Source organism: Martes martes, assembly GCF_963455335.1.
Source record: "Martes martes genome assembly, chromosome: 4".
Classification (NCBI taxonomy): Eukaryota; Metazoa; Chordata; class Mammalia; order Carnivora; family Mustelidae; genus Martes; species Martes martes.
In genome coordinates, this window is record NC_137891.1 from 16,967,636 (window position 1) to 17,111,814 (window position 144,179).

At 43.7% G+C, this 144,179-nt stretch overlaps 3 protein-coding genes and 1 pseudogene across 6 annotated transcripts in view; 1 reads left to right on the plus strand and 3 right to left on the minus strand.

The window, feature by feature from the left end:
• Nucleotides 1-2,367: 2,367 nt before the first annotated feature.
• TBC1D31 (TBC1 domain family member 31) lies at nucleotides 2,368-68,583 on the minus strand. 3 transcript variants are annotated; one of them, XM_080801066.1, is made up of 22 exons: nucleotides 68,434-68,583; nucleotides 64,491-64,637; nucleotides 60,731-60,846; nucleotides 56,347-56,525; nucleotides 48,779-48,930; nucleotides 45,681-45,840; nucleotides 43,055-43,255; nucleotides 36,949-37,125; nucleotides 33,026-33,105; nucleotides 32,801-32,947; nucleotides 30,639-30,772; nucleotides 25,836-25,969; nucleotides 25,339-25,518; nucleotides 23,243-23,475; nucleotides 22,664-22,816; nucleotides 21,662-21,797; nucleotides 17,830-17,922; nucleotides 12,816-12,956; nucleotides 11,150-11,344; nucleotides 9,828-9,966; nucleotides 4,478-4,573; nucleotides 2,368-2,702 (listed from the first exon to the last, which is right to left on the minus strand). In XM_080801066.1, the coding sequence occupies exons 1-22, from the start codon at nucleotides 68,508-68,510 to the stop codon at nucleotides 2,569-2,571; spliced, it is 3,204 nt and encodes a 1,067-aa protein (XP_080657192.1). In that variant the 5' UTR covers nucleotides 68,511-68,583; the 3' UTR covers nucleotides 2,368-2,568. The 3 variants fall into 3 exon arrangements, with proteins under 3 accessions (XP_080657192.1, XP_080657193.1, XP_080657194.1); XM_080801067.1 differs by having other exon boundaries at nucleotides 4,478-4,570; nucleotides 68,434-68,568; XM_080801068.1 differs by lacking the exon at nucleotides 9,828-9,966 and having other exon boundaries at nucleotides 68,434-68,568.
• Nucleotides 68,584-87,337: 18,754 nt separating this feature from the next.
• DERL1 (derlin 1) lies at nucleotides 87,338-116,882 on the plus strand. Its single transcript, XM_080802436.1, has 8 exons — nucleotides 87,338-88,166; nucleotides 100,198-100,309; nucleotides 105,725-105,789; nucleotides 107,022-107,048; nucleotides 107,622-107,717; nucleotides 108,731-108,783; nucleotides 110,572-110,682; nucleotides 114,568-116,882. The coding sequence occupies exons 1-8, from the start codon at nucleotides 88,014-88,016 to the stop codon at nucleotides 114,707-114,709; spliced, it is 759 nt and encodes a 252-aa protein (XP_080658562.1). The 5' UTR covers nucleotides 87,338-88,013; the 3' UTR covers nucleotides 114,710-116,882.
• Nucleotides 95,304-95,814, minus strand: LOC308340699 (rRNA-processing protein FCF1 homolog; annotated as a pseudogene). The gene has a single exon. The product of its transcript is annotated as an rRNA-processing protein FCF1 homolog (transcript).
• A 27,061-nt stretch (nucleotides 116,883-143,943) lies between the features above and the next one.
• Nucleotides 143,944-144,179, minus strand: part of ZHX2 (zinc fingers and homeoboxes 2) — a 155,763-nt gene continuing 155,527 nt past the window's right edge. Inside the window, exon 4 of the mRNA XM_080801564.1 lies at nucleotides 143,944-144,179. This exon is cut by the window's right edge and continues 1,051 nt beyond it. The gene's annotated coding sequence lies outside the window, so the exon portion shown is untranslated.

Genomic DNA, 144,179 nt, shown 5'->3' on the forward strand with positions numbered 1-144,179 from the left:
AGTACCTGAAGCTTTTCCTGTTCAAACTGCCATGTGGTTTGTCTCCTGACTGGGTCTAGACCTGAACCCCAGGAGCTGTGCCGAGTGCACCCCTACTGGCAAATGAAGCCATTGGTGGCGCTTGTCATCACCACTGCTGCTGTACTGGTCAATACGGAATCACTGCGGAAAGGCCTCTAGCAAATGCTCAACTCTTGCTCAAAATCAGAGAATTCATACTGGAGAAAAACCATATGAATGTAATAAATCTGAAAAGGCCTCAAACCAAATTAATAATTTATTCAACACCACTGAATTCATACTGGACAGAAACTCTGAAGTGTAGCCAGTGTGGAGAATCCAGCTGAAGCCCCAAATTTATCCAACATGGATCACTTCATACCACAGAGAAGAAACCTTATGGATGTAATAAATATGAAAAGGGCTTTAGGAACCGCTCTGCTTCAACAAGCTCAAGGGAGTACTTGAGAGAAACTTCTGGAAGATGGCTGGAGTGGTAAGAAATTTTAGCTAAGCTCTACCTTTCTTCAATTCCCAGAGAATTTAGATTATAAAGACATTGGGGTTAAGTTGAAGACAGTCAAGCAGCAGGCAGAGAGCATCAGAAATGTAGTTCAGGTATTACATGTGACAGCATCTGAAAATGCCAATCAAGCACGTATGACTGGACATTCGGCCCAATGTCTGAAACCTGAGATGGCAGCGACGTGATTAAGATTGTTCCTGGGAGAACTAGAGTCAGAGAAGACTGAAGGAATTCATAGGAAGAGCTTCATCTGGTTGAGAGTATGTGTAACTGTCACTGGGTAAATGGAAACTTTTTATTTATTTATTTAAAGATCTTATTTACTTATTTATTTATTTGACAGAGATCACAAGTAGGCAGAGAGGCAAGCAGGGGTGGGGTGGGGGTGGGACGCAGGCTCCCCGCTGAGCTGAGAGCCTGATGCAGGGCTTGATCCCAGGACCCTGAGATCCATGACCTGAGCGGAAGACAGAGGTTTTAACCCACTGAGCTACCCAGGCGCCCCAATGGAAACTCTTAAATGAAATACTGTGGGGCACCTGGGTGGCTCAGTGGGTTAAGCCTCTGTCTTCGGCTCAGGTCATGATCTCAGGGTCCTGGGATCGAGCCCCGCATCTGGCTCTCTGCTCGGCAAGGAGCCTGCTTCCCCCTCTCTGCCTGCCTCTCTGCCTACTTGTGATCTCTCTGTCAAATAAAGAAATAAAATCTTAAAAAAAGAAAGAAAGAAAGAAATACTGCAACACCATGAGAGAGGTGTGTGTATTTTCAAAACCAGGCTGAGTAGGTGTGCGTTCTGGTAAAAAGGGGAAGTGGAGGTGAAAATCTGGTTTTATGTAGCTGATTCTGGCTGGCAGGATCAGGATATTTTAGAATTCCAATCCTTTCGGGTGAGCAAGCAATTTCAAGTTCACCCAGCTTTCCATTCTTCCCTATACATTTTATATCCTGTGACTTGCTGTTGTCAAACACGCACCAGCGTGGCCCACGAAGGCCTGTTTGCAGCTGCCTGAAAATGGACAGGAAAGCAGGCTGAGGCAAGTGCTCTTGGGAAACCAACGCCTTGCATTAGGACTTTGCCTGCTGGACAAGAGAGCATTTTGCTTACTGCGAGTATTTTGGTTTACTCTAGGATTATGCTTTAAAAAAAAAAAAAAAAGATTGTGCTTTATGACCACAGACACAAGAATTACTTCTACATATTATTGCATGCTCTACGTCAAGTACAGTAGTAGAATTTTACATTTTAACTTAATCCCCACATCAGGTCCCTGAGCTATTTCTACTCTCCTTTTAGAAATGGGATCAGGGAAGGTTCTGGAAATAATTACCCAAGATGATGAAGTTGTGAGTAGCCCTGCTGTGGAGCCAGGGCTGTGTGGAGAAGCAGAGACAGAGACGGCAATGTTCTGAGCAGGGTGGGCTCACTGGGGAAGAGGAGACCCGGCTGCTGGGGAACAGAGGGGCTCCGGGCACACAGTGGGGCTCTAGATGTCCTGCTGACTTCTCTCTCACTTTTGGCTGCACAGTTGTTGAGATGATTTCCTGTCTTTGTTTCTCCATTTACCTTTAAAATAAACCCTTGTCAACTCAAGTCAGAGGTTTATGCGGGTCCTTGCAAACTGAAAGAGTCTAATACAAGCTTTAATAGCTTCAAACAAATTTTTCTTAAAGATTTATTTGAGAGAGCGAGAGAGAGCATGAGAAGGGGGACAGTCCGTCAGAGGGAGAAGCAGACTCCCCACTGAGCACGGAGCCCATATAAGGGACTCGATCGTGGGACTCCAGGATCACAACCTGAGCCGAAGGCAGACGCTTAACCAACTGAGCCACCCAGGCGCCCCTAAGAGCTTAAAAAATTTTATTATGAAAAGTACAAGAAGCCATTTACAAGCCAAAAGCATCAGAATGAAATAGTACACATAATTTTTATACAAATTTTTTTCTATACAAAAAGTTGCCCTCTGTAGGGATATAAAATAAATAATCTAAAAATCAGTGTCACTGATTGCAAAACAGGTCTCTCTCCGGCTCTCTCAAGCCCTCTATGTGGCCAAAACGTGAGGTGTCTGACATCTGTTGCGGGCCTGGGCGGTGAGTCTCTGGCGAAGAGTTCTTACTCTCTCCATAAGATCCCGCTCCGTGGTGTCCCACTGCATTCTTCTTTGATTTAAAGAAACTTCAAAAAAAGAGTAAAATTAATAGTTTAATTTTCCGATGTTAGATACAGCATTTATTTTCAAGGTAAATACGTTGCCAAAACCCAATAATGAAACGAATATTTGAAAAGTCAAACATCTTGAACAAAAAAGCCCAACATCTTGTTTCCTACGTTGTTCCAGTTACAAAGCCAAATATTTATTCGTGAATTGAATGAAGGCTATCAGAGAACTTACTTGCTTTGGGTTGTGTAGCACTTGTTTTTAAATTTGGGGGATATAGATAATTGTTTAAATCAGGAACAAATCTTGTCCAAGAGAGGATGAGAGAGTTCTTTGCAACACCCAGTTTCCTCACTAGAATACTTAAGGATAATGAGAAAAAGCACTCCAAGTCGCCAAAATTAATATTTAGAAAAGTACACCAAGACTACTTTCCCAATGACTAAATAAAAATAAATAAATCAAATGGTTTTCGTAGTGGCCAACAGAGGGAGAGTCCAATTAAAATATTACAATGTGTCCAAGTGCAACAGCCATTTCATACTGAGTTTGAGGGGCTAATAAACACTGGAATCTGGGAAAAAAAAAGGGACCTTAAAAATACACTTCTTTCAAACTTAGTTACATATTCAAAAAGCTCCAATTTCTGAAAACTGTATTTTCCTCCACAGGAATCCCACTTTTGTGTTTTGTTTTCCTGCTAAATACCTAAGCTTACCAAATATCTTGACTTGATTTTCTAATTTAGAATTATCTAACTAAAAGTTTAAGTTCCGACATGTCAGAATAAAGAACAGATTTTCTAATTTAGAATTATCTAACTAAAAGTTTAAGTTCTGACATGTCAGAATAAAGAACAGTTGAAAGTCCCGTGTACTTTCATTCAACTTATGCATGACTTTTGGTTTAATTTCTATTCTGACACAGAATCTATAGATGCATATAGAGCATGAGTCAGCAAAAAATTACAACGCTGCAATCTCACGACTTGTTACTAGGTGTATTTCTTATAAAGCCTGTCTTCAGAGGACACTGTATAAGACTCTGTTCTTCTAAAGGAACTCAAAAGATCTCGTTAAATTCTGTTTCTTCTATATGATAGTTTTGTTGAAAACGTTCCTTGTCCCCTCCCGCATTTTAAAAAGAAATCAAATACTTCATTGGGAAAACCATCAGATCCTTTATGGGCTAAAGCTGTGACTGTATTTCTGTATCAGGTTTCCACCCGGTCCCTTGCAAACATAAAAACTTGCAGGGAAGCAAGGGGAGGGATCAAATGTCGGCCAATCAGCATGAAGCTGTTTGTCTTGAGCGGGTCCCTGGCTCGTGCCCCCAGCAGTCCATCACAGCGCCCCCCACCCCCAGCAAACCCCTGTCTTCAGTGGCTCCTGGAAAGAGCCCAGTCCAGAAGAACATTCCGAAAATTCAAATACACAATAGCTTTGAAAACTAATGCTCAGATTTTCTTTCCACAAGGGTGTAAAACCTAGTTGTGAATATCATTACTTTAGCCAGTCACGGACTTGTGTAGGCACCTGCAACTAGTATTAGAGAAAGGAAATCGCATCAGTGCCATCCATCTGGCAAATTTTCTCTATTTGGTTTCGGTTTGATCCAGTTTTTTCTCCAGCTGGAAGAACTGAGAACCCTGCTGTCTCCGTTTCAGGATTTCCATTACCCACGCCCTGGGGAAATGGCATCAGAATGGCGCAAACACGATTCAAGCCGCAGTCTTGCATAAATGAAGGTGAAATTGTAAATGAGAAGAAATATTGCATGCTTATCAACTCACTGCATGTTGAAGAATCCATTTCCAAAATGTCATTTAGCCGTGAGGTTCGAGGCAGACAGCTGGAGGCGACCTGTCCATTTTGGTCCCTAGACGCTGCTGTTGCAACAGTGAGAAGATACAGAACAGGTTTGGGAGTGAGTGGAGAGCCTTTCTGAATTCCAAATGGTCCCCAGGAAATGACAACTGCCAAGGACCGAAAAGTCCCCAACTTCTATTCTGAGAAGAGCGCTGTCCCCATTCTAAGGGCAGGGCAAGGGCAGTTATGAGCTGAAGTTCTGGTGACATATTTTAAAAACACCTTTAGCTAAAACAAAGAGCCAACAAACAAACCACTCAAAAACAGAGATGTTAGGATAGAGATCCCAAATGTTTCTTGGACAAGATTATGAGAACTCCCCAGGGCCCACCCCTGGCAGCTACCACCGGGCGGGGCCTCATGGCACCAACAGAGCACGGGAGAACCAGCGAGAGGCAGGCTGCCCCTGCAAACTTCCAGAACAGCGAGCAGAGCAGGGTGCCTCCCCCTGTTCCTTGATCACTCTCATCTCAGAAGTTTTACTGGCCCCTCGGCTTTGTTTTCACCATTCCCCAACTTCTATGGCTTTTCAATTAAGACACCCAGGTCCTTTTTTTAATTTTTCAGCCCAACTAGAGTCATGACTGTCCCTTTCTACTCCCATCACAGGGTCCGAGCCTCCAGGAGTCAGGCCCAGACTGTCTGAGTTACACTGACTTATTAAGATGCCTTTTACCTGGTCTCAAGGGCTGCAGCTAATGGTTTTAACTCACAGTTTTAGCTCAATGAGTCATTAAGACTGTTTGGGGCTGATTACCAAATGACTAATTTGAACTGGTGTGAGGAAATGGGATGTGAGAGTCATCGTCACACATCAGAAGGGCTGTCATGTGGCAGAGGTAGTACATGTAATCTGTATTTGCTCCAAAGAACTGTTTCTAATGAGGGAGTTAAAAAAAAAAAAGGCATATTCAATTTTAGGTTAACGAGACAGAGCTTGTAAGTAAAATACTGGCAGAAATGGAATCAGGTAGTGAGCTCGCCAGCCCCGAACACTCCGGCAGAAGCTGGATAACTGGCATTCACTACACACACGGCTGATACTGGTTCTCCAGATCTTTCCACATCTGAGACCTCACTGTCCCTTGTCTCTCATCTGTCCCCCAAAAGCCATCCTGCCCCTGGCTGTTTACTTCCTCTTCCAGAAGGGCCATGGTGTGAACAACACTTCTGTTCCAGCACAGAATGGTTCCCTCTGCCAACAGCCATGTTTCAAATACTGGCTGAGCAGAAAAATTTTAAAACAAAAATCCAGCTTCCTAGTTCCTATCCTAGATCTGCCAAATTAATTCACTGTTGGTAAGGTCCTTAAAAGGGTTTTAAAAAAAAAATCTGCAATTTACAAAAAAATAATAAATGCTAATAGTAACACATTTGAACACATTAAGAATAAAGCAAAAACTCGAAGTTTCTTTCCTGTACTTTTTGCACTGCAACTTATTCTTATTAATGTAATGTATTTTAAAGCCCCAAAGGTGATTCTTATTAGTTTAAATCAGTATTTATTTGCTGAATTTGTATTAAGAGTACGATTTTAAAAAGGAACAAAAGGTACAAACTGAAATTCTTCCCTTCTAATCCCAAGCACCGAGTTCTTTACCCAGGAGGTGAGCCCAACAGTAGAGTTTCCAGGTCATTCTGCTGGGTAGCCAGGAGCCAGGTTGGCAGACAGGATGTGGCCCACTTCCTGAGCCTGGCACTGAAGGTCCCTGTCCTTTGCCTTCTCCAGTGACATCTCTAAGGATCCTGTACATGAGCTCTCTCCAGCTGGTCTAACAATCCCCATGGCAGGCAACTTTCTGCCATTGATTAATTACATCTAACAAGTTCTGTCCTGTATGAGCAGGGTTCACGGAGGCTGTGGTTGGGGAAACCCACAAGAATCATAAAGGAAAATTCTGTGTGCCTATGTGCATGTGCATATTTCTGGGAAGAGTCTCAGAGAGGCCCACAAACCATCAACGGCTAGAAAATGGTGCACTGGGACAAAATTAAAGACTACCCGGTCTAGAATGTTGTCATTTTACAAATGAGTACATTGAAGACCAGTCAAACGCCTGTGTTCATTTACCATAAGGCTGGCACTAGGACTCAGGGCTCCTGCCTCCTAGTCTGGGATCCCACACCACACCATGAAATTCTCCCTCTGAAGTGTGCTCCCCATTGCTCCAAGCCTGCCCCCCAGTCTTTTTTTAAAAAGATCCAGTTATTAAAAACCTGGTCCCCACCATGTACAGCCATGTACTCATGTCTTCTTTTCAAGTAACAGTTTCATTGAGATAGAACCCACATGCCATAAAATTCACTCCTGAAAGTGTACGGTTCAGTGTTCTTAGTGTGTTCAGAGTTGCACAACCATCACCATTAACTCTAGAACATTTCTGTCACCCCAAACTCCCCATCAGTAGTCACCCTCCCAACCCTGCAAGTCTGCTAACCTACTTTCTGTGTCTACGGATCTGCCTGTTCTACACATTCCACATGAGCAACATCACAGGATGTGTGTCCTTTGATGTCTGGCTCCTTTGACTTAGTACAGAGATTTCAAAGTTCCTCCATTTTCCAGCATAAATAAGTACTTAATTCCTTTTTATTGCCAACTAAGTTTTCACCGTGTGGATCTGTGTCGATTCATTCCTCGTCTGATGGCTCTCCAGGCTGTTTACACTTCCCGGCTATTACGGTAGCGATGCTTCGACTTTCCTGAACGGGTTTTTGTACAGACGTGTTTCCCATCTCCCGGGTATGCAACTGCCAGGTCACACGACCACTTCGTGTTTGACTTTCTGAGAACCTGCTGGACAATTTCCCAAAGTGGCTGCCACTTTGCACAACCTGCAGCACTGTCCCCATTTCTCTCGGACCCTCGTCAACACTCCTGCTGTGTTTGATTACAGTCACACTAGCATCTCATTCTGTTTTTGTATTTTTACATTTTTTTTCCTCATGTGGTTTTGGTTTGTGTGGCTCTAGTGACTGATGAGGTTAAATGTCTTTTCATGTGTGTACTGTGGCCATTTGTACCTTCGTTGGAGAACGGTATATTCAAATCCTTTGCCCATTTAAAACTGCGCTAATATAATTTTATAGGACATGGCTATTCAGCTACAATTTAAGTTTAGAGACCATGGATTTTAGGGGTAGCAAGGGCCATTCACACTGTCCAGAAGATCCTGTTTTCTAGAAAATAATAAGAATTTCCTCCTCACTGGTAATAAAAATTTGACACTAAGCAAAATTTTTATTTATTTTTTAAAAAGATTTATTTGGGGGAGAGCATGAGTGTGGGGAGGGCAGAGGGAGACGGAGAATCTCCAGCAGACTCCCCACGGAGCACAGAGCCCACCATGGGGTTGGATCCCAGCACCCCGAGATCACGACCTGGGCCGAAATCAGGAGTCAGACACTTAATCGACTGAGCCACCCAGGTGCCCCCCTGCCATTTTAAAAATTTTAAATAAATGACCCGTCCCTGGCAGACTCTTACCAGTTTCCTACTTCCTGGTGCCTCCATTCTAGGCCCTGAGGCACGAACAAATGGCGAGTGCCTCCAATCAAAAATGAAAATGCCATTTTCCTGATTATAGCTGAATTTCTCCCAGTATCAAGAGCGAATGACTGATTTCACTTATATACTCTGATTAAGTGACAAATCCGTAGCCGCTTGCCTTTTGAAAAATGGATGATTATTAGCCAAATTACCTCTCATTGGTGAAATTTAGGAAAGTTAAAAAACAGGCAGCACGGTGGGGAGACCCCGCGGGAAGATAACTGAAGACAGAACGGGAAACTTCTCCTGCACGTTCCTCCTTTTTCCTATTTCTAAAGCCACAGCTTCTCTAACAGCCTCAAGCATCGTTTCTGTCTAGAGGAGGGGTGAGTGTGGGAGGGTGCCCGGCAAGCAGCAGCTCCCCTGCTTATTGCCTCTTGTGAGCCACTGGGAAATATTTGCTTTGTGCGAAGAGTGACCTTCCCCTCCCTCCTTCCCTGCGGGCGGGGGGCTGTCTGGGACCCGAATCTAGAGCCGGAGACCTAATGACGAGTATCAGAAGTACGCGTAATTCAATGCCGAGGCGTCTAACCTACATTTCTACTTTTCAAATGTGTGAATTACAGAAGCTAGGCACACAGCGACATTATTCACAGACGCCCAGAAGTGGACACAACCCTCAGCGCTCATCAGCTGATGACAAATGGATAAATTTCAGCGTGGAAGGTCCTGTACAGTGGACCACTGGCCATCGGCTGGATGACACGCTGACGCGCGGACGAGCCTCAGAACGTCGCGCCAAGTGAAAGAAGTCAGACACAAAAGACCAGAGGGTGTGATTCCATTTATACGACGTTTTCCTGAACAGACAAATCTATAGTGACAGGACGTTGATCGGAGGTGGCCAGGGGCTGGGGGTGGGGGAGGGGAAATGGGGAGTGACTGCTAATGCATAGAGGGTTTATTCTGGGCACTAAAACCGTTCTAGAATTGATTACAGTGATGGTTGCACAACTCCGTGAATATATATGTATTTTTACATATGGCAATATAATCCCATAAAATCATATGGCATGTGAATTATTTAATCAGTAAAACTGTTACTAAAAAACGGTAATCCGTATACAATAAAAAAGACTGGAATGATGCAAAATGCAGTAAAATAAAAGTTCATTGTAACTGCACTTGATTTTAGAATTTTTTTTTAAAGATTTTATTTATTTATTTGACAGACAGAGATCATAAGTAGGCAGAGAGGCAGGCAGAGAGAGAGGAAGGGAAGCAGGCTCCCTGCTGAGCAGAGAGCCCGGGGCTCGATCCCAGGACCTTGAGATCAAGACCTGAGCCAAAGGCAGAGGCTTTAACCCACCGAGCCACCCAGGTGTCCCTTGATTTTAGAATTCTAAGTAATTTAGGTTTTCACAGTTGATGCCACTGTAAGTCTGACACCAAAACCTGACGGTTACAGTGACTCTCCTTGTGCTACTTTGCTATACTGTTGTTTTGAGGACCAGTTGTTGGCGAAGCACATATTTTTACCAAAAGAAACTAGAAGCATGGTGGCTGAGAGAGAGTTTTCTTGATCGGAGTTTTTAAAAACAAACATACAAACAAACAAACAAAAAACAAGTCCTAGCAACCAAAGAAAGGGCCACTAGTGGTCACCTTTTAGCTGAGCACTGACATGAATGACATACACCTCGGGGACTTACTCGTGACAGCAGAGCACACTGAGTGCATGGGTCTGTGACAGCACGGAGAGGAAGGCACTCACAGACACTCACCTTTCCTGTACGCATGTTCAGCATGTTCTAAAGCATCATTTGTCTCTTTCTCTAGAAAGCACTTTCTGGATGCATCTGCGAGAGCCGAAGCTTTCTTTTCTGATTTCAAATGGAAGTCTTTTTCTTTAGCTTCCTCCCACTAAATGCAATAAATGAAAGAAAAGAAAAATCACCTAAAAGTTGGGGTCATGGTGGTTCCGAGAGTGGAATAAGTTCCATCTGTCTTCTCTACCCCCCTTCCTTTGGGATTCCCACGGCACGCAGGGTCTGTCTGGTTTTAGGGTAATCTGAGTACCTGCCTTGGGCCTCGAGGGCAGAGGCACTTCTCACGTGCCCCCCAGGAGGACCCAGGAGCCCCGCATCGGGCTCTCTGCTCAGCAAGGAGCCTGCTTCCCTTCCTCTCTCTCTCTGCCTGCCTCTCTGCCTACTTGTGATCTCTGTCTGTCAAATAAATAAATAAAAATCTTTAAAAAAAAAAAAAAAGCGTTTAAAAAAAAAAAAAACAAAACAACACAAAGAAGCATCTCTGTGTACCAAGAAAAGCCCTCACAGTGATTCTGAGCCCACCTGCAAATAAACCATTTCACCCCACACCCAGCAGCACTGGACACGGCACAGTCTGGGGCCAGTGTCAGGAATCCTCGAAGACGTGGGCCTCCACCATGACTTTCCTGGACATCGCCCCCCCTGCTCCCTGTCCTTGACTCAAAGTGTGATCAGACAGGGCCACGCGTCCTTCAGCTGGGGTAGCAGAGAAATGAACAGAAGAGTGACCTGAAGGAAATACATTATAAAAAGCTTTCAGAATAGACATCACGACAGAGCAGCGTGAAGAGGAAGGAACGAGGCCCAGGTCTCTGGATCCTGATCTCTCCCCAGCTCTTCCGCGTCCTCAGGGAAGTCTGTGTGTCTGTGATAAGACCTGCAGCGTGTGGGCACCAGAGACGCTCGTGGGATCAACCGGAGGGGACATCCGTGTGACGGGACGTAAACTCTTAGTTGCCTCCTCAAATCCTTTCATTCTTCTTTAGGAAAAGAATTCTAATATTTGCCATTTGATTATGTAAACTTTCAAAAAAAATTTTTTTTAAAGATTTTATTTATTTGATGGAGATAGATCACAAGTAGGCAGAGAGGCAGGCAGAGAGAGAGGGAGGCAGGCTCCCCGCTGAGCAGAGAGCCGATGTGGAGCTCGATCCCAGGACCCTGGGATCATGATCTGAGTCGAAGGCAGAGGTTTTAACCCACTGAGCCACCCAGGCGCCCCTAAACTTTCAAAATTTAAATGAGGAGTAACAAAAAATGTGTGACACCATTCTTACCTTTCTAGCTTCCTCCCCCATCATCGCATCTAATACTTCTGTTTCGGTCCTTCTGTTTTCCCGAAGGAGTCTGGCCACTTCCCGGTAACACTCGTGGCGCTGCAGATCGTCACATCTTTGTTTACGTAAAGCCTCAATTCGCCAGTCGGCATTCAGACATGCTTGTTCAGCTTCTGCCAAATTTTCTTCAATTAACTAAGAAATATTTGCAAATTTCAGAAACAAGGTCAGACTATATATAAAATACAGTATATCTGTTCAATGCATCCATGTGTCTAGGGTGGTTTTTTGTTTTTTTCTTTAAGATTATTTATTTATTGGAGAGAGAGAGAAAGAAAGAGCTCGCGGCAGGAGGGGCAGAGGGAGAGAGAATCTTAAGCAGACTCGGTGCAGAGCATGGAGCCCGGGCCAGGGCTTGATCTCATGACCAAGAGATCAGGACCTGAGCTGAAACCAAGAGTCAACGTTTAACTGACTGAGCCACCCAAGCGCCCCTAGGGTAGCTGTTTGTAACCTTGGTTGCACTTTAGAATGACCTCACAGTGTTTAAAACAAACTGGTGTCCAGGACTCAACACAAATGAATTTATTAATCCCTGGGGTGGCAGGATAATGGAACTTTTTTTTTTTTTTTTTTGAAGATTTATTTATTTGACACAGAGAGAGGGAGAAGAAGCAGGGGGAGAAGTAGGCAGAGGGAGAGGGAACAGGGAGCCTGATGCGGGGCTCGATCCCAGAACCCTGGAATCATAACCTCGGCCAAAGGCAGATGCTACCCACTGAGCCACCCAGGCACCCCAAGGATATTGGAACTAAGGCATACGTAGTCAAGGTTGAGAATTTTGAGGCTAAGCAATGAGTGAGATTAAACAATCTCCATCTTTCAACCTTTTGAAAAGGAGTCAGAAGAGCTTGTTCTTACAGACTGGACAAAAGCCTTCAAGGAAAAATAAATGGTAGGCTATTTTGGAGGGACCCCCTCAGGGACTGTTGTTGAACAGAAGGGAGGGAGACCTTACACTATTCCTGGCTTTTGGACCAGGGCCAGGCCTGGCCGCAGACCCATTTAGCATTTTGCTAACTGGGTAACAGAGCAAGTTCTTTCCTGAAGCTCCCACATTCTGTTTCAATTCACTTAAGCCAGCGTTTCTGAAAGGGTGCTCCGCAGATACTCTAGAAAGTAAGTTTGGGAAATTTTCTTAAAGAGTCACAATGTACCATACCCTCAAATGTGGCAGGGAAAAAACCTAACTTTAAATAGCACTTCCAACACTTACTTGCCACTCCCCGTTTTACCGAGTAATAGTTATTAATATTCTACAGAATATACTTTGGAAATGCTGGCTTATATACCAGGCGAAGACCTGATGTTTTGCAACTAATCTGCTCGGGGACAATTTCTGAGACAGAACACAGTAGGTCAGTATCTCTAAAGTTACTATTTCCCTTGTATTTTCTCCTAAGTCTTTAAATTCTCAGAGAGTATAAAAGACACATGTGATGTGAGTAACCTCTAAAACTAACGTGAGATTCTAGGAACTGTGATCACCGAAGCAAAGAAATCAACTAATGCAGCTTTTAAGTTTAATCTTGAATTTCTTCTTTTAAAAGGATGACAGTTGGAAATGTCCCCCTCTCACTATATACTAAGTTTCCCATATTTTTACCTTCTGAGTTTTTTGGTTCTGAGTTTGATCTGTTTCTATCAGTTTATGAAACATGTGTTCTTCAAGATCCACTTTTCGTCTAAAGGCGTTTGCATCTTCTCTCATTTCTTTTGCAACAGCTTCCTGGCTTCTAGTAAGATTCTGTTAAAAAAAAAAAATCAATTGTAAAAAAAAAAATCACAAATCTATATAATAATGCTAGAACATAAAATGGCACTTTTTTCCCCTAGAATACTAGCACACAAATAAAGAACTGTCATCTGATTTTCAAAGTAAAAAGTAAACAGCAATGACGTCACTGAACACACAAGAAAGGACCCCTGAAAATTGTCTCATCCAAAAAAGTATTGAGAACATGGCATGACCAACTTTTTCAGAACTCTGGAAATTCTCCAAAGGCTTGTAGCAATTTGGGGAGCATTTACTCATAAAAATGGCTGAATCTTGGTAAGAGGAGTAACCCCCTTAGGGCATTTTTAACTTGCACTATCCCAAGTCCCACCCCACCCCTAAACTCTTCATTAGGCTTGAAAACCAAGTAGCCTGGCAGCCAATGGCAGGGGGAAAAATGGAGTTGCAAAAGTAGAAAACTCCCATTCCCAGATGATTGTCACCATTTGACCTATGTGGTGGTTCTGGAAGAACCCATTCCTGAGGCTGTCTTTATTTATCCTCAGAACTCACTCCTCTGAACAGCATTTGCTGAAAAACATCAGAGCAAACTGTTGAGTATCTTGGCTGCCTGAGGCAGCGGGCCACCGTGCAAACCGCAAGTTAATCAAAAGGCTTTATAGGAAAAGTTGGAGAATTAGATGTCTGCAGGGGACTTTGAAAAGCTCTGATAGATTCCTGGGACCCTAAAAGTCTATGTGCATGTGTAAGGCTGTGCACTTAGCAAGGGCTATGTGAATGCTCAGATCCGAGAAGGTCCTGAGCTGTCCAGTCTGGTGAACTGAGGTGCTGCACGGTCATGAGGCAAATATAAGACAGCGCTGTACACTACGGAGCCAAGTGCTGAAGGCACGCCCCAACGTAATGCACACAGAGCCCACTGGCCGAGACTAGAAGCTTACTGGTTCAAGGCAAGTATGGAAATCTCTGTCTGGTCATGACTTTAATTTAGTTCCATAAATTAATCTTTACAGAATTAATTCAGACAAGCCACTAAGAGATAAGAAAACCCTGAGGAAGGTGGAGAATCTGATTTTCAGAACTGCCACACTTCACTATTTAAATATCTCGTTTTCAACAAAAAATTACACGAGATATTAAAAACCAAAAAGTATGGCTCTACGTACTCAGAGTAGACATTAACCACGTGTTCTCCAAAGAAGATACAAGAATGGCCAATAAACATGAAAGCATCACCAAGTGGACTAGCACCATTAACCATTAGAAAAAAAGCAAATCAAAACCACAAGATACCACTTCACGCTCAGTCGTAACGGCGATAATCAAAAGGATGTGGAGAAATTAGAATTCTGCGCTCCTAGGTACAAATCTAAGAAAACTGAAAATATATGTTCAAACAAAAAGTTGTACATAAATCTTCCCAGCAGTACAACTCATCAAAGCCAAAAAGGGGAAACACCCCAAATATCTACCAATTGATATTTGGATAAACAAAATGTGGTCTTATCCTTACAATGGAATATTATTCAGCCACAAAAAGGAAGGAAGTACTCGCTCATACCGCTACAGAGATAAACCTTGAACACGTGATGCTATGTGAAAGATGCCAGGACAAAAGACTATACATTGTATACATTTCATTTAAACGAAATGTCAGAATAGGCAAATCCATCAAGACAGTATATAAGTGGTTGCCAGGGTCAGGGGACTGGGGATGGGAGTGCTAGTGAGTACAGTGGTTGCAGAGAAGGAGAGCAAACAGTATTCACGAAAATTTAAGTTAAAAAAGCAAAATATCAATTGTGTGTACTAAATAATCTCACTTATCCTTATTAATGATATTAGTAGTTACTTCTCAATTTAGGGATTGATTTCTAATTATCTACTGGTAACATAATTACCTTCATAATGAAAAATAAAAATGTTTTCCAATTATATGCAGAGAAGATATATGTATGAAGAAGCTTATTGCCACAAACCGTAAACCACTTAAACATCCGACAATAGAAAAAAACGTTTAAATAAGTTACGGTTCATCAATATCTATTACAAATGACAACTACCAAGATACGTAGTCATTTACAAAAAGGATTTGATTAAGTAAAAAAGAAAAGCAGAATATAGAATTTTAGCTACTCCATAAAGAGGTGCACATTCCAACGAAAAGATTAGCCCTTGACCAGCTCTAAACCCCTGGAATCCCTTGCCTGATAAGAGTGTCTCTGTAGGCCTGGGCCCTTGGGCTCTGCCAGGTAGTTCGTGCTAATCACGTGACTTCTGGTAGGAGCCCCAGGACGCACCGTATCAGCCTGGCTTCTCAGAGCAAGTAACTACCATGCACCCTGCATGCCTGAGGGACTGACGCCCGGTAAAACCCGGGATGCTGAGACTCGAGTGTGCCTGCTGGCAAAACTCTCCATGCGCTGTCGTACATCTCTCCTGGCAAAATCAGGCGCCGTTTGACTCCACTGGGAGAGGACAAGGGGAGGCTTGTGCTGGTCTCTCCTGGGTTCTGCCCTTATGTGCCTTTTACCTTTGCCAAGGCATTCTGTTGTTGCTGTTTAAGTAATCTCTACACCCCTCACAGGGCTCAAACTCATGACCCCGAGATCAAGAGTCATGGGCTCCACTGAGCCAGCCGGGCGCCCCCTACCTTCCCTGAGTTTACTCTGTATCCCTTAGATGTAATAAACCATAACCATGAGTGTACCAGCTTTTCCTGAGTTCTATGAGTCCTTCTAGCAAATCACTGAACCAGAGGGTAGTCTTGGGGCCTCCTGTCACTGACATATAGACATTAACTCCTCTAATCGTCAGTCTTGGCAAGGGTGGTCCTAGGCCAAGGAGAAGGTACATGTGCCTGAGAGAGAGACGGAGACAGAGGCCAAAACTGGACTTGAGGAAACAGGGTTCCAGGAGACGAAGGGGATGGAATCTGGATCAGAGGTCAGTATGTGCTTATCTGTGCTTCATTTTATTCTTTCATTAAAAAAATTTTATTCAAATTAGATATATATGGAATATTGGGCATATATTTCCAATAGAGGTCACCATAATATTGTCTGTTTTCTGGGATATGATTTGTTTACAAATAGATGCAGTTAATCAAACTGATGTTAAGAGCTAAGTTTGGCAGATAAAGTATTAATCACTAAAACTGATGGAAAAGGCAGGAGGTGCACATCTGAATCTAACGGACCCAATCATGTTCAGGATTTTATAAGTTAGTTTTGTTGAGTAGGCTTAGTCTTCTCTAACCTGTTTGCTTAATAAATACTTTCCTCAGAAGAGGGCAAAAATGATAACGATCCACAGAAAGAAACTCTTCTGGGGGCATTCCTGCCCAAAGCACGTGAGCTGAATCTCACCATGAGGAAACAACAGACAAATGCTAACTGAGGGACACTACAAAATACCTGGCCGGATTCTTCAAAAATACCAATGTTATAAAATACAAAGACAGACTCAGGAGTGGTGCTGACATAAAGGAGACTAAAGAGACATGACAACTGAGAAAACGGATTATCTGAGATTTCCAGTTGTACCACAACTGATAACATCTGAATAAGGCTTATACAATGGATAACAATAATATGCTCATTTCATGATTTTGATCATTGTTCTGTGGCTGAGTGATAAGGATTCCTTGGTTTCAGGAAATATACGCTGAAGCATTTAGGGGGAAAAGGGCATCAGGTTTGCAACTTTCTCTTAAAAAGTTCAGAAAAAAAATGTATCTACATGTGTCCAGGTACATACAGAGACAGAGAAAGTTAATGCCAATTTAGCAACATGCTAATACCTGAGAATCTGAGAGAAACCTATTTGAAAATTCTTAGTATTTTTCTTGCAAATTTTCTGTTGATTCTGACACCATGCCCCGTTGGTGCCACCACCTACCTCTCAGTAATCTTAGGTTTGGTCCAAATGAATTGAATCTAATTCAAAATCACAGGAGACTGAGCCGCGGTGTAAATCCCTGGCTCAGTTCTAGAAGTAGTTCAGTGTGGAACTTGAAAAGTGTTGCAGATATGAATGGATGCCATAGGTTTTAAATCTTATTTAATGTAAGTAACAATCATATGTTACCTGTTACATATTTGCAGTTATCACTAATTTCGAAGTCTCACTTTAAAAGAGGGCTGAAGGAAGTGAAAACTTATGGTTTCAACGTTAAATAAATGAAGAACAAAATGCTTTTTCCCCAAATAATAAATATTTATATTAACAAAATTCCTTTTTCCAGCATCGTGGAAGCTAAATTATATATTCTAAGTAGGTCCTTGATAATTTATTTCTAGCAGATTCAAATTTAAAGTCCTTTACAGCTCTTATCTGATTTATCTTACTTACGAAGATCCTTATCAAGTACTGGGCTAATTTTGTACTCACTATCACACGGATACAGGAAAACTTAGTAACTTGGTAGAAAATCATGAAGCAAAATCTGGGGCTTACATCTGGTACCTCAGACACTAGACTAAGTCGCTAAGAGAAACATGAATTAAAGAATTACAACAAACTGTACGTTCAGACATTTTGGCTACCTTACAATCCTGGATGACACTATATTCTGCTTAAAAAAAAAACCCAGGGGAGCCGGGGTGGCTCAGCGGGTTAAGCTTCGGCTCAGGTCATGATCTCAGGGTCCTGGGACTCAGCCCTGCATCGGGTTCTCTGCTCAGCAGGGAGCCTGCTTCCCCTCTCTCTCTGCCTGCTTCTCTGCCTACTTGTGATCTCTCTCTCTGTCAAATAAATAAAATCTTTTAAAAAAACCCACAAAAACCAAAAGAGATGAACATTAAAAGTCATGAAAAAATACAATCTAAAAAGAGTTTGTATAAGCCCTGCTTCTCTCATGGTGCAAACAGGTGATTTATACCTTCTCATAAAGCCTTTTTTGTGATTCGAGTTCCAGATGTCTCATTTCCAGGTCTTTCGCTGTAGTAGCAATTTCTCGATCTCTCATGTGTACCTATGGCCAAACAACAAAGTGTGAACACCAGAAACAATATACAAGATAATTTCTCTTCAACAGATTTAGTAATCTTGTAATCTAAACAACCCACTCGGAGTATTTAAAATAAAAAGTACTGGGTTTTTGATACCAGAGTAATTGATGGCATATTAACATTCACTGTAGAATCTAGGAATAAAGACTGAGTTAAAGTTAAAGCTTAATTTTCTAAAAAGGAAAGTACAATTACCATACGCTCATCTACCCAGGCTGCGAGAACAGATGGCAGCTCTTACCACACTGTATCAGCCAATATTATGAGTTAGAAAAACTTGAGCAATTTAAATTTGTGGTGGTTAAAAATGTAGAATGTTTAATCTTATTAAATAGAATATTATTTAATGTTCTTTTTGATTAAATGACTCTACTTAAAGAAAATTCTTTTTAAAGATTTATTTATTTTCTTAGAGGGAGAGCAAGCAAGCGAGTGAGGGGGAAGGGCAGAGGGAGAGAGAGAATCTCAAGCAGACTCCCCACTGAGCACAGAGCCTGACATGGGGCTCGATCTCAGGATCCCGAGATCATGACCCCGCCAAAATCAAGAATCTGTTGCCCAGCCAATCAAGTTGCCCAGGCACCCCTAAATGACTATACTTTAATAAATTCAGTTTGGCAACTACTAACTCCAAGCTCAATGTGCTCTGCTTGGACTCAGCTAATTTTAAGTAACCAAATTTCGATTACTTGGAAGCTTCTCACTCTTATACACTAGAGGGTTCGACTAAGGCCCTCTTTAAGTAGACAGAGAATCTTAGGAGCGGTCTTAAATAAATACTTGGCCGCCTGGAGTCCCCATTTTGTAGGAGTGAAATGTGTTTCAGAAACAGAACAAAACAAACTATAACCCCATCTCACCCCATTCATTTATTCAGCACACATATAACGACTGCATACTATTTGCATCCGTTAAGTACAGACATCGTAAAGATCAAAGATCACAGGATCGAATACCTATCTCTGGAGAAACAAAGAGTAAAGACGAAAATACAGTGGGATGTACAAGAAGGACAAACACCTGAGAAGTAAATAAACCACTGACTGGCAACCAGTGCAACTTAAAGGAGGTTACTGGGAGGGCAGCTAGCTCCAAGTGGGGATGCTCGAGTCCACGAAACGAGGGTAGTAAAAATGCCAGTTGGCAGAGGAGAGGTCTGGCACCGTTCACCAGGCTGTTCGGGACTTTCAAGGAGAGAAGCTCTTTTGCTTATGGATTTTTAGACACGCACACAGCTTAGTGCCAGGGCAAACCCAGCTCAGCTTCGCTGACCGCTAATGGACGTGTGCTCACTCGTGCGTGTCAGCCTTCCTGCTGGTGCCTGCGCTGTGAGGAGAAAAGGTCTGGCAGTGGAGCGGGTCAGAGCTGACTATCAGAATAGGGAGATGAAGGACGGGAGGCTGGAAGGGTGAGCAGAGGCCAGATCACGCAAACTGAAAGGGCTTTACAGGATTCTTTGACCCAAAAAAAAAAAAAAAAAAAAAGCCTTCTATCTCAAAGAGTTCGGAATCAAGAGGTCAGAGTTCTAAGCCTGTATTACTCTGGGAGAAGAACATATGCTTTTCTAGAATAATGAATTATCAGCCTCATTTACTCAGTGAGATTGTGAAAAGGAATCACAGCTTTCAAAAGCCGATTTAAAATGAACTGGCTTTAATGCTATAGCAGAGATGACAGATTTCTAATACAGATGAATTCAAAATACTTTCAAAGACTGAAAAAATACTTAGTGTCTTACCAAAACTAGGTTTAAAACTCCCTAAATTAGTCCATAAATTCCATGCAATTCTAATAAGCACGCTGTTAGGATGGGGCGAGGCCGGGATTCAGAAAGAAAGATACGATTCTCCAAGTCTATTTGAGATGATACACATCTGAGAATACAGCAGAGAACGCAGAAAAGGCAGATTAATAGTGGGAATGAGGCCCAGCGGTGAGATGATGAAGCTGTCGTTCAGGGGGCTGCTGGCTTAGGAGCAGACAGCGTTAAGGAGGAGATAAGACACACACGGGAATTTAACACTGAATAAAAAATCAGTTGGCAAATAACTCTGTTAGTCAACAAACGGGTGTGACCGTTCCAATAAAGCTGTATTTATGGATACTGAAATATGAATTTCATGTTTTTAAAAATGTCACATAATATTCATGTCATGAAATTATTATTGTTGGAGTTCTTTCAACCATTTAAAGAGTCAAAACCAGGGGCCCCTGGGTGGCTCAGTTGGTTAGGTGGCTGACTCGTGATTTTTGGCTCAGGTCATGATCTCAAGGGTCATGGGATTGAGCCCCGTGTGGGGCTCCGAGCTCAGCAGGGGTTCTGCTTGTGATTCTCTCCCTCTGCCCCTACCTCCACTGACACTCTCTCTATAAAATAAATAAACTGTAAAAAAAAAGTGATGAGTAAAAATTGAGGTGTACTATAAGTATAAACTGACCACTAGATTTCCAAGATTTAGTATAAGCAAGGCGTAAAACATCTCATTCATGATGTCTTTATACTAATTACATATTTTAAAAAATTGGGAAATATATTGAGTTAAACAAAATGCTATTAAAATTAATATCCTTATTTTTAACACATGGCTGTTAGAAAACAAAATTGCCTATGTGGCTCACATCATATTTCCACTGGGTATTGCTGCCCCAAATGGCACAAACAGCCCACGTAAGTTGGTAAGAAAAAACGTGACAGAAAACTGACAAATGATATGGATATACAATTTACAGTTCTTGTACAAATGGAAGGTAAGTAACTGGAGAGATACTTAACCTCACCAGCAAGAAAAAAAAAAGACAAATTAAAATATACAACTTCCACCTATGAGACTGGCAAATATTAAGACTGATGTGCTCCCGAACTGACTAGGGTATAAGCACTCTTCTATATACACTTAAAATAATTCAGGTGGGTTCATTTTTGGAGAACAATTTGGCAGATCTTGGAGTGTACTCAACAAAACGAAGTGTGCAAGTCCTCAAAGATCTGCGCTTAGACTGTATAACCTGGCACCGTCTCATACAGCGAAGTACTGCCGACAACTTTGATGTCCAACAGCAAAGAGTCACTAAATAAACCATAATACAGTCACACGATGGAATACTATGCAGCCGTAAAAAGGAAAGAAGCGTTATCATCATTTTTTTTCAGTTTATTTTGGGGATGAAATGAGAGAAGAGTAGGGAAGGTCCATTTCTGACTCCATGTATTTTATAATGGAAATTTTCTGATACTGGCCAGGTGCAAATTTTTTTTTTTTTTTAAAGATTTTATTTATTTGACAGAGAGAAATCAGAGCTAGGCAGAGAGGCAGACAGAGAGAGGGGGAAGCAGGCTCCCGCTGAGCAGAGAGCCCGATGCGGGGCTCGATCCCAGGACCCTGAGATCATGACCCGAGCCAAAGGCAGAGGCTTAAACCACTGAGCCACCCAGGCGCCCCATTAGGTGCAAATTTTTATAGGAAAAGAGCATTTCCCCTACTTCACAGTTAATGGTTCACTCATACTTCTATCTTTAGAGAAATAGTCACCAAGGACACCGGTCAAACTGACTCATTTTCTTGGCATTTCTAAAATGTTTAGCTACGGCTGAGGCTAGTTAGTGTTCCCCGTGAATTCCAGCGAGGACATTTAAGTTGAAGGTAGGAGAGTAAATGGAGTGAACGGAGACCCTGTGTGAGCACTAAGACACGGGTTGTAAACCTTTCTCTCGATTTCGTCATCCAGTCGTCTTAGTTCCATTTCACGCTGATCTTGCTGCATCTTGAGAAAGCGCCTTCTTGTAGCATCTTGTAAGTGCATTTCCTTGACTTTCAGCTCTCTTTTCACAGAAGCAAGTCTAAAATACAAAATACATCAAGAGGAACACATAGACACATTGCCCCATAGAGATGTAAGTGGAAAAATCGCACATTTCACGACAGCGAAGGGCTCACCACTGATGTGGGCACACCTCCCCTAATCCCCCGGTGAGGCTGTGGCATCACACACGCGGGGCGAAGATGCCCGTGGCTGCCCTCATGGAAGGACAAGGGTCCACACGCAACTGGCTCTTCTTTTCGTATTTAAAAGTTCCTAACAGGTCTACTCAGATCATCTCAGTACAATCAATACCCTTTATCTTTATTTAGTACAGGCTAGTTAATGCTCAGTTCAGTACTTGTGTTTTACCCGCAACAGAAAGTAGTTTCATAAAATCCCAACCAAGAGTAAAACTCAGTAAACACTCACAGAAGTGAGTTTCCGACAATTAGGCTTAGTCTCCATGCTCATCCCGTAATCTTAATTCATTTAAATATTTTGCTTTATTAACATATTTTTGAATAAGCACCAAATACTTCTTCCCCTGTCCTCCAAAGTATGAAATGCAAAACAAGATAATCATTTTATGCTTCAATTTTCAAGTCATACAGGTAAGTTTACAACACAATTCTAAAAACTCTGCTCCCCTAACGGGGAGAGGTACATGAGACTTGTCTTACTTCCGAATCGTCAGTGCAAAGGTATATTCAGCATAGTTTCAGAATTACCTTGCACCGTATGCCAATTCTTTGAAGTGTGGTAGATGCAGATTTTTTATTAGCTTTAATTTTTGCTTAATGGAAATGCCACAGCTGGGTGATGCTATGTATATAGAAAAGAAAGAAGGTAAAAATAATTCAACCAACGCACATGTCCAGATTTTCTCAAAGTGATCACACACACCTCTGTCTTTGCTGTAGCATCTTCTCCTCCTCCCGTAAGAGCAGTTCTCTCCTCGTTTCTTCGGCTTTACGAAGCAGTTCTTGTTTTTGGTACCAAGCTTCGTCTTCAACTCTCTGCTGGTCTACCTCAGCTTGCATATCTTCCACCATCTGCCTGCAGTAGGGAAAACTTACTGTTCTATCCGGACACAGACAAGGCCCCAGTGCGCGTACGTGATTATGAACAGGTAAATTGGTATTTGCCTTTCACTTTCATATTTATCTCATGAAAGCTGTAGAAAGCACTGAAAAGGATGCCCTACGTAAGTCTCCCCAAAAAGTACAAAGCAAAGAAATTCAAGCAAAGAAAACTGAGTAATTTAAGTCCAAGAACAACCAAAACACAAAATGTACACCTGATTAATGTCATTGTTTTACTGCTACAAGCAGGAATTACACATCCTTAAAGATATTCCCAGTCTTCAAACTCTGATTTTACACAAATACTTAGTAATTTACGTGTGTTTTTCATAAAAAAATTCCGTCTGTGTTTCCAGCAGATGTTGCTCCTAGCACGCACAGAGCAACTATCCATGGTTACCTCTCCCTCAGGTAGTCCAACTCATCGTTCCGTATTCTTTCTCGCTCCTGTGTCTGGTAGTCCACGATAAACTTGGGATATTGGTTAAAAACTGGATACTGCCCTTTCGTCAGTGCCGCAAAGACATGAAGCATGCTGTTGGGGTGAACCTCGGTGGGAGTGGTATCCATGAGACGGTAGACTTCTCTAATGACAACACTTATATCCAGGTTATTCCGATGATGAAAAAAATACTGTAAGAAAACGCTGTGTTTAAGTTGTGAGTTAGCTAACAAAGCAATTACAAGGTAGAATTAAAACAAGAGTTTAAAAAGTGTGAATTAATCTTGTCTTTCTTTCTCTCTCTTCTTTCTCGGCAAATGCACTGGAGCTTTTCTTAACCCAAGTTTTAAGATGAAGAGTCAATTTCTTATTTTCAGAATCCAAAAAAGTTTCAAAACCAAACTTCTGAAATAATACTTTTTAAATTTTAACTCAAGCTGAAGGCCTCTTTTGTATCAGAACATTTCCACCAACAATGGAGCAACTCTTCTGCTCGGATTTTTTCCTTGCAAAATCCCAAATAAATAAATTTGGAAAATAAATTAGCTTGATTCGTTAAAAATATCTGAAATGTTTCCACACTAGCTTGTTCTGCTGGAAGGTCCAAATTCTAAAATATATATAGGTATGTATCTTGAGAACATTAAGGAGAAATAAAGTGACAGGGGCGCCTGGGTGGCTCAGTCTTAAGTCTCTGACTGTTGATTTTGGCTCAGGTCATGATCTCAGGGTGGCAAGACTGAGCCCCTCGATGGGGTCCATGCTCAATGGGGAGTCTGCTTGAGCTTCCTTCTCTCCCTCTCCCTCTGCCCCTCCCCACCCACTCTCTCTCTCAAATAAAGAAATCTTTAAAAAAAGAAAAACTAGGGGTGCCTGGGTGGCTCAGTGGGTTAAGCCTGTGTCTTCGCCTCAGGTCATGATCTCAGGGTCCTGGGATTGAGCCCTGCATTGGGCTCTCTGCTCAGCAAGGAGCCTACTTCTCCCTCTCTCTCTGCCTGCCTCTCTGCCTACTTGTGATCTCTCTCTCTCAAATAAATAAATAAAATCTTTAAAAAAAAAAAAGAAAGAAAAACTAAAAGCCTTAAAAAAAAAGTTTGTAAAAAAAGAAAAATTAAAAACTAAAAAACCCCCACAAAGTTTGACAGGAACCTCAAAAGAAGTAACAAACCCAATTCATTCCATCTACCAAAAGAACATCTCTTTTTATTTTTTTTTGAAGATTGTATTTATTTATTTGAGAGACAAAGATGGAACATGCACGAGTGGGGTGAGTGGCGAGTGACAAGCAGATCCCCCGCCCCCAGTGAGTGCAGAGCCCGACTTGGGTGGGGCTCCATCCCAGGACCCTGAGATCATGACCTAAACCAACTGAGTCAGACAATTAACCAACTGACCCTGTCCTTTTAAAAACCTCCTTTAGCACTTTCTTTCAAGTAACCTTCCTGCCACATCTCAGAATTCTCAGAGTAACCATTTCTTGTGGGTAATAGGTAGCCAGACTATCACAGACTGGATGGGTCACTGATAAAACCACCCTCAGAGGGGCGCCTGTGTGGCTCAGTGGGTTAAAGCCTCTGCCTTCGGCTCGGGTCATGGTCTCAGGGTCTTGGGATCGAGCCCCACGTTGGGCTCTCTGCTCGGCAGGGAGCCTGCTTCCCCCTTTCTCTCTGCCTGCCTCTCTGCCTACTTGTGATCTCTCTCTCTGTCAAATAAATAAATAAAATCTTAAAAAAAAAAAAAAAACCACCCTCAGAATTAATGATGACTCAGCTGGTAAACATCCTAAAATAGGCAACAAGCACTAAACTCCAGTATTACCGTGTTTCTCTCCTGAAGCTACGACTTTAAGACAAATAGTGTGCAGGATCTCCTGCTGGGTTACTGACTGATGAGGTCAGCAGGGTGGGGGGGATGTGGTACACCTCGCTCTCCACTGCGTTTCTCCCACCTGGCACCAATACCGGGCATGCAACAGGTACTCAATAAATGCACTGATTCTTCAGTGGAAATAAATGAAAACTCGAGACCTGCTACTTAAGAACAAGGATATTTACCTCAAAATCATCTTTAAGACTGCAGTTGAGCAAAGGCGCTCTAGAACATATGTTGTAGGCTACGACAGTCATCAGGAGGAATGAAGGGTGGTTGGAAAAGACATTATCAAATAATTTTAGCCACTCTTCTCTGGTTAGTACTTCTGAAAAAACGGTTTCAAGAAGAGGCCATGCATACAGCTAAAATAAATAAGGAAAAACTTATTAGTTTTCTATGGAAAAGTCATAAGTCCTTGCTAATACTCTCTTACATTTGATGGAGCTGTTAAAATCATTATATTCAAAACAATTATGAAAAGAACTACCTTAATATGGACCCTTCTTTATAGACTTTTGGGAAGCAGTTTAATGAAGAAAAAAATGGAATGCTATTAAAAATACAACAGGTCGTATGTTCTTTTATTATACTCTTTAAAAGAAAATTGTCTTATTTATACCCGAGCCAATGCTGGCTTCCAAAATAAGTCATGTTATCCTAAAAACCACAAACTTCTTACCTGGGAAGTTATGTCATGAGCTATGTAGTGCTGCAGCAGTTCTCTGTCGTGGAATGCCAGAACATTCTCTATCATACTGAGAATATTGATGGGAGGATTCGGGAAATATTCAAACCAGTGTTGACACCAATTGACTACAAAGAAAAAAATGGAAATTTATCTTCACCATTCTATATTATCAAAGGACTTGGCAATTCTTACATGTATCCACTCTACGTCCTCAATATGTCCATTAATAGAGAAATCATAACACCTCCTTAAGTTCTAGAACTTTTGATTTTAAACTTCTATCCTGTTAACATCGTATTTCAGGCTTATAGAATTGGCCAATTTCTTTAACTGAGCGCAATCAATGAGAGTGTCCATTAAAACAAATAGAACTTTCCAGAGTTTTCCTGATCTTCCCCACAGGGCACTCTGCTTCCTTCTTCTCCTGGTTAACAAAATGATCCTCCTACAAAAAGTTCCTTCTTAAGTCTTCATTAATTGTGATGAATGTTAAGTGACAACCTCCTGAAATTTACTCAAATTCATACCTAATCAAAACTAGAAAAGTTTATAAGAAATGTTCAAAATTACTTTTTTTTTTTAGACAGAGAGTGTGTGTGTGGGGGTGGAGGGGGTGGGAGAGGGAGAGAGAGAATCTTAAGCAGACTCCATGCCCAATGTGGAGCCCGACGTAGGGCTCTATATCATGACCCTGAAGATCATGACCTGGGCTGAAACCAAGAGTGGGATGCTTAACTGACTGAGCTACCCAGACACCCCCAAAATTATATCTTACACATCAACAGAAACACATAAAAACAAATGGGCATGTATCATATCCCCCTATCCATTAAATGTTAGAATAAACACGTCCCCATTACTAGGACAAGAGTGACTGCTCTACGGCCATAACAAGTAACCACCAGAATTGGTTTTAAATCTAAGCCATCGATGAACAACTTATTTAGTAAACCTAACTTTGAAAACCCAACCTGTGACTGAGGGATTCTCTGAAAGTCAGCCAGTGGAAAGCGGAATCCTTTCTGCTCATGATGTTTCTAAAGCTTGCATTAACTCACTGAGTAACCACTACCACCCCCAAAACATTCCTCAAAAAACCTGGTGAGATCAGTTAGTTTCATTCAATCAACTATGTCTAATCACCGTAGCCCTCCTTAATAATTTAATTCGGATTTTTTTTTAAAGATTTTATTTGACAGATAGAGATCACAAGTAGGCAGAGAGGCAGGCAGAGAGAGAGAGGGAAGCAGGCCTCCCGCTGAGCAGAGAGCCCGATGCGGGGCTCCATTCCAAGACCCTGGGATCATGACCTGAGCTGAAGGCAGAGCCTTAACCCACTGAGCCACCCAGGCGCCCCCGGATTTTTATTCTAAACACTGAATTATGGTTCTGTCCTTTGACAATATGATCTCCTTTCTCATATTAGCAAAAGAAGACTTAGATCGGCAGAATTTTGGATTACATCTGGTTATAAAAGGGCCTACAAGTTCTAGAAGTCAATTCTTTATTAATAAGTAAATGTGAGTTAATAATTAAGGCATAAGTAAACTCTTGCAAAAACTAAGCTTTAAAAGAAATTATTTCAGCTTCTTTAATTGCTGCTCTTAAGTTAACTTTAAAAGAAAAATCCAGTTCAGCAACTGGGTCTACCGTGTCTCAGATACTGCTAGCCCTAGGAATTTTAAAACACCACACACACACACACACACACACACACACACACACACACACACACACACGAAGCCCAGATTTTTACAACTAATCTTCATTAAGAGAACACTGTTCTCAATTAGGCACGAGGGAAACCCCACTTTATATGTAAGCATTTGCCTTCTCTTCTCTTCTGCGTGGTGTCACCACAGGAGTGTGGGTAGAAGACACAGAGACAGGACTGATGGAGAACAGGATAAAGACAAGTAACGAAGTCGGGGGGGCGTTCCTTGATTAAACCGGAAGAACCCCCTCTTGGTAATACAAGAGACTGTAAAGAGCGCTTCAAGATGACTTTTATAAACATATTCCAAATTACACATCAAACTGACTATATTCCTTCAGACTTTCTCCCAGGTCCCAACTAGACCATGAACCTAAAAAGCCGAACAATGGTTTATCATAAGCAGTGCTAACATTTAGTCAGAGCTCAGTAAATGCTCCTTGAATAAAACCGGTTTGAGACCCTTGATGAAAATTCCCAGCTACTCATGCTGGCTATGATGGATCTCCTAGATTTAAATCAGGCCTAGAAGAGAAAATCAATTCCTTGGCACGGAACCATACGCCAGTGATATAACAAGATTTTACCGGAAATAAAATACAGTTTTGCACACTTATCTAGTTATGAACAGCTTTTCTTATGGTTAAGATATCATTTGCCATTTTAACCATTTTTGAGCATCCAAATCAGTGCCGTAACTGAATGCACAATGTTGTGCAACCATCACTATGTGCAAAATCTTTTCCCAAAGAGAAACCCTGTGCCCATTTAGTACTAACCTCCCATTCCTACCTCCTCCAAGCCCTGGTAACCTCTAATCTATTTTCTGTGTCCATAAATTTGCCTATTTGAGATATTTCACATAAATTTGTTCTTTTGCACCTAGCTTTCAGGGTCCATTCCCTTATATGACTGAACCATATTCCATTATATACTATCACACTATATACACAGTTAATCCATTCATCTGTTAACAGTGATGATACTTGGCTGTTTCCACCTTCTGGCTGTTGGGAATAACGCCACCACCGACATTCACATACTAGTATCTGAGTCTCTGTTTTCAGTTCTTTGGGGGTATATCCCTAAAAATGCAATTGCTGGATTATATGGTAACTTTGTTTAACTTTTTGAGAAATTGCCAATTTTCCACAGTGACCACCATTTTACATTTCCAGCAATATATGAAGGTTAGAATTTTTCCACATTCTAGCCAACACTTGTTTTTTTCCCTGTTTTTAAATTACAGCCAACCCAGAAGGTATAAAGTGGTACCTCAATGTGGATTTGATTTGCGTTTCCCTAATGACTAATGATCCGGAGCATCTTTTCATGTACCATTAGCCATTTGTGTATCATCTATGGAGAAAAGTCTAATCAAAGCCTTTGCCATATAAAAATGGGATTATTTGTCCTTTTGTTGTTGAGTTGCTTCTTTTCCTTTTAAAACTCCGAGTGTTGTTGCCAGAGTAAACTCATAAAACCTTTTTGAGGAATCAATTAGAATATTTATATGTTATGACCTAATAATACCAATTCTAAGAACTGACCAAGAGACAATATTATACATATTTATATGTGAAGACAGTTATAACATTGTTTCTTTAGGTAAAAGTTAGAAATAACCTAAATGTCCAACAACCGATTAAGCTAGGACCTCTACATTATAGAATATTAGAGTCATGAGGGGGGGAAAAATTACAGTCAATAAGATATTTATAAAGTTTATAAAAAGAGAAATGTATCTAACATATTAAATAAAAGTAGTATAATCACAAAAATTTAAAAATTGCTTAAAAAGTACAGAAAAATTATTTAAAAAACTAATGGTCTAGCAGTTGGGGGACTAAACGATGATATACCTAAATGATGAAATATTATATTATGCAGGGAATAAATTATGTTTTTCAAGAATAGTTAATGATTTGGGGAAATGCTTTTATAAGAAATTCATCAATACATTCTCAAAGATTATCAATGAGGAAGAAGAACATGGGTGAATTTTCTTTTCTTTTGTATGTTCTCCTATATTTTCTCCAATCAGTAAAAATTTATCAAAGCAAATGCAATGCAATTAAATGAACAAAAAAAAGAGAAATATAGTATTCACAGTATGTATGTTTGAATCTTATTTCTACTTCTCAAAATTTTACTGTAATTACAGTTAAGTGCTTATCTCCTTTGTACAAGAAAACCTTTTAAAGCAATCTAAAATACATATAAAATTGGTTATTTTTATTAAATAAATTAGAACTGGATTCAGTTTATTGACTGTTTAACTGACCCAATTATACCAATATGAAAAAAGGACTCACTTTTCAGGGTAGATGGCAAGCAGTAAACACAACGGTTGAGAGCACAGGCTAGAGTCTGTCTGGGTTCAACTCCTTGTTCTGCCACCAACCTACCTTTGGGAACTTAAGCTCTGTGTGCCTCAGTTTCCTCAGTTATAAAAAACGAAATAACAATGCCCACCTCATAGGACTGTTAAGATTTAAATAAATTAACAAAGGCAAACATGGAGAATGGTATCTGGTACACAGAAAGTTCTCAGGAAATGTTCACTCTGGCTGCTGAGAATAAGGATGGCAGTTAGCACCCGCCACAACAGGCACTGTGTGCTAAATCCTGCCGTACTTACTACAATCCTATTAATAATAAACTGATTTTCAGTAAGTGAAGAAGCATCTGCTTCCTTACTTTTTGTTTCCCCCCGAAGATTTTATTTATTTGCAAGAAAGAGCATGCATGCATGCACAAATGGAGGTGGGAGCCGGACCAAGGCAGGATCCCAGGACCCTGAGATCATGATCTGAGCGAGATTCTTAACCGACCCAGGGCCACCCAGGTGCCCCTGCTTCCTTTCTACTAACAAAATCTAGGCTGTAATGGTATCTTCTAAAATGCAACTATCCAAATTTTCTTGTAAATGAAAAGGTTTATGTATAAATGTCCGAACTGTCCATTTCATGCTGATTCTTTAACACCAGAATTGTTAAATGTTGCAAAGCTGCAAAGACATGAGAAAATTATACAGGAAATCCACTCTTGGTTTCATTATTTAATGCTTATTTACTTACTTATGAGAGTAGCAACAACTTCAAAACAAATGAGCTGGTTGTTCTGGAATAATTTTACAAATGGAAATGCCAAGAGTGGAAGATACGGCGTGTCGCTAAAGATGGCAGACCAGTGAGCTAATGCAGATAGGGTTCTGTGAATCAGGTAAGGAAATAAAGACCAGAGAACAGTTTATTATGAAAATTTGACTAAACAAAACATACAACTGATAAAAAACTTGCTACGGAAGGTATATTTGATGAAAATTCTCCCTCCTACCTTTATCATCTAGCTTACTTCTCCAGAACCACTGTTAAAAGTATAGATCCTTTTTGGGACGCCTGGGTGGCTCAGTTGGTTAAGCGACTGCCTTCGGCTCAGGTCATGATCCCAGCGTCCTGGGATCGAGTCCCACATCGGGCTCATTGCTCAGCAGGGAGCCTGCTTCTCCCTCTGCCTCTGCCTGCCACTCTGTCTGCCTTTGCTCGCTCGCTCTCTCTCCCTCTCTCTCTCTCTGACAAATAAAAAAAAAAAAAAGTATAGATCCTTTTTTAAAAAATCACAAAGGTTGGTATAAACATTGTGTTGCACCTTGTGTTTTTCACTTAATAGCATCTTGGAAAAAGTTCATTATCAGTAGACGCAGAGCTCTGATACGCAAGACAGTTTTGTACAGAGACACCTTAATTTCTTTAACTTGGCCTTACTGGGCATTTAAGTAGTTTCTAACCCTTTATGAATAATGCCATGCTTAATGTTTTATTTACATCATTCTTCATGCAGGAATATAGATTTGGACAAATTCCTAGAAGTTAAATTGCTGAGTCAAAAAACATATGCATTAATTTCAATAGCCAGTGCCAAATTATTCTCTGCAAAAAAAGTGTCTAATCACATCCTCAGTAGCAGAGTAAAGGGATGACCATTTTCTCACTCTGGCCAATATGCTTTATTATCCTTCTTTTTAAATCTTTGGTCTAGGTGAGAAATGGCATTTCGATGTGGTTTTATTTTTATTTTTTTTTAAAGATTTTATTTATTTATTTGACAGACAGAGATCACAAGTAGGCAGAGAGGCAGGCAGAGAGAGAGGGGGAAGCAGGCTCCCCGCTGAGCAGAGAGCCCTATTTGGGGCTCGATCCCAGGACCCTGGGATCATGACCTGAGCCAAAGGCAGAGGCTTTAACCCACTGAGCCACCCAGGCGCCCCTCAATGTGGTTTTAAATGTATATGTATATATATATATTTTTTCACTGTAATTTTAATTGGCATTTATTATAAGGGAGGTACAGCATCTTTTCATGCTTAAGAACCATATCCCCAGCTATGAACTACACATTCAATCCTTTTTCCATTTTTTATTGGTTGGTTCTTTCCACACTCATTTACATGAATAGTTCATATAGAAACCAGACTTTCATTTGTCCTACATTTTGTATATACTTTCTCGGTTTTACTTGTATCTTTGGGGAATGTTCTTACATGTAGAGATTTGTGTTCATATCAATCTCTTCTGGATATGTCAAGCTTAAAAAGACCTGCCTTACTCTAGGGCTATAATTCTATATTTACTTCTGATACTTTCAAGATTTGCTTTTTTAAAACTTTTTGTATTGAGATAGTTTTAGGTTTACACAAAGTTGCAAAATCAGAGTTCCCGTATACCCTTCAGTCAAATTACTCTAATGTTAATATCTTGCATAAATACAGTACAATTATCAACCCTAAGAAATTAACTGGTACTGTGCTATTAACTGTACCAGACTTCATTCAGATTTTATCATTGTTCCCATTTCGCTAGGTGTTATTTTATCGTTCTGCCAACCTAGGGTGCCACACTGCATTTCTTTGCTACGTCCCCATAGGTTCTTCCCGTGTGGAAGCTCCCAGTCTCTTCTCTTTCGGACACTGACATTTTTGAGGAATGCTACACAGTTATTTTATAGACTGTCCCTCAGTGTTTTCTCACGATTTAGAGGGAGGTTCTAAATTTCCGGCAAGAACACCAGGGAAGTGCTGTGCAACATATTGATGTACATCATTACTGGGGATTTCAAATATGACTACTTGGCTATGGCGGCACTGGCCGAGTTTCTCTGCTATAAAATGACTCTCTGCCCATTTGTAACTAATAAACATGTAGAGGAAGGTACACACGTTGCTGCACTATACCGAACACACCTCTGTAACACTCTGAGCAGTTTCCTGCTTCTGATGGGGTACTTCTTGTGAAGGTTGAGAAATGCCACATGCACACCCTTGTCTTCCAGGCTGCTGAACGCGGTGTGGTTTTCAGGCAGCTGGAGCAGAGAACGCCAAATGAACATTCTGAAATGAAAACATCATTTTAACCAAGAACAATCTGGGGGGTAACACTGATTTAACATGAAAGAAAGTACATTGTACCTGTATTTCGTGGGATATTCACCATAGCCTTTTAATAAGATCTGCAAACGCTTTTTGTTGAATCCATTTGACAACTCATTCTTAAAAAAAAAAAATAAAAAAAAAGTCAGTAAGTGATGTAATCGCAAAACTGAAAAGGTGAAATCTAGACCACAGTGGCTTTCTAGCTTTCCTTATTTTATTCATTATTTATTTATTTGAGAGAGAGCGAGCGAGCAGGGGGAGGAGCAGAGACAGAGGGGAAAGAAACTCAAGCAGACGCCCCGCCGAGCACGGAGCCCGACATGGGGCTCCATCTCACGACCCTGAGATCATGACCTGAGCTGACACAAAGAGTCAGACACTCAACTGAGCCACCCAGGCACCCCGCTGGCTTTCCAACTTTATAACACAACACACAGTTAAAAAAAATTTTTAAGGGCGCCTGGGTGGCTCAGTGGGTTAAAGCCTCTGCCTTCGGCTCAGGTCATGATCCCAGGTTCCTGGGATTGAGCCCCGAGTCGGGCTGTCTGCTCAGCGAATGAGAGCGAATTCAGAGAGCGAATGTTAAAAATGTTAAAAAAGCTAACCAATATTTAGTTTAGGATTACATACAGAGGGAATAAAACTATAAAGAAAACCGAGGACATAATTTACACAAAAATGAGGACGATAGATATATCTATGGGATAGGGAAAGAAATGTGGCTAGGGATAAGCACAGGAGCTACAAGGCTACCGGTAATACTCTGTTTCTTTTTTTTTTTTTAAAAGATTTTATTTATTTATTTATTTATTTATTTATTTATGTATTTATGTATTTATGTATTTATTTATTTATTTATTTGACAGACAGAGATCACAAGTAGGCAGAGAGGCAGGCAGAGAGAGGGGAAGGGAAGCAGGCTCCCTGCTGAGCAGAGAGCCCGATGTGGGGCTTGATCCCAGGACCCTGGGATCATGACCCGAGCTGAAAGCAGAGGCTTTAACCCACTGAGCCACCCAGGTGCCCCAATACTCTGTTTCTTAATGTGGATACAGGTATGTCCAGAAACGTGTTAACATGTTAGGTCTGAGAATGCTATGCCTTAGAAAGGCATACTTGCAAGCTTGTCTGGGGTCTAGAAACCTGGGTTTTGGGAAAGTTCCCACTATCCCCAGAACCTCTAAGAGCGGCTCACTGTGTGTAAATTGTTCGTACGCTGTGATTTAGGCTGAACACCTGTTTTCCTTGTAGGGTCTGGGATTTTGCAATGTACTGAACAGAGGATGCCTACATAACCAGCCTCCACTGAAAACTCTGGCCCCTGGGTTTCTAATGAATTTCCCTGGTAGATAACACTTTTTTCTCTTTCTTTTTATGTGGGCTTCACAGTTTTACAATGCTCCGAGGGAAAAAGAGGTCATTAAAATTAATGTGACAAACGTCAAGTGTTGGTGAGAATTTGGAGCAACTAGAGCTCTCTAATACCTCTTGGTGGGAATATAAATTGTTTCAATCACCTTCTTGGGGAAACTGACAGCTTACTACAGCAGAACAGAAGCATTGCCAGCAAGCCAGTAATTCCACTCCTAGGTTTATATCCAGCATAAACGTGTCCTATGTTCACCAACAGAGAAGCCACAACGTGCACAGCAGCTCTACTTCTAACAGCAAAAGAAAAAAAAAGAAAAAGAAAACTACCCAGATGCTTACTGACTGCAGAATGGATAACATCTGGTTTATTCACATGATGGCATTTTATACAGCTAGGAGTGAATGATTTACAACTACATGCATTTCTCAAACATAAATCAAACATAATGTTGAAAGAAAGAAGCCACATGCAAAAGAGTACAAACTGAATGATCCAATTATATTATATAAGGGCAAAAAAAGGCAGAACTAAGGTATGTGTTATAAGTCAGGAGAGTAGTCATCCTTGAGGGAAAGGGGGAAAGTATCCGGAAGGGATCAGGACAGGCCCTTCTGGGGTGCTGGTAATGGCCTATTTTTGGTCTGGGTGCCAATCACACAGGTGTGTCCAGTCTAAAAATTCACTGAGCTGTATGTTTAGGTGTACTTTTCTGTGTGTGACTGATTTAATGTCAATAAAAAGTTTTAAAAGTCCTTGAAAATGTTAGCAACTTCTTTACTGATATTTATATTTACTTCCAACTCCAAAGTAAAATATGCTTTTTGCAGAAAATTAGGAAAATAAAAAAATATATATGAAAGAAGAAAATAAAACTGACTGAAAGCCCTTCCCTCAAGGGTAATTCTATTAGCATCTTGGTTTTTCTTCAAAAATAATACACTGGTACTCCTATTCTTTTTAAATCAAACTGCTATCCAAATATATAGTTCTTGCAACTTGCTTTCTATATTTAACATACTGTAATTATTTCCCTTTCCTCTTAAATATTCTTAGATTTTTAGTGTCTAGCTCTATCATAATTTACATGCCATTGGACATTTTGGTTGTTTCTAAGTTTTTCTTGAATAAATCTCTCTCTCTCTCACACACACAACACATACACACATGGTAACAGATCATCCTAAGGCGAAAAGGCAAAGTGGCACATTCTTTCTTAGAACCATTTGGCTTCTACCATCAAAATTTTTGTCCATGCTCTGACTTAAAAATTCTCCTTCTCCAGATACATTTGTTCAAATGTTTGACGATAACTGTATAAGACTATGCACCGCATCACGGACTGTATTAACAGGAGACTCACGACACCATCCAAATGCCAATTAAGCAGAGTAAATTAAGACTAAGGTAGAGCCACAAGGGCAATACAATGCGAGTTATTTTTTAAATGTTGTAGCACCACAGGCATAAATGGGAACAGATAGTCAACACGTTAAGGGATCAAAGTCACAGAACAGTGCTATAGTACGATTCCATTCATGTAAAAAAGAAGAAATGGGAAGGTTAAGACACGCAGACGGGCATATGTTTACACATGCAGGGAAGACTTCTGAAGGAAGCAACGATGACTAGCAGAGGTTACCTCAGAGATGTGTGAAGAAGAGAGGGCAGGACAGAAGGGAGAAAGGTATATTTTTATTTTTCCCTTCATAACCTTCTATACTAGCACTGTCTAACAGATAATGCCAGCCATGAATGTAATTTTAAGTTTTCTGGAACTTCATTAAGAAAGTAAAAAAGAAACAGGTAAAATTAAGTTTCATAATGTTTCACTGAACCCAACGTAACCAAAATATTATCATTTCAACCTATAATCCACATAAAATTACTAGTAAGCTATATTTCATATTCCTTTTTTTAAAATGTATTTACTTATTTGAGTCATCTCTGTAGCCAAGGTGGAGCTTGAAATCACGGCCCCACGATCAAGAGTCGCACGCTTTTCTGACTGAACCGGCCAGGCGCCCCAAGATATTTTATATTCCTCTGCTTCTACGAAGTTTTCAATATCAGATGAGTATTTCCCCTACACGGCACATCTCAGCTCAGACTAAGCACATCTCAGGTTCTCATTAGCCACATGTGGCTAGCGGCTAGCGTACTGGCCAGGGCACTTCTGTACTGTTTGACTTCTTTAAAAACCATAAACATGGGGAACCTGGGTGGCTCAGTGGGTTAAAGCCTCTGCTCTCGGCTCAGGTCATGATCCCAGGGTCCTGGGATTGAGTCCCGCATCGGGCTCTCTGCTAAGCAGGGAGCCTGCTTCTTCCTCTCTCTCTGCCTGCCTCTCTGCCTACTTGTGATCTCTGTCAAAGAAAGAAATAAAATCTTAAAAAAAAAACAAAACCATAAACATGTACTAATTATACATTCAAAACTTAGAAATTTAGAAGTTGTGATTTCAGTTACAACTTTCTTCTCTTCATCTCTTTCCTTTAACTTCTAAGAGAGGGACAAGTGATGATGGCCTAAGGTATCTTGTCCACAGCAGAGTCTGACAAACCAAAGTGTAATTATAATATATTCTTACCTCTTTATTTTCAAAACTACCAGCCAGGTCTTGCTTTAGGATTCTGGTTTGCATTCTGTTTTCTCTTGATTTTGCCGGCCGCTGGACTCTTCCTGTTGTCACTTTCATCTTAAGGTCCCCGGAATTCAGTTTACGCTTGGGCACATCTTCAATCACTTTCACTAAGGGAGGAGGTGGCTAAAAAGGGGGAAAAAATAAAATCTAGTGGTTATCCTTGGAAAACAGACCTGTCCACTCAGGATTTACAAAATTTGTTGTGATCAGTTTCATAATGTGCCTTAACATGCATCATTATCCTTCAAGCAAAAAGTGTCCATAAAATATCCCAGAATGTTCCCTTGTCGTTAAATCAAAACAAATTTCTGCCAAATTCCTTTGAAGAACACAATAAAGATACATGATTAACAACAACACAGAATTTAATTAACCCTTGAAAGCTGGCCTTAAATCATAGTATATCAACCCATTTTTTTTTTTTAAAGATGTTTTATTTGAGAGAGCAAGAATGAGAGAGAGAGAGCAAGTCAACTTGTGCGGGGTGGGGAGGAGGCAGAGGCAGAGGAAGAAGCAGACTCCCCAGTGAGCGGAGAGCCCGATGTGGGACTCGATCCCAGGACCCCAGGGCATCACGACCTGAGCAGAAGGCAGATGCCACCTAGGCACCCCAATCCATTGTTTTTATACTTGCGTAATAAAGTTAGTGGTTTGGTGATAATCGGCAGAGAAGGCACAGCTGGACACAGGGCCCTCCTACAACGGGGAGAGAAGCACCCTAGTATTCTTCGGGCTCAAGTGAACTTCTTTGAGGGAGTTGTCAAACGACATTCCTCTAGAGGCGTGGGACGCCTGCTTCTCTGTCCGACTCCACAGAGAAGGCTGTTAGTCCCCTACGGCAACAGCAGCTTAACGAGCAATTTGGACAGCACCTCTCATTTTTATGGGAAAATAACAAGAAAATTAACTCCAACAATTTACTTAAGGGAAAATGATTCACTAGCACATTTTCTCTATGAATAATACCACTTTGAAATCAAAAGATCCATGTTCAAAGGAAATGAGCAGATAAGGTAACCCAGGCTTCCTGAGTTCTAAATATTATGAAAGTACGACTTTCACAGACCATTTAAATGTTTGAGGCCATTATTGCTAAAAGTTTTCTTAGTAATTAGCCCAGACCCAAATCAAAGACAAGGTGGATGTGTGATTTTTAAGATTTTTCTGGAAGCCAAAGTGCCTATTCCTTTCATATGAAAACAGAGAACAACCCAGGAAGACACCATATGTCCAAATGGACACATTAGATTTCAAAAAAACACACGTTAGACACAGTACCTTGCATTCACATTGTCATGAAAGCCAGACAGTGATCTTCCAAGATAATGTCTAATGAAAATGAATAACCACTCCTCAGGAAAGCTCTTTGAAAAGGATACCAAACTTTTTGACCTCCTCCCCTCATACTCCCAGAAGAAAAAAGCAGAACAAAGCAAACATCTTGACCCTTTTTCATAACATAGACGACTAAAAGACTACTTTGAGGTTTCAAAGATTTTTCTCATGTTATCTTCAGGGGTTTAGGACTTCTGCTTTTGAAACGTGCAGCCTACTGTCTGAGTCCAAAAAAGTCTTCCCTGGGGCGCCTGGGTGGCTCAGTCGGGTTACGCAGCTGACTTCAGCTCAGGTCATGATCTCAGGGTCCTGGGATCAAGCTCTGTGTCAGGCTCCATGCTCGGTGGGGAGTCTGCTTCTCCTTCTCCCTCTGTCCCCCGCTCCCCCCCACCCCCCGCCGCTCATGCTCACTAGCTCTCTCGTGCTTTCTCTCAAATAAATAAAATCTTTTTCTTTTTTAAAGATCTTATTTATTTATTTGACAGAGATCACAAGTAGGCAGAGAGGCAGGCAGAGAGAGAGAGGGAGGGGGAAGCAGGCTCCCTGCCAAGCAGAGAGCCTGATGTGGGGCTTGATCCCAGGACCCTGAGATCATGATCTGAGCCGAAGGCAGAGGCTTTAACCCACTGAGCCACCCAGACACTCCTCAAATAAATAAAATCTTAAAAAAAAAAGTCTTCCCTTATTGCCAGCTGCAGTATGATGAATACATTACACTGTAAAATGTATACAGTAGATAATGTGATAATATACATGGCATAGATACTAAATTTTTGTTTTAAAATTACTATAAAAAGCATTTAAAGTTGTAACTTTTTTTTTAAGTTTATTTGACAGAGAGAGAGAGAGAGAGAGTGAGCTAGAACAGAGAGGCAGAGCAGAAGGCAGGAGAGGGAGAAGCAGATTCCCTGCTGAGCAGAGAGCCCGATGCGGAACTTGATCTCAGGACCTGGGGGATCATGATGACCCCAGCTGAAGGCAGATGCTTAACCAACTGAACCACCCAGGTGCCCATAGTTGTAACTGTTTCTATAAGGTTTTTTTTTTTTAATTATTTAATTTTTTATTTGACAGAGAGAGAAATCACAAGTAGGCAGAGAGGCAGGCAGATAGGAAGGGAGAAGCAGGCTCCCTGCTGAGCAGAGAGCCCGATGTGGGGCTCGATCCCAGGACTCTGGGATCATGACCTGAGCCGAAGGCAAAGGCTTAACCTACTGAGCCACCCAGGTGCCCCTATAAGGTTTTTTTTTTAAAGGTTTTATTTATTTCTTTGACAGAGAGAGAGATCACAAGTAGGCAGAGAGGCAGGCAGAGAGGAGGAAGCCGACTCCCCACTGAACAGGGAGCCCGATGCGGGGCTCAGTCCCAGGACTCTGAGATCATGACCTGAGCTGAAGGCAGAGGCTTAACCCACTGAGCCACTCAGACACCCCTCAATAAGGTTTTTTAAATAGTGTTTTTCTCAGATACATTGTCATTTAATCACATCAAGAAAGAACCCAAGGATAATGGAAAATAAAACAACAGCTCTGGTAAAAAAAAAAAAAAAAAGTATGATTGTCACCTAGTCTATGATTTAATTTTTCAATTCTTTATCTATGAAATGCAATTAAAACTGGTCTGACTTCTGAATATTGCCCACTTTTAATATCCTTGAATTATCTTCTAAACTCAACCCATTCTTCCAAATCTTTACTAAAATTTTTATTCTAGGGGGGTCTGGGTGGCTCAGTTGATTGAGCATCTGCCTTCGGCTCAGTTCATGATCCTGGAGTCCTGGCATGGAGCCCTGCTTGGTGGAGAGCCTACTTCTCCCTCTCCTTCTGCCTACTTGTGCTCTCTCTCTCTGCCAAGTAAATCAAATTTCTTTTCTATTCTAGTGCCACATTTTTTTCCCTTGAATTCCATGTGCTTCCATGAAATACAATCTCCAAAAGTTAGGGCCCAAGATATGACCTGCAGAGCCATACCTTAGTAGTGTTAAAACTTCAGTACATAAGTAGGAATTAGCTTACTTATTAGCACAATACCAATAATTCTCCAATGGCCAAAAAACAGACCTTGAAGGAATGGGACATGGGTCAGTTTTGTAGAAACTGTAGACCTGAACCTCCATGTAAGCCTACAAAAGTCAGAAAGACACCGATGGTGCTGGGAATGTATACAAAAGCAAAAGAAAAAAGGATTCTCCTACTTCTGTTATATGCTAGTTTTTCAGGTCAGTATGTCTCCTACTTCTGTTATATGCTAGTTTTTCAGGTCAGTATGATGTTAATTTGCTTAACAAACAGCAGAGAGGAAGTCACTGACTTACTCTCCGGTTTTCCCAGGTCTCTCTCCCCACTTCTATTAATAACCTGTACCTAGCTCCTGCAAAATTCAGCTAAGCTGAAAACCCTCCTTAAGAGCAAATATGTCATTAAAATTTTTAATGTTTATCGAGAACAGTAGAGGCTGATTCCATATGGTTAAAGAAAATGTAGGCACATGTGCGTGTGCACACACAGAGTAGATGCTCCGTATTCACAGCTGTTCTGTTCTACAAAGAGGCCGCAAGTACGGAGTTAGTGATACTGAATCACCGCTCCTGGGGGAAATACCATTCGGCCCCGGGAGCCAGTGATCACAGCATTTCTGTCAACCGATCAACACAGAACTTTGTCCAGCGTCTGTCTGTGTTCACAGACAGTTGTTGCATACACATGGTTGACTCATGGACGCCGACCTCATGCCCACAGCACTATTACCGTGCAGGGACTAAGCTTACGCACCGCAACCTTCCTGCGGGTGGGGGGAGGGCATTTAAAGAGCAAAACCAACAACAAAAAGCACAGACGTGGGAAAAATGTGACAGTAAACAGTCCGGGGAAAGGACACTCATTTGCAGAATAAGAGTAGAAATAAGAAGGCCGAGCGCTGCCAGGCGTGACTGGAGCTCCGGGGCTCGGCTGGTGTGAACGCCTGTCAGTGTGTGCTGAGCACTGCCCTGGGTCACAAATGTATTTTTACCAGGAGGCGAATTCACAGTTACAGAATCCACAAAGACTGAGCATGGACTCTCTACGTTTACAAACATAGTGAAAAAAGCTTAGGAAAATATACACCCGAAAAGTCATCCGAGAAAGGAGGGACTGAGTGATTCTCATCTCTTTGCTCATGTTATCTTTTGACTTTTTTTCTGCCTCGACATTACTACTCGTCTAATTAAAAAAAAAAAAAAAAAAGATAAAGAGGACGAGAAGGAGCACACACATAGCAAAAAGACTATGTCATTTGAATAACCGAACACAGGGCCCGGCTAATGACTAGCTGTGTGATGAGGCTGAGGCTCGAGCTTCGTCGTCCATAAAAGGAAATGGTCACAGGGCGCCTGGGTGGCTCAGTGGGTTAAAGCCTCTGCCTTAGGCTCAGGTCATGATCCCAGGGTCCTAGGATCGAGCCCCACATCAGGCTCTCTGCTCAGCGGGGAGCCTGCTTCCTCCTCTCTGCCTGCCTGTCTACTTGTCTGTCAAATAAATAAATAAAATCTTAAAAGAAAAAAAGGAAATGGTCAGACTAGGTGCTCAGCAAAGTTCCTCTCAGAGCCAGCGGCCTGACTCCGGACCTCGCAAGGCTGCACACAGACAATGAGACTTGGCAACAAGCCGGGGAAATTCTAGATAACCATAAAGGAGAAGTGGGAAGTATATTTTAGGTGAAACGAACACTGCCGCAGATTTAGAAATGAGAATGGAGTCTATGGGGGGACATGAGGGAAATTACAAGTCTGGGGGAAGTAAGTTAGACAGGGAGAGTAGGCAAGATTAGAGAAGACTCTGACGGTCAGACCTTCGAGTCTGGACTTCAAGCATCAGGCGAAAGGAAAAAGCTGCTTAGAAATGATGACGACAGTGTTTTTAGAACCATGCTATATAAAAGACAGACTGATGGGCAGAGGCAGGCCCCGAGGGCTCTGAGTTTGGGTATTTTGAATTAAACTACTGTGAACTCAAGAGTTGTTACTCAGTATAAATACAGGGATGGTTAACGTGGAGAGGGACAACAGGCTGCATTTATATAGGTATTATTTCAAATTTAAGAATTATGACTTAATATTGACTAGATCTAAAGATATATAGAAACAGTCCTCGCGCTCCAAGATTTCTAGCCTGCAAGATGGGAGGGAAGACTGGGACAGAAATGAAGAGACCAGGACTGAAGATGTCTTCTGGGAAGGAGATCATGTGAGGCACACTGAACGGGACAGGGACCCACACAGATGTCTGTGAGGACGGCAGCAAGTTAAGGAGCATATAGCTGAGCGAAGTGTGGAGGGGCCTGGCTGGCTCAGTGGGTAGAGCATGTGAATCTTAATCTTGGGGTTGTAAGGGACATGCGGCTTTGGGAGGGAGAGGGGAAAAAAACAAACAAACAAACCCAGATATATGGATAAGGTCCAAGGAATTTAGAAAATCACAGCATAAAGATTTTGTTTGTTTTTAAGATTTTATTTACTTGAGAGAAAGAGAGGAAGGGAAAGCACCGAGGGAGAAGCAGGATCCCCACTGAGCAGGGAGCCCGATGCAGGGCTCTATCCCAGGATCCCGGGATCATGACCTGAGCAGAAGGTAGACGCTTAACGACCGAGCCATCCAGGCGCCCCGAGATTTTATTTTTGATGATACAACATTTAAATCTTAAAAAAAAAAATTGTGATGTTCTTTACTTGATCACATACCTTATTTATTTCCTGGGTTAGAGCTTGAACTGAGTATATGTTCAGACTTCCATTTTCCATAATAGATGCAATGTACCGTCCATGTGGACTAATTACTGACGAACTAATTCCTTCATCAAGACTCCCAATTTCAAAGAGAAGTTTACAAGTCTGTATATTAATGAATCTCATTATACCATCTTGACTTAGCACTCCAAGAACCTAAGGGTAAAGAGAAACAATATGAGTTCCAAAAACACATTTAAAAAGTCAAATGTCTCAGATGTTAACTAGACTTACTACATGATCATTACACAATGTATACAAATATCGAATCCTCATATACCTAATGTTTTATGTCAATCATATGATTAAAAAAAAAAGTCAACTCCCTGAACATCAAACTACACATACTTACATGCACATATGTGTATATAGTTATATATGGGATTTTTTTTACTTTTTTTTTTTTTTGAGGGGAGGAGAGTCAGAGATTATACTGGTATAGAGCCGTCACATATTTCAAAATCCCTAATTAAGGCTCATGTAGATTTGCCCCATTTAGGTCGAGATAAGCCTGGCTCTGACCAGAAGCAGCAAGGTGCCCATCCCGGGAGACTGTGGCAGGGAGCATCCATACCAATCCCTTCAGAGGAATACAGATGATTAGACAGTCCTTCACTTTGACCTCCGCTCTGGCTGTCAGAGGCAAGGAGGGAGGAGGACCAGCCCCACGGCTTGATCAGAACGAGCACGGGTCCTGCTGCATCCCCAGAAACCTGACTCTGGCAGGTGTAACAGGGAATAGAGAAAGCAAGCCTATGGGCTGTAAGGAAGGGGAACGGGAAACTGGTTTTTAAAGGAGGGAAAACTTAGTTTTAACTCACATAATTTGAAAAATTAAAAATAAGTACCAAAAAGGTGTAAGTCAATACACAGTAGAGCCCTCTACTGGCTTGTCCACGCCCGGCTTCTCCCCCCCAGCACGGGGCCACCACAGGCTGCACCGAGATGCTGACGTCACCTGCTACATGAGAGGTGACAGTCTGGAAGTGGCTGGAGGCAGTCTGAAGGTGGCAATCTCTTCTGTTGGGTCAGGCTGGCGGACCCCCCCCCCCCCCCGTTCACAGTTGATGCAACCTTTTGGGAGGGCAATTTGGCAAGATCCTCAAAATTACAGACGCACATCACCTTAATCCTACTGTTTCAGCTCTGGGTGAAATGGGGTGTGTAAAATGGTACGTGCAAAAAGTTATTCAGCGCACCATTATTTGTTTTTGTTTTTTTTTTTTTAAAGATTGTATTTATTTGAGAGAAAGAGAACAAGACAGAGAGCACGGGAAGGGGCAGAGGGAGATAGAGAGGCAGACTCCCTGCTGAGTATGGAGCCCAACGCAGGGCTCAATCTGGGGCTCGATCCCAGGACCCTGAGATCATGATCTGAGCCCAAGGCAGACGCTTAACTGACTGAGCCACCAGGACACCCCTCAGTGCACCATTATTTGTAATAAAGAAGAACGAAAAACAGGTTAAGTGCCCAATAACAAAATACTGGTTAAAAAACTATGAAATACTATGGAGTTGTTAAAAAAAAAATGAAATTCTGTACTGATATAGAACAATCTTCAAAGGTCAATTAAGTGAAGAAAAGCAAAAAAAAAAAAAAAAAAAGTGAAGAAATGTAAGGCGCAAAGCTGCACAAAAAAGTGGGAGAAACTCCAGACTTAGAGCAACGGTGGTCATGGAGAGTGAAGGGAGAGAAGAATAAGAGAGTTCACTTCATTGTCTTATTTTTTAACGTTTTTTATATATATTTTTTTATCTTTTATGTTTTCACTATCTTTTTATTTTATTTTTTTTTTAATGTTTTCATCTTGTGAATGCTTGTCTATTCAAAAACCGTATGTTAGGAGTATGTCGGCCAGCTCAGTTGGCAGACCATGTGACTCCTGATGTCATGAGTTATATATAACTTGTTAAAGTACAAGACTCAAAACAGTCAAATTATGATAAGGAAGCTAAAGTCTGACTACTCGACTATTGAAAAGACAAATGGTGTGAGGGCGCCTGGTTGATTCAATCCGTAGAGAATGTGACTCTTGATCTCAGGGTCATGAGTTTAAGCCCTATGGTGGGCGTGGAGTCTACTTTAAAAAAGTGAATAAAATGAAATAAAATACCTAAGCAAAGAAAATTTTTACAAAATGTGTGTGGTGGGGGTACTCTATAAACTAAGGCAAGTTACAAAGAAAACATGTTTCACAAAAACGAGGTACAGTTATGGTAGATCAAACAGTACAACAAAAAGAAAAATTTTAATTCTACTCCCTCCTTTAATCCTTACAATTAATAGGAATGTTGACAAATCACTTCATGTTTCTAAGTTTTAATGTCAGTCCACGTAATGGTGCAAATAAAAAATAACACGCTAAAGCACCCTGTAAACTGTAAAGCCTGACACAAAGTTAAAGTACACTGATTTTAGAAAAAGGGTAAATTGTCAGTAATACACAGAAGCTAATATTGTAAATTTTTTTCAATTTTAGACTCTTCGTAATCTTAGCAATTTCAAGTCCTTATAACAATCAAGGTACAAGAGCAAAGACAGTTCAGAAATTGTGTAATGTCCTACCTTTATATTACTAACCTGATTAGAACCAGCATCAAAACTATCGGGGAGAAATTCGAGGTGGCGGATGGCTCGAACTTTAGTAGGCATCTGGATAATTCTGAACAGCTGTTTAGCTTCCAAGCACCACAGGTGAAGGTGATTTGACTTCCCTCCAGCAGCCAGGATGCGACCATCTCTGCGGAACAAAAGGTGAGAAGTACTACCATGTGGACTGTTGCCAGCAGCGAGGTCCAAAATGACCCAGCGGGATGGAAATGTTCTCTCTCTGCGCTGCCCAACACGCTCACTATGGCCACGTGACTGAGAACTTGAAATGTGCCTAATGCTTCTGAGGAAATAATTAATTTTTACTCAACAATTCCATGGAAACAGTGGCTACCATATAGGAAAGCTCAGGTTTACGGCCTGTGTATTTTTTACCTATTGTACTAAGATACCAGCTTAACAAATGCTTGTTTTGATGACTTCATTGAGGATTTCTGAGTAACATTTATCTTTTACAGCATCATCTCGAAGTCATTACCACTCCCCAACTTCCTCTATTTCATGTAGGACTATACTGAGTTGGTACCGCACTGCTACATGAAAACCCAAAAGCCCCAACTTTTTCTCTTCCTGCTCAAACCAAGCTGCTTTTTCAAGGCACAAAAATAATAAGCTGTACTAACTCACGACGCTGCTGCTCATTCATTCATCAAGGACTTGCAAAGCATCTACCGCAAGCCAGGTATTGTCAGGCACCAGGGACACAATGGGAACAAGGCAGGCGGGATCCCTGCTCTTGTGGGATTTTCAGTGTAGAGGAAGGGAAGGAAGCAAACAGACACACTTGATCTCAGCTGATGATAAGTTCTATAAAGAACTATAAAATGAGATGGGAGTTACAGCCCTGCATTGCGCTCCTTGCTCAGCGGGAAGCCTGGTTCCCCCTCTCCTCCCCACTTGTGCTCTCAAAATAAATAAATAAACTCAAAAAAAAAAAAAAAAAAGGAAAGGAAAATAAATTTAAAACAAGGAGACCAAATAAGGCGACTATTATAGGAGTCCGAAAGAGACCCAGGGTAGTTGGAGGAGGGTAATAGCTAAGACAATGCACAAGATGAGATCAATTTAAGATATCATTTGGTGGAGTTGATGGAATTTATTCATGACTTCGAAGACGGTGAGAGGAAAATAAGGAAATAACATGTATTTTCTAGCTCCTTCCACTGAAAAGGCCAAGGACAATGACCAGATCAGTCACACAAGGAGTACCCCTAGCATCCAGATTAGGTTTTGAAATATCATCACCCACTAAAACAAACGCAGGCGCTTTAAAAAAAATGGCCGATTCCAGGTTTGGGACAGAAAATGTATAAGTCTGGAACATCTCGTCAGATGAGAAAGAATGAGAGCTTTCAAAACAGACAACTGAGGTTGTATCAAAAGGGTTTTCAGAGCCAACTTGAAAGAATTCCAGTGGTCAAAGGGAAGAGAACCGGAGTATCACTAAGAATAATGTTAATAGATTAAATCACTTCGACTATGATTAAATCCATTCATTCACAAAGATTAAAGACAAAGCCCTCATTGGCCACCTCTGAAAGATGCCAATAAACCAATTTATTATTTTTCATAAAAAAACCAGACGGTCAAACTTAGTCTGATTCTTGGTCTCAGGGTCATGAGATTAAGCCCCATACTGGGCTCCACTAAAAAAAAATTTTTTTTTTTCTTTTAAAGACGGGGAAAGCAAGCATTTATCTTGCCTTTCCTTTGTAGCTATAAAATAACCAAAGAGTGGACGAGAGGAAGTTCCTCTCTATAGAAGGTTTCTGGTAAATAAGGGAAGAAGGAATGACAGAATTAGCCTGGCACGATTTTGTTAACCTCTAAGGCAATACTGGTTCTAGGTCATGATCGTGGATGGCCACTAACATCACAAGAGAAGTGTTCTTCTGATGAAAGTATGCAAACTATTACCATTATCATGTCTTCCTGACCCCAAATCAAGCCTGAATCAGACCAAGCCTCCAATTTACAGGAAATACAGGTGTGACCAGTATATAGGAAATACAGACAAGACAGGGTCATATTAAACACTAACACAGGGATACAAAAAGCAAAACCTAAAATACAGAGAGTGCTATAGGACAAAAGACCAGTTCCTTAACAAGCAAATAGCAAGGAAAACCTTAGAAAAGGGATATATCATCCAAGACACTGTGTGAGACTTGTTTGGTTCCTGATTTGAACAAAGACTGGATATATGACAATAGTAAGAAATTATTCATTTTTAAAAAGTGTGATAAATGGGTTAACTAACTGGAATTTAAATAAAAACTTGGGAAAAAAAGTGACAATAGTACTATGGTTATGTTCCAAAAAGGACCTTTTCTTTAGAGATACACACTGAAGTATTTATGGATGAAATGATACTGCTTGGGTTTTGCTTTAAGTTAATGCAGTAGGCAGTAGGAGGCAGTAACAAGTTGAGTTACAGATAAAATGAAAATGGCTATAAGTTATTACAGCTAATGAGAATGCTACAATCAGGGTTTCCTGTATTTTTATATTTTTACGTACATTTGAAATTTGCCACAGTAAGTTAAAAGAAAAAGTTCTACAGAACATATATAAGTTCGAAGGAAAATTTTCTCACATGACAATAAGATAATGAAAACAGAATGAAAATTTGTAAAATTTTACCGGAAGCTAGATTTCTTTAAAATTCTGTGTTTTAAAAATGTGCATTTGGATCCGAGAGGGAGACAAACCGTAAGACACTCTTAGCTCTAGAAAACAAAGTGAGGGTTGCTGGAGGGGATGTGGGGAGAGATGGGGTGACTGGGTGATGGGCATCAAGGAGGACACAGGATAGAATGAGCACAGGGTGTCACACGCAACTGATGAATCACTGAACTCTCTCTGAAACTAGTAATACACTACATGTTAATCGACTGAATTTAAATAAAATAAAGTTTTTAAAAAATTTACATTTGGGGTGCCTGGCTGGCTCAGTCAGAGGGATGTATGACTCTTGATCTCAGGGTCATGAGTTTGAACCCCATGATGGGTAGAGGGATTACGTAAAAAAAAAAAAAAGTTAAACAAAAAAGTGAAATGCACATTACCTGGTCACGGCAAATACTTTGTATAATATACTAGAGCTTTCAGGTGGAGCTGGCAACTGGTATCTGCAAGAAAGAGTATCACATTCCCAGGCGAAGATGGAATTATCTTTAAAACAGCTGAGGATGGTATTACTTAATGGCAAAAAGAATACCTAAAGAGGGAGAAAAACAGTTCTTGTTCATGTAGCCCACAGCCTTCTCTACATTTAAAATTATACAAGTTGTCAATTTTTAGTTTGAAAAATTACTTTTTCTTAAACTCGAAAAAAATATACATTTATGACATAGGACGGGATAACACTGAAATCTTGTATACTATTATAAAACTGAAAGGAAAAGGTAAAACCCTTTAAATAAAAAAATCGGGGACTAAAATGACTAGGCAGTTCATAAAATACAAAGTAACAACTTAAAAATATTTACCCTTATAAAAGATTCAAATGAAAATAACACTCCATGTGTATCAAATTGACTTGAAAAATAACATAAACACATACACAAGCTAGACATACACGAACATGTGAACTCTGTTTATGAACTAAGTACTACTATAAACATGACATGAAGTAGGAACTACTCATAAAGATTACATATTAAATGCTGCTGAGAGTAGAGGAAACTGGTAATAAAAACTGGTTACAGATACCATATGACACATCTTAACAGCCTTGAAAATATGTATCTCTTCTGAACCAATCAGTCCGCTTCTACTTGCGAATCCTTTGGAAGAAAAAATCAGCAAGGTGCTTTGAGATAAATGTATACAAATGTTTGTTGAGCATTATTTATAAAAGTAAAAAGTTGAGGGGCGCCTGGGTGGCTCAGTGGGTTAAAGCCTCTGCCTTCAGCTCAGGTCATGATCCCAGGGTCCTGGGATCGAGCCCCGCCACATCAGGCGCTCTGCTCAGGGGGGAGCCTGCTTCCTCCTCCTCTCTCTCTCTCTGCCTGCCTCTCTGCCTACTGTGATCTCTGTCAAATAAATAAATAAAATCTTAAAAAAAAAATTTTTTTTTAAAGTAAAAAGTTGAAAACAAAACCATGATGTTTTATTAGAGACTCAACTTACTTCATGGACAACTTCGACTAAGCTTGTAGCAAAGTTGGAAATACCATTTTACTCTGATTTCTGTGTTTCTATTACATACGCTCTGAATAATGCTGACTTTTTTTTTTAAAGAGTTTTTTAAAATTTTTTTATTTTTTAAGATTTTATTTATTTATTTGTCAGAGAGAGAGAGAGAGTGAGCACAGGCAGACAGAGTGGCAGAGGGAGAAGCAGGCTCCCTGCAGAGCAAGGAGCCCGATGTGGGACTCGATCCCAGGACGCTGGGATCATGACCTGAGCCGAAGGCAGCCGCTTAACCAACTGAGCCACCCAGGCGTCCCAAGACTTTTTTTTTTTTTTAAAGATTTTATTTATTTATTCGACAGACAAAGATCACAAGTAGGCAGAGAGAGGAGGAAGTAGGCTCCCTGCGGAGCAGAGAGCCCGATGTGGGGCTCGATCCCAGGACCCTGGGATCATGACCCGAGCCAAAAGCAGAGGCTTTAACCCACTGAGCCACCCAGGCACCCCTTAAAGACCTTTTTTAAAGCCTGGGACATCTCACGTGGTCGAACCTTAGTTACATTTCTAGCTCTTTATTCTTTGACTCCCAGCTGGAATAGCCTTCTTACTGGCATTATAGCTTATTATATTACTTTATATTTGAATATATCTTGTCCTTGTTTCTGCTAGTTTGTCTTTATAAGCTTTATTATTCTTTTAAGAATATATGATTTGGTCTCGTATTAGAGCAGAACAGGGACTCACCCAGGAGGCAGAACACCTTGAACAATCTGTAGCCTCGCATTCTGACCCCTGACTGGTCACCCACCTTCACCATTTCCTAGTGTCCGAAGGAGGCCCGTCTTCTCTGAAATGCTACATTCTTTGAGAATGAAGTGTGCAACATCTCGAACACTGGAGTATCTCCTGAGTATTTACAGTCTGGAGGCCGTCATCATAGTGATGAGAGGGAGCAGACCAAAAATGACTGTCTGGGGGAAAGCAGGCTCAACACCAAATCGACCACGGCTTCTGCCAGCGTCACAAACATAATGAACCCATAAGGCACCTAAACGAAATACTTCTGTAACCTTGCATCTTTGTGTTGTTACCCAGTCTATTATATACATGCAGTTAAGAAATTATTCTAATAGTTAATGCTATTATATTACTATAAACATTTCAGAGGATTGAAACCCATAATTTTTTTTAATAGTTTTTTTTTTTTTCTTCTTCCTTAGAGTTGGAGTGAGGAGCAGAGGGAGGGAGACAGAAAATCTTCAGCAGGCTCCACGTCCAGCATGGGCCTGACACAGGACTCCATCTCAGGACCCTGAGCCGAAATCAAGAGTCAGATGCTCAACCGACTGAGCTACCCAGGTGTCCCAAGAAACCCACAAATTTTATAATGACAGTTGAAGGCTTTTATTATAACTATTTTTCTCATATGCATGTAACAGTATCTTTTAAAATAATAATAGCGCTAAAAACCCACAACCCATACATACACACATACATAATGGGACTATGGGACTTACTGATTAATTAAAACAATCTACTCAGTGTTAATGCTAATAAGACAAAATAAAAGATGCTAATTCAACTGCTGTCCTTGCCTGATTCAACCCCCACTTTTGTCCTTGGCTCACTTTGTCAAAGACAATCTCTGGTAGATGGTTTGTCAACAGGTTCAGGAAGATTTAGGATAGCCCTTATTGAAAGAATATGAAATAAATCCATTGTGATCTATAATTATTGCACTGAAATGCTGTTTGAAAGCAGACGTCAAAAAAAGTGACTTAAGATTTTTATTATAACTCGCAATATTTTTCTAAAAAAGTAATAAAGTTTATTCCTACTGGGAGAAGCCAAAGCTTAAAAGTTAATGAACACCAACTGCTATTTTAGGGGAAGAGCTGTGATAGATTATTGCCTACATGATTATTCATTACTAGATTTGTGATTTTAATTGCCAGATTTTAATGATTATAAAATTGTTCCTAATGAATCATGTCATTATTCAGATAGTGTCATCTCTTGACAATCATAAAAAGCTTAGAAAAAACTTGAAAAGCACTAGCAAAATATACTTTTTGGAGGGTTGGGTAAAAGGTTTTCCTTATAAAATATGAAAGTCCTAGGCTTTCCAACTCACTTGTGAGAATTCGGTGAACTCTTTTCAAAGTTGAGAGTTCAGTACGATAATAAAGAGCAAGCTAAATCAAATACACAATTTAGTGAGCGCCCACTGTATACAGAGACTAAATTTAGTAACACGTTCTTTGTTAAACATTTCCTCATCTCCATCACAACCTTTTCCAATACATACTGAACCACAGTAATCAGAAACCCTAGGATTTATTTAAAAATCCCAAAGTAAATATTTAATTTAAATATTCTACCTCAAACATCAACAAAATAATCAAAATTTACTAATAGGAAGAGGTGTAATCGGCTTACCCGAGAGGCAGTACAGTACAATGGAGTGACTCTGGAATAAGACAGGCTTAGATTCAAACCACATGTCTTTGGTTGAGCTCTGTGACACTGGGCACATTACTTAATGCTTCTGAACTGCAGAGTCCCATTTGTAAAAGGAGAATAGCATCTCCTTTTAGGATTATTTAAGTTTAAAAATAACTAAACAATGTTAGTTATATAGTAAAACTCAACAACCGGTACCTATTGTTACTGGTATTGATTATTCCTATAACAGGGGACAAAAACCAGTGGAAAGATGTTGGAGTGATAGGTTCTTTAAAAACATTTTGAAATCAGGGGCGCCTAGGTGGCTCCGTCGGGAGAGTGTCCAAGTCTTGATTTTGGCTCAGGTCATGATCTCAAGATGGTAGATGGAGCCCCACGCTGGGCTCTGTGCTCAGGGGACAGTCTCCTTGAGAATCTCTCTCTCCCTCTGCTTCTGCCCCTCCCCCTGCTGGCGCATGCGTGTGCTCTCCCCCCATCTCAAAATAAATTTTAAAAATCTTTAAAAAAGAAAAAAGTAAAGAAAAACATTTCAAAATCAAAGGTCCAAAGTTATTTTTCTGAAACCCTTTGGTGTTAGATGTATTCCTGAATTCAGAATTATTCCCAGTCTGAGAAAGGTAATATAAGGTATGTTCTGGAACAGTATGTAGAACCCTGGGGGACCCAGAGCTACTCTCCATTACTCAAATATATGAACATTTCAGCCTCCTGGCGGTTCAGTTCAGGTTCTGCTGCCAAATGAGTTCAGGCAAGATTGGATTTTGCCACGAAGTGAGTTACTTGAAAACTTCCGGGTTTCTGCATGGCTAATGAGACACTGTTCATCTATTTCATGTAGTTCACAAGAGATACAACAGTTCCCTTACAGCTTTTTGAAAAGATAACTAACTGCACTGAAATAATCCCGCAGTAGAACCAGATAACATATGAGAATAGGTAACAGCAAAAGCCGCAGCAGCTGCAGCTGACTTGGTTATAAGCACTTGCTATACCAGAGCAGGTGCTAGGTGCTCAGTGCTCTGTATAAGCTATCACATCCGGTCCTGGAGCCAATCCTACAGTACCTGCTGCTCCCATCTGCATCCTACACATAAGGTAAATAGCTCGTCGAAAATGCTGAACAGGAATCTACTCAAGACTTTAGACATAACTTCTGTCTGACAAGAAATGCAAATGAAAGAATAAGTTAAATGACATAATGATGAACAGTAAGACAAATTCAGAATTTGGGGCATTTTCCAGGACAACTGGCCTGGTTGCTCTCAAAATAAATAAATGAATAAATAATGTCATGGGAAAAAATAGTAAAAGGCTATTTTATTTTATTTTTAAAGATTTGGGGGGGGGCACGTGTGGGGAAGGCAGAGGAACAGGGAGACAAGAGAATCTTAGGCAGACTCCCCACTGAGGGTAGAGCCCAACACGGGGCTCAATCTCACCACCTGGAGATCATGACCTGAGCCAAAATCAGGAGTCAGATGCTTAACCAACTGAGCCGCCCAGGTGCCCTAGTAGAAGACTATTTTAGATTAAAAGGAGCCATCATAAAAGGAGACTCACAGCATCATTTGTCACCTTGTATCTCTCTCTCTCTCTCTCTCACACACATACACACACACACACACACACACACACACACAAAGTCACAAAAGTTCTGTTTAAAATATAGAAGCAGAAACTGGAATAAAAACATAGATTTAATAAAAACTTGGTAAGAATAAAGTTTTACTTTAAGATTAGTTTACAACTACTTTCTATTTTCAACAGAATAAGCCAGGAGTGGCAACAGTCTGGCCCCTTCAGCTCTTGTATAGCACAGAAGCTAAGAATGGTTTTTAAATTTTAAAATTATTTTGGGCATCTGGGTGGTTCAGTGGGTTAAGCCTCTGCCTTCGGCTCAGGTCATGATCCCAGGGTCCTGGGATCGAGCCCCACATCGGGCTCTCTGCTTGGTGGGGAGCCTGCTTCTCCATCTCTCTGCCTACTTCTGCCTACTTGTGATTTCTCGTCTCTGTCAAATAAATAAATAAATAATCTTAAAAAAAAAAAGCTACTGAGTTAAAAAAATTTTTTTTAATTATTTCATTGTAGGTGGTTATATAAGTACATACATAATATCCTCAACTTTGCTCTTGGTCTGCAAAACCAAGAATATTTATTAGTGGGTCCTTTGAGAAAAACTTTGCAGGTAATGTACAGACTAAGATGGTCTATTATTCTAGAACAATATACCTATATGCATACTGCATACTCTACATATGTTTTCTATATTTTATTCTCATATCGCTAACATTTGGAGTCCCATCTTTTAAACTAAGATGTCTAAATGACCAAGCAAGGTTAGAATTGGCAACGATCCAGCGTCTAGTAATTTTAATTTCATGGTAAAAAGAACAGATGGTTTTTATGTCACTGTTTCATAACTCTGTTTCCATTGTGGGTTCAATTCCCAATGTGTTCTTCTTTTGAATTTAGAATTCAATTTAGTGCTGAAGCAATTAAAGAAGAAAAGACCTACTAAGATATTTGGCCTAAACCCCTAAAGAATAAGGTGGCTACAACTTTTATCTCTTTTTAATTATTAAAGGCAATCTAAAGAACTCTGAGATTTCCATGGAGACTACAAAATAAATTTCTGGTTGACATGCACTGTTAGCTGTTCACATTAACGACCAAGAAATTAAAAGCAATACCGCATGGACAATATAACCTGAAGCAACAGAATGAATCACACAGGAGACTCAGACGATCCTGAAAACAATATTAGGCTAATCAAATGGAGAAAGCAAAATTAACCCTTAAAGGCAAAAGAAGTGGCTATTTTTTTAAAAAGTGATATATGCATACAAAGGAATAGAGATCAACAATAAAAAGGAATGAACTACGGATGAGTCCAACACCATGCATGAATCTCAAAACCATCATGCAGAAGGAGAAAAACTTTACAATTACCATTACTGACTAGCTCTCTTTGTTTGAAATTTTAGGACAAAACTTATCTACAGTGGAAAGACATCAGGAAAGTGCTTCCCTGGGCAGGGATAAGAGAGAACTTTCTGGAATGATGAAAGTAATAGGTCTGCACAGGTTACAAAAGTGTATGTATTTGACAAAACTTAACAAATGAATTCTCAAGATTTGTGCATTTCATCGTATATAAATTCCACATCAACAAACACTGAACCCTAGTCAATTAAATTCAGGCTGAAGTATTTCTGGGCAAGTATACCGATGTCTGCAATTCACTTTAAAATGAAAATAAAGGGATGCCTGGGTGGCTCAGTCGGTTGGGATGCTGCCTTCGGGCTCAGGTTGTGATCCCAGGGTCCTGGGTTCAAGTCCCACATCGGGCTCCTTGCTTAGCAGGGAGCCTGCTTCTCTCTCTGCCTCTGCCTGCCACTCTGCCTGCTTGTGCTCTCTCTCTCTGACATATAAATAAATAAATAAATAAAATTTTAGAAGAAAAAAAAAAGAATAAATGTAGGGACAGAAAGATAGATCCATAATACAGTCTAGGAACATAAGTACAGTAAAAGATAATACAGGAACATGTTAATGGCAGAATCTAAAGGAATACATGGGTTCACTGTGGAATTCTTACAAATCTACTCTGATTTTTTTTTTTTTTTTTTTGACAGAGAGAGAGAGAAATCACAAGTAGGAAGAGCAGCAGGCAGAGAGAGAGGGGGAAGCAGGATCCCCACCAGGCAGAGAGCCTGATGCGGGGCTCGATCCCAGGACCCTGAGATCATGACCTGAGCCAAAGGCAGACGCTTAACCCACTGAACCACCCAAGCGCCCCTATGTTTGAAATTTTTTTTAAGACAAAAGCTCAGTAAGTTATAAACTATAGCCACAGGCAACATCTTCAATCCGATAGGCCACTCTGCTTTGCGTGTTGCTGCGTTATGAGAACACAGCTACGTGGGACAAAGTGAATCATTCATTACTCTTATATCACCTATAAATCCTACTGACCAAGAAACTAGTCCGAGAAGCACAACGGACCAAGATGCGCCCCACCTCCACTGACCTTTTGGATACCCACAGACTGTCGAATATTCAGCTTTCTTTTCCTCTGAAAGGTATCCAAGTCCCACAGCTGGGCCGTGTCAGAAGAAGTGGTGATGGCGTATCTCCCGGAGGCATGCACGGAGATCGAGAACACGGACGACTCATGTCCTCTCATCCAGCTAACCAGCTCCTTGCTAACTGTGGCAGAAAGGAGAAGTTACACAGGTAAAACACTGTAGCTCATCCCAGCCCAGATTCACTGATGGCCGGTATTTACGAGACACCTACGCTCACATCTACAAAAGAAAAAGCCAGTAGCGAAAACGCACGACGGAGCACGTGAGTAACATGCCCGGCACCGACACGTGAGGTGACAAGGCCAAATGAGAAAGGGCTTAAGAACAGCTTTCAGGGGCGCCTGGGTGGCTCAGTGGGTTCAGCCTCTGCCTTCGGCTCAGGTCATGATCCCAGGGTCCTGGGATCGAGCCCCGCATCAGGCTCTCTGCTCAGCGGGGAGCCTGCTTCCCCCTCTCTCCCTGCCTGCTGCTCTTCCTACTTGTGATCTCTCTCTCTCTCAAATAAATAAATAAAATCTTTATTTAAAAAAAAAAAAAGAAGAAGAACAGCTTTCAGTGGGACAGTAGGGAGTCTGGGCTTTCTCTTGGGAGGCGTAGTTTTGTGTAGAAAGACAGCATATCTGGCGTGTATTTTATTTTATTTTATTTATTTATTTTTTTTTTTTTTAAAGATTTTATTTATTTACTTGACAGACAGAGATCACAAGTAGGCAGAGAGGCAGGCAGAGAGAGAGGAGGAAGCAGGCTCTCCACGGAGCAGAGAGCCAGATGCGGGGCTCGATCCCAGGACCCTGGGATCATGACCTGAGCCGAAGGCAGAGGCTTTAACCCACTGAGCCACCCAGGCGCCCCTCTGGCGTGTATTTTAGACCGAGCACTTCGAAGGTAGGTGGTGGATATACTGGAAAGAAGGCAGAGATGAGACAACTGATTTCTTTGTTGCTGTGATAATCCAGGAAGGAGACAAGGAAGGTCTAGGACTAAAAAGTGACAATGGAGAAAGGAACAAATTCATGATGCTATGAAGGAGAAATGCAAAGGACTTTGTGATCAAATACATGTGTTCAAATAAAAGATGAGTTAAGTCTTCCACGGTTCTAGCTCAGTTATGTAACTAGGTGATACTAGAAGCTGATTTAAGTACGGGAGGAGAAACAGATCCAGCAGTGTGGGAAGAAGGGATCATGAATTTGATTTTCAAAATTGATCCTAAGGTGTGTGCATGCACGTGTGAGAGAGAAACACAGAACACAGCCTGGCAGAGAAAATACCAAAAATGTCACAGCAATTATCACTAGGTCATAGAATTTTAAGTGATTTTTAAGTTCTCTTTTCATTTTCCTGTGTTTCCAAATTTGCTGTGGTAGGCAAGTTTTACTTTCATGATTCGAAGTTTTTCCTCCAGAAAGAAGAAATTGAGGAGAATAGTCCGAAAGCAAGATGTAAATCTGGGAAACATTAAGATACAAAGTAGGTCAAAAATGAAAACAGAGGGAACAGAGAGAAACCCCTGGGGAGTGAGCAGTAGTTTCCAAACACCAGTCTAAAGTCTGGCATAAGTTAATGATCAATTTTTCATTGGTTTTCAGTGAAATGAGAAAAATAAGGATAATGAAATGAACCTTAAATTTAAAGTACTACTTTTTAATCGAGTATTATCTCTTTCTAAGTTCCTTTATGTTTTAAAAAATCTCATTTCACGAAATGCAGTTCTATTGTTTTTTCCAATGTCATTTAGCAAAAATAAAAGTTGACAACCCATGCGAGTTGTTCCTCTACTTTTTCCTTTTAATTGGGTGAAAAATCCCAAGTCTAGGGACCACTCAAATAACCTGGGAGGGAGCCTAGTAAGAAGCAGTTGGGAGAGTAGGAAGAACGTATAGAGAAGAGTAGGAAACTGAGGCCCTGCCCTGAAGCAAAGTGCTAAATGCTACTGAGAGGCAGAACAGAAAGTACAAAGAAGGTTTCAACAATCAGAGGTTACTAACGACCTTAGAGGAGCGGGGAGTGCGGGGAGGGAGAATTCTAACTCTGAATGCGTTGCTGGAGGCTACGAAGCCAGGGGCTGTAGCAGTAAAGAGGGAGGTACTCATGGAGGTGGAGACAACATAAGAAGGAGGGGGCTTCGCTGGTGGGGGAAGGGGTTCAACACCCAGAAGAGACTGCAAGAAGATGGACCTGAGAAGAGAGAAGGAGAATGGATGGAATCCGAGGGAAGTGATCACAGATGAGCATCAACATTCAGTGTTTTAGAATTTCTGCGACAGCAGCTTCTGTAACCAAAACCTGGAGGCAGTTTAAAGTCCATTGAGAGATGACAGGTTTAATCGTTACGGCACTGCTGACAACTACAGACTGGAATGTTACATGCTGATTTTAAAACGCTGCACGGATTTTTAACGAGGTTAAGAAAATGATTCCACCAAACAATCTAGAAAGGATGGTCATGTGTTTGTTAGAATGTAAAAGAGGTGGGGCGCCTGGGTGGCTCAGTTGGTTAGGCCGCCAACTCTTGGTCTGGGCTCCGGGCAAGATCTCAGGGTCGTGAGATCGAGCCCTGCAGCCCCCGCTCAGCAGGGGGTTTGCTTGAGATCCCCTCTCTCCCCTTTGCCCCTCCCCCTCCCCATCTGTGCCCGTGCACTTTCTCTTTCAAATAAATAAATAAATAAAATCTTTTTAAAAAAGAATGTAAAAAAGGTATATGCAGAAAAACCAGACTGGAAAGATAGGCCCCTGCCACAAAAACATGGACTGTGCGTGGGCATTACTGAAGGATGACGAGTTTGCCTTCTTACACACACAGTGAGAGCAGGACAGCGATGAAGAGAAGGGCCCCGGAGCTAGGCTTCCGGCTTAGGAATCCTGCCTCCCCTGCTTACAAGCCGCAGGACCTCGGTCAAGTTACTTCTGTGCCTCAGTCTCTTCATCTGCAAAATGGAGATAACACTATCCCTGCCCATGGGTCTTATGACAATTAAAATTAGTATGTATAAAGTCACAGAACAGTACATGGCAGACAGTAAACACTATGTAAGTGTTAGACCACATTACTATGGTTATTATCTTTCCTCTTCAAGTTGTTTTTTCGTGGGGCACCTGGGTGGCTCAGTCAGCCTGGGTGCCTTTGGCTCAGGTCATGATCCCAGAATCCTGGGATTGAGCCCTGCATCGGGCTCCCTGCGCAACGGGAAGCCTGCTTCTCCCTCTCCCACTCCCTCTGCTTGTGTTCCCTCTCTTGCTCTGTCTCTCTCTGTCAAATAAATAAATACAAAATCTTAAAAAAAAATTTTATTTATTAGAGAAAGAGTGAGAGAGAGCACCCTGAGATCATGACCTGAGCTGAGACCGAGAGTCGAACGCTTAACCAACTGTGCCACTAGGCGCCCTGGTTATTATTATCTCTACATATTCTATCACTTTAATCACATGAAAAAACAATACACTTGAGATATCTATTTTCTTAAGAGGTTCAGTTTACAGAACTCTAAGTTCTCTAAAGCTATATGAAGTGGTATAGAATACATAGGATACATTAAGAAGGTTATTATTCTTGTACCGATGGACTAAGGAACTGGGGCTTCAAAGAAAGGTCTGGCTTTTGTCCAGGCTCCTGGGAGGCAATCTCTAAACCCCTGAAATCCCCCCAGTGACGGGGTGTCTCTGTTACTCATGGCAGGTCCTTCGGGCAACAGCAGCTGGTTTATCTACGGAGAGAACCTCAGAGTGGGGGCTGCCGCCTGGGGAAGACCAACCGTGGGAGTGACTGGTAGGCTGGGCTTTGGGTCACGTGATATCTGCTCCGTCTCCAGAGGAGGGCTGGAAATTTGAGTTCAGACCAGTGGGCAGTAATCCAATCAGCCGTACCTATGTCATGGAGCCTCCTTAAAAAGCTGCAGAGCTCGGAGCTTGGGTGAATTTTCGGTTTGGCAGTACTCTGCCTGGACAGCCTCTCACTGATGCCGGGAGGGTAACATGTCCCTGAGGATAAGGGCAGCTCGTCTTCTGGGAGCCTCCCACGTTCTGCCCCAGGCACCCTTCCTCTGGCTGGTTCTAACGTGCAGCCGGCCACCGCCTTCAAACTATAATCGCGAGCAGACTGCCTTCCTGAGCTCTGGGAGTCATTCCAGTGACTTATCAAACCTGAGGGTAGTCGTGAGAAACCCTGGGTCTGTAGACAGCTCATGGGATGTGAGCATGGTCCTGGGACCCCCCAAACTTGCAGCTGATGTCTGCAGCGAGTGCAGACTGTACAGACTGGCAAACTCCTCGCGGGACTTCTGCCTAGATTTGACTCTTACTCAAAAGATAAAGAGGAGGACTTCTTACCTGTGTCGAAACATTTAATAGAATAATCAGCTAATGCCACAAGGAATTCAGACTTCCTACGGAGATTAAAGGCCAGAGCCGTGCAAGCTTGTGCTGTTCGCTGAACAAGATTAAACCTATTAAGAGATTACCGCATTAGTATCAGAAAGTCTTCCAACAATCATCAATTTTTACGTTGGAGGAGTCCTTAGAGATGAAGAAAGGGAAACCCAGAAAAATGAACCCTCACGTTGGTAGGCCAAAAATGGATTACAAAGAGTGCTGTCTGGCACGTAGGGGAATCTGGAATTTACCTAACGGGTTTTAAGCTTAGCAGAATTACGACCAGCCATGGCTTCCGGGAAGGGGATTCCGGTGGCAATGGCAAATGGACAGAAAGATCATGAAGCAAGCTACTACAGAGCATGTCAACCAGAGTTCCGGGGCTGACGTGGAAAGGACAAACAGGACAAGGAGTCAAGTGGGAGAAGGGCTGGTGACACACTGAAATGAGATAGAGAGGGAGGAATCAGGAATTTCCTCACGTGCAAAAGGAAGGTAAGAAAAGAGACATGATTAAGAGATCAAGTGAACTAAGACGCTGATTGAATGAAATAACATATGCTAAGTGCTTAGCAGAGTACTTGGCACACAGCTAGAGTTTAATTTACTAAAAAAATCAAGTTTTCAAGATTGGGCAAAAGAGGGACAAGTCTGGGGGGTAGGAAATAAGTCTGGTTTTAAATACGTGAGATCAAGGCCTTTAAAAGTTGTGCTATCCAAGAAATAGAGTGCAGGCCAGAGGTGTAATTTAAAACCTCCTAGGAGCTACCTTGAAAAAGTAAAAAGAAATACGGTAAAATTAATCTTAATGGCACATTTTACTTAATATGTACTTACTATCATTTCCACATTGAATCAATAAAAAATTACGAATGAGATATTTTACATTCTTTTTTTCATACTAAGTCTTCCCAACCCAGTGTGTATTTTAAACTAACAGCGCATCTCAATTTGGATTGGCCAGCTTTCACGGGCTCCAGACCTGGATGCAGCTAGTAGCTACCGCGCTGGACAGCCTAACGTAGAAGATATCCCCTACGTAATAGAGTTAGATCTAGGTTAACAGTCTGCACTGCAGCTGAAGCCTCAGGCTTGGTGCTGATGAGATTATGAATGAGGACCTGGAAGGGAGCAGGCCAAGGACAGATGCCCGAGCAGCACAATAAAGGGGTAGGCATTGGCAGAAGAGTCAGCAAAACAAGGGGGGAAACATGATCAGAGAAGTAGAAAACTCAGGAAAGAGCTGTACCTTGAAGCAAAAGAAAAACATTCCAGGGAGGAAGTAGAGATGAGTATTTCGTAAGGTGAGAATTGAAGAGAGACGAGTGAATCAGGCAAGTAAGATTTCCGAGGGACCCCAGCATAGTGGGCGTTAGAATCAGACGGGCTTGATTTCAAGCCTCAGCTCTGATACTTACTCCTCTGCTCGGCTGTGATTATGCATAGACAGAGAGAAAAGGGACAGTGGACAAAATAAGGGAGGAACACTCGTGGTGCCATGGCCCAGGGGCAGCTGCCGATCGAGATTAGCACGGGAAGAAATTAGGGTCACTTATTTTATGAAAAAACCCAGGGACCAGGGACGGCCATATATCTGAGGCTGCGCTGGGGAAGGGGAAGGGAAGCTGGAAAGTGTCTGTTTTCTCATGGGTTGGGAGGCCAGGGAGTTGAGCAAGAGTGGGGTCGTACCCAAGGAGACAAGGAAGCAGGCAAAGACAAGGAAGCTGGAGGAGAGTGGGAGAAGGAGTGAGTACTGATGAGCAAATGAAGGGGAAGCAGCACTGATGTGGATGTCCCTTATTCAGGAATGAAGTCCCTCAACACCAATTTTTGCTTTCTTCAGCAGTGGGAACAGAGAAGTGACAGTTCTATGAATTTAAGATTGAGAACTGGCGGGGTGTGTTAGGCAAGAATAAAGGGTGGGAGAATTGTGACGGTTATTTTTTTGGTGAAGAGCGGAAACAATGATTAACAGATACCTAATAAATCACAGAGAAATTAATTACATATGACCCCTTCTTTTCCTGATCTATTTGAGGATAAGTTACCGAGATCATGATTCCTACAAACAAGAAAATTCTCCCATATAATTACAACTATCAAAATCAGAAAATTCCATTGATATATTACCACCACCTAATCCTCAGACCCCATTCAGTTTTGCCATTTGTCCCCAAGAATGTCCTTTGGGGGTCAGCTCAGATGCATGCCTTTACTTCTCATGGCTCTGGTCTTCCTCACATTGGAACAGTTCTTCTGGTTTTTCTACAACGTTCATGACCTTGACCCTTGGGAAGATGACGAGCCATCTTGTTACACAACCCCTTAATTGAGCTCTGTCTGTCTGATGATTCCACTGCCTGGAATCCAGGTGCCATGTCCCTGGCCGGAATACCACGGAAGGGATAGTCTGCTCTCTCCACTGCTGTCAGGGGACACACGAATTTTGATCTGTCCCGCTACTCGTGTCATCATTTGATAAGGTAGTGTTTGCTCGACTTCTTCACTGCAAAATTAATCTTTTTCCCTCTATAATTAATCAGTATTTTGGGGGGAGCTGCTTTGTGACTGTGCGAGTATCCCTTCTCATTGAACCGTTGTTTGATGACAGAATGAAGTTCTAGATTTCTATTTTACTCAATGGGTTATGACCCCTTACTATCATTATTTATTTTGATACTCAAAGTGACTCCAATATGGCAAGGAGAGCTTTAAAGCTGACCTTTATGTCCTTTGGACACTCTTTTTAAAAATAATTCCTCCTTTCTGGCTACAAAATGTTCCAGGCTCACCTGCCTCCATCCTGAAGTTGGCCGTTTCTGCAAGGATCCCTGATTACTTCTAGCAGAGTGTGGTATTTAGAACAGAACTGGGAAATGAATGTATTCATTGCTACTGGGGGGTTGTTGTTCCCAGGTCCTGTTAACGGACAAAGCTAGGAAACATATGTACCTATAATGTACTCACTCACTCACACGCTTCTATTTATTTCTAGGTCAATATATTCAAATCAGGCCGTGCACACAGATATATCCAATTCCAATCCAGTACCCCAGGGTTTGTTCTTGTTCTCTGCCTTCCCATATCTGCAACTCCCCTTTCCAATTGTTAGCTACCTGGCCCCCACTATCCTCAACATATTTACTCACTTGATCGAAGCCTCCGGTCTTTCCCATGATTGCCCCATCCCCCACACAGACACCTTCTGACTCTGGCCAGGCGGACCTGGTTCTCCCACCCACAGACCCACCCACCACAGCCATGACTCCCTCCGTCAATCCCACCTAACTGCTTCTGTACCAAACAGCTGAGCAAAGGAAGAGGAGGCAGACGAGTACGGATCAATTCTCTGAAACTGCCAGATGCATAAACTGTGACAATAATATACAAAGGAAATTATGCTCTTTCTAAATGGCCCGATAAAGTACCAGACGTTGCTAAGTGAGCAATAGTAAATTTTTTAAAAATTTAAATAACAAGCTACTAGAGATACTGTGCAAACTGGAAACTTGAATTCTCTAAAAAAAAAAAAAAAATCTAACCATATTTTCTATGCTTTCCCACTTTCTTCCGTCAGCCTTTATGACAGGGTTTTACAAGGTACCTGAAATATAGTAAGACCTTGATGAATCTTGCTGAATGAATAATTAATAGGAGGTACTAAAATTGGCAGTAAATGACTTGTTAAATATGATCTGTATCAAAGGTGTCTGCTCACCTGTTTCCATACAAGTCAAAAACATAGATATTTCCTTGATGGTCCCCAGCTATTAAGCAATCACCCGAGCTGTCAAAAGCCACATTCAAAAATCGCAAGACTTTGGGAAGGTAGTCAGAAGAGCTGTGAATGATGTTCACGATAACCCTGTCAGGAGCAAACAAACAAACAACATACTTCATTCTATGTCAAGCATTACTCACGAAAAACACGGCGTTTACGGTAATTTCACTAATTTTGAAGTTTCCGGCCTACCCATTCTTCCCTCTCCTGCTACTCTCCTAGAAGCCGTCCTAGTGATTTCTGGAAGCCACGGAGAAAGTTATTATCCAAGTGGCTACTGTGCACACAGATTCATCAAATACTTGAAAACCCACTAAGCATCAGATGCTGAAGGACCTGAAAGGAACAGCTGGACACAGGCCCCGTTCTCAGGGAGCTTTCAGTTTTGTGGTGAAGACAGATATTAAAACACACAAGCACACATATGAAAAGATTCATAAACTGTGGTTAAGTGATAGACAATAACAAGATATAAGAGAATGTATTTTTGGTTGAGTCAAATTGCTACATGAAGCAACAAACACGTGCTAAAAACAATGAAGTAATAAGTGAAAAGTAGTTTTATGTAAACCACAAGCCACGGCATGTAAGAAAAATTTCAATTCAATATCTTGATTTTAAGATACCTTAATGCAATTTTATAATATAAAGTGTTCCAAAGTGAACTAAGTGTACATGAGTTTTATTTTCGGCTATATTGGTCTAAAGGTACTTTTTTTTTTTTCTTTTTTTAAAGATCATGTACCACGTATCTGTTGAAAAGAAACCTGTTACAAAACTTGGAGCACTGAATGAATAACTTCTTAAAATAGTTCACGTGTGCCTATTCAGGTCACAAAGACCAGAATAATCCCCTTCTTTGTTGCAACAATAGTTTTCTAATCATGAGCATTTTTATCTTAATTGACCTTTTGTGAGTTTCTGAACTCAAATCTTAGAAATGTTTATCTTCCTCATTATTTTTCATTAAAAAATACTAAATTGAATTAAATGTATTAAACATTTTCTTCAGTTTAAACATAAGGCTTTTCACTGGGTGAAACAGCAAAATTCTTATGATACTTCATGTTTATCAAGTCCTGGACAGAGATTCTTTGCTTGACCAAAGCTTTAGTCTGGCTCCTGAACCTTCTCAGGGGCACTTCTCCATCTGTGTGCTTCCTTGTAAAATCTAATTTTAGCACAAACCCTGTTCAGTCTGTTTAATTAGAACCCCTGATCATCCGTGATAACTGATCAGTATCTCATTCTCCACCATCTCCCAGCTGACATCCAGTCACCCTGGCTTGTCTTCTTCAAGAATCTCTTTTAGGCTGGTTTACCCATAACTCCCTTAACCTAGATGTTTCCTCTTAGTGATTTTCCATCTACTGCCTCTCCCCATGCTCCTTGGCAGTACATCCCCACTCACCCAGCCTGTAGTCGGAGCTAAGCCCAGTTCTATACTGAAGTCTCCTTTCCTCTATTGCAACAGAGGAATAAAATCTGTTTTTACTTCAACTACTGCCAAGCTCTGGTTTTCCTCTGACATCCCCAAAGGGGAGGGGGAGAATAAATACAGTGAAATGAGTAATAATATCAATGTTCCCAGGCAATTAAAATCAGACAGAGTGAACCACTCTTCCCTCGGGTTTTATTTCTGTAACATTTACTATGTGTGTGAGTTACAAAATTATCTGATCACTGTTCAAAATAAGGAAAGAACAGAAAAACACTAATAAATGAAACTGATTATAACTCTACCATCTAGATAATAATCACAATTAATAGCAACATCCCACCCCTCTGATTTCACATAATGCACACATACCAACATTTATTTTAAAACAGTCTTTACCAGCATTTACTTCAGAACTGTTTTCAATTGCTCACAGGCTGCCTGACAGTTCCTCAGGCCTTAAACATAATTAAAAATCAAATATTTACTGAACACCAAGATGCATGAGACACTGTCTTAAAGTCTTTAAAATGCCCTAAGATGACCCTGTCTGGTAGGAACAACCATCTTCACCTACAGTCTTGGTGATTAACGTGCCTAAGGTCACAGAACTAGTAACTGGACATTTACTTCAACTCAGTCTCTGCCCCTTTCCTCTCTTGAGACCATAACAATGGGTTTTGATGAACAAAAAGAAAGCTATGGTTTAGTGGAAGCAAACAACATTTGCATAAAATTGTTTCTTTCCTTTCTTCGATCTTCTGGATATTTTATAACAGTAAGAAACAGAATTACTATGGGTTGGCAATAACTTTTAGAACATTTAGAGAGCCTCAGAAGTTAGGGTAATATTTACATAAACTTCAAGTTTGGAAATGAAAATCCCTACTGAAGAATCCCTAACCAAAAATTTTTATTCGGTACAGGTGATGGGACAGCAGCATGGCTAGGGGGCTGACAGGAACCAGAAATCAAACAAGCTCTTAGTACAACGTCTCCCACGGTGGTTCGAGCGAGCATACTTGGCACGTGAAGTCTGCTGATTTGTTGAGAAGCTACCAAAGGATCGACAGAAAAATTACCAGGAATAAAAACATGAATTCAAGTGATGCTGCAAAGGCCACGAAATCTTTGGAAATTAAAAGCAATGGCATCAATCTGTGCGCAGCAACCACTGGGGGCAAAGGTTTCCGTTCAAGTCTTGAGTGGCTAAGACTTAAACAGATCAGCTGTCCGGGACCAGAATGAAAAGGAGAGGCTGGGGAGGAAGGGAAAAACAGGCAGAGCACAGAGAACCTCTAGGGCAGTGAAAATACTTTGTATGATAGTACAGATGTATACATGTCATTGTACATTTGCCCAAATCCATAGAACATATAACCCCAAAGTGGACCCTAGCATGACTGTAGACTTCAGGTGATAATGCTGTCCCAATGCAGACTCATCAGCTGCAATTAAAACACCTCTGTGGGGCGCCTGGGTGGCTCAGTGGGTTAAGCCTCTGCTTTCGGCTTGGGTCACGATCTCAGGGTCCTGGAATCGAGCCCCGCACCGGGCTCTCCGCTCAGCGGGGAGTTTGCTTCTCCTTCTCTCTCTGCCTGCCTCTCTGCCTACTTGTGATCTCTCTCTCTCTCTCTCTCTGTCAAATAAATAAATAAATAAATAAACAAACACTTCTGTGATGGGGGATACTGATAATGGGGAGGCTAAGCATATGTGAACCTAAAACTGTTCTTAAAAAAAAAAAAAAAAAAGAAGTCTACTTAAAAAACAAACACCAGCAGCAGCAGCAGCGCTAACCACTTTGCACTGTACAATGTAGCCCCGTGGTCACTGCCAAACACGCTAACGTGTAAACTCGACAAAACCAGAAGTTTGTTTTGTTCCACTGCTGTACCCCAGAGCTTAGAAGCTTGGCACAGAGTAGATGCTCAACAAAAAGTTGATGGATGTATGCTTGTCTGAATATAAACGATGACTTAAGATGGGTAAGTTGCCGCATTTGGAAGGGGTTGACGTGCACCTTTCCCCTTTCCCTGCATCGTTCTTCCTGAGTTCTTCTCCAGCTGCAATCGTTAAAAAGTTACTGAGCATCTACTGTGCGCCGGCAATGCTACGGGGCTGCTACGATAATCCAGGCGGCAGAACCCTGGTACCCATCCTCTCGCGCACCTCGCCGACCCCCGCCCCACGACCAGGAAGGGTTCCCCGACGACCTCGGCGCCCGGAGCACGGCAGGACTAAGGCTACCTGCCTTTCAAGAAGTCATCCCGGCCAGGGATGCCGGCCAGGGATCAGCGGCAGAGCCTGAATCTCCCCCCCACCCCCGGCCTCTTGCACGCCTCCCAGAGATCCTCCCCAACAGCGCCTCCAACGCCTCTGCAAGGACGCAGAGCCGCCCCTCGCCGGCCTCCAGGCCCCTCCGCAGCCCGCCGCCTTTACCCGTCCCGAGAGGCCGGGGAGGGCTTGCGGTGCCATAGCTTGCCGCTCTCCTTGTTGCCCAGGTCTGTGCTCTGCATGGCGAAGCCCACCCGCGGCCGCCGCCGCCGCCACCGCCGCCGGCTGCGCAACCGACCGGGCGCCTTCCCGGCAGGCCCCGCGCTCCCCGCCCGGGAAATTTAAGCTCCCGACCCGGGAGATTTGAGCTTCCGCCCCGGCGTCCGGGATCCCCGCGACGCCGACCTTTCTATTCACAGCCAATAGGGAGGCGGTTTTCCTCCCAACTCCGCCCAGGCAACCCCTGCAACCCTGGACAATGGAACCGGCCAACGACCCTCTCTTAGACTCCGCCCCTTTTAGGGATCCACCCCCAAGCCCGGGGCCCAAAGCCTTCTGGGAATGGTAGTTCTCTGCAGGCGGCACGGGTCGTCGGCAATCCGCTTGAGAATTCTGCACTCTTGGGGCGTCGCGGGGTTTTAGGCTCCCCACCCAGGCCAATAAAAGTGGTTTTCTCCCGTGGCCGCTGCGTTCCTTTCTACGTTGCGTTTAGGGATTAAGGGGTCGTAGAGACCACTAATAGAGAAGGATGCAAATGCTTTGAGAATTGCAATGTTCCTTTTTATGGAGCGTTCGGGCTTAAAAGAACCTCTACAGAATCCATTCTTGTCCTTTTCACCGTCGCAATTCCTTTTTCAGTTGTAATGTAACAAGAGGCGCCGGTATCATGGTGTCTAGTTCACCGGTCATGGACCAGAAAAGCAATGTCATCAACAACCAATGGCGCTGACATCAGAGTTCCTTTTTGTAAATATTCACTTAGCCCTCCTCTGGTGCCTGCCAGGTATCAAGCGTTCTTCTAAGTGCTTTACGAATATTAATCCATTTAATCCTTATAGCAAACCTATTATTCTCATTTTTGGTGCTCTGTGAGGCAGTACATTGGTTTCTTGAGGTTGCAGAAATGAATGACCACAAACTTGGTTAAAAAAAAAAAAAAAAAGTTATTCTCATATTCTGGAGGCCAGAATCAGAAATCAAGGTGTTGGCCCAGCGGCTCCCTCCAGAGGCTCTAGGGAAGATTCCATTCCTTGCCTTTTCCAGCTGGTGACTTCCTTGACTTGGGACCACATCATTCCCTTCCAGCCCTCCACTCTCTGCCTCCATCTCTGCATTGTTTCCAATCTCTCTTGCTTTTCTTTTATGAGAACACCTGTCGTTGAACTTAAGATCCACCTGGGTAATCCAAGATGATTTCCTCATTCCAAGGTTCTTAATTACACCTGCAAAGACTGTTTTCTAAATAAGGCAACATTCACATGTTCTGGGGATTGGATTGTGGATATATATTTTGGGGGGCCAGTGTTCAACCAACTACAGGTAGGTACTTCTACCCCCATTTTGCAGACAGGGAATTGAGTTAGTAAGAGAGCCATGATTAGATTTTTAGTCTTTTCATTCTTGGTCTCCGTGTTTTCTACAACAGAAAAATGAGTTTTTACAAACTTATAAGGCCATGATATTTGAAAAGCTCAAACGCTACCAAAAAAGCAAAACTCTCACAAAAATTGACCAATGCAGATTTTATATTTTGTATTGTTACCAAGGGGTGGCTCTGAGAGACCACACAACTCTTAATAACCTATTGCGGGAGAGACAATCACATTCCTCATTTTCATTTATATGATTTGAGATGATAATAAATTATGCACTTGAATGTTCACATTTTTTGTTGGGAAACTTAGGGCATTAAGCTTATGGGTGCTTAACTTGAAACACAGGTTATTTCTCACATTTCTATCCCATGTAGGTAACCAAGCAACATTTTTATCAGTAGCAGAGACAAACATTCTGAATGATTTCCTTAACTACTTTGGTTTAACCTGCCTGCAGTTCAGCTCGTATGGGCTGCCACAGCCCATGCGACTATCCTGTCCAACTTCAGGTATGTGCTAAAGAGGTTTCCATATTACAGATCTTCTGGACGTCCACTTGCACTTATCTTTGGATTGAATCTGGGCCATATCTGAAGGTCAGGCTGGCGAATGACGAGACATGCCCCCAAAGGCTGTCAGCCTTCTATTTATTATAATTTCCCAATGTTTATAACCCAAGTTGGTAGACCATTTGCTGGTTCTTTCCTGAATCATTACTCAGTCAATAACTGATGAATCCTGTAAATATATTTTTTCAGCCTAACTGAGGTGTAATTGGTATTCAACAAGCGGCATGTATTTAAATTGTATAATTTTATGACATGACATAAATATACTCTTAGGAAGCTATCATCATAATCAAGATAATGAACATATCCATCACCCCTAAAAGTTTCCTCCTGCCTGTTTGCAATTCAGTCTCTTTCTATCCCCACCACATCTTGCCTGCAGGCAACCGTTAATCTGCTTTCCATCTCGTAGTGAATATTTTCTAGAAATTTATATAAATAGGTCCTAAACTATGTACTCTTTTTTTTTGCCTGGCTACTTTCATTCAGCATAATTATTTTGAGAATAACTATGTTGTTGGGTATATCAGCAGTTCACATGTTCTTTAAAAAAAAAAAGATTTTATTTATTTATTTGACAGAGATCACGAGTAGGCGGGGGGGGGGGAGCAGGCTCCCTGCTGAGCTAAGAACCTGATGCAGGGCTGGATCCCAGGACCCTGGGATCATGACCTGAGTGGAAGGCAGAGGCTTAACCCACTGGGCCAGGCAGGCGCCCCAGCAGTTCACACGTTCTTATCGTTGATTGGCATTCCATGGTATTGATACACCACAATTAATGTATCCATTCACCTTTGACGAACATTTGGATTGTTTCCAGTTTGGGGCTATTACAAAGACAGATGTTATGACCGTTCCAGTACAAGTCTTTGCCTAAACATATGTTTTCCGTTCTGTTGGGTAAATTCTTAGAAGTGGAATAGCCAGGCCATGTAAGGGAGGCAGAGACTTAACTTTTTAAGGAAGTGTCAGATGTTTTCAGAGTGGTTGTGTCATTTTGCAACCCACCAACTGTGTGGGATAGTTCCAGATGCTCCCTATATATGATGAGTCTTTGTGACTGCAGCCATACTAGGAGTGTTGCGGTACCCCACAGTGATTTTAACCGCTCTTTCCTGAATGACAAATGATACGTTCGGCATCTTTTCATGTGATTGTTTGTTTTCTGCATGTATCCTGGGTGAAGTATCTGTTCAAATATTTTATCCTGTGTTTAATTGGGCTGCTTTTTTCTTATTGAGTTTTGAGAGTTCTTTTCATATTCTGGATCTAAGCCCTTAATCATATATGCACTTTGCATATATTTTGTTCCCTTTTGTGTCTTGTTTTTTTCGTTCCTTTAGCAATATCTTTCAATGAGTAGGTCTATTAATGTTGATGAAGATCAACCCAACAGTATTTTCTTTTGTGAATTGTGTATTTGGTGTCATATCTAAGAAATCTTTACCTAATCCAAGGTCACAAAGATTTCCTCCTGGTTTCTTCTTTATATATATTTCAAATACATCCTCAGAGTGGACGGAAAGTTATGTGTGTCCAAGGGATTTTAGGGAGTTGCTTTGCAAACTCCTTTCTCCTTGCCCTCTTGCTTATCCTACTTCTACCACGGCAGAATGACTTCTTTTTTGCGGTGATAATCTATAATCTGGAGAGAGAAGAAGCACTTCCACTTTGCCGACTTTGCTAGAGGGCATTTAGTGGACATTTGGATTGCTTAACATCTGAAAATCCTTTCTTTTTGGGAAAAAAAAATCCCAAGATATTTAGAAGGTAAAGGGCAGCTATCCCCTGGCTCCCAGTTCTCCAACACCCCCAAACCTATGCCAGTCGAGGAGCGAGCAAGCCAATCAGACCAGTATGGTAACCGAAGACAACTGAAAATACAATTCAAATATTTACTGCAATCTCTCAAAGAGCACCAAGTAGAAAGCAATTAATAGCCTTTAGCAAATTTCTTCAAAACCCATTCTCCCCTCATTCAGTTCTGTTAGATGAAGTTATGCCACAATCACAAACGACTCCAAAACCCGGTGGCTTGAAACAACTCAACAGCGTGTGTCGCTCCTATTAGTCTCCAGGGAAACAGGGTTGACGGAGTAGCCAACATTTCAAAAGTTTTGGGTTGCTGTCCAAGGGGGAAGAGAGTTCTCAAGGGTCTCATATCAGCAATTAAACGCTCTGGAGCCCAGAAATGTCACTATAAGTTTTATTCCCAATTCACCACCAGAACCACGGCTCCATCCAAACACAAGGGGCCAGGAAGTGCAGTCCTACTGAGTCAGTTACCAGCAGCTGCAATACTGTTGATGCAGACACCAAAACTCTGTGCCATTCAACCACGAACATTTACTGCTCACGCATTTGAGATCCGCCGGCTGTTACTGCAGCATAAGGGAGCCCATCTTGTCTAATAGAGTAAATTTGTCCCCATTTTAAAAATGAGGAAACAAGGTTTGGCATACTTGTTTACTTGTCTAAGGTCATGAAACTATTGAGGCCAGAGTCAAATGTTGGGGCGCCTGGCTGGCTCAGTCAGAACAGATTGCCATTCTCGGTCTCAGGGTTGTGAGTTCGAGTCTCAGACTGGGTGTAGAGATTACTAAAAAATAAATAAATAAATAATAAACAAATAAATAGCAACATAAAATAAAATAAAACAATTGTAGACCTCTCTGGCTCCGTTATCTCACTCTGCTTTCCCTGCACCAGATTGGTGTGGTTCTGAATTCTTCCAGAAGACCTATCTCCTGGACCAAAAAATAATTTATTGCAAACGTGGGTTAAAAATCTCTGGGAACTTTTGTAACAAGATTCTGTTTTATCTCCTCGGAAAAAGGGTTTATTTGCACATTAAAAGGAGTGTTGGTAAACAAAGATGTTGAGAGCACTTAAAAAAAATAAAGCACTGAGTCAAGTGGGGCTGGGGGAGGGTATGGTTAGAAGGTAGACACGGATAATTTTGCCTGTCTAGCATTGTCCCTACCCCTGCCCCCTATCTCCTCAACACTTCCCCGCCCCTGCTCTGTTATACTTCTGGGACATGCTTCTAGCCCACATCTCACTGGTCAAATGATTGGCTCAGGGGTGGGGTCTGACTCGGCTGAACCAATCAGAGATTTGGGGGGATTTTTTAAAAAAAGATTTTATTTATTTATTTGACACACACACAGAGAAATCACAAGTAGGCAGAGAGAGAGAGGGGGAAGCAGGCTCCCTGCTGAGCAGAGAGTCTGATGTGGGACTCCATCCCAGGACCCTGAGATCATGACCTGAGCCAAAGGCAGAGGCTTAACCCACTGAGCCACCCAGGCACCCCTCTTTTGGGATTTTTAAAGTTGAGACTGAGTGCCCCCAAGTCTTGGTCCTTCTCTGATAGCAAAGACTGGGAGCTTTGGGAGGAGAAAAAAAAAAAAAAAAAAGAGAGGGAGAGAGAGAAAGAGTAAAAGAACATTCTGTTCCCGCTGCATTTATGTCTCTTGCTCTAATTGTCCCAGAAGCTTGCCTGGACTCCTGTCCTTCCTATACTCTGGTTATTTGAGCTAAAACATTGCTTTCTATTTCTAAAGTAGATGTAATTGGAAGAAAAAAGAATCAGAGAAGGCTTCAGGAGGGTGATACATGGGCTGAGTCTGGAAAGATGAATAGGAGTTTAGAGGCAGAGACGTTAGGGAGGGAAACAGCATCTGCAGAAAGACAGGAGCACTTGTGAAACAACATGGACCCTTCTAGAAACTAGAAATGCTTAGTGTAATCAAAGCACAGGATGCACAAGGAGATATTATGCAGGTAAAGTGTTCAGCACCTAGAAAACCCTCAATAATAACAATAACAATTATTATTCTTATGTGGATGAATGGTGAAAAGTGAGACACATGTCAAAGTCAGAATATAAAAGACCCAGACTGCCATTCTAAGGAGTTTGGATCTTATTCTAAAAAAGGTTCTAGGGAAACCTGTGGTTTCTAGACACATCCCTCTGACCGCAGGAGAAAGATTACTTAAAAGAGTTTGAGGCTTGAGGCAGGAGGAGGGTGGGAGCTGTTGTTGCACTAGAGACAGTCACCATAAAAGGAATCCAAACAGGCAAGAGTTGCGATGACAAGGGTGCACTGATGTATCCTGTAGGAAAGCTGACATTGCAAAGGAAAGAGTTATGTTTCATCAGTGAAACAGAAATGGGTGTTACGCTGCTAACTGATGCAAACCCAGGCCATGTTTTCCATTTCCTAGATGACTCAGCTGTTCAGCGTGGTAGGGAAGGGGGGGGATAAGGCAAGGGCCATTACAGGTGAACTGTGACACAGCGCCCCTCCCCCACCCTTTCAACACGACTCAGAAGAGAAAAAAGAAAATCAAAGAGACATGCTCCAAGTTACTTAAATAAATATTCATGTCTAGGTGTTCTCATAAAACATACATGAAAGCAACCAAGGGCAGTGTTTCCTGTGTCATCAAAAGAATGGGGCGACCACAGCTGGAATGGCACAGTATCAAAGCGGAGGGGGAAATGTGACGTTGATTTTGACAGGCGACAAGATCCTCCCCACATGCAATGATCATTCCCACTGCTGACATAGACTGCGGTTTCTAAAAGGCCTCAGGCAGGCTGAAGGAAGGAGGAGACCAGAGAGCGAAGCTCCCTATTCCATGACAGAATGGGCCGTGGCTACAACTTTCCAGTCTTTACAGCCGTTTCACATGGGCAGGAGAGGAGGAGGGTGTGAAATTCCTGACCCGGATCATGTCCACAACTGTACTAAGAAAGACAGCCGGTAGCCACCCTCTGTCTTAGTCACAACCGCATCATATCTCCTCTTATGGATGGGGCATAATTTTATCAACCCTCTATTGTTGGCCGCTGGGTTTTAAAAAATTATATTGCAGACTTTATGCCAGAGACATTAATGTCTAAGTGCGGTAGGGTAGGCACTAGTCAAAGGCAGCATGGGAAGGTTCTATTGGAAGCTTTTTACATTGTGCTCTGCCGGTGGTAGCCTATCCCCAAGGTCTCCCTGCACAGAAGATCACAGGGTCAGAGTGTGGGGAGTACGTCCCACAGAGCTGAATAACTAATCTTGATTCACAGGCTCCTAATGACATTTGCGGGCTCAGAGGACAGGCTATCAATCACATGTGACAGGATACCAGTAAACTGTGAGTAAAATACCTCGAATTGTGTAAGGGAGGGTAGGCAAACTGGACAAAGCATTTATTGTGCATTAAAGGATTCGAGGACAGTGTGGCCTTCTTCCTCCAGTGCACACCCTGAGACGTGTGTGACAGCCCAGTGAGGGTGACCCGCAAGAAATCTGCCCCTAACAGACCAGGCTCTCCAGTCTTTTCTGATTTTTGTGTGGCCTTACTCAACCGTAAAAACCATCTTTCCCAAGTAATTATTTAAAGATTTTATTTATGTATTTGAGAGAGAGAGAGTGAGAGAGTGCGTGCGTGAGCGAGGCTGGGGGTGGGGAGAGGGGCAGAGGGAGGGGGAGAAGCAGACACCTGCTGAGGGCAGACACCCCACTCAGGGCTCGATCCCAAGACCCTGGGATTACGACCAGAGCCAAAGGCAGTTGCTTAACCAACTGAGCCACCCAGGCGCCTCCCCAAGTAATTTTTCTAAAAGAAATTTTTTAGAGCAGTTTTAAGTTCACAGAGAAATTAAGAGAAAGGTAAACAGATTTTCCCGTATATCTCCTGTCCCCAGCAGAGAAGAACACCTCTGTTCCAGCTGATGAACCTACATGGACACATCATTATTTCCCAGAGCCCCTGGGGTATATGTTTCTCTCCTGGTGTTGTACATTGTATGGATGTGGACATTATAATATATACAGAGTATTTTCATTGCCCTAAAAATCCTCTGTTCTGCACTTACTAGTCCCTCCCTTCTCCCTTTTACCCAAGTACTTTTGTTGTCGTTATATTGATGGCTTTGAAAAATACTGCAAGCAACTTTCAGCGCGAGGAAAGGGAAAGGTAAGATAGGATATGCACGATGGGATTGCCTCTTTCACCCCTAGAACTAAAAGGGTGTTGCTCTGACCGTAGTAGCCTGTCCTATCTGGAGTCAGAGAATGATGGGGCTATGTCCCATGGGACTGAATAATCTGAATTTTGCATAAAATTAAAATCTCTAACTCATGCGTACCGTGAACACAGAGTCTTAATTTTGCATAGTCCGACCTGTTCTCCGCATAAGTATGTTGCCTAAGTCCATTGGCTCCAACGTTTCCCAGTACGATAACCTTGGGCATAGCATTTAACTTCTCTGTGATTTCATCATCTGTAAAATCGGGATTACGTCATCTGTAAAATCAGGATCACGATAGGAGCAAGCCCATAGAATTGTGAAGAGTTTAGAACAGCGTTGGCATGCGGAAGTCCTCAATGAACGCTAGCTGTTATCATGGCTGTTATTATTTTTTGTATCTTCCCTTATGAGACCACCCAGAATGTTACAGACTTTGCTGGTTATTATCCACAGACAAGAAACGGGCAACCACATTATGCTTTTCTCACTGGTGGTGTAGCACACAGCATTCATTTGGAGGGCTCTATGACCATTACTTAGCACTACAGATATACACGAAACAATAATCCGATAAAAATTTGCACACCCAGGATGTCTCTGGTGCTGCCTTCATCTGTATTCGCAAAGCATATTCTGCTAAGCTATGACAGGAATTCATCATCTGCCTGAGATCTCATTTACTCCCTCTCAACACACCACAAACTCCTAAATATTGTATTATGCTATTTAAGTCTTTCTAAGGAGAGTAGCAGTGATGTGCTGATAAATGGAACAAGTGACCCTCTGGACAAAAAAAAAAAAAAAGCCCTGGTTTGTAGCATGTAAATATTCCTACAATTCAAGACCAATTTCAAGCTAGCAATGGGATGTCATCGGAAAGAGGTGAGCAATAGTACAGTTACATAGTATGTTCCCTCTACAAATACAATGGACACAAATAACCTCAAGACCATTGATAATTGTAAAACGTGGTACAATATTTAAGAAATGATTTTTTTTTTCAAGTCATCCAACGTTTCAGTTGTCTGTGGCTGTGTCACAATTTGCCTCAGAATTTATTGGCTTAAAACAAAAATGATTTCCTAAATTCCACAGTTCTGTGAGTTGACCCTGCTCAGCTCAACAGTCCTGCTGCTCCAAGGGTTATAGCATTGGTCACTAATGGAGCTCATCTGGGGATTAAATATCCAAGATGGCTTCTCATCTACCAATGTCTCTGTCCATGGGGCCTCACCTCATTTGGCAGCCTAGCTAGAGTTTCTGTATGTGGCACTGTGTTCTAAGACAGGAATGCTCCAGTAGGACAGGCCTGCACGAAGAAGCGCTTACCAAGCCTCTGTTTGCTTCCTCGGGCCTGCTAATGTCCCACTGGCTAAAACAAGTCACACGGGCAGGTCTAGGTTCAATGCAGAAGGGAACTGCACACCTGCATGATCCCAAGAGATGTGTTTTGTTAAAGATTCCTAATGTGATGGTTGACCATAGATGACATCAGGAAATCCCAGAGGCACATTCAGTGGGAGTACATATGGGAATACATCCTCCTTCGAAGGGGGTTGGGAGGGTTATCCTACTGTGTGTGTGTGTGTGTGTGTGTGTATGTTGGGGAGGTAAGGGGTGTTGCAAATGAAGGAGGAGGAGTGGACAATCATTGTAGGCGACTCAGTGATTCTTAACCAAGAGTGACAGCCCCCAGACCCCAGAGGACATTGAGCCACGTCGGCAGACATTTTTGATTGTCATAACCGAGAAGACGGGTGCTACTGTCTCATGGTGCCAAAGATGCTGCTGATCATCCTACCATTCGCAGGGAAGTCCCTCACCAACAAAGGACTGTTTGACCCGAGGTGTCAGCAGTGTTGGGGCTGTGAGACCCTGCGTGGAACTCGACACGCACACAAATCTGGCTGCTTAGCCTGCACTCTCTCTTGCCAACACATTTTTTCCTACAGTCGTTGACTGCATGTGCAAGATAGAAAACACTTTCGGAGCTCTCTAAACGCATGTCCAGTCTACTTGGACTGGCTTCAGACAAACATGACAGATGTAGCTTTTTCGGTTCCAGTGCCTTGCCAGTCAAGCATATCCATGTTTGCACATTACATCTGCGGCATCAGCAACAACGTCCCGTGACTAAAGGAGCTTGCACAGCCAACTTCCACGAAACACCTTGAATTACTTTTCCTCTAAGTCTTCTGGCTCGCAGGTGCTCTTAACATCTCTCTTTGCTTTCTCCAGGTAAGCTATTCTGTTCCACTCCTCATGGTACTAAGACGACACTTGCCCTCTCCCTGCAAAGGAGATCCTCATTCACTAGTTCGATAAATATCAGTGGTGCTCCTGTGTGGGCAAGGGCTGTTCTGGGCACTGGGGAATGGCCATGAACGAGACAAGAATGGCCCTTAGCCAGGACTTACATTCTGGTTGAGAAGACAGACAACGACTGAGAAAATAAATTATATCATGTCAGGCAATGAAAAGTGAATAATTTTTTAAAGATTTTATTTATTTGTTAGAGAGAGAGAGAGACAGAGACAGAGACAACGTGATGGGGGAGGGGCAGAGGGAGAGAACAGACTCCCCGCTGAGCAGGGAGCCCAACGCAGGTGGCGGGACTCGATCCCAGGCTCGATCCCAGGACTCTCAGCCGACAGAGCTCCCCGTGCCCAAAGTGAAGACACATTAAGCAGGGTAAAGGGCCGAGCAGGAGGGGCAGGATGACCCTGGGTTGAGGTGTGCAAGGAAGGCACTGCGGGCCGGTGTTGTCTGAGCAGAGAACTGGGCACCGTGCAGGAAGGAGACACAAAGGTTTTCGACCGCGTACTCACTGCTCTGTGGAAGACATTTATTGGCTTCCCAGGGCTGCTGTAACAAAGTATTGCAAACGGGGTGGCTTAAAACAGTGAAATGTATTCTCTGACAGTTCCAGGGGCTAGAAATCCGAAAGCAAAGCACTGGCAGGGTTGGTTCCTTCTGGAGGCTCTGAGGGACAGTCTGGTCCACACTTCTCTCCTAGGTCCCAGTCCTGGTGGGCAATCCTGGGCTTACACACGTGCCACTCCAATCTCTGCCCTTGTCGTCCCATGGCCTTCTCCCCCTACATTTTCTCTTTTTGTAAGTATAGCAAGTCATTGCTAATCCAATGGACGGACTCACCCTCATCTAGTATGATCTCATTTAAATGTGGTTACACCTGCAAATACTATTTTCAGATAACATCACATTCACAGGTACCGGGTTTAGGATTTTAATATATCTATTTAGGGAACATATTTCAGCTTCTAACATGATTGTTTGGGGTTATCACAATGACTAAGGGCACAACAGGAGTTTAGGGAAAGGGTCAGGGATGCTAGGCAGCACATCCTACAGTGTACGAAATGGTCCTGCATCCTTTTGAATGTTTCCGACGTACTCCTGTAAGTGAAAATCCTGTTCGTAATATATGAACCAGAATCTGATTCTGTTTTACATGGAAACATAAAGAATATTTACAGGGATTTAATATGCTCTAAATTGTCCCGGAATGCAGCTACTGGACTCACTGAGATGATTGTATTTGTTCTTTTTTGTTTGGTTTCATTTTTTAAATTTTAATGTATTTGACATGTACCATTGTGTAAATTTATGGTGTATATACTTACTGTTTCCAATGTGTATGTGTGTACAATTTCCTCTTACATAAAAAATGGCACATTATATATAAACTATTTGCAGTTTATGTTTTTTTCACTTACTAGGGTATCCTGAAAATCACTCTGTATGTATTCATAGAGATCTTCCTTATTCTTTCAAATTATTCTAATGTGTGAATGTATAGTAGTCTGCAACCTATCTCCTATGTATGGGCAATTGGGTCCTTTCCAATATGTTGCAATTATAAAAACACAATAAATAACCTGGTATCTGACTTTTGTACAGTTTGTTTGTTTGTTTTTTGGTACTCTTCCAGGTTTATATTCAGGGTAAGTTACTAAAATTGTCATTGTTATGTTAAAGGGTAAATGTATATGTGTTTCTATTCTTGAGGGATTATACTATTTTTTTTTGCCAACCTGGTAGGTGAAAAATAGCATCTCAGTATGGTTTAAAGTTGCATTTCTCTTATTATGAGAAAAGCTGAATATCTTTTAAAATGCTTCAGGGTATTCTATTTTCTGGTTAATTATCTGTGCATTTTGTCCATTTTTCTATTGGGTTTTGGTCTTTTTTTCCTCTCATTTTTTAATAAGATTTTTTTTTTAACATAATCTCTACACCCAGCATGGGGTTCGACCTCACAACCCCAAGATCAAGTGTCTCACACCTTACCGACTGAGCCAGTGAGGTACTCCTCCCTCAATTTTTTTTTAACAAGTTCTTCCTATTTTTGGCGATATTAGTCTTTTATCTGTAATAAATCTTGAAACTATTTTCTCCCACTTTGTCATTTACCTTTTGACTTGGTGGCTTTCTTGTCACGCAAATATATTTTATTTTTACACAGTTCAATCTGGTCAGACTGTTATTTTATTACATATGAATTTTGATGTCTTTTCTTTATTCAGAACTTTCCCAACAGTTGTCATCTATTACGCATAATCGTGTAACCAGTGCCAGGCTGTGGTGATGTTTGAGTCACAAATACAACACGTGGGTATCTGTCTGCGTTTGTAGCTTTTTGGTCACATTACTCAGTCTAACTGCAAGACCAGACTATTGCATTACATCCGTTAATGTAGTTGTGCCTGCGCATTAATATATTAGAATGCATATTATAGTATAAATTATTTTCCTTTTTATCATTTATGACAATTAAGCGTTAGAGTTATTCTATTGGAACTATAATTCATGACCGATGGTTTTCATTTTGGGAGCTAACATTTGTTTTAAAAGAGGGCATTTGGTCTGATAGGGTTCAGCACCACTCCTCTAGGGGAAGCAGGTTTCCAGCTACGGGTCCAGCAAACACGTGTGCTGTCTTGACTTTTCCAGGGCAGGGAACTCAGATGAGGCTGAAACGCTGTGACAAGGGGAGACATGGGAGGAATGAGTCACAGAAGTAACCAGGGTTCAGATCATCTAGGACCTTGAAGGTCATGGGAAGAGCTTTTCATCACACTTAGAATAAAATTCAGCGGAGCTTTGAGCAAGGGAGTGGCCGGAGCTGATTTAGGCTCCTGTGTGAGAACGCAGAGGGCACTCTGGGGGGCCGGGGCACCCATCAGGAGTCCTCGGAGGAAGCCTGGTGCTAACGGATAGGAGGTTGGGATGGAGGGTAGCCCAGGGGAGATGTTGCAAAGCGGCTGGACTGGGGATATATTTTGAAGCTGGAGAGGCCTGGGTTCACTCATGAAATTTATTCAGTCTTTTTTTTTTTTTTTAAGATTTTATTTATTTATTTATTATTTTTTAAAGATTTTTATTTATTTGACAGACAGAGATTACAAGTAGGCAGAGAGTCAGGCAGAGAGAGAGGGGAGGAAGCAGGCTCCCTGCTGAGCAGAGAGTCTGATGCGGGGCTCGATCCCAGGACCCTGGGATCACAACCTGAGCTGAAGGCAGAGGCTTTAACCCACTAAGCCACCCAGGCTCCCCAAAGATTTTATTTTTATTCATTTGACACACAGAGAGAGATCACAAGTAGGCAGAGCAGCAGGCAGAGAGGGGGCAGGAAAGCAGGCTCCCTGCTGAGCGGAGAGCCCAATGCGGGGCTCTATCCCAGGATCCTGAGATCATGACCTGAGCTTAAGGCAGAGGCTTACCCCACTGAGCCACTCAGGTGCCCCAAATTTATTCAGTCTTGCATGAAGAGTTATACAAGCCAGTTTTTCCACTTCAAGGAGTTTATACTCTAGAGGACGAGACCGTTACCCTACGCACACACAAGATACTCTAGAGGACGAGACCCTTACCCTACACACACACAAGCAATTATAAAACAATATGCTGAGGGCGATGATGGTGATTTGTATGGTGTTCTAGGATATGGAGGAAGTGGGGAAGCACTAACTTAGGCAGGGGGATGTTGACGGGAAGTGGGGGAGGGGGCCAGGGACAATTTCTAAAATGAATAATTCATCCCTTCAGCAAGTATTTCTTGAGAACCTACTAGGTACTAGGCACAGTTGTAGGCACTGGGGATACAGAAGCGAACAAAACAAACATCTTATCCCTGTGGAACTCACAGCTAGAAGTCACAAACTGAGAACTTCTTTTTTTGGTGGAAGCAATCAATACTTGTTAGTGCGTATGGAACATAATTTATTGATGTTGTAAAACTATATATAGTCATAAGATTCTGGAAGGCCATTCCCTCGAGGCATCTGAAATGTTTTCAGATGGAAAGAAAAGGGAAGAGGAGGGAGGGTTTTGGCTGGAATGGGAGGGAGGGCCGGTAGGGCTGGACTGACTTTTCAAAACAGACCCTAAATTCAGAACCTGCCCTTGCTGGTATCCTGATCTCGAACTTCTAGCCTTCAGAATTGTGAGGAAAAAATTTCTGTTGTTTGTAACCACCCAGACTAGAGCACTTTATTGGATGACTGAATTAAAGAGTACCACCTTGGGCTCTGTGTAGACATGGTTTTAAGTCTTATGTTTGCACTTGCTACCATGTGGCAAGTTACTTCACTTTTCTGAGGCTGTTTCTTCAATTACAGATAAGAATGAAAGTACCTCGAAGGGTTGAAATTTTCTTTCTAATATCTTATTTATTCATTTTAGAGAGAGAGAGAGAGAGTGAGAGCGGGAGGGGCAGAAGGAGAGAAAGAGAATCTCAAGCTGACTCCATGCTGAGCGCAGAGCCTGACATGGGGCTGGATCCCAGGACCCTGAGATCTTGATCTGAGCTGAAGCCAAGAGTCAGATGCTTAACTGACTGTGCTACCCAGGCACCCCAGGTTGAGGTGTTCTTTTTTTTTTTTTTTTAAGATTTTATTTATTTGACAAGGAGAGAGAGATCACAAGTAGATAGAGAGGCAGGCAGAAAGAGAGTGGGAGGCAGGCTCCTTGCCAAGCAGAGAGCCCGATGCGGGGCTCGATCCCAGGACCCTGAGATCATGACCTGAGCTGAGGGCAGAGGCTTAACCCACTAAGCCACCCAGGTGCCCCCCAGGTTGAGGTGTTCTTATGAAGACTTATTAAGCCCATACCCATAAAGTGTCAAATTAGTAATACTCAACACATATTATTAGTAAAAAGAAAAAGAAGCTATTAGTATACAAAACATATATGTGAAGATGTTCAAGCTGTATTTAATATTGCAAAACGGGCATCGGAAATAGGACAACGGTGAAAGGATCATGATACACCACTAGCAGAGTATTATTTAGTCATTAGAATGATAATTATGAATTAGAAAGGGATTATTTTTTCCCAAATACTTCCTGCATAAACTCTGGTCCAGCCAGCCTGGTTTACTCGTCCACAGAACATTGAATGCCTCCCACTTGCTGGCCCTCTGTGTTAGTGACTAGAGTAAAACTAGTACGTGTGAGATGTTTTGGAGTTTATAAAGAACTCTGACATTTGTCACTGAAGTCTAACAGAGTGGTTCAAAGATGGACTCAGGTCAGACAGACCTGAATTGGAATCACCACTCATAGTTATGAGACCTTGGATGAGTTAGATGAGGTCTGTTTCTCAGTTTCCGTAACAATAATAATTCTGTACCTGCCTGTGGGGTTAGTGTACCCATTAAGGGAGACAATGCTTGGAAACCTCAAGCCTGGAGATTGGTAAACAGCAGCCTCTCAATTCAAACAAACAACAAACAACTTTGATGTAGCAGCAGATAATACTATTATAATTACTAGGGACTTGCCCATGGTCACACAGGATCAGTGAAGGTCATACAGTCAGCAAAGGACAGAGGCAGGACTGGAATCCAGATTCATTCCTTTATGGTTGTAGAAGCTGATTTTATTTAGTACATAAGTACATACATACACGCGCCCACCTGCACATCAAAATAACACATGTGAAATGCTTTATATGGTGTTTAGTAACTGCCTAGCCGCCCAGCCCAGTGTGCCAAAATCTTTAAAGCTTCCCAGACTTATGACTAAAAATATAGGACCGGTTCTGCCAGGCATGACAGGTAAATGATTATTCTTGCCATAGCTTCACCTGTAAGATGGGGCTAATGAAATTGCCTACTGGTTCATGTAAGGATTAATTACATCTTTGCAACGTGCTTTGAATTTCTCGAAGATGCCACTTGGGTGGCAGGCATCCATTAGGATGGTGTTCTTGTGTGACTGTTGTGACAGAAGATATTTGAGTCAACAGCCCCTTGTCTGTCAGCATCACTCAGTGCCAAGCTTCAGAGCTAGGCAAGATTGTGCTCATAATTGTTGGTCTCCCCTCCCCAGTTTTTTAGAGTCCTTTTTTTAGAGAAACAATTGGAAACACACTTCAACACAGCAGGAAAGACAGAGTTATGGTCATCTTTTCTACCTCTCAATCTTTCTTAAGTTTTTGACATTGAACCTGTTCCTTTCTGAACAAACCTCCTTTTTACATATTTTGAAAATTAATTCTGAAGTACCTAGTACATATAGTTGGGTCAACATTTAAAAGGTATAAAAGAATATGCAGTAAAATGTCTCTTTCCTACTCTTGTCTCCCAGCCTTTGAGTTTCCCTTCCCAGAGGTAACTGCTGTTCCAAGCAAATACCGTGTGTATATTTGTGTGTGTGCCTTCTGAATAATACAACTGTGTAATGGCATAGTGTGTACATTGTACTGTAACTCTTGTGTCCTTATTGCTATATTATTAGAGATCATTCCATTTTTGGGGTGTAGGAAGTTATTGTTTTCCAATAAAGGTTGATAGTATTTGATCATATGGACTACCCATAGTTTAATCAGTTTCTTATTGATGGATAATCAGGTATTTCCAATCTCTTGTGCACTTAAGAAAAAAAAGTTGGGAGTCTACCTAAAGCTTAAATTCCTAGAAATACATTTCAATATTGCCAAAGTGCTTGCCAGAGAGGCTGTACCAATGAATATTCTCATCAACAATTCATCTGAGCGCTTATTCCCCCCACGCTTCCACAATGTTTCCTAGAACTTAGCCTAATCATTATCTGCATGTTTTTAAATGATGACTTGTGTTAATGACAGTAACATAGGGACTTCCTTACAAGCTAAGCAATTAGAGTCTAGAGCAAGCTGTTTGGGAGCATTGGGGAAGTCCTCTATTTAAGATAGCTAAGAATAAACCACCTTTTTATTGCCCAGAATGGTTTATCACAATATATAGTGATTTTACAGAGAGAAACAGAAAAATCGTGAATGTCCATCTAGTCTGATGGTTCTCAAAGAATGGTCTGCAGATAACTTGGATCAGAATCACATGGTGGAAGGGGATAGGGTTTTGAAAATGCAGATTTCTATTTCTAAAAGCGATATGCTTTCATCGTAAAACATTTCGAAAAGAGAATAGTAATAATGTTGATGTCCCTTTAAGGCCTAGACATGAATTTATCTCATTTGAATCTTAACAACAATCCTATGAATGCAGTACTATTGTTCTCCCTTCTCCCATTTTACAGATGAGGAAACTAAGGCACAGTGAGATTGTAATTTTTACAATTTCATCAGAGAAAACTTCCTTAGCTTTCCACAAAAGCTAGATAACCCATTTTCTCTTATTGTACCTTGGATACAATGGGTAGTGGGGAGGTGCAGGGAATGAATCTCAGGCAGTATCTTCAAATATTATGCTATTTATACAATGCTCTGGCTTTGATTGTATATCAAAATTATGTTCTAAGGTTGTACTAATTTACGTTCCTACCAGCTTTGTATAAATGAGGAGTTTTCTCATATATTCACTATGCGTGATATCCATTAGGTCCCCAAATGTTACATGTTTTTGTCAGACTGTGGAATATTTAGTTCCCTTTTATTGTGTAAAAACTGTTTTTTTGCTAATGGACATCAGGGATGTTGTGCTAAGAAATGTTTTCTAAAATAATATATTGTTCAAAAACTAACGATGTATTGTATGGTGACTAACATAATAAAAAAAATAAAATAATCCATTGTTGAACACACTTTGCTGTTTGAAATTTTATTGGTATAGATGGAAAATTCCATTCTCCCCCGACGGATCTGAACTATATGGGTCATTCTAACACATGATTTTCAATCTAGGTGCAAATCTTTCCATAAGGACCTTTCAGACCCAATAGTCCACATTTATCCTAAATTTGAGATTTCAAAGGAAAGAAGACCTCCGGTCTGCTTCTCAGCTCAGGCCTAGGCTTGATGTTAACACTTTTACACACAGCACTGCTTTGCTTTGAACCCATCAAAACACTGCTTCATTTAAATTTTACCAAAATTTTACTTCACCCACTCTTTTGACTGATGAGATGGTCCAGGTTCCTCTAGAGTGCAGTGTCCCCTTCTGCAACAAATAAAGCTAATTCTGGACTACAGGTGTGTCCCTAGTGGTTTTTATTGGATGGCTTAATCATTTTTTTTTTTTTTTAGTGTAATCAAACTTAAACTGCAGGACCTACATCTGAAAACAACAGGAAAAGTTCTATCTTCCTATCTTTTTACAGATTCTTTTAAGAATAGGACGGATTCTCATCTACTTGTTATTTAAAATCCTACTTGATAGTTAAGATCATTTCTACTTTCAGGCCCTCCAACATTCCAAGCTGGTTGGAGCTGCTGTTTTCTCGGCGTGGAGAACTCCCCAGTTCTTTGCCTGGGGCGGTAGTGGGGTAGCGGGGGTGGTTCAGCTCAAAGGTCACCTCATGGAAGAAGTTCTCCCGGATCATTCTCATCTAAAGTAGCTATCTTTTCCACAGTCCCCTGCTCCCACCCAGCCACTCCTATTTTATTATATTCTTTACTTTTTTCACTCGCTGAAATTAATAAAAATAAGTATTCACTTATTTAGCAGTTGTCTATCCTCATTAGAATGTAAGCTCCAGGAGAGAAGGTACCGCGACAGCTTTGATAGTCGCAGGATCCCCGGTGCCTAGAACTCACCTCACACTTGCTAAGCCCCGCACAGACATTTGTCGAATGCAAGAACAAACGAAAAGTGTGTGATTTTCCTCCTTCCTTTTTAAACACCGCCCGAGAAGACCCACCTGGATTACAAACCCGGCTTGAACTAAATTCCAGGCGTTCAGCCTCGCCATTGGTTCAGCCTCGCCATTGGCTGTATTTGCCGTTGCCCCTGGCAACCACTGTTTCCCACCAGTCGTGTCTTCGCCTCTTATGGCCCCGCCCCTATGGCCCCACCCCCGGACCGCCGAGCTTTTCAGCCCCGTGGCAAATATCCGTGCTTGCCCTTTAAGCGGCGGGACTTCTGGTCAACGTCTTCCGTGGCCGCCGGAAGGGGAAGTTTGCCTTCGAACGCTCCCTCGCTCGTCCGAATTCGGTGGCGCCACGTCCGCCTATCTCCGCCTTCTTATCCGCGGCTTGGGCGGCTTCCGCCTCGACACCTTCCACTCGCGGAGCGGGCCGGGTCCTGAGGGGCCAGGGACGGGGAGTGGGACGGCTGTGCCTGTTCTGGCCACTTAAAAGGCGAAGATGTCGGACATCGGGGACTGGTTCAGGAGCATCCCGGCCATCACGCGCTATTGGTTCGCCGCCACTGTCGCGGTGCCCTTGGTTGGCAAACTCGGTCTCATCAGCCCGGCCTACTTCTTTCTCTGGCCCGAAGCCTTCCTCTATCGCTTCCAGGTACTGACCGGCGACGAGCAGCGTGGAGACTGCAGGTCCCAGGAGGCCTGTCGGCTGCGGAGCGTACACCGGCATGTTGCGGGCGCGCGGTGCCTGGTGGGATTTGTAGTGCGACCGCTCCAGCGGTTTAGGGCGGGTCCTGTGGTCGGGGGGGCGGGGTGGAGGCGAAGGGGTCCGGAGCTTTACGGCCAGGATGGCTGGAGCAGTGGGTTTGTCCTGGTAAAAAGGGACTGATCTCGCCCTTCTAAGATTATGCTCCCCGCCCTCTGCATTCAGAGAAGGAGGCAGCGGGAAGGTAATTCTGAGATAGTTTTTAATCTTTTGGGCGCCGGTGATTACCAGCTTGGGTCCACCCGGAGCAGATGCCCTCTGACCTTATTCTGCCACCCACGTGGGTGCCATGTGGTTGTCAACTTACTCAACATCCAGTTCTTCTTGTATTAATGGAGCTTCCCCCCTCCCCCCTTTGTGGGAGTAGTTTGAAGTCAGATGCGAGAGTTGTTTGTCTGCGTTTCATCCAGTCCGTACCTGGTATCTGGCATGTAGTAGAATGTATGAAGGACTAAGTAAAGAGTAAATTGGTTCAGAAATAGAAGGCCTAGTTATTTGTTTAAGTATGAAGGAAACTGTCCAGAGTATTTCTGGCAAGAGAGTATTAGTTTCCCAGACATGATCCTTATTCACTGGAGTCTGTGATTTAGATCATTAATCAGTGGCAGGTCAGATACTAAGATCTGACATTAATTTGAGCACATTAATTGACATGTGGATAACACTTGTCTTGTCTTACCCCTCTTGACTGCTGTTTCTTACTCTTTTCCTGGTTCCTCATCTTCCTGACCTTTCACTGTTGTGATGTGCCCCAGGGATCAGTTATAGGAACTTTTCTCTATACTCTCCCCAGCTGTAGGTGATCTCATTTAGCTCCATGGCGTTAAATACATTCTATACACTGAAGACTCTCAAATACAAATATACATATTTTCAGTCCAGATCTGTCTCCTGATTTCCAGCTGTCAGTTTGGAATTTATCACTCAGATGACTAATAGGCATCTCAAATTTAAAATGTCCCAAACTGGATACCCTTTGTCCTTTGCCCTAGAAGTATATAGCACTTCCATTATTACAGGAGCTCAAACTAGTAGTCATAGAATCATCTTTGGCTTTTCTCCCACATCCCACAATTTGCCAGCTAATTGTTTGCTCAATTTTAGATATATATCCAGGTCCCTTTTCATTCTCCATTATAAGCCATTATCATTCCAGCCCAGTTCCTTTCTGTCTTTTCTCTAGACAGCTGGAGTGATCCTTTTAAAATATAAACCAAGTCCGTCAGTCCTCTGCCCTGAACCTTCCAATGTCTTCTCAACTCAGATGGGCAAAATGCAAGTCTTTCCAGTGGCCTGCAAGACCCTCTACTTCTGCTCTGACTTTATCTCCTGCCACTCTCCACCTTCCTTACACATTGGGCTCCACAATGGAATTCTTGTTGTTCCTTCAGCAGCCATCTCTCTCCTAAGGTCCTCAGGTCCTAACCGTGATTACTTCCTTGCCTTCTTCAAGTCTCTTCCCCAGTGCTGCCTTATTGCCAAGGCTTTATGGATTGCCCTACATAAAATAGTACCCCTCCTTCACGCCATCTCCCTTATCCTTAATTGTACTTGCTGCGTATCACCTGTTGGCATATGTTAGTCGGCTTCCCTTCAGAAACTCAGGCTCCATGAGAATCAGACCCCTGACTTGTTTACTGCTACCTTTGTTAAACAGAATAGTGCCTGGCACATAGCATGTGCTTTCATGTTGGTTGAATTCGTGGAAATAATTGGCACTTACTAGTGTTGGGCGCTGGAGCCACAATAGTGAATAGGACAGAAAGTCCCAGCTCCCATGAAGAAAGAGAGGCGTGTGATAGAGAGTGACTTAACATTTGATAGAATGTTCCAGAAAGGCTTCAGAGATGATATCTGAACTGAAATCTGAATGCCAAGGAGCCAGCTTTGGGAGGATCTGGCTCTGGGGACGACTGTCTAAGAAGAAGAAATAGTAAGTGGAAGGCTGAGAGGCAGGGCCTAGAAACAGAAGGAAGAGTGGTGAGCTTAGTCCAGAGTCAGCTGTAGGGATGAGGATTGGTAGGTGAGGACAGAAGTAATGCGGGATGAGTACGATAAAGCAGAGATGGAAGGGTAGCCTGGACCTGGATCGCTCAGGGCTTTGTGGCTTGGACTTTATTTTGAAATAAATAGGAATAATAAATAAATAAATAAACCAGGAAGGCTTTGGAGCATTTTGTTTTTATTTTATTTTATTATTTTTTTAAAGATTTTATTTATTTATTTGACAGGCAGAGATCACAAGCAGGCAGAGAAGCAGGCAGAGAGAGAGGAGGAAGCAGGCTCCCCGCTGAGCAGAGAGCCCGATGCGGGGCTTGATCCCAGGACCCTGAGATCATGACCTGAGCCGAAGGCAGAGGCTTTAACCCACTGAGCCACCCAGGCGCCCCTTATTTTATTTTTTTTTTAAAAGATTTATTTATTTATTTGACAGACAGAGATCACAAGTAGGCAGAGAGGCAGGGAGAGAGAGGGGAGGAAACAGGCCCCCCGCCGAGCAGAGAGCCCAATGCGGGGCTCGATCCCAGGACCCCGGGATCATGCCCTGAGCCGAAAGTGGAGGCCTTAACCCACTGAGCCACCCGGGTGCCCCACTTTGGAGCATTTTGAACAGAAGACTGACAAGATTGCTTTGACTGCTCTGTGGGATGGACTTGATATGGGGAGAGGCAGGAATCAAGTTGGAAGGCAAGAGAGATGATGTTTTGGGCCAGGGTGGCCGCGAAGATAGAAGTGGATGGATTTGGGAGTTGAGCGGCCCAAGGTTGCTGCTGAATGGATGTGAAGGGGGAATGGCTGAAGGCAGCAGCACTTAGAGCTGTCACTGTTTCCACAGGGGATGGTGGAGCCCTTTACCAAGATGGGAAATGTTTAGGAAGGCGTAGGTTTGGGGATGGGGGGCGTGGTGGATAAAGAGTTCTGTGTTGGCCACGTTAAGTCTAGAGATGCTTCTTAGGCATCCAGATGCAGAAGTTAAGTAGGCAGTTGGATGTTAGAAAATGATTTGGGCCCGCAGTCAGAATTGCACACTGTTTTCTATTTATTTGCTTTGGTAATTATTTGTGACCTAGTGAATGTCGTGTGCTTTGTGCCTGGTGAGTGGCATGTTGGGTAGTGTGTGTACAGGAGGAGCAGTGGTTGTAAATCCTTTTGTGAGAAGGATCTGGTCAAAACTGGCTCTTTGGCCCTCCTTGCAAAGTCTCGCTCACTTGTGCAGTCAAGTGAAGTAAGAAAGCCTTTCTAAGAGACGAGGTAAATACTGACAGCGGTGACTTGATTATCAGAATCATCACTCATGTCCCAGCTCCCATGCTTTTCCCATCTCTGACACGTTTACTCGTCGGGGCTCATCCCGAGACCAGGGAGAAGCTGCTGGGAGCAGGGACAGCGGGCTGATTGTCCACCTGTGAAAAGGCCAGTGTCTGTATCTTCTTTCTGCTCCTCTGGCTCCTACCCATCCTGGACAGATGTCGCTTTCAGACTCACCTGGAGGAACTCGTTTGCAAACGAAGCTGTTGAAGGAAGAACTGCGTCTCGGAGGCAGATGTGTGACAAATAGCGCGTGTTGTGCTTTCTGTTAGAGGCTCATCTTTTCCTTAGAAGCTGAGTCTCGAACAGCTTTAAAAAAAACCTGATTTAGAATTGTGGATTCACGTTGGAAGGGATGAAAGTCACTTCTTCTCATCTGTAGGTCTCATCTGAGTAGCCTGTTGGTTTGGAACTGCAAAATTTCAAGTGGTCTTTTCTTAGTTTGGGTCGGGGTGTTAAGACTCACTACACTGTTGTCCCAAATTCCTAGTCCCTCACATTTCACAGTCATCCATCAAGTAGTTCATAATCATGAAATGTCTTCGTATGGGTCCTTGATTAACTAGGAGAGGTGGTAATTTCTTGCAGCCCCGGAGGTGTCTGAGATCGTCTCCCGGGGCTGCTGGTTGCTTTGGACCGAATCAGCTCGCCCCCTTCCGTGTGTGTTGCGCTTCCGTGTTTGCTCATTCAGCTCCCACAGGCATCCTGAGACAAGTGTCACTGCACTTGGTAGACAGCTGCGGATACGGTTTCCACTTCAGTGAGTCAAAGATAGTTCTGAGCTGTCTCGTCTAACTCCTTCGCATAGTATCTACCAAAATACACAGTTCAGTGTTTAGCAAACATTCTTGAGGGTGATTTCTTCCAAGTCAGTTATCTACTTTCCCTTAAAATAGAATGAACATGGGATTTCAAGTAGTTGAGTCATGGTTCCCCAGGCCTGGCTCAGACCCTTACTGGTTCTCTGCCCTTAGGCAAGTTACTTATCCTTTCTGAGGCTCAATTTTGTTACCTGGAAGTGGGGATAGTTTAATACTGTAAGGACTCTGATCTAAATCCATTGATTTTAAGGTGCTTCATCAACTAGGTACAACTTTTTGGAGGGATGGGAGAGTAGAAATTCCATATATCTATAGCCACATCCTAGTTTTAGAAACATGAAAACGAGTATCCTCAAATTGAGGAGGTATGTTCTCTGCTTCATGCCTCTGTTACATAAAATTCATATAGAAAAATGCAAAGTCCCCGTAAAGAGTCTGGTAAATAATCTATTAAAAAATAGTGCCAATTTTTATTTACTAGCCAATAATAATTCCCGCCATCACTACCTTTTCTCTGTGGGCAGGAAGAGTCTAATTTTAATTTGTAACTAAACTTGAAATATAACTGCTGGATTATTATCTCATATTTTGTCCCCTTAAAAGCATCCTGACTTTAGATGAGAAGAGATGAACTCTCAGTTGCGATGATTTGTTTTCAGGAATCATAAGAGGTGGCACCAGCCAGATCTGTGGTTTGGGTCTTGTGCTTATATTTGCCAAGCTTTTGCTTATGTTATCACCTTAAACCCTGAGGACAGCAATCCTAGCAGATTAGTAATATTCATATATATATATAAATATGATATATGATATATATTCATTCTTATGTCTATATCTATATATATATCATACCACATCGTCTTTATCCATGTGTTGGTGGACTTCTGGGCTCTTTCCAGAGTTTAGCTATTGTGAACATTGCTGCTATAAACGTTGGTGTGCAGGTACCCCTTCAGATCACTACATTTGTGTCTTTGGGATAAATACCTTAAGAGGGGCATGGGGTATAATGAGCCCTGAGTATTATATAAGACTGATGAATCACTGAACTCTACCTCTGAAACTGATAATACACTATATGTTAATTAATTGAATTAAATAATAAAGTTGGGGTGCCTGGGTGGCTCAGAGGATTGACCCTTTGCCTTCGGCTCGGGTCATGATCTCAGGGTCCTGGGATCGAGCCCTGCATTGGGCTCTCTGCTCGGCAGAGAGCCTGCTTACCCCTCTCTCTCTCTGCCAGCCTCTCTGCCTACTTGTGATCTCTGTCAAATAAATCAATAAAATATTTAAAATATATATATATTAAATAATAAGGTTTTTTTAAAAAAAGAGAGTATTGGGGAAGAGAGACCTATTACGCACATAACCGGAAGGGAGATGAACTTGGTTTATAGACTGAGCATAGAAGTAGCCTCAAGGTTTGGATTAGAGCTTCAGTGGCTAGGGTTTTGGTATGTACAGCTTTAAAAGCTTTCCTTAACAGTCCTGTCCACTTCAAGCAATTGTGCTGTGGTCTGTAGATAAGGTTGCCCATTAGATTATAGCTTTAACTTTTTATGGAATTACTAGTATACCGGTAGTAAAGTATATGTGTTATATATTTATAGCTTGTTGAATTTTTAAAAACTGAATACCTGTATATGACCAGCACCCAGATCAAGAAGGAGAACATTTCCAACACCCCCCACACTGTCCTACAGCTCCCTTCTAACTGTCCCCTCCAAGGTAACTACTATCACAGATTATTTTTGCCATTTTTTTTTTTTACCTTATGTAAATGAAATCTTACAGTATATACTCTTCTGTGTCTGGTCTCTCTCTCTTTTTTTTTTTTTTTTTTAAGATTTATTTATTTATTTATTTGACAGATGGAGATCACAGAGAAGCAAGCAGAGAGAGAGGAGGAAGCAGCCTCCCTGCTGAGCAGAGAGCCTGATGCGGGGCTCGATCCCAGGAACCTGGGATCATGACCTGAGCTGAAGGCAGAGGCTTTAACCCACTAAGCCACCCAGGCGCCCCTGTCTGGTCTGTTTTTGACAGTGTGTAGGAGTCACCCATTTTGTTGCACATGATTATAGATAGATTACCATAGATGACCATCTCTTTACCCATTCTACTGGTAATGGGCATTTTGGATAGTTTCCAGTTCAGGCCATAAAGAATAGTGTTGTCAACATTCCAGTACATGTCTTGGTGAACACAGGTATGCGTTTCTGTTGAGTACATACCAACGAATAGAATGAATGGCTTCTTCTTCTTCTTTTTTTAGTGCAATAATCACTGACATTTACTGAACAATACTTAAATTGTGTCATGGACTATTTGATTTCATCCCCTCTTATCAGGCTTGTTTTGACGATTAGACAACACATTTTTAAACAGGGAACAAGGAAGGCACCAAATGGTTATGTTCTGTGCCCAGCTCATACAGATAGTAACTGGTGGAATCAGGATTCTGACCCCACTAAAAATTATTCCACACTATTTGGCCTTGCAGTAAAATTTCTTTTCCCCACAGATTTGAAATACTACCTTGATAATACACCAACTTGCCATAAATATATCGGTCTGTTTATGGACTTTCTATTCTATTTCAGTGATCTGTTTGTCTCTTCTTATACTACCTTGTGATCATTTAAAATATCTAATCTGATCCTGTTATGCTCCTGTTGACCTTACAATGAAATCCAAACCCTTTAGCATATCCTATAAGGACCCCGCCCAGCCACCTCCTACCTCTGGAGCCTCAGATGTGGGTACACATCTCTTTCCCGTATGTTCTAGTTCGAAAAACCCTCTGGTAGATGTCTGTGCAGGCCAAGCAGTCATTCTATGTAACATCTATGTCTCCGTGCTTTTGTTCATATGCTTCCTGTGCCTCGTTTTCTCTACTTCATATAGTAGACAAGGGTCCATGGTTTGAAATGTACATGATGGGAACCCCAGGGATCTTCCTGATCCTTTGTTAAGGTCCCAGTGAACTGTGGCCACAGTGTAACACTTGTGCTGAGTTACTCTCTGTGCTCAGCAGTCATCTGCATAGGTTCCTTTGTGCGCACATGGTAGTGGTTCAAATCTTGGATCCTAGGCAGCCCTTAGAGCCGCTCGGTACTTTGGCCCCAGTTTCTCAGTTGCAGCCGTGACACACTCAGTTATAGGAGGGGGATACACTTGGCGCACAGACAGTTCATCATTGACTGTACCCAGTTAAGATTGGCCTGAATGGAAAAGTTGATAAGCTGGGATGTGGTAAGGTGGGCCCAGCTGTGTGTTATATCGGAAGAATAAGCAGGAAGGATGTTGGGGACTTCTCTTTCCTTGAGTGCACTGGGATCTTTCTTTTTAGGTTTTAGTTTATCCTTCTCTTTAAGCTTCTGATCTCAGAGACTAAGCATTCGCTTCATGGTCGCATACTTCCTTTTGCTTTTTTTTGCTTCCCCATGTTCATGCCCCACTCTTGTTTCTTGAATGGATGGCTTCTAATAGCTCTTTCAAAGTCCACAATTGAACCTGAGTGCCTTTCATTTGTTTTTCTTGCCTACCTAGGATGTCCCCCCCCCCAAAAAAAAGCCCACACTTAGCTAACATCAGCATTTGGCACTGGGGTACTCCCCCTCTTTCTTGTTTGGTGACCTATGTAGAATTTCTTAACTCCAAGTCAATCGGTCCATACTGTTTCGGGAAAAATCTTCGTTTGGGGTACTTAAAACACCCCACTTTAGACTCCGGGTAGCATCTGTAATGATTTCAGTAGCAGGTTGTTCAGGAGATTTTTAGTTCAAGGACAGCTGCAACCCACTCTCTCAACAGGAGTTTTGGGACCAGTAACTAAAGAGCACTGCCTTCTCCCTTTCTTAAACCTTTCTTAAAGCCAGTGAAGGTGTGAACTTCTTGCTTTGAAGTGAGGAGCTCTGGCAAATCACCTAAACTCTCATGACGGCCCCAGCTTTCGTTATGAAAAAGCTGGATGAGGACGGGGTGCTGGGGGGTGAAAACGAGCTGCTCCCCTCCCCTTTTCTGCCCGAGGGCCCTGCCCTCTTTGTGCTGCACCTGCTGCCCGTGACGGGATCCGTGAAGGCTTTCCAGGGTTGAGAAATGGGCTGCCAACCTCTCCCAGCCCCGAAAAGAAAAGCCGTTTTCTTATCGTAACTATTTACATATCAGAGCAAAGGAGAGGATTTAGCTGGGGACGTCAGTGGGGATTTCAGAAGTGTATTGTGGTTTTCTGAAGAGATAAGCTTTCTCCTGGTGTTTTTAAATTATAATTTTAAAGTAATACAAAAATAATATTAAGTCTCTTAGATCAATGAAAGCCAAGTATAACTCAAGGGTAAGCTTAATGAACGGGGAGAAGGAGTGAGATATTTTGACAGACACTGATTTCCAAAGCACAGGTGCACACAGTGGCTAAAAATAGTGTCATGTCGTCAGTGTTAGTGAAAGATGTAGTCGGAAAAAACCAGGGTTTCTTTTCCAAAATGAGGCCCTGAGTAACTTACGGGAATATGGAGGTAGCTTAAAATGGGAATTTGTAAAAAACCATGTCAGTGTGTGTCTCCTAAGAGATTTGTAATAATCATACACCCACACATACCTTTTTTTTTTTTTTTTTTTTTTTTAAAACAAAGGACCTTTTAAATCCACTTTCTTAATTCCTGCCTTTTACAAAATCTGGATAAGGAAGGTGGAGTCAGGGCAGACGTCATTGGGTAGATGAAGACACCAACGCAAAGGTCTAGACTTTTCCAAGGCCCCAGGGCTATTTAAGGGCCAAGGCCAGGGCTTGCTTGCTTCTGGTCTTAGATCCCAGTGCTCTTCATAAGCAGGGAGAATCAGGCTTATACAAGCACAGTAGTTCTTAAAACATTTCCTAATTATAATTATACCTCGTAATAATGATATCACTTGTGAGAGACATTGTAAAAAAAATCAGGGTTTTGTGTCATAAACTTTGGAGTCAAGCTGTCTGGGATAAAATTCTAGCTCCGCCACTTACTAGCTATTATTTAACCTTTTCTCATTCTGTTTCTTCAACTATAAAATCTATCTCCTGAGTCATTGCATGTAAATGACTAGAGGACCACACTTTTATTATTATTATTTTTTTAACCACTAATCAAAGTAGGGCGAGTATTGGTAGATCATTCCCCTTTTACAGATGCCAACTGAGGCAAGTCCTAGCATTGCAAGCTACGACTTTGCAGCTAGGCCTTCTCAAATCACTTCCGGTGTTCTTTCTCTTAAACTGTACTCTATCTGTGATGAAGGCTTCTTGGAAAGTAGCTCTTTTGGGTATTCCAGAAAGCGTGTTTTCTTCCAGGGGGAATTGAACTTGTGAAGGTTACATTCCTGCACTTGGGGAGTGTAACTGGGCAGCTTGGTGTCTGGCCAGGCCCCACAGCTAATGTCCTCTGTTCCAGCCACACCCAAATTGTCAGCAGTACCTGTTTGTTTATTGTGCTCTTACAGTTCTTTTGGACTTTGTATTTGTTTTTCCGAGACCAAGTTTCCCCTCCGTTGGATCAGTCTTTTGCTTCTTTGGATAACCCACTACTTGAGAACTCCTTGATGCAGGGGTCATGTCTTTCGTACTTACGTACGAAAGTGAGGCCAAAGCCAGCATGATGCTGGTATTTCCTATGGTCTGGAAAAGTCGTCTACTTCAGTCACTGTTACTTAACATTGTTCTGGGGGTACTAGCCAGTGAATTAGACAACAATAGAATAAGATGCAAAATTTTATTCACAGATGGAGTTGTATATTGAGCCCAAGAGGCTCAGTTTTCCAATATTACAAGTAATAAGGTAACTCGGCTAATATTACAATCAGTAAGGTAATTCAGCTTTGGTGGTTGGGTCTATCCAAAACTTAAAAAAGCTGTGAAAGGCTTCTTCCTGGTCGGGAGTTGTGTCACACTGGTATCACAAAGATGCTGGTTCTTGTTCTTTTTCTTTTCTTTCTTCTTCTTTTTTTTTTTTTTTTAAAGATTTTATTTATTTATTTGGCAGAGAGAGAGATCACAAGTAAGCAGAGAGGCAGGCAGAGCGAGAGGGGGAAAGCAGGCTCCCTGCTGAGCAGAGAGCCCAGATGTGGGGCTCGATCCCAGGACCCTGAGATCATGACCTGAGCTGAAGGCAGAGGCTTAACCCACTGAGCCACCCAGATGCCCCCCGGTTCTAGTTCTTTTAGGAAAATAAAATTTTGGGACCAGCCAAGAAAATTAAGACACGTGTGGAAGAAAAATGGGAGAGGGATTATTTGATCATGTAACTTTACCAGATTGTAACATACTATAAGACTAGAAATGGAAATAAGTTGATATTGGTATAGGAATTCAATTCCAAACAGGATAGCAGTTTAATATAATTAGAGACTTTAATACAAAAGGAAATAAATATATGATGAAAGTAGCTTTTCAGGTCAATGGGGAAAGTATGGGTTACTCTGTAAATGGGATTGGGAGAGCTGAGTGACCATCTAGAAAAAGAATTTGGATCACTTCCTCACTCCTGAGAAAACATATTCTTAGAGTAGAGAAGTAGCTTGTGAGCAGGATATGTGAGGGATGCATTTGCCTACATTAAATGAACACTTCTGCATGTCAAAATATGGCAAGAATACCATCAAGGCATAGATTTAATGACAGACCAGAAAATATTTGCAACAGCGAGACAGGGGAATTTCCAGAACATATAAAGAAATGCAAATCTAGCAGAAAAATGAAGAAAGGAAATGCTAAAGTTTAAAAAAAAACATAATTGGTAAATACAGAATACCCTGATGGTGAGGGTGTGGAGGGAAGACAGGCATTAATCTACATTGTAGGAGAAAGCGTAAGTCAGTTAAATATTTTTGTAGGCATTTGTCACACTGTCTAGCAAAATTAAACGCAAATGTCTGTGAATTTAGCAGATTAACTCACAGGATTTTATCCTACATGGACGTGTATAAAAAAGATAATCGTGTATAAAACGTGTATAAAAACGTGTATAAAACATGTATAAAAACGTGTATATAAAACGTGTATAAAAAAAGAATAGGCATTGTGGCATTGTAACAGTGTAAATGAATTTTGAACATTCACGCAAAAGGAATACTTTATCTAAAGGCAGCAAAAATATTTCCTCAAGGGAATGAAACAAGGTATAGAGCTGTGCGATGCAAGAGAGGAAGAAAAGGGAGGAGCTGTAGTAACACATTATTTGTTGGAAGAAATACGAGAAACTGATTGTTGTCGCTAAAGGGAATTGGGAGATGTGGGTTAGGAGGGAGGCTTACTTCTTACTGTAGACCCTTCTGTAATTTTTTTTGGCGGGGGGAGGGAAACTTAGTATCGTGAAGTCATATATCCATATTACCTAAATAGCACAGGGATTTGAATACAAACATTTCTGTTTTACTTCTGCCTTTTGAATATGACAATTTTGGGCAAGGTTTGTTATCCCACGATATTCTTTTTCCTGCATAGAGATTATTATTGTCCTGTTGGAAATTGTCTTTACAGTTCGGTTTTGACAGGCTTAACTGAATGCCTTATCCTGGTAAAGACTGACCTTGTACTTGTATAGTTTTGATTTTTTTCAACCTGGCTAGAAGTATTTTTTCCAGATTGATAGGATTGAAGCTGATGAGAGCTCTTCTTCAGTTTTCTTGAATTATATTGGTGGTGTCCCTTTGGACCATCACAGAGGAGAATGTTTTGCAAGGGTGCATTTTGTTTAGTTAAGAAAAAAAAAATTAACCAGGCTTACAGAAACTAACCACTGTGTCTGTTTTAATCTGGACAGGTTTGGAGGCCAATCACTGCCACCTTTTATTTCCCTGTGGGCCCAGGAACTGGATTTCTTTATTTGGTCAATTTATATTTCTTATATCAGTATTCAACACGACTTGAAACAGGTATGTTATCCATAGTCGTTTTAAGATTTGTTTCTAATTTCCCAGTTCGTATTTACGTATTAGAAGAATTTTGAGGGCAGTTGGCCTTTGAGGAAATGGCATGAAGATGGGAAATGCTCAGTAAGTCACACCGATGCTGGGACTGTCTGAGGTGCTTAGATGACTTGATTTTTAATCCTCACAACATTATCATGAAGCACAAGTAACAGTGTCACCATTTTGTCGTGAAAAAGTAGAAGACCGGAGGCTTTACACATCTTGTCCACGCCTTGTCCCTAGTGGCTGAGCTATGTGCCTCTCACTTAAATTTGGCATCTCCTTTCTGTCATGTGTCATGTGGTCAAATGCACAGTTGGGCTGAAGTATATACATCTCCCAGATTGGGGCCGAAAAGTACTCCTTTAAGCTATGACAGCCTTGTTCTCTGTGATGGAATCACTCACCTGTAAAATTTATAGTGGGGATTTAATAATACGGTAGTTTATCAGATACGACTACCCATATGATGTTATGGATAAGCTTTTTTACAAAAATCTTTTCCTGAAAGTTTCTTTGTGAATTGTTCCTTATTTCCTTTGTACAATACCTTGTGTGCTGTTCTGAGTTGCTTATGCTGAGAAGGAATAAATTGATACTGCTCTGTCGAAACGCAAACATAATTTCATTAAGCCTAAATGATTTTGAAAAGGTTGGCTGACTCCAGAGGCTTTATAAACCTGCTAGCGGTTAGCTCAGGATAGACAATTCCGAACCACCCTTAAATCGAAGTCAGTTTGAGAGTTGCGAATTAATCTCATAACTGCAGGGAAGTAGAAGGATGGGCATTTGGTGTCCAAAATGATTTTTCCTTAAATTGGCATTTGTATGAGGTGTTTTTAAAAGGAGATCATGATGTCAGTACAGAGTGTCTGGTCATGGACTGTTACTGCTGGAAGGGACCTCGCCCATCCCCTCATTCAGGGAAGGGTAGTGTCTGGGCACAGCCAAAACGGACAGGTGGGATTCTCACCACCACATCATGGTTGGTCCTTAAAGCCCCCAGAATATGTGATTTTTATTCTCCCCTGTCCCAGTCGGGCCTGATACTGATACTGACTTGCTTCGCATTCTACTCCTTGATAGAATTTCATTGAGGATGAAGCTGTAGGAGTAATTTTGTTTTTACATCAATAGTAAACTCTAAGTGTGGATGACCCATGACCGGTTTTTAAACACTTGGTTATGGAACAATTTCAAACATACACAGAAGTAGTGAGAAAGGTTGATGAACCTTTGTTTTCCTTTTTATTGAGGTAAAATTCACATAACAAGAAAATGACAGTTGTGACCATTTTCAAGTGTACAGTTCTGTGGTCTTTTTTTGTTTTGTTTTGTTTTAAAGGTTTTATTTATTTGAGAGCGAGAGTGAGCATGAGCCAGGGGGAGAGGCAAAGGGAGAGGGAGAAGCAGGTTCCTCGCTGAGCAGGGAGCCAACGTGGAGCTTGATCCCCGGACCCTGAGATCATAACCTGAGTCACAGGCAGACGGCTAACCTCTGAGCCCCCCAGGAGTCCCAGTCCCTTGGTCTTTAGTCTGTTTGCAGTGTTATGCAATTGCCACTACTGTCTAATTCAAGATGTCCTCATCAGCTCCCCCAAACCCAAAGCAGTTACTCTGCATCCCCATCCCCCTTTCTCCAAGCACTTGCCAAGCTCTGAGCTACTTTCTGTGCATATGGATTTGACTATTTGAGACATTTTAGGAGTCCTTCTGTGGCTGACTTCTCTCACTTACTAGAATGTTTCCAAGGTTTATTCATGTTGTAGTGTGTGTCTGCGTGTATACGTGAGCCCCCTTTTAACTGTTGCTCACCTTTATTTATTTATTTATTTTTAAGTATTTATTTAAGTCATCTCTACACCCAACATGGGGCTCGAACTCATGACTTGGAGATCAAGAGTCACGCGCTCCCCGGACTCAGGCAGCCAGGTGCCCCTAACTCCTGCTGACTTTTAACAATGGTCTCATCACTGGTCTTATTCGATCTCTGTTCATGTCTGTCCCCCTTCCCCTGATTATTTGAAACAAATGCCAGACATGATATCGTTTCATCAGTGAATATTCTAATATTCACCTCTGAAACATAAGGACTTAAAAAAAATCATAACACTATTATAAAACATAAATTACAATAATTCTGTGACCACATTTTATTTGTACATTGTTTTCTCTTGGTTACTTGACATCCTGGAACCCATTTAGTCTTCCCTACTATCATATAACGAATTTGTAATACCTGAATAACACTTAAGATCCGTGTGCAGGATTATTAGCCCATAGATCCCTTTTGTCTGCTTGAATTCTTACAAGTTTACCCCGCTTCCCTACTCTCCAGTCACAGAGCACTTTGAAGTTCTAGAGCAGAGAGGCATTTTTTTTAAAGTTTTATTGACCTGTAATTCAAATGCTGTCCAGTTCCACCCGCTTAAAGCATACCATTTGGTGAGTGTTCACAGAGTTGTGCAGTCATTACTACAGTTAGTTTTAGAATATTTTATCACCACAGAAAGAAACCCTATACCCATCAACAGCCACTCCCCATTTCTGTCCAACCTCATCTTCCCCTTGAGCTTTTAGGCAGCCACTAACCTCCTCTCGCCTTTTTGGATTTGCCTCTTTTGGACATTTCTTACAGACGGAATCACGAACCATGTGACCAGCTTCTTTCGCTTAGCGTGGGGTTGTCAGGGTCCTTCCGTGTACCACGTATCAGCATGTCTCTCCTTTTTGTTGCCAAATAAGACTCCGTTGTGCGAAATTATCACGTTTTGTTTCTCCATCCATCAGCTGATGGATGTTTGACTTGTTTTCATTTTTCACTGTTACGAATAAGGCTGCTATGAACGTTTGTGTCGAAAGGAACTTTTGAGACCTGTCCTTTTTTTTTTTTTTTAAAGATTTTATTTATTTATTTGACAGACAGAGATCACAAGTAGGCAGAGAGACAGGCAGAGAGAGATTGGAAGAAGCAGGCTCCCTGCTGAGCAGAGAGCCCGATGCGGGGCTCGATCCCAGGACCCTAAGATCATGACCTGAGTCGAAGGCAGAGGCTTTAACCCACTGAGCCACCCAGGCACCCCGAGACCTGTCCTTTTAAAATAAGATTTCACAGACAAGAAAACAATGATCTGGAGAGGTGGTGACATGCCCCGCGGGTCACCAAGCTGTTTGAGGTAACACAGCTAGGACCAGAGCCTGGGTTCGCTGATCCCCAGTCTTCTCTGGGCCATACGGCCTCGTGTTCACATCCTGACAGAACGCTTGCCACCTGCACATTTTCCTGCCTGACTCACTTAAGTACATAGGAGCGCTGCCTTATTTATAAGGTTTCTGAATTGAACTGAAGACTGCAGTTGGAGGCCAGTTGGTTTGTCAGTTTCCAGTTGCAAACTTGTCAGATAATATAGTACTGTAGTTTATGTATTGCAGTAGTTAAAGTGTTCAGTCCAGAGAATCCTTAGAAATCATAAAGCCGGGGAGGTGCCTGCCTGGCCTAGGGCCAGAGCATGTGACACTTGACCTCCAGGTTGTGAGTTTAAGCCCCACCTTGGTCAGGGAGCCTGCTTAAAAAAAACGTAATGAAACAAAAAACAGAAATCACAAAGCTGAAACCAAATCAGAAGAAGCACAACTATTACTGAAATTCAGAGGTGTGTTTCGAATTTCAGCTCTGATTCATCTGTAGGGATCCCCTTCCAGTAAGAGTCCTCAACACTGGGGCTGCAGTGTACCTTTGAGACACCAGGGGAGAAATTTGGGAAAGTAGGAGAAACTTCTGGGGTGCCTGAGTGGCTCAGTGGGTTAAGCCTCTGCCTTTGGCTCAGTTCATGAACTCAGGGTCCTGGAATCGAGCCCCGCATGAGGCTCTCTGCTCAGCAGGGAGCCTGCTTACCCCCCTCTCTCTCTGCCTGACTCTCTGCCTACTTGTAATCTCTGTCTGTCAAATAAATACATAAAATCTTAAAAAAAAAAAAAACCAGAAAGAGAGACTTTTGCTAGAAACTTGTATTATATTAATTGAAAAAAACCTTTTTTTTTTTGTTTTATTTACTTATTTGACAGCACGAGAGAGCACAAGTGTGGAAAGGTAGAGGGAGAGTGAGAAGCAGGCTCCCCGCTGAGCAGGGAGCATGATATGGGGCTCGATCCCAGAACCCTGAGATCATGACCCAAGCCAAAGGCAGACACCCAACCACTGAACCAACAAGGCACCCCATTTTTAATTTTTTAAAAAAAGATTTTAAAATTTATTAGAGAAAGAGCACGAGCAGGGAGAGGGTGTGGGGGAGGGGCAAAGGGATCGGGGGAAGCAGACTCCCCACTGAGCAGGGAGCCCGCCTCGATCCCAGGACCCTGGGATCATGACCTGAGCCAAAGGCAGATGCTTAACCGACTGAGCCACGCAGGTGCCCCGCTTGTTATCTTTTAGACAGATATTTTCCGCTGCCTTTCAAATACTTGTTAGGGTTTCTTTTTAATTGACTATGTATCATGTAAACATGTATCATGTTTAACTTTCCGTCCTCATCTGTGGAAAGGGGCCTTTCTTTTCTACCTCCCAGATGTAGCGTTCAGGTGCAGAGTCAGAGGCTCTGGGAAGGGTTGTGGCCCCACTCCTCCTCTCCTCCAGCCTCGTTTTCCCTTGCTAGAATGTAAGCTGGGAGGAGGAGATTGAATCTTCTCAGAAAGCCCAGGGTCAGACTCAGTGGTAGTGCGTGTGTGCACACGCGTGTGCGCACGCGTGTCTAATAATAACACAACAGTAAGAAGCTCCCGGCAGAGTCCTGCTGGAGGAGTCACAGGGGTAGGCAAGGCAGCTGTGGTTCCTTTCGCATCAGAGCTTACGGTCTAGGGAGGGGGAAGGTATTACCCAAGTGATCACAGATGTGTCTCCGGGAAGCAGAGGCTGACAGGTTGTGAGGTCTTCGAGGGGTGGGATCTCAGACGCCTGTAGCACTGACTCTCCTCCCCATGGGTCTTTCAGCCTGTGGTGGTTGGGGAAGTGTGTTCCTTACTGGAATTCAGTTAGGAGAACACAGATTAGCCTTGCTAACTTAACTGTAGGTTTAGGGCTTTATTGAGGACATGGTTTTATTTATTTTTAAAGATTTTATTTTTCAGTAATCTCTACACCCAACGCGGGGCTCAAACCCACAACCCCGAGATCAAGAGTCGCATGCTCTACCGACTGAGCCAGCCAGGTGCCCCAAGGGCATGGTTTTAGATGTTTTAAAAGATTTTCTTCTGCTTGAGAGGAGGAATTTAAAAATATTCTCATGTTGGCTTTCTCTATAACTTTCTGAAGTATTTCTTTACAGAGGAGTCGCTTTGTTCTGAAATTCTGAACCATGACATTTGGCTTATTTTTGTTTCTAGGAGCTTTTGATGGGAGGCCGGCAGACTATTTATTCATGCTCCTCTTTAACTGGATTTGCATCGTGGTATCCTTCAGTCTGTTATTTGGGGCCAGAAATAAACCATTATTTTCAGGTTTGGGGAAGTAGACGGTATTCCATACAACAGTTCAAATTACAGTATTTGCATCTGTTTGCTGCAGTGAATAATTACAAATAATTAAAGTTCTTTTTTTTTTTTAAAGATTTTATTTATTATTTGACAGAGAGAGAGAGAGAGAACAAGGGGGCAGAGTGGCAGGTGGAGGGAGAGGAGAAGCAGGGTCTCCCTCCGCTGAGCAGGCAGCCCAAAGCGGGGCTCGATCCCAGGACCTTGGGATCATGACCTGAGCCGAAGGCAGCCGCTTGAACCAACTGAGCCACCCAGGTGCCTCAGTCTAAGTTTGACTTTAAAGCTGTCGTACATCACAGAGCCCTCAAGTGATGGCGTTCCCTTGCCGTTGCCGGATTTTCCACATTTGGTTGAATTTTATTGCTGTCCCTCCTCTTGTTCCCAGTTCTCTGTGTGTCATGTGTGACAGCTTGTTGACTGCAGCACAAAGAGATCCCGTGCCATGAGACAGCTTTTGGAATCTGTGCTCCATCTCAGAAAATTAATTGACAACCAGCATCCCTTTCTGACTTCACTGCTGCCCTGGTCCTCAGGGCCTACACAGTAATTCGGTCCCTCTGGAAGGCCCCGGCTTGGCTCTCTGTGTCACAGCCCCCGCTGCCAGCAGCCTTCCAGCTGCGGACCTGTGCAGATGGCGAGGGCCGCAGAGGGGGCGCGATGGCTCAGTCTGTGCCCAGCTGGTGAGCTTAACATTGCTCTGGGGCTTAGTGGCCATTGAAACTTGGCCCCAAGCCAGGACATGTGGCACTTCGGATGTCCTTTCCCCTCCTTTAAGGGAAGAAAAAAAATGTTCTGGATCTCCACCATGCTATGGAGCCCTGGATGTGAGTAGAACCCTAGTTAGTTTCAGGCCGCAGATATCTCTGTCTTCCAGTTGAAGACAAGATGCTAAGACGCTGGGCAAGGCAGAAAGGACACAAGGGGCCAACTGAGTCCTACGCCAGAGCAGCTCGGGTCTCTCATTTCCTTGTCATCATATACTACAACAGAATATTCATGATGGAGATTATTAGATACCTTTGTGTTCTGGGATGTTTTAAACAACCTGAACTCTAGAAGGGTTTTCTTTCTGAACACAGGAATGAAATGAACTGATGCTAGGTGCACAATGCTTTGTTTGTTCTGATCTTTAACCTTATAAACCAAGATTACTGGCTTAGCAATGGATATGCAGGTAAGTGTCCCTAGAAACTGTTTGCCCTTTTATATGTTTCAGATTTACAATTAATGGCCTTTGAGAGAAGCTTAAATTGCATTAACCCTGTGGTTAATTACATGGCATTTTGAAATTATAGAATTACAACTTTTATTTTGAAAGTCTTATATGAATTATCTAAACTGTTAGTTTCCTGGCTCATTGCCGGCTTCTTCGTTATGTTTGGGCATCAAGAGTGATGATTCTCTAATATTTTCTATGCATTATGTGGATATGTATTTTTTTAATTGCAAATATACAGTAAGTGAAGTTTTACTGCCTACTTTTTTTTCAAATAATCAAGCTTGACCCTGATATTTCTGGATACATCTAAAATAATTGTATTTTATTCTAGGATTTTGTAGCATGCGTTGTATCATTGATTAATTGAGAGGATCAGTTTGTAATTCTGATGATTGAATTTCTTTTTGGCTTTTGTAAAGCCACAGGAGAATTCGCTTGTAGGGGAGAGGTTAAAAAAAAAGTAGGTTCTCGCTGAGCCTGTTGGAGTGCTCCTGGAGGCATGTCTTTACATGTTGACTTCTTTTGCAGTTGCTGATGATTCCTCTGATCATGTCAGTCCTTTATGTCTGGGCCCAGCTGAACAGAGACATGATTGTATCATTTTGGTTTGGAACACGATTTAAGGTACTTTCACGTAGTTGGAAAAATTTCCTTTTCATTTGTCCTTGCAAAAAAATCCCTTTTCAGTTCAGAGATGCACTTTCTCACTCATCCAGAAGAGGTCACTGCAGAGCAGCGTACCGTAGGCAGCCCCCCTCTCCCCGGCTCAGTCCCTTGCCTGTCTTTAGCCAACCTGGAATCCTTTGCTGGCTCTTCTCACTCTCTCTGTGCTTCAGGCCTCTCACACATGTGACCCTGAGTGATCTCATGTCTGTGTGTGTGATAGAGAGGGGGAAGGAAAGGTACTCGTGGGGAGCGGTCTCTTAAAATCTGTTCTTACCATTCCCTGTTAACATATTTTACACTTTAGCTGAAACATATTGTTTTTGTCCCCAGACAGTTCCCTTAGTGCCTTCTCTCACTGTTTTCCACCAGTACCATCTTTTTAAATTTTCTTCCTCTTGTAAATCCTACCTGTTCTTCATTTGAGTTGGGACTGAACATACTTCCTAGTCTCCTGCCTGGAATTAGTCTTGGCCTTTGGGCCCTACAACCCATTATGTTTCTCTTAGAGTACTTACCACATTCTGTCTTCAAGTTCTTTCTATACAACCCTTTCTTCACTAGCTTGTGAAGTTCCTTGCAGCTCCCTTAGCTCTTGGTATGATGTGTTGAATCAGAGGCTCGAATGTTGAATTCAACTGGAGAGCTTTCTCATCGGGGAGGCTATTAGTTCAAGCTGGCTCCCCATGGAGCGTGCGGAACTCAATCCCATGACCCTGAGATCATGACCTGAGCCAGAACCAAAGAATTGGGACACTTAACCGACTGAGCCACCCAGGCGCCCCTGAATAAGTATAACATTAGATAGGAAGTTTTAAGTATAATCATGCTAGATTGGTCTGAGAAATTTTTGCAGTGACTTTCCAAAGGATTTATATAAAGCTCTTGTCGGTGTATCTTTACCCATTCCAGCCGCCTAGCAGCTGTGTCCTTTTTAGTGTGGTTGTTCATGTTTGTGTGTATTTATCTCCTAGGCCTGTTATTTACCTTGGGTTATTCTCGGATTCAACTATATCATCGGAGGCTCGTAAGTGATACTAGATTTACTTCATTGGGAGCAAATCCTTTGAAGACTTCCATTGTTCTTTAGCTAATCTTTATAAAATTTTAAAGTTTTATGAAGTTCAGCACTGATGCGTCGGAACCTTATACTTAGGAAATACAGTTGACCCTTGAACGATGGGGGCCAGAGGTATCAAGCTCTTGCGTAGTTGGAAATTTGTGTATACTCTTTAACTCTCTCCAAACTGAACTGCTAACAGTCCCTTGTTGACCAGAGCTTTACTGATAGCAGAAGCAGTCAGTTAACACAAATGTTGTGTTGTATTACTGTATCATATACTGCGTTTTTATAAGGTGAGAGAAAAGAAAATATTATTAAGAAAACCTGAAGAAAAGAAAGTACATTTATGTAACTATACTATATTTATCAAAAAGCCCCACCTCTAAGCGGACCCACATAGTTCAGCTCTGTGTTCAAGGGTCAACTGTAATTTCATTTTGACGTAATTGATTAAATTGCAGGGCTTTAAGCACATTTAGTGTTGAGTGGTTGTTATTTTGTTAGCTCATCGTTAGGCACAGTGTACTTCTGGGTATGTGTTTTTGAATAAATAATTCTGGATTCATTGTCCGGATTGAGCAGACAAGGAACTAATTTAATTTGTGTCTGCACTTGACTCCTCTAAGAACTATGTGTAAAATTACCGTGTTTTTTTATTCCTGAGGCATTTCCAGGATGCCTTAAAGACTGCTCACCAGTCATCAAAATGCAGATTCTCAGATGGGAAGTAGTTTTGTAAGTGGTTTGATAGTACAGAAGTTTTAGCCAAATAGGCTCAGATTTCTAGCCCGGAATTGGATCTGAGAGGAGAAGCTTTATTGCATCCAGTCAGAATTTTAAAAGGAAGCTATCAAGATGCAACTGTTCTGTGAACTCCCACTTCTTATGCTACGAAATATTTAAAATGTTTTAACAGATTTTAATAGTACCAGTTCTTACTATGTCTGACGTATCTTGCTCTGTGTGGTCCTAACGTCTGCCGTGTAGTGATGGAAATGAGTGACTTGAGCAAACAGACTGTTTAGAGCAGAGCAAGTTCTGAGCGTGGTACAGCCGCCCTCCCACCCAGAAGGGCAGAGTCTGGGAGTAGTTGCCAATGTTGATTTGTCCCTGGCAGGACCCCTATGGCAGGAGAAGACACAGAAGGATATGTGAGAGTAGGAGTGGCTCTATAAAACCTTGAAGTGGCCTATATGTAAGCCCTGGGAAAACCTGAAGGTCAATGTTTATTTTAGAATTACAAGGTGAAGGTCAGCTATGCTCAGTGATCTTCGTGATATCTTACACTCAAGGATGCGGGAGGCAAGGGGAGAAGTGCTGTGGCTCCAGGAATGGGGGAAACAGACGTTCCTTGCCTTCCCCTCACCCCCGTCCCCATGTTTCTCTCTTGTCAGCCTCCCGATTTGCCCCGAGGTTTGCGAATACAGTATTTACGACCGAAGCAGTCAGAGGCTTGCTTTGCAGCTTTATACTCTGGAAGCAGGAAATAGCAAAAACAATATTTTGAGGATGAGATGGGGCTTGGAAGAGCTGTCAGAGGGCAGCTGGACCCCCGCAGGACCGATTTCCCTTCCCCTCAGAATGCCTTTGCCACGCAGACTACAAAAGGACTCATTGTGGAGCTGTCACAGGCGCCAGGGCCCAGAAGCGGGCCGCCGGGAGGGCTCTCTTCCCTGGGCTACTGCTTACAACTGGCTACATCTCACTTGACCACTTGCAGGTCTTGAAACTAATTTGACTCTTTGTTTGCAGGGTAATCAATGAGCTCATTGGAAATCTTGTTGGACATCTTTATTTCTTCCTAATGTTCAGATACCCGATGGACTTGGGAGGAAGAAATTTTCTCTCCACACCTCAGTTTTTGTAAGTGCTTTTTTTCTTCCTCACCAAACAGCCATTTTACTGCCCTTGTCTTACGAGGCGTCCTCAGAGCTCCGTGAGGGGCGGCATTTACCTCTCTGGCGGGTGGAGGAATTGGAGCCAACAGACTGGCCCTGGTCACACAGTCACAGGAAGCCAGGGATCAAAGTCACAGCTCGTTCTTCTCCGTGGAGCCCTTTCAGCTGGGGGCTGCTGCTGACTCAAACGTTGGGTGTCACCGGGAACATCGTAGCTCGGCCGGGCAGGTGGGGCACTGCGTGAAGCTCCAGTGTGGGCCGCAGTGCACCAGCGTTGGTTCTACACGAGATTGGCCAGAGAAGAGGCAAAGGGGTTCAGTTAACTCATTGGTTAGCAGTTTCAAACCTTTGTCTATGAGCTATTATAGAACAGAAAATATCCGGAACTTTTCACAGTGAAAGTGAGAAACTCGAGGTTCGTATAGTCCAAGCACCCAGGAAGTGCGTGCTGGTTCTTTCTCTGCTTCTAGGGTTCACTCAAGTGAGGACGTTGAGGGTGCTGCTTTGGTTCTGAGGCAGACTTGGGTTGAAGTCCCCTTCCCCTTATCTACCAGTTTTGATCATCAGGGGGAGTGACTTAATAAAACCACCGAGCTTCACCTCGCAAATCTGTAAATCAAGGGGCGCCCTGTCTCCCACGACTGCAGGTGGTAAGGTCTGCTGTTGGCCATGCGGTGGTGGTAAATACATAATAAATACGGTAATAAATACGGTAAATATGGCAGTAAATCCTAATGTTGGGGCTGGGGTGGGATTTTACAAGCCAGAAGAGATGCCGACACACTGAAGCGTGGAAGTTGCTGGCCATTCTGTCACAGAAGCAAAAGGCAGTTGAGGAAGGGACCAGTGAAATGTCATCCGGGTGTCGCACCCTGCCTGACAGTTGCGCCTGATCCCCGGTAGGGGACAAGCAGTCCTAGCTTCCCCTGAAAAGCTTTTAAAAAACAACCCCTCCACATCTTGCTCCTTTTAATATTTGCGGTTTGTCATTCTTCCGAGGGGTCAATGAGAGCAGGGAAACTTGAGGAGGCACCCCCCCACCCCCCACCCCATTTGTCAGTCGGGGGTAAGTTTTTGAAAGCCGTCTGTGAAATATACAAACAGAGAAGTATTATTTTTTTAAGTGCATAGGAAGAAACTTGTTTGTCTTCTGAGCCTTGAGTTGCCTTCAGGCAAAAAAAAACAAATGACCAATCTGCTTTCTAATTATCAAAGGACACGATAACAGCAGGTTTGGATTTTTGATCTACGTTTATCAAGTCAGATGGCAGATGCATCAATTAAAAAAAAAAAAAAACTTGGTCATTTGGTGGCTAGCCAACAGTTTTTACTTTAAATGGCCATATTTCTGACTTACCGGCTTGGAGACATTTCTCGATTGCAGACAACAAAGTGTATGAGATTCTAGTGGCAAAATCAAGGGCACACTGGAGCCTGCCTTGCATTTGAGCGTTCTCTGTTGGTGGAAAAGCCCTTCTGTTAAATTTTGCATAAAGATCAGATGACAAAATGTAGCTCTTTGCAAAAGCAGTAACTGCTTTGAAATTACCATAAATTTTTGTTGATTATGTATAATTGGGTGTCTTTTTGTAGTAATTACTTGCATTTAATTTCACTATCCATTTAAGCAGTGGAGATGGCTTCCATATTGTCTTAGAGTATGAAGCAAAGCAAGACAGCGCTTTTAACAGTTTTATTTTATTATACACTTTGGAGGAATATTATTGTACTGGCACATCAGGGATATTGAGAAATCAGGCGTTGGAAGTGCATTGTGATTTACAGACAAAGCTGTGTTTGTTTAAAAGGGAAGATGGGAGTTCTAGAACCCTAAGATCACCGTTCTGCATTCCATTTAGAAAAGTAGATCTTCTCCGCACGCAGTTGTTTTTCTGTTTGAAAGGGCTTCAGTGTCTGGTTTTGGCGGGAACACGAAGGCAGCAGGGATGATATAAACAAATGAGGACTCCAGTCCCGGGCAGCTGCCCCCTGAACGATGCCCCGCTTGTCCCCTCCGCCGCGGCTCGCAGCCTGTAGTGCAGGAAGCAGTGCAGGGACCAGCTCTGGAGCCAGGCTGCCTGGGTTGGGATCCTGACGATCAGTCTGGCCTTGGTTTTCTCATTTCTAAAATGGGATGCGAAGAATAGTGCCCGCTCAGTAGGGTTGCGGGAAGAGGAGGTGAGTGTCTGCACAGGCAGCACCTGGCGTAAGCGAGATGCCGTCTGAGGCGGTTGTGCTCAGCAGGCTCTTCGCCACGGCCAAGGTGGCGCTCACGGGCTTGCTCTTGGTGCCGTCAGGGCTTTGAGCGGGGGGTATCCGGTGACGGTCTCTGCCTTCAAGCACAATTGTAAACATGAGGAGCTAAGTGGAATAGTTTTTTTTGTGTTTTGTTTTGTTTTAAGATGGTGTTTTTGTTGTTGTTGTTTTGTTTCAAAGATTTTTTTTATTTGACAGAGACCGTGAGAAAGAGGAAATACAAGTGAGGGAGTGGGAGAGGGGAAAGCAGGTCTCCTGCTGAGCAGAAAGCCCGATGTGGGGCTCGATCCCAGGACCCCGGGATCATGACCTGAGTCACTAAGTGGAATAGGTTGTTTTTTTTTTTTTAAGATCTTATTTATTTGTTTGACATAGGGAGAGAGAGATCACAAGTAGGCAGAGAAGCAGGCAGAGAGAGAGGAGGAAGCAGGCTCCCCGCTGAGCAGAGAGCCCGATGCGGGGCTCAGTCCCAGGACCCTGAGACCATGACCCGAGTCGAAGGCAGAGGCTTAACCCACGGAGCCACCCAGGCGCCCCTGGAATAGGTTTAAACACATTCTCAGTTTACTAAGGATCAAGGGAGGGCAAGACGCTGAAGAACACAGAAAAGGGTGTAAGCTTTCTTTTTTTTTTTTTTTTTTAAGATTTTATTTATTTACTTAACAGAGAGCGATCACAAGTAGGCAGAGAGGCAGGCAGAGAGAGAGAGGGGGAAGCAGGATCCCTGCCGAGCAGAGAGTCCAATGCGGGGCTCGATCCCAGGACCCTGGGACCATGACCTGAGCTGAAGGCAGAGGCTTTGACCCACTGAGCCACCCAGGCGCCCCTGGAATAGGTTTAAACACATTCTCAGTTTACTAAGGATCAAAGGAGGGCAAGACGCTGAAGAACACAGAAAAGGGTGTAAGCTTTCTTAGCTGATCTGGGATTCTTAGTTTATTAACCGGCCAGGGGGAAAGCGGGTGCCCTTCCCGGGCTTCAGCTTTTGCACCATCTCGGCGATGGAGAGAAGCTGCCGGAGGGCGTCAGGCATCCCGTGGAAAACACAGCCCAGACCCCAAGACAAAGCGGCAGCTCCAGTCCCCCTTGACGTACGCCGCGGGGCCCAGGGGCGGCGTGGAGATGCCGTTTGGGCCTCGACATGCAGGCTGCGGACTTGGCTTTCACACGTGAATTTGTTGTGTGTGCTTTGATCCCGTTGGATCCGCATTTAGATACGTCAAAATGCTATATACAGGGGGTTCCTTCTGGTTGTTGGGCTTGTGGGAGTAATAGTTTTGTTTCCATACTGTTCCGCCTGAATTACTTTTGTGATCAGAAAACAGATTTTTTTAGAGTGTGAGTTAGGCTGGAAAAGGAGTAAATTTAAGAAACCGGAAAAGTGAGTACTGCAGGGGGCCAGGGCATTGAGTGAAACGCTGAAAAGGCAGAGTTAGGTAAGACCTCGTCCCCGGCCTTGCCCTGCCCGGGCTGATACACTCCATGAGATGCCATGGGGACAGCAAGAAAGGAGGCCACGTGGAGGGTCCAGAGCGCTTTGTGAAGTGATTGTGTTGTCTTTTCTCCCTTTTTCCCCCCCACCCCCCGACCCCAGGTACCGCTGGCTGCCCAGCAGGAGAGGAGGGGTGTCAGGATTCGGCGTGCCCCCTGCTAGTATGAGGCGAGCTGCGGACCAGAACGGCGGTGGAGGCGGGAGACACAACTGGGGACAGGGCTTTCGGCTTGGGGACCAGTGAAGGAGCGGCCTCGGGCCGGCCCACCGGCCACTTTACGCAGATGAAGTTTCCTCCCAGTGCTGGGTGTGCTTAACAACCGAGTTCTAGCAAACGCTGTTGGACCCGACCCACACTGAATGTAGTCTTTCAGTACAAGACACAATTTTTTAAATCCTGAAGAAAAATATAAGTGTTCCTCAAGTTTCGTGATTCTCATTCAAGTCCTTACTGCTACGAAGAACAAATATCAACTGTGCAAATTTCAGAACTGACTATATTTTTTTGGTGTCTTCTCTTCCTTTTCCGTCGGAATAATGGGTTTTGGCAGGTCCCGGTCTGCTGACACCAAGCCGGGCATGTGGGGTTGGGTCACCAAACCCTTGACAAAGGGCCTTTTACTTCTTTCTCGCACACACGCCTCCCTCCTTCCTCTCCCAGCCCCCGCATTTGCAGCTAGAGGAGGTTGCCCATAAAATGGTTCTGCCAGTGACAAGCTCTCTTATTTATTGACTTCTGCCAAGGCTTGGTCACAGAGAACTTGTCCATCATGTCCCCCCCCCCCCCTTTGGTGGCAGAACTTAACAATAGGGGAGAAGACTGCACCAGCCGATGGAGAGCTTCGTCAGCTTTTGGAATTGCTGTGACCTGGTGTCTGGTACAACCATTTGCCACCTCTGCAGATGCTTCTTATAAAAAAAAGCACCACTGTGTCAGCGAGGGCCACAGACCGGTGTCCGTGAGGCATGAGGTGGTTGCTAGGCAATTTTTTCCTTAAGTGAAGTGATGAAAACTACAGTGAAGTTGCAGGGGGGCCAGGTGTGAACTGTGGTGGGCATAATCCCTTTGCATCTCGTGTAGGGCATACTGGTTTTGTGTGGACCCACAGTAGTTTGGGTTGCGTTCTTCTAGAAAGTTCCAAATCACATTTGCCACAGGGAGTTGCTCTTCTTTGAGAGACACCTGGGCATTGATCACATTTCATTTTCATTTTCCTTCTAGATATATGTTCATTGAATAGTGTGGAGAGGAGAACCCTATACCCTATTTAAATTTTCGCCCCCCCCCCACCTGCCCTTTTAATGGCCAGATGCTTTGGTTAGTCATGAGGAAGGTGCAGCTCCTCTGTACAGAGATCATATCCTAAGAGCCAATACAGGCACATCTAGGTGGATCCCATAACTTGGGGTTGTAATGGCTTTCGAATCATTTGTGTTTGATGGTCTTTATTTTGAGCCATGAATGTATAGGTCAGGAATGTATATCAGACCAGCATCAAAACCCACAACGTCTTTTTCATACGTGGGCTGCTTCCATCAGAGGTAGGCTTATCCCCCAATAAAGTTTTTTGAAGGCTTTGGTGTTTCAGTTTCTTATTTTACATTTTCAGACTGAAAGCAGCCTGCCAGGAGCAGTGTTGAATGGGCGCCGTACTTGGAGTCTGCTAGAAAGGCTTTGAACATTTTGATTGGTTTCTTCTCAGGAAACTCTGTGCTCTAACAGTATGCCCCTACTTTGCCCCCCCACTGCCAAGCGGTAGTGATGTGTGTTCTACCAGGAAGTGGGGATTTGAAAACAGCTTGTTTTTAGTAAAAGTTTGTGTGTACCTCTCCATATTTAATTTATATGATCAAATAGGAGGCAGAGAGAATCTGAACCGTTAACTGTCGTATGTTTTTGCTGTTGACCTGTGGCCACGATAAAATTTACTTGTAAACTTTTAGAAGCCATTATTCCTACGATGTCACATGTGCACTCATTGTACAAGGGGCAGAAACTGACTATGTGTAAGAAGGTTCTCATTGTACAAGGGGCAGAAACTGACTATGTGTAAGAAGGTTCTCGTGGTAAGTGAGCTCGTCGCTCTTGTATGCCCTTAACGCCTCACCTGCCTCCCAGCAGTAGTTTCGGTAAAGGTTACAAGTATTCTGTAGAATACCTCTGTTCAAGGCCAAATGTTTATTAAATTCTTTTTCTCAAACACATTTAGGGAGCTGATAATTTTGTCTGGATGACCTGTCTTTTTGAAATAATTTTAGCTAAGTGAGTTTTTTGAGATTTGATTTGGCGAGGCAAGACATGCCAGTGGATTCTCTTACTGAGTGAAATAAAAATCCCTATTTTGTATAAAGAACTTCCCCTTTTGTAACTAAGCCTTTTTCTTGGTAAAAATTGTAAATTAAAATGTACAACACGACGGTTGCCTGCCTTCAGTTTCCGTGTACCTACTGTGCTACCTCTTCTGGATTACTATGTAACTTTTGGAACCAGCTCTCTCTCGGGCATTTAGGAGCGTCCCAGGTTTCTTGCTGCCCAGTGACACAGCATATTTTAGTATCTACTTCTGTTCACATGTTGGGGAACAGCTGTAGGAGTCATTCCTGGAAGCAGAATCTCTGGGTTTCGAGTTTTAACGACCACTGAGTTAGGAGTCCTCTCCAGTTCTAGTGTGCTTTATGGCATTTCTGTAGCCCATGGGTCTGACTCCTGGAACTTTATGGAATTTGTTTAATCCCTTGCCTTAGGAGGATCTAGAGACTGGAAAGCAGATGCCATGACCTCAGTTGAGCCTTTTTTTCTTGACCATGAACCATCCACATTTGTATGCCAGGCCTTGGGCCCTTTCATTCATCACAAGGTGGGGTGACAAGAAGGAGCGACACTGCACCCCTCTCCTGGTATTGGAGAAATTCCAGAAAGGAAGGAATGATCCTGTTCATTTCAGGGGACAGCATATCGCCAGTATCATGTGTTCTAAGCTGCCTTTGAGTAACACTGACCGAATAGGCCATGTGGGTTGCCCGCCGCTCCATTCGTGGCAGCTCTGTTTCTGAGGTCCCTTCCCCCTTAAAATTCTCGGCATTAACTTAATAGCAACGGTTCACCTGGGGAAAAAGCCAGTCTTCTCTGTTTGGACTTTACACTGTTAGTATCTCAGAAGGTGGGGCGGAGAAGACATGTGCTTCCTGCCCGTTGACTTGTTTGCTTTCCAGAGTGGCTGTGGCGGTTGTCACTGGGATTAGGGGAGGGAGTCATGATCTGTAGGGCCTTATGCATACGGTGAAAGCCCGGAATGGTTTTCCATGTGCTCCCCTCTCCCTCCCAACTCTGGTAGGTAGAATCCTGTTTTCAGTAGCACACCTGGGTACTGAATGCGCCAGGTACTTTCCGCATCAAGGAACGTCAGCCTCAGATCTATACTTCCCAGATTACCTGTCCATAAGTCACTCGGGATTTTTTTAAGGGTACACATTTCTCGAATCGCTCTCATTCTGCATGTTTTTTTTTTTTTTAATTTTTTATTTATTTATTTGACAGACAGAGATCACAAGTAGGCAGAGAGGCAGGCAGAGAGAGGAGGAAGCAGGCTCCCTGCTGAGCAGAGAGCCCGATGCGGGGCTCGATCCCAGGACGCTGGGATCATGACCTGAGCCGAAGGCAGTGGCTTAACCCACTGAGCCACCCAGGTGCCCCTCATTCTGCATGTTTTGAAAGTTTGCGAGGATTCTGCTATCCAGCTGGGTTCGGGAACTGACTTGTGACCCTAATAGGTAGGGGTTGTTATCCCCATATCCCAGGTGAGGAGGCTTCAGACTCAGAGTGGTTAAGGCACTGAAGGTCAAGCAGCTACAAGGTGCCGAAGGCCAGACAGGAACCCAGCTCTGAGTTAAGACCTCCGTGGCTACTCTGCCCTTGTGGAGGCCAAAGGTCAGCATCTGGCATGAAACAACCAGAGAAGGTGATTTTCTCGCCGGGCCAAAGGCAGGGCAGAAAGTTCGGAAACTTTAGCTAAAGGCATAAATGAGCTTTCTGTCATCCCTGGGGGTAATTGCCTTGTGATTTACAAAGGGAAAAAAATTAAAAATATATAAATTTCAAATATAAGAATATTCTTATGTAAATATATTTATACAAATTATATCTATGATAAAAACTCGGTGTCTGTTGAGTAGTGCTTGGGCAGATGCAATTAGGACCAGCTCTCTATCTTCAGGGTGTGTTCTCTCTGCTGGCGGGGTGATGGCTTGGGTGGGAATTTGGCCTGTTCAGAGAGAAAGCTGATGGTCCAGTCTCATAGGAGGCTTAGGGAACTTGTTCATACAGCGGAATCCTAGTTCCCTGGAAGAGGATATCAGGAGAGGTTGGAGATCCTGGGAAGACTGGATTCAAAGTTCAGATACTTTAAAAAAGCAGTGGAACAGGGACACCTGGGGGGCTCAGTTGTTAAGCGCCTGCCTTCGGCTTACGTCATGATCCCAGGATCCTGCTCTGTGGGAAGTCTGCTTCTCTCTCTCCCGCTCCCCCTGCTTGTGTTCCCTCTCTCACTGTGTCTCTCTCTGTGAAATAAATAAAATTTAAAACAGAATTTAAAAAAGGGTCGAGGGGCACCTGGGTGGCTTAGTGGGTTAAGCCTCTGCCTTTAGCCCAGGTCATGATCTCAGGGTCCGGGATCGAGCCCCACATCGGGCTCTCTGCTCGGCAGGGAGCCTGCTTCCCCCTCTCTCTCTGCCTGCCTCTCTGCCTACTTGTGATTTCTCTCTGTGTCAAATAAATAAATAAAATCTTTAAAAAAAAATAAAAAAAGAGTCGAACAACTTCTATCTACAATGGGTAACTATCAGCCAAGGGGTGTGACACGATTGCGGCAAAAGGAGACTTGGTGTAGACTCAAGGCGGGAGAGAACATGGGAAAATTAATTGAAGGTATAAATTTAGCTTTGTCTCCCCTGTGGAATTCCCCTGTGGCCTGTGCAAATGCGTATGCACTTAGGAAGGAGGAGGGACCCCTGTCACGTCACCAGGGCCAGAAAGACCCAGAGGGAGTGTGGGATTGAATTCAGGTGCAAGGTTTAAGGATCCCTTGGGAAATGTTTATGAAGCTCAAGTTGTCACAGGAAGCCTTCATCTGACCTTGATGGATTTGACCCCTCTCTCGTTTCTCTCACCATGTTGGCCTTTCTCTGAGTGAGCGCTGGCACTGGTACTGTGAGTGTCCTTGTTAATTAAGGCAGTCACTGTTAGCTTAAGGGAAACTTTATTTTTTTTTTTAAAGATTTTTATTTATTTATTTGACAGAGAGGCAACACAAGCAGGGGGAGTGGGAGAGGAAGAAGCAGGCTTCCCTCTGAGCGGGGAGCTGGATGTGGACTCGATCCCAGGACCCCTTGATCATAACCTGAGCCGAAGGCAGACGCTTAACAACTGAGCCACCCAGGCACCCCTAAGGGAGACTTCAAATTTTGATCAAAACTGTCGTGATGGGGCGCCTGGGTGGCTCAGTGGGTTAAAGCTTCTGCCTTCAACTCAGGTCATGATCTCAGGGTCCTGGGATCGAGCCCCGCATCAGGCTCTCTGTTCAGCAGGGAGCCTGCTTCCCTTCCTTGCTTTCTGCCTGCCTGTCTACTTGTGATCTCTCTCTCTATCAAATAAATAAATATAATCTTTAAAAAACAAAACAAAACAACAACCAACTGTCGTGATGTGGGAGTCACAAACCTGGCTTTAAGGATGTAAGATACAGCTGTCACCACGGCACGCCTTCAACACCTGCGGGTGCCCAAACCTCTCAGTGGATAGGAGGGATTGGGAATTTCCTCATCACTTCCATCAGGTTCTCTAGTGACAGGTACCCCAAAACGACTCTGGTTAACTTCAGCGAAAGAGAATTGGAAGGATATATAGTAGCTCACAGATCCCAAGGGGCTGCCGAGCCACCTGGCATGGAAAGGATACCAGGGATGCAGGGAGCAGAAACTGATCTGAACCGCACCTGCTGGGCTAAATCAGCTCTATGATTTATTCCACGCTTTCGATCCTCCTTTTAGGATTCAGTCCCCAAGTCTTACTGGCCTACCTTTGACCTTGTGACTCTCCCGTGATGGGAATTGAGGGAAGAACATTTGACTGGCAGTCCCATTAAGACTCTCTGCAGTGGGGGAAGATCCTTCAAAGCGAGTTAAAGTGCTCCTGCTTCATGAGAAGGGAAGCAGATGCTGGGTGCCTAAAAAGTCCCAGTTGGCTCCCCTAGTACCTGTAAACCGTGTGTGGCCTTCTGGAGGAGTCTGGCTTTGCCCTCATTCCAACCCATGAACAAGGCTCTATTTCCCCCACCTCCTCCCTCAAGTTCATCTTCAGAGCATTAGCAAGCAGTGTGGATTTTGCTGAAGATTTGGGGGGTGGGGGAGAAGGTGAAGAGGGTTGGCACTGAACGTCACAGGGAGTGAGTTCTCATCCCCCATACCTAGCATGAAGGTTGGCACGCACGGCCTCCTTGAGATAAACATTTGTTGAAGGAATGAATCCATTTCCTAACCTCAATTCTCTTGAGCTGTCCACTGGCTTCCGGCCTTCTCTCCGTCCTTTCCCCATGTGGGTGTTCCAGTCCCCTCTGTCTTGGTCAACTTAGCTCTGACTCCAAAACTCTACGCTCAGCAAAATAAAAGCTTTGCAGTTAATCAGACCTACCCATCTTGCAAAGGCTTATTAAAGTTATTCACCGGATACAAAGCAAGACTCTGATCAGGGAACCAGGGGAGTACTGTGGCTAAAAAAATTAAGACAATTTTGGGCACCAGTTTGGCTCATTCAGAAGAGCCTGTGACTCTTGATCTCAGGATTATGAGTTTGAGCCCCACGCAGGGTATGAAGATGACTTAAATAAAGAAACAAACTTTAAAAAATTAAGGTGATTTCATTATGTTTATTATTTCAAATTATTTCAAAGATTATTTCGAATGTTTGATTATTACATACTCCTCAAAATTCTGGTAGTGCCCTCTGCAGTGTTCCATGGGGGCCCCCAACAGATGCGTCCACATACTAGTTCCCAGAACCTATGAATATGACCTTCTCTGGAGAAAGGATCTTCACAAATGTGATTAAGGATCTTGAGACGAGGAGATCATCCTGGATTATTTGGGTGGGCTCTGAATCCAATGACAAGTGTCCTATAGGAGGCACACAGGGGAGAGGCTCCTGGGTGGCTCAGTCTATAAGCTTCCGACTCTTGATTTCAGCTCAGGTCATGATCTCAGGGTTGTGCGTTCAAGGCCTGTATGGGGCTCTGTGCTGGGCATGGAGCCTGCTTCTCTCTCTCCCTCTCTCTCTCTTTGCTGGAACATTCTTAGCTCTCTCACGGGCCTAGAAGGGGTATTGGAGACCATCTTTCCTCCCTTCGGGTGAGACAATTGAACTCCGCCCAAGACAGAAAGAAAGGTTAAGCACCACTATCCCATCAGCTGAGATCACCTGGATGCCCCTCTTCTTTGCTTCCAGAAGGCCTTTAATTTAGAAACTGACCATTAGACTTTTCTTTGCATTCCAGCCTCTCTCAGTCTGCGTCAGCTAGAGACCCCCGTCACTGGCAGACAGTTCAGAAATGGAACTTTGGAATCTGATCTAAATTGTTTAGCTGCTGATGTCACAACTTACCCCTTGTTTCAGGCCCCTTTTGCCTCCCCCCCTTTTTTTCCTGCAAATCCTTTGAAATGTCCCCAACTTCTGATGTTCAAAATGATTTTTCAAAATGATCATTTTTTGGATCGTTGCTACAGAGAATGGCTACTTTCCTAGTCTTTGTTGGATTTTAGAGGACTGATAAATCACTCTCCCCCTTTCCTCAGTCTGGAGCCAAGTGAGAGATACAGTTATTAGATAGAGATAAAAATGTTAGCTTCATTCTTGAGAAAAATGGGTTGGGAGATATGTTATAGGGGCGTAGTCACATAGATGTCCTGAAACGGAACCCCAGAATTTGAAAGACTGACCTCCCTGGTCACGAGCACAGCAAAGCAAGGACAGGAGTGTCTACTCCTATAAGCGTACCGTGGGGAAGAGCCCAGAAGGTGGCTTTCCAGAGGCCTAATGGGCTTCGCAAACTGAACAAGCTCAGCTCCTTCCTTGACTCACCAATCCCAAGAGTCTTCCCTTTGGGAAAAAAATTAGAGTTTCCAGTTTACTTTTCCTTCCTGGGAAATTCCCTCTCTGTGGCAATGCAAGGAGTGAGAAACCAATATTTCTTCCTAAGAATGTTCACTTCCACTCCCCTTTATAAGACAGTGAAGGTTCCACTTGGAGAGCCAGGACCCAAGGGGCTTCTTTTGAAAGGCGTAGTGTATGTGAGTCAGTCAGTTAGACTAATAGCGTAACAAGCAGTCACCAATTCCGCACATCACAACAGATCTATTTCTTTCTTTCTTTTTTGTTTTTTTTTAAAGATTTTTATTTATTTGTTTATTTATTAGAGAGAGAGATAGCATAAGCAGGGGGACTGGGAAAGGAAGAAGCAGGCGCCCTGCTGAGCAGGGAGCCCGACGTGGGGCAGGATCCCAGGACCCCAGGATCATGATCGGGGCCGAAGGCTGATGCTTAACCCATGAGCCACCCAGGTCCCCCCAGAGATCTATTTCTTGTGCAAATCACAGTCCAGTGTGGGTAGGCAGGTGGGATGGTGGAGCCAAGGAAGGGGATGGAAGAAGGAGGAGCGGGTTCTGCTCCTTGTCGTCCAAGGACTCAGTATCCTTTCAATTCTTGCAAGGATTTTAAATACCTTGAGAAAGAGACAGCAAGTAGAGCATCGCAGAGGAGATTTTAGGTGCCCGGCGGAAAGGGGGCATGCATCATTTCCGCCCACCTGCTGTTGGCCAGCACTCCATCGCATGCTCCCAACTACCCACAAGGGAAGCTCGGAAACCTAAGTCTCCCTGAGGGCATATGTGGAACATCCATGACACTGGAAGGACACAGCATGGTCTCAGGACAGCATCACATTCACACAAACACGGTCCAGTCAACCAACGCAATTTTACAGGGATTCAGATCTTTACTAAGAAGCCCAAAGAACAGATTGGCTACAATGCTGCTGTTTTTGTTTCTAAATAAATATTGTTGGGATGCCTGGGTGGCTCGGATGGTTAAGCATCTGACTCTTGATCTCAGCTCAGGTCTTGATCTCAGTGTCTTGAGTTCAAGACCCACGTTGGCCTCCATGCTGGGCATGGAGCTCACTAACTAACTAACTAACTAACTAACTGTGAATATATTATATACTGTACATGTACGAAAGTTCAAACACCCTAAGTGTACAGCTTGAGTTTTTACAAACGGAACACACCTATGTCACCAGCGCCCTGATCAGAATATGACATCTCCATTGCCCCGAAGCCTTCTTGAACCCCCTGCCAGTCACCAAGCCGCCGAGGTGAGCCACCATCTTGACTTGTCACCACATAAGTTAGTTTTTGCCTAGAATATTCTCTAAATGGAACCACACCCTGCCTCTTGTCTTGTGTCCGGCTGCTTTTACTTCATGGGATGCTTGTGAAAGTCGTTCCTATTGTGCGTGATTGTGTTGCTCTCATTCTTGTGGCTGAAGATCATTCCACAGTATGAACGCACCATGATTTACTCAACTGTGCTGTTGCTGATGGGCAGCGGGCTAGTTTCAGGCTAGAAGGAGCAGTGTGGCTGGGAACACTGCCGGGCACGTCTTCTGGGGGACATACTGACACATGTACCTGTTGGGTAAGGCAGTACTTGACCTAATTCCCACAAGTGAGAACTGCGTGTACATCCAGCGGTAGTAGAAACTAGGGGTTTTCCAAAGTGACTGTCCCACGCTACACTCCCCCAGTGGTGTGGCGTGTGAGGGTGGCAGCCCTCAGTTGGCCGCCTTACCCTGGTACCTCTTAAAATCCTCATTCTGCTTTGTTCCATGTTGTGTCTCACACCTGAGGGTGTGCATGGCCCCCCGAGACCTCACCTCTGTGAAAAGTCCCCAAAGGGAAATTTTTGAATCTCAACGTTTCCCCTTGGCTCTCTTTCTCTCCCCTTGCCTCCAGTGTGGTTGCTCTGAGCCCTTTCTCGGGAGTCTGCATCCCTAAAATGTGGGTGCAAGCCCAGTGGGAAGTGAACCCAGGAGAGGAGTGGGGGCGATGGGGAGAGGGGTTGGGGGGCAGAGCTGAATACCCGGAGATAGACTTTCCTTTAGAGATAGTGGGTTGATAGTGGGTTGGAGCTGGGACCGCTCCCTCATTAGGGATGTGTGTATCTGTCACACAGAGAAAGGGAATTAAAGACAAGCCTTAAAATCATTTAGATGAACTACCTGGGGGCCTGTGGGGTCTGATTAATATTCACAACCACGTGGCGTGATCGGAGGGGTGAGCGGGGCACTGAAGTGGAGAAGTGGCTCGCCTCTATGCCCCCTGCCAGCCCCTTACCGGAAGGGAGGGCGGCGCGGTGAGGCGGGGCACAGGGCGCCAGGGACGGCTGCAGAGGCACCTGGACACCAAGAGTCACCCCCTGTGCTAGGGCCTTGCGTCCCTCTTGTCCAAAGGTCACTGGTCACAGCTCTATGTGGTCGTCCCCCCCACCCTGAGGTCGCCCTGATTAATGCACACCCCGGGGGGGCCCTGGGGCAGGAGCCGGAGTTGAACATTCCCCACTCTCTTGAGAAATGCATAATCATTAATCAACATTACTGGGCCCCACTCAGACTAAGTGGCCTCTTGTGATTAGGAATGGGCCCTTGAAAAATAAAAATGCAGTCTTTTAGCATTTTGAGTGTGTGCATTTGACAATGGCTTTCTTGATAGCAGTGGGAGGTTGGGAGGGGAGCTTGCTGTGCAGGGCCTGTGGGGTGTACATATGTGTGTTGGGGGGTGCAGGCCTGGCTTCAGGGTCTGAGGACCAAAGACAATTGGAAGAGTTATCGGTTTGGCCTTAGTGACAGGAGATTGTCCATTTTGTGGGTTTTGTGGGGTTAATTCCAACGGGACACCTTTCCCTGGGTAGGAGCTGGAATTCGGGAGTGATGAGGGCAGTGGGGGGGGGGTCTCTTCCCTCTGGGACGTCTGAGTCACAATTCATGACACACCCGAATGCCCCAGCTAGAGGGAAATAATCCGGCTCCCATCTTGGAAGGCTGTTGTGAAAATTAACTCAGGTAGTATGTGTAAATCATTTGGCTCTCCTCAGAAACATTAGTTTCCCTTCCCTGCCCAACCATGAACTAATTTCATCCTCACAACTGCCCTCTGATGGTTTTACTGTCCCCATGCGGCAAATGAGTCCACCCGGCCTCAGAGGAAACGGATGAGTCCCCTTACCCCGGGGGGTGGGGGTGGGGGAGGCAGCTACACCTTCTGAGATGTGCAGCATGGACGGTGGGGGTTGGGGGGGGTCTGACAGACGTGGGCAAAGCGGACGCTGCCCTTTACCGGCCCTGTGACCGCGAGCCACGTTTAGGACCTCACAGAAACCTCTGAGCTCTACTTCCCTCAACTCTATGAAGAGAAGAGTGAGGCCCACCTCCCAAGATTATGGCGACACCTCAGGGAGCCAATGTTGGGGAAGCAACTGGCACAGAAACTCTCCACAGCGGTGTTCGTTGGCCTGCCTGCCTCCCCTTTCTTTCAGATCGGTCATCAGTTTAACCCTCACAACAGTCTGATGAGGTTGGGGCTATGGTTGTGGATAAAGAAACTGAGGCCCAGAGGTGGTGACCCCGTCTGTCTGCCATGTCACACTCCCGCAAAACAATGAGAGTGTCCCTTAGCACCAGCCTTTGGGGGGGGGGAGTTTTCTTTTTTTAAAGATTTTATTTATTTATTTGACAGATAGAGATCACAAGTAGACAGAGGGGCAGGCAGAAAGAGAGAGAGAGGAGGAAGCAGGCTCCCTGCCGAGCAGAGAGCCCGATGTGGGGCTTGATCCCAGGACGCTGGGACCATGACCCGAGCCGGAGGCACAGGCTTTAACCCAATGAGCCACCCCTGGGGGGGGGGAGATTTTTTTTAATCACATTTTTTTTCCTCTATCAAAATCTGAGCTGGCCCCAGTCCTTCTCCCCTCCTATGACCACCCAGCATGGCCATGCACAGGAACGCCAGGTGTGAGAAGGCCGACAGCACCGTCATTGATGAGAAGCCTAACCCAGGAGCATCCCAATGTCCATCAGCAGCAGAATGGGCGGACTGGGGCTTGCTTCCCCCGCGGAGTACTACACAGCCGGGAACACAAACAGAACACCGCCTTAGAGAGCAACAGAAGGGAATCTCAGGAACGGTGTTGCACAAAAGAAGCCGGATGCAGAATGATATCTGCTTTGTGCTCCCAAGTATTTAAAATCCAAGAAGAGGCACCTGGAGCGGTGCTGTTAGAAGTCAGGGTAGTGATTACATTTAGAGAGGGGACACTTTGGGGGGGGGCGGGCCCTGAGGATGCATGGGGGTCTTGGTAATATCCTATTTATTGACACGGGGGATGTTTCCCTTTATAAAAATTTCATAGCTTCACATTTACCGTCTGCATACTTTTAACTTTTTTTTTTTTTTGCAAGATTTTATTTATTTATTTCAGAGAGAGAAGAGAGAGAGCATGCAAGCATGGGGGTGGGGCAGAGCAGAGGGAGAAGCAGTTTCCCCAGTGAGCAGGGAGCCGGGCACCGGGTTCGATCCCAGGACCCGGGATCACGACCTGAGTGGAAGGCAGACACCCCACCAACTGAGCCACCCGGGTGCCCCATTTGTATACTTTTTGTAAGGACATGATATTTTAGCTTTGATGTTTATATCAAAAGATTGCTGGGTGCGTCAGAGAATCTTGGGAAGGCTGGGGACTCCTGGTGTGAGAGTGACACCCCCTCCCCCCCCCACACTGACATTCATGAGTGGATCTGGTGAGAGAGTGCCCCCCCAGCGAGCACTAGCGCGAACAGCCCCGCCACCAGGGCCCCGCCATGCGGGGGAATTGGGTCTGCCCGCGGGAATGCGGCTCCGGAGCGAACACCCCTTCCCCGACCAACCCGGCCTCACATGGATGCTGCAAAGGCCTTCTGCGCTCACGTGCCTCGCTTCTGTTCCGGAAGCTCCTGCTGCAGATTTGACTTACAGAGCAGATGCCCCACTCCCCACTGCAGGGGAGGCTGGCGGGGTGAGAGCTTAGCTTCTGTTTGGAGGCAGGACGCAGGGAGACTGCCAACAGGTGCAGGTCAGGAAGCGCAGCCGTGGCCCCCGTGCTCCGAGCCCTCACGAGGACCTTCTGGGGCCATCGCCTTGTCCAGCGGCCCTGACGGTGTGCGGATGTGGTCTGCCGGTGTTGGTGCCATACCTGCCCTCTCATCTTTTCCCCTCACTGCCGGCACAGGGCGACAACATAGTCCAGACTCTCTTGCCCCTGAGAGATTAGTACCGACCCCTGGGGGAGAGCAGGGGTAGCTCTTTCCAGAAAGGAGGGAGCGGTTTTTCATGCAGAGGGAGCTCTCTCCACACCGCGCTCCCCCGGCCCCAACCGAAGGACCCTTCAGCTGGGGAGCGACCTTGGCCTTCTCATCCTGCTGACTGGAATCGGTCCCTCAGTGGCTCCCACGAGAGAAGAGATGATCATGTATTCTCTTGGCCTGGCCCAGTCACAGGCCTGGTGCCGTGCTGGAGGCTGGGGCTACAAGGATGGGGAGGACTCGGTCTCTGTCCCGAAGGATCCCTGGCGGGAGACACGGGCACGCAGTGTGGCAATTACAGCTCTCCAGGACCTGGGGGTGGGATCGTGGGAAACTTCTAGAAGCAGGGATTTCTAAGCTGTGAACTGACCGAGGAGCAGGTGCTAACTAGATAAGGGAGCGGGGGTAGAGCCAGACTGTCAGGTCGGGGGACCTGAGCTTTTGCTCAGGTCTGGATGCAAGAGAAATGGGGAGCTGGAGGCGAGGGTAGGCAAAGGGTGGGAGTGGGGAGCAAAGGGCGGGAGGGTGAGTGAGGCCAGGCATATCTTGCTAAGAGGATTGGACTCGCTGGGCACATTGTCTGCCCCAGGAGAGACACAGCTGGCCCTGGGCCCAGCTGTAGGCTGATTCATAAGCTCCCAGCACCTGGAGTGGCTGTGTCACCTGTTCGGAAATCCGAGGCGCGTCAGGCTCTGGGGTGGACGCTTTCTGTGGCTTTGTCCAGTGTTAACCTGAGCTGAGAGGAGAGGCTGTCCCTGGTGACCCTGGGGACTCTGGCCCTGACCCTCCACCCCGCAGCGAGCGACCTTGTCCACCCTCTTCCCGCCTTTCGCCCACTCCTCGTCAGACGCTGACGCCCTCTCTTGGGGACGCCCGGTGAGAGCGACAACTGTGATTTCCACCTGCCTTCCAGACAGGTGACTTTTGTAAGGAGACCAGATAGGCTCACATAGATGTTTCTGTGGGACAACTGAAGGTTTTCTCATCTGAGAGTGAAAAACCGGTCAGCTGTGCAAGGAGAGGCGGATGGCAGTTAAGTAGAGCTGAGAACGAGAAGAGAGAAAAACCTAGGCCTGTATCAGATTGATTCTGCTAAACCCCGTCTCCTTCCGTCTCCTGTTTGTGGGTTACTCTTACAGGGCTCAGATCTCAGCCCAGGTAGCACCTGCTCTAGGAGGCCAACCACGCCCCTGTTTTGAATCGATGTCCCCACTCTGTTTTCCCAGATATGACTAATTGGGGCCGTTACGGACTTGTCTGCCTCCTGCATTAGACCGAGCTCATTTCGTTTAACAAGAGCGCATCGGGCACTACCTAGGTACTGGACTATATAATAGGTCCTTGGTGGTCAAGGGTGAACTGGTCAAGGTCTTGGAGGAACCTGTGATCAACGGAGGGTAAGGACAGTGGGGCCCATTAGTAGCAGGGCCAACATGTGTCAGTTTTGTTTCCTTAGCCATTAAAGGACTGGACACAAAGTAAGCACTCCAGAAGTGAATATTGTATGAGTGGTGTTGACCTTGTGGATGGATTTTTCGAATTTGGAGGAAGATTTGTCCTCCATTATTCCTCGAGCTCTGAAGACTGCTCGCACTCCCTGCTTGCTCGAGCCCGTCAAAGGTGAGGTGGCTCTGGTTTCTCATAGCTTCTATTGGGCACAATATGCAAGGGATAATTAACTACTTATGGCTCGGCAAATTTAGGAATAAATGCATCGCATCCATAGCTTACCAAAGAAAACTTTGATGCTTGACCGCAGTAATAATGTGTATCGTTTGAAAAAATAAAAACAAAACCAAAAACTGGTTCTGGAGTCATATTATTTCACTTCTGGTGCTGGGTGTGGAACTAGCTAGCAGATGATCTTTGGCAAATTACTCACGTTGGGCTGCTCTTTTCCCATCTTTGAAACAAGGGTTGGGGTGCTGGGTTCGATGAATTCCAACACCTTGCATTTTGGTGTCTCTGAATCGATGGCCTGGAATCCTGGAATCCTGGCCCGAATCCACTTGAGTCCATTTGAACTTTTCCCTTCCTCAGGCTGGATCTCGTCAGTGACCTGGCTATACCATGCCCTTGCAAGCCTACTGCTTTCTTTCTTTCTTCTTTCTTTTTTTTTTTAAAGATTTTATTTATTTATTTGACAGACAGAGATCACAAGTAGGCAGAGAGGCAGGCAGAGAGAGAGAGAGAGGAGGAAGCAGGCTCCCCACTGAGCTGAGAGCCCGATGCGGGGCTCCATCCCAGGACCCTGGGATCATGACCTGAGCTGAAGGCAGAGGCTTTAACCCACTGAGCCACCCAGGCACCCCAGCCTGCTGCTTTCTGCTGGGCGTGCTGCTGAAGGCAGGCAGCCTCCTGGATGCCTTGATGTTTGAAATAGAAACGTGCATCTGAGTGGGTCTGCATCCCCCAGAGTCCCTCGCCGCTGACTTCTGCTTGGGCTTGGCCCTGGTAGACAACGGCAGGAGACTGGAGGGCTGGAGGAGAGGCGATGCCGCCTTTCTTCTTCTTTTTCTCTCTCTTTGGTCATGTCACCAGCAACAGTTACAAATGTGACTCCGGCCACGTGACCCTTTCTCTACAGTGCTAGCAATCTGTGGGTTCTCGTACCACTCTTCTCTCTGCTGTTCCCTCCGCCCCAGGGCGGGTAGTGGCTTCCTACCGTTGCTAGGCTCTGGGCACCTTCCTTGTCCCCTGATCCTTGCCCACACCTGTGTGAGAGGTCCCTGCAATGTAGTCTCTTCTGTTGAACCACCTGTGGTGAGTAAGGGTCCCTCTTGGGCTCCGGACCACCTAGCACTATACCAGTCCCCAAACTCCATTATGCAGCCTTTACACCCAAAGTACAAGATTTGAATCCCCTGGTTTCAAAGTCTGGGTCCTTCCTCCCAAGTTGTGCTCACCACGTGACATTTCCATCTCCTTCCCTGTCTCCAGGCAGAGCGGCTTCTAAACCCCTTTGTTCCTCCTCTTTTTCCTTTCTGGTGTCTTGGGACAGGACATGAGTCTTTCTACGTCCTAACTTTTATGTCTAGAAAATGTCAACGTGCGCACGTGGACAGTTAAATCATCCTTGTTGGCAATAATCGGTGTGAGTCGTTCGTTTAAGCCGGCTCTCACGCTCGGGCTGCGGTCGGCTCACAGAGGCAGGGAAACAGCCTTCTAGGGAGCTTAGAAGGGGTGAGGAAAAGACAACTGACAGCCTAATGCCCCCCTCTCTGACTCAGGGCTTGAATCCTTGAGATCTGGCCTTGACCTTGCCAACCAAAAGCCTCTCCCACCCCATTTATCTAAGGAAATAATCAGAGAAATGGGAGCAGCATGAACAAAGACCACAGTGGCAAAAACAACCGGAAACAACCCGTGTGTCCATCGGCAAGAAATTGATGAAGTCGATCCTAGTCTGACATGGGAAATGGCTCATTTAAGAGTCCACTAAAACGTAAGCTGTGTTTGTTGACGTGGAAAAAGTGTCCAGAGCAAGTTGTGAAATGAGAGGAATGGATTATGAAACGGGGTACATGGAGGGATGCCATCTTTATAGAAGATAATCTTTATTGTTTTGCTGTCTATCTCTGTCGCCAGCCCGGTCATCCTACGGTCTCTAGATTTCAGGCCCATTGACCCCGGGCACTGCTTCCAAACACATCCGGCAAGGCCCCTTTCCCCAGTCCTCTGGGGGACCTCCGAGCCCATCCTCAAGACCAGTCCAAATGCGACTCCTCCTCTCTTCTTCCCATGCCTTGCCCTGGACTGCTTTGCTCACTACCATGCCAGCTTGCATGCGTTGGGATGAAGTCACTCCCTGTCTTCCCCATGAGTGAGGCCATGGTTGGATTCAGTTTGGGGACTCCAGAGCTCAGCCCCTACTACGTGCTCTGTACATGGTTCTTGAATCGATGGCTGACATTCCCGATGTGTCACATGGCGGAGGCCACAACATCTTATGTCTCATTCCCACCAGAATCCCGGAGGATTCGAGAATCGAGTTGTGGACACACTTGCACAAATGCGATGAAACAGTGTATCAACATGGAAGACAAAGAAAGGCGGAGAAACTGTTTCAGATCGAAAGAGAGCAAAGAAGCATCACGAGTAATTGCAATGCTTCAGGATTGGATTCTGGAAACAAAAAAAAATTGGTGTGAAGGGCAAGATTAGCCAATTGGCGGATCTGGAGTATGGATTGTATCTAAGGAGTTAGTATTGGCAAGGATAATTTCCTGAATTTGGTAACTGCACTGTGGTTATACTGGAAAACTGTTCTATTGGAATTCTGTATCACAAAAATGTCAAAAGTACAGAAAAATGGAGAAAATGGTATAATAACCCCCTGTATACTCATTATCTAGAGTTAATAATTGTTGATTTGCCATCTTTTGTTTTCTGAAGTATTTTAGATATTTACAGTGAATTATATACAGCACATGCTATTTTGCCTCTTCATTGCACGTCTTTAAACAATAAGGACATTTTCTTATGTGACCCCAACACCAGTCACATACCTAACAAATAACAATAATTTCCTAGTATCATCTAATACCATCCATATTCACATTTCCCCATTTGCCTCTAAGTATCTCTTAGAGTTTGTTCAAACCAGGATCCAATCAAGACCATGGATCTGTCATAACTGGTCGCTGTACAAGAAAAGCCTTAAATGTATGTCCTAGATGCTTATTTTCTTTATCTTATTCAATTCCCTCCTTCCCTCCCTCCCTTCCTTTCTCCCTTTCTTCCTCCCACAATATTGATCAAGAGCTTTATGATGTGTTAGGCATTGGGGATGTAAAGATAAGTAAGAAAAGATCCTTGCCTTAGGGATCTCACAGCCTAACGAAGGAGGAAGAGTCACACGGACTGATCATTACAGAACAGTGTGCGAGAGCCCCGCCAGAGAGAGATGCTGGGTATTCCACGGTTCTTTGCAACTTGTATCAAATGATGAGAAGGAAGAGAAAGAAAAACTGCTTTAGGAGGTAGCTGGAATAAGTAATTAAATGGAGCCGTTTCATAGGTCATGATGTGGATTTCAAATTCCCTTCATCTCCTGGTCCTTCGTTCTTATGAGCAAACAGGGGTTGATCAGTAACTGCATTTGATACCCAGTTGTTTCAAGTCTGGTTTTATTTCTCTTCACAGCTCCTTGAAAGGCTCCACTCCACCCTTGTCTCCATTCCCAGTCAGCCTGCCTTGACCACAAACACAAAAGCCAGACTCCCAAGAAGGCGTACCAGCCACTCCCCTGGTCTGGGAGCCAATGGAGGATTCCTCAGGGTCTGTAACCCTTGGGGCATTGACCCCATCAATCAGCCCGCATGCTCTTTCCACTGCTGGAATGGGTCATGAGCCAAGACAACAGGTTGAGGAGGCTCCAGAGCCTTTTGGTCAAAAGCATGGGCTTTGGCCTCAGAGAACCCTGGGTTCAAATCCTGCCTCTGGCATTTGTTAGGTTCTGTGGATTTGGCCACACCCCTACATGCAATCTTGAAGAAATCTTTCTGGAGTCTGAACTTTCTGGAGTCTGGTGGGGAAAATGACGCCATTTGTACATCCCCTGGAAGGTCCTTCTTCCCCGGGGTCCTAGTCATTCTCCAGCCATGGGCTCATGGTCCACCACGCCAAGGAGTCAGAAGTACCACGGACAACTTCCAGGGCACACAGGGCTTTAACGATCCCTTAAAGAGGAATTCCTCCTGCTGAGGTCAGCTCAGTCCTCAGTCTCACCAGGTGGCCAGTGCCTGGGGTTTATTCACCTCTGCGGGGCAGAGATGGCATCCGGGCACAGATGAGGGCAGCTGCCTTCCCAGAGCAGCCGAACAAAGGCTCCCCGCTCTCCAACGGAGCCATTGTGAATGCTACTTGGCTGGAGGAGAGATGCCGAGTGATGGATTCTGGATTTGGAGGAATATCCCGGCGCAGGCTGCTTTTCAACTTTCCATGCTGCCCTTTGCTGCTCTTGAATGAAACACTGTTTATGGACACAGGTTTCTTCAAAGTCCCCCAGGGGAGTGTGCTGACGGTCTTCGGTCTTCGCTCCAACGCTGTAGAGCTCTTGTCCTCAAGTTTCTTGAGCTCCTTGCTGTCCTGAAAAATCTCCCCAAAGCCTTCAGTTGAGGGTAGGGATTTGGGAGCTGGAATCTGGAGACTTTTAAGAAGGGTGGCGGCCCAGGCTCCTATCATCCTAGAATCTGAGGGTTGGAATGCATGGTTAGTTAATGGTCCTCTGGTCTAAACCCCCTCTTTTTTCAAATAAGGAAACTGATGTTTAAAGAGAGACTGTGACCTTCTTGGGGCCAGACACCCATTAGCGGTAAAGCAAGGGCGAGGATTCAGGTGCCTTGCCATGGACAGTCATGTACGTGTGTCCTGTGCTGCTTGCCCATGTTCCCGCTCTTCCAGGACGCAGTCTTCTTACCAGACAGAACAGTCCGAGCAAGTGTAAGACAAGCAGGATCCATGGAAATGGGTAGTGAGTTTCATCCTATTAATAGCAGGACATGCTTTCAGTCGGTTTCCCTGTTTTGTTTTGCATCTACTGCAATGACTTCCTGGACTCCTATTCCAACTGTAACCCACATGGTCCAGTCCTAGAACCGCTCATAGAAGTACAGTCCAAAGAAGCCAAAATCCGACAAAAGCATAGTTGGCTTTTTCTCCTTCACCTTTCTGAAAGACCACAAAGCAGGTTTCCAGGTATCTAACCCACTGGCAGCATGCTTTCTATACTGGTTAGCCTCTTGGCTGGTTTTTCTCTTGTCCTCCAATCTGAAGCTGTTCACTAACCAAACTTCGAAGAATTCTTATCTTTTCCACCAGCCCTGGTGATTTCCACTTCCCGAACTTTCTCTCTCCATTCTTTGAGAATTTTTTTTTTAAGATTTTATTTATTTACTTGACAGACAGAGATCACAAGTAGGCAGAGAGGCAGGCAGAGAGAGAGGAAGGGAAACAGGCTCCCTGCTGAGCAGAGAGGCCCGATGCGATGCGGGGCTCCATCCCAGGACCCTGAGATCATGACCTGAGCCGAAGGCAGAGGCTTTAACCCAGTGAGCCACCCAGGCGCCCCTCTCTCTCCATTCTTTGTCACACAGGGTGATTTAACCTCTTGGCTTAAGTCCTTCTATGCCTCATTTGACCCTTCTGCTGTCATCCTTTTTTGCTCTTTCCAGACCCTGCACCAAAAAAGTCTAGGAATTGGTCTCTCTAGGAGCTGGGGAGAAAAGGAGAATTAGGTTGCCAACTAGAGGTTCCCTTGGACGGGTTGGGAGAAGGGAAGAAGTTTGTGGACATTCATCTCTTTGATCTAATCATGGATGTTTCCCTGCAAATTTTTACTTTCAAATATACCATCCCTAGTCTAATTAAACTTGTGATATTGCTGGTGCAGATTTATTCCTACAACACACGATTGAATGCATGCTTGCCTTGTCCCTGCAGGGCTGGACTTTGTCTGCAAGGAGACCACAGATTTATGTGGCAGACAAACACAGAGATAGTTATAATACCATGTGTCTAGAATTATACTAGAGACATGCAAAAGGGGTTTTAGGAACACAGAGGAAGAAGCAAGTGACTTGGCTGGAAGGGCCAAGACAGGGTTCTTGGAGGAGCTGATATTCATCTGGGACTTGCATGAGTCAGGGGAGTTTGCCAGGCAAAGTAGGAAGAAAAGGGAAGTTCTGGCACCAAGAACAGCAGGTGCACAGGCACGAGGCAAGAGAGAACCTGGAGGGGGTGGGGGACACTAAGTGGTCAGGATGGGCTTGAACAGTGTGAGTGTGTGTGTGTGTGAGAGAGAGATGGAGAGACAGAGGGACAGAGGGAGGGAGGGAGAAGTGGGATGGGTGGGGGGAATACAGTGGACATGAGGTTGGGAGGCACAGGCAAGGGCTGGAGCCGAGAGGAACTTGTCTGTAGAGCCCGGGAGCTTGGGCTTTGTTCTGTAGGCAGTGGGAGCCACTGACCCGCAGACAGGAAGTGTGATCTGACCTAAGTTGTAGGAAAGGTTACTCTAGCTGCAGTCTACAGAGCCAATGGGGCCAACATGTGAGACTGGGGAAGGGGGACAAGTTAGGAGGCTGTACAGGGCAACGGTGAGGGTCTGGGTGATGACAGTAGCCATGGGGGTGGTAGATGGGTCACTGGAGAGATATTGGGGGGTGGGAAGGGAGAGAAAACTTGCTGTTTGATTAAAGCTCAGAGAGGAATGACAGTTGAAAACTGTCCTTCCGGATTTCTGACTTGGGCAGTTGGTTGTTGCTGCCGCCATTCAAGACCGGAAACCCAGGGACAGGTTATGGGGTGAAACATGTGTTGTGTTCCTTAAATTCCTGTAACTCACAATTTAACTTCGCCTGTTTGGTTTCTGTTTTCTTTTCTCCTTCTCTTTTAAAAGATTTTTTTTTTAAATTATTTTAAGAGGGAGAGAGAGAGAATGAGTGGGGGGGAGGGGTGGAGAGGGAGGGAAAGAGAGACTCTCAACCAGACTCCCTGCTTGGTGGGGAGCCCGACACAGGGCTCCACCATTTTGTTCTCCAGAGTTAAGAGTCTGTTTCTTGGGTTTCTCTCTTTTTTCCTTTGCTCATACCTTTTGTTCCTTAAATTCCACATAAGAATGAAATCACATAGTATCCGTCTTTCTCTGACTGACTTATTTCACTTAGCGTGATAACTCTATAGCTGTAGCTAGATCCTTTGTTTACATTTCTACTCCCACCACTTTCTGTCTCTATAGATTTGCCTACTTGGGACATTTCATATAAGTGGAGCCATAGCCCAAACATTTTGAAATATAATCTAACCCGCCCCTGCGTTTCCAGTTATCACTTCTGCAGAGGTGAGCTGGGTAGTGGGGTAACAGTATCTGTTTTAGTCAAAACTCTTTCATTTCCGAATGACAGTAACACAACTCCAACTAACTTAAGCAAGAGGGGGACCTATGGGCTCACATAACTGGGAAAGATGGGTGAACCCTTAACTGGATCTGAACCTTCCAATGACCTCAGACTTCTTCCCCCTGCCCAACTTTCCTAAACTTCAATGAGATGTTGATTGGTCGGGCTGAGTCATGTGTGTACCCTTTGGACCACTCCCTGCGGTCAGAGATGAGTGCTGTGATTGGTTAGGCCTGAGTCACATATGTCCCCGTGGCCAGAGGGTCCGACTCTGTGCTGGTGCCACACCCACAGCCTGCGGTTGGCCCAGGGAAGGAGCAGGTGCCTAGCGGGCTCCCCCAGCGAGAAGGGTTGTGAGTATTGTGGAAAGGGACTGTGCAAGGGATGCTGGGAGGTAAAGGCCACCGATGCTCAGTGCACCTGCTGACCAACAAGAGGCTGAACAGCCAAGCCGGACGTGGGCAGAACTAGATAGATCCTGTTGATGGCGTGTGCTGCCGGAGTTCAGAAGAGCAGGGCTCCCTGAGAGCCAGTGGCATAGGCGTCCTTAAACCCCACTTCCTGTCACTCAAGATTTACCTTCATTTGGTCTAGTAGGACTTCAGCATGGCTTGGAAGAATAGGGGGTTAGGCAAGAAATGGGGTGGGGGATTCTGAGAGGGGAAAGTGCACGAACACAGGGAGTATTGACCAGTCAGCAAGCAGACCAGTGTGGCCCCAAGAAGAGCCTGAGGAGGGAATTAGGGGATAAATTTGGAAGTACGGACCAGATCCCAAGTTTTGTGACCCAAATTCAGCAATGGGAAGCAAGTCTGAGGTAGAAGGCTTTGAACACACTTTGTTTCACTTTACATCTGTTTTATATAATATTTTATTTGTTTTGGGAAATCCCAAACTACTTTTTGATTTCCCAGCATATGAACAAACAACATAATCTTGGGCTGTTTGTCAGGTTCTTTCCAAGTAGATAGTCACTTCTGTTTTCTCATGATGGGGTCTGAATGGAATTGGTTGTTCAACACTGATGGTTTCTTCTTTCGTTACACATCATAGGCTGCTAGTTGGATTCCTTGTACTTAATACCCTGACGTTGTATACACTCCTTCATTTCTGCTTCTTGTGCCTTCCTCTCCTTTATCCATCTGGTGGACTCCTACCAATCCTTCAAAATACAGATCAGGGTTCCTTGAAGAGGAAACAGACTAAGCCTACCTTGTCTCTCACATGGCAATTAGCACAGGGATAAATAAATACATGTATGAGTAAAGGGGCTCACATCTATCTAGCATAAATATGGCACAGAGATTTTGTGTCAGTTATGAGTGTATTTGCTTGCAAGTATCAGACAAATCCAATGAGTGGTGGGTTAAACAGGTAGAGATGAACTTCTCTCACATATCGAGATGCTTGGAAATGGAACCTTCGTCCTACCTGTTGGTGGGAATGTAAATTGGTGCAGCTACTATGGAAAACAGTACGGAGTTTTATAAAAGGAGTGAAAGTAGAACTACTCTATGATCCAGGAATTCCACTTTTGGGCATTTTTCCAAAGAAAATAAAAACACTAATTTGAAAAGATACTCGTATCCCTATGTTCATTGCAGCATTATTTACTACAGCCAAGATACGGAAGCAGCCCTTGTCCATGGATAGATGAATTGGTAAAAAAAAGATGTGGTATATACATACATCATGGAATATTACTCAGCCATAAAAAAAGAACGGAATCTTGCCATTTGTGAAAACATGGATAGAGCTGGAGAGTATTTTGGTAAATGAAGTAAGTCAGACGGAGAAAGACAAATACCATAGGATTTCACTTACATGTGAAATCTCAAAAACAAAACAAATGAACAAACAAAGCAAAACAGAAATAGACTCATTGATACAGAGAACTGGTGATTGCCAGAGGGGAGGGGAGGGGTTGGAGACAGAGGTGAAATACGTAAAGGGGATTAAAGAACCAAATCTACAGTTATAAAATACATGAGTCCTGAGGATGTAATGTACACAGAGGGAATATAATCAACAATATTATATATAATAACTTTGTATGGGGACGGATGGCATCCAGACCTGGCATGCGGATCATTTTGTAATGTAAAAAATATCAAATCATCATCTTGTACATCTGAAACTAATAGGCTGTTGTATGTCAATTACAACCCAATTAAAAAAGAGAAGTTTGAAACTTTCGTCGGTGGCACTGGTTTGGGGGGCTCAACGAAGCCATCAGAAACTTAGCCTCAAGATCACTGAAACATATGCAGTCACCATCTGTGTATGTCTCATTAGCCATTCCTAGCTGCAAGGGAAACTGAGTTTCTCACCCAGAGTTGGGGTGTGTTAGTGCCCGGGCTGTATCTTGGTTCTGTTAGCAAGGAAGAACGAGGGGATGGATAGTCGCTAGGCAACCAATGCATCCTCTACATATTTCATCTCATGTTTCAAGGTTAACAGATTCGAGGTGGAGTTCTGTGTTCAATATTGTGAAATACTGTCGGAGCCCAGCAGGCAAAGGCACTTTGATTATTAATGTCTGTCATAGGTGTGGAGTGGGGCACACGGCACGCTTGGTGTACGTTTGCCATCTTTGGTCCAGCCAATAGATTGATCCATGTGTGGGGCCCTCTGTTTCCTCCCTCTGCCCTTAACCCGCCTGCTTATTTATTTATTTATTTAGAGAGACGGGGCAGAGGGAAAGAGAGGCTCTCAAGCAGGCTCCGTGCCCACTGTGGAGCCTGTCGCAGGGCTGGATCCCATGACCCTGAGATCATGACCCGAACTGAAATCAAGAGTTGGATCCTTGACCGACTAAGCCACCCAGGCGCCTCTGAACGATAAACTTCTAATAAACTCTGCCTGAATCACTCAGTTTCAGTGTTGCATCTCTTTCCTGTGAGGATCCTGCGAGGATCAGTCCGTCACGCACTGGGGGCTTGTACTGGGTGAAGGTGTTGGAGTTACTGATGGGCGCCTTTGCCTCCCACTTCCTCAAAGTCAAGGGCAGGGTGCCGCCCACACTCTGCAGGATACCTGACTTGCCACATGCTCTCGGATGCCCAAAAGTCTTCTTTTATTGATTCTTATTGATCAGCCCCTCAGGGACAACGATGGCGTCTCTGCTGTGGTTTATCAGCACATCCAGCTTCGAGGCACTCCAGCCCGGAGCTTTCTGGGATCAGTAGGAGGGAGCTGACGGGCTGTTCTCTCCAGGCTGTGTTGTGGCAGGCCAGCAAGAGCTGTCATTTCCGAGAGCCGTTGGTTGGAAGTGGCTGGGCACCAGGTGGCTCCGAAGGTCAAGGGTGCCCACACCGGCTGTACCATGCACCCTCTGCCCTGCTCCTGCCTCTGCCTCCCAGCCCCCCAAGGCCTTGGAGTCTCCATTCAGAGAACAGACTCTGTGGTGTGCTATAGGGTTAAGTTTCTCCCCCTCCCTGGCCCCCCGCCAAGCCAGTGTGCCACCGGAGGTGGGGCAGAGCCCTTCGATGCCTTGGGAACAGGGTTTCTTAGACTTGAACGAAGACGTGAATCACCTGGTCATCAGTGGCAGGTTCTGATTCAGCAGGTCTGGGAGGGAATCAGGGATTCTGCATTTCTAACAAGCACCCTGGTGGGGCTGGGGGTGGGGGCAGGGGCTGGGGCCGCTGATCTAGGGAGCGCACTTGAGTAGCAAGGACTCAGAGGTGAGCCATCCATTCCAGGAGCCACCAGCCAACAGGTGGCTGTGTCCCTTTAGTGTCCTTCCTTCGATTTTTATCTCATAGTCTCATCAGCCCATCAGAACCGAGTTTCTAGTAACAGGTTCTTGGCTTAAGTCAAAAAAGAGAAGTCTGTTAGTGTTTATGAAATGGGAAAGAGAGGATGCTGGCCTGGGGAATGGCGGGGCCCAGAGACCCAAATGATGTTGCCTCTGTCATTGTCACCACCAGCCACCTCTTTCTCTCATCGCTCTTCTGCTCCTTTATTTTTTTGGCCTCTTCCTCTCTACCTACCAGCTTCCTGTCTCCAGCAGGGGCTTTGGCTACAGGTGGCAACAGGCTAATCACACACTGTCATCTAAATGGGAAAAGGGAGCTCTCTCCCCCAGCCCAGAGCGCTCCCGCTCAGCACTGCACCCGGCCCTGGCTAGAGGGCTGGAGTGTCCTATGGGGGGCAGGTCACGGCCCTGGGCAGTGCCCCAGAATCAGATGAGTGGAGGGGGAGCCCAGTGGAACCTCCTGGGGAGAGACTGTAGTGCAAAGACCGGGCAGACAGAAGCAGCAGCCGGTCAGACCCCGCCGCTGCTCTCTTCCACCTGCTCGAGGCTCCTGTCCCGCTCTCCCACCTTATGAACCTGCGTGTTGGATTTGGGGGATTTTTGGGGGGAGGGGGTGTAGGCAGAGTTTGGGCATCAAGGGGAGGAAGGAGAGTATTGGCTACACATGGCAAAGTCTCCAAAGCCGGAAGCACAGGTGTCTGAAATATCCTCTCCTAGACCTGGATCCAGCTTCTTCTTGTCTGCCTTTCTCACGCACGCATCCCATCCGGGCATGGAAAGACACAGCCATCACATGGCCTGGCCTGATGTCACTCCCCAGTCCTGGCAGTAAGAGGGGGACGATTGGCATAGCGCCTGTGTGCTGGGCCTCCTGTATACTTGAGCTCAGTTAATCCTCACAAAGGCCCCGTGGTGAAGATCTGCCCCTCCAGGTCTCCGATGAGGAAGCAGGGCTGCGGAAAAGGCTAAGTAAACCCCACAGGACCACCTAGCTCGTGAGCCAGAGAGCCGGGATTCGAACGTGGGTCTGACTGCAGAGCTAGAACTCCTCATCCGCCTGTCTGTCCATTTGTCCATCTGACCATCCATCCCACAGACATCTAGGGAGCATCTCCTCTGTGTCTGGCACTGTGCTTGGGCCGGAGGACAGGGGAGAGGGGACAAGATAGACACAATGCTTGTCCTCGTGGAGCTGGCAATGCAGGGCGATGCAGAAGACAGTAAATGGGCATATGATGACACACTGTGAAAAGCAGGATGGAGGAAAATGAAGCAGGGCTGGAGGACGGCATGGCAGATAGGCAACGCTGGGGGAGGCAAGTACAGCACCTGGGATGTGACATTTAAGGAGATGCCCTCTCTTGGAGTCCTGTACGTCCAAGCTCGGCGCTGGCATGGCCTTGGTTCCTTACCTTTTGCACCCATAGGGGCTTGCTTGCCTCAGTCCCATCCTGTCCTGCAGGCAGGGAGTCCTGGAGGGCAGGTGACATTGGTCCAAGACATTAGCGGGCAGGTCTCTCCAAGGCAACAGGAGTCCACAGAGAAGAGCCACTGCAGGGTTGCGTGATTTTTCAGCCAAAGGTCAAAACTCTACGATATTCAACACTGAGCACATCTTCTGGAAAAGGCCAACTTACCCACAGTCCCTGATTTTCAGTGTTTCTCGTGTGGGAGGAAGTGGGGGGACTACCTGAAGAATATGCTTATATATGCTTTATACACATGCTTAGTTTAGAAAAGCTGGCCAAAAGTCCGTTAGTCCCTGGGAAATTAAACCTCGAGACCAGAGATTCCCAAAGTGGGTTCCCTAGGCCAGCAGCGTCAGCCTTTCCTGGAAACTTGTTAGCAATGCAGACTCTAGGCTCTTGCTCCAGACCTACATGTGCACCCCAATGTGCACAAACTTTTAAGTAGCCCTTCCAGGTGGTTCTGGGGTCTGCCCATGTTTGAAAACCACAGGGTAGATGAGTGTCACCGCTGAACAGTGACAGACTATTTATTTATTTTTAAGGATTTTATTTATTTATTTGACAGACAGAGATCACAAGTAGGCAGAGAAGTAGGCAGAGAGAGGAGGAAGCAGGCTCCCTGCTGAGCAGAGAGTCCGATGCGGGGCTCGATCCCAGGACCCTGGGATCATGACCTGAGCAGAAGGCAGAGGCTTTAACCCACTGAGCCACCCAGGCACCCCCGGACTCTTTATTTTTTAATTTTTTTTAGTCTAAGGTATTTTTTATTTAAATTCAATTAATTAACATGTAGTGTATTATTAGTTTCAGAGGTAGAGGTCAGAGATGCATCATTCTTATATAACACCCAGTGCTCATTACGTCCGTCATGTGCCCTCCTTAATTCCCATCACCCAGTTACCCCATCCGCCCACCCCTCTCCCTCCCAGCAACCCTCAGTTTGTTTCCTATACTTAAGAGTCTCTTATGGCTTTTCTCTCTCTCTGACTCCATCTTGTTTTATTTTTTCCTCCCTTCCCCTATGAGCCTCTGTTTTGTTTCTTAAATTCCACATTATCGGTAAGATCATATAATTGTCTTTCTCTGATTGACTTATTTCGCTTAACATAATACCCTCTAGTTCCATCCATATTGTTGCAAATGGCAAGATTTCATTTTTTTTTGATGGCTGAGTAATATTCCATTGTATATATAAACCACATCGTCTTTATCCATTCGTCTGTTGATGGACATCTGGGCTCTTTCCATAGTTCGGCTATTGTGGACATTGCTGCTATAAACATTCAGGTGCACATGCCCCTTTGGATCACTACGTTTGTATCTTTAGGGTAAATGCCCAGTAGTGCAATTGCTGGTTCATAGGGTAGCTCTATTTTTAGCTTCTTGAAGAACATCCATACTGTTCTCTGGAGTGGCCGCACCAGCTTGCATTCCCACCAACAGGGTAAGAGGTTCCCCTTTCCCCACATAGTGAGGGACTCCTTAAACCTTACCTGGGCAGAGACACAAAAGCCAGCCTTCTCTGAGAAATGCCAGTGTCCTCGTCACCAGTCCTCAGCAGTCCAGGGAGGGTAGTGACTTACCTTGGGTCACCTGAGTGTGCGCAGGGGTGCGGCATGTGGCCTGTGGGTCTCACTCCCACTCTGCCATAGTTTATAAATATGTTTGTGAAGGAGGAGGGAGAGCCTCTCTCCTTCTCTGTGTCGAAGAGCTAGGACATTCTTCCACATCAACATTTACGCCCTGTTTTGAAAGTCCCATTAGTGCTGTCGGACCTCCCCAAGACAGAAAATGAGAAATGTCAAAGGAATCTGTCATAAGAGCTCTGAGATCGGGGGGCGGGGGGTGCGGAGTTGGAACCCTCGTGCCATGCCCTGGGAGCCAGATGGCAATGAACGAGGAGCAGAGGAAAAGGTTATAAAAATGTTTAGTCTTTGCTTTATTGAGTTACAACAAATGAGCAACAAGTTAGAAAAAATGGTTTTGTTTTTTTTTTTCCAAATTCCCTAGCATTTTATTTGTGCAGGGTACCCAAATGGGGGGCTGGGGGGAGGGGTGGGTTGCAAACACAACTCATATTGCGACATTTACACCAGATATGTCTCTTGGTTTTTCCTCTTTAGAAGTTAGGACTAACTGGAAAGAA

Coding starts and splice junctions, on each gene's coding strand:
- DERL1 (XM_080802436.1), top strand. CDS start 88,014: ATGTCGGACATCGGGGACTGGTTCAGGAGCATCCCGGCCATCACGCGC. Junction 88,167..100,197: donor CCTTCCTCTATCGCTTCCAG/GTACTGACCGGC, acceptor TAATCTGGACAG/GTTTGGAGGCCAATCACTGC. Junction 105,790..107,021: donor TTAACTGGATTTGCATCGTG/GTATCCTTCAGT, acceptor TTATAAACCAAG/ATTACTGGCTTAGCAATGGA.
- TBC1D31 (XM_080801066.1), bottom strand. CDS start 68,510: ATGCAGAGCACAGACCTGGGCAACAAGGAGAGCGGCAAGCTATGGCAC. Junction 64,638..68,433: donor TCCCCGGCCTCTCGGGACGG/GTAAAGGCGGCG, acceptor TGCTCCTGACAG/GGTTATCGTGAACATCATTC. Junction 23,476..25,338: donor GTCTTAAAGATGATTTTGAG/GTAAATATCCTT, acceptor GTTTTCTTACAG/TATTTTTTTCATCATCGGAA.